Source organism: Cetorhinus maximus, chromosome 4 (genome assembly GCF_964194155.1).
Source record: "Cetorhinus maximus chromosome 4, sCetMax3.hap1.1, whole genome shotgun sequence".
In the NCBI taxonomy this organism is placed as follows: Eukaryota; Metazoa; Chordata; class Chondrichthyes; order Lamniformes; family Cetorhinidae; genus Cetorhinus; species Cetorhinus maximus.
The window spans coordinates 15,420,208-15,564,386 of NC_135882.1; the positions used below are offsets into that span (position 1 = coordinate 15,420,208).

Sequence of the window (144,179 nt, forward strand, 5' to 3'; positions counted from 1 at the left end):
TTTCTTTTTCCTCCTCTTGAAGCGTCTCAGTCCTTCTCCTCCTCCTCCAAATTTTCAATGGAGTTTCACCGAACAACCGAGTCGCCCGCCACTGCTGCCTTCTCCATTGAAGATATGACTCATTTGCACCGATACTCGGTCTCTCCCTCTCTCTCCCTTTCAGAAGCGTCAAGGTAAGTGAGTTGGCGGAAAGGCACGGATGTGTGGAGCCTGCCCGGAGGGACAGCCGAAAGCTTCCTGAGTTGCTTGTGCCCACCCACCGGCCGGCCGGGGTCACTCCCACTCAACCAGTTCTCCCCCACCCACCCCTTAATCGCTTCCTTACTTACTTTGGACAAACTACTTGCCCGGCTCTGATAAAGGGGACGGGAGAGGCAAGGGGCGCTATCGCGTTGAGGTACAAACACACACACAGAGATGAACGCTCTGCTGTGCTGAGCTGAGCTGAGTGGAGACGGGAGTGGCGCTGGTTAATGCGCAACAGTTCCTCGGCACCTGGAAAATGAAACTGGTCGTGTCAGTTTAACCAGTCCCTTTCTGCTCTCGGATGTCGACGGGCCCCTGCCGTCTTTTCAAAGCGTCTCTTTGGTGTATTTTTTGTTGTTGTTGTTGTTGTTGAAATCTTTTGAACTGAATTGTTTCTTAATGCTGGTAGGAAAATCTAGCCAAGTCACAGCGAAGTTGGGATAAGACCCGGTTTGACAGCGCTTAGGGAACTATTTTAGGGCGTGGGGAGACTTTGCATACCTGAATCTCCGTTTCAAACATAGGAGCCAACTACCCAATAGCCAGAGAATCTGCTGAAGCCGATCTGTTTCCACGTTGTAAAATACTTTGGTGTAATGAGAAAATGATTCAAAGTTTAGGCAAAGTTTAAAGTGGAGTAAGACTGACTTGTGAGTCGGCAGCACTTTATCGCATCATGCATGACACACAAAATTCAAATACTTCATCGACGACAAACTACTTGGGAAGAAAAATCTTGCATTTATATAACGCCTATCACAGACTCGGGGCATTCCAAAGTGTTTTCCAGTACTTTTGAACTGCAGCCAATGTGGTAGGAGCATGGCAGTCAATTTGAGCACAGCAAGGTTTCACAAGCAGCAATTTCTTTTAAAAAAAATTCTTTCATGGGATGAGGGCATCGCTGGCAAGGCCCAGGATTTGTTGCCCAGAACCTAGTTGCCCTTGAACTGAGTGGTTTGCTAGGCCATTTCAGAGGGCAATTAAGAGTCAACTACGTTGCTGTGGGTCTGGAATCATGTGTAGGCCAGGCCAAGTAAGGATGGCAGATTCCCTTCACCAAAGGACAGTAGTGAACCAGATGGGTATTTACAACAATTGACCACCACAACTGACAATGGTTTCGTGGTCACCTTGGTTTTCAATTCCAGATTTTAATTAACTGAATTTAAATTCCACGGTGGGATTTGAACCCTCGCCCGCAGAATATTGGCCTGGGCTGCTGGGTTACTGGTTCAATGACATGCCCACTATGCACTACCCAATGCACTACTGATAATTATTAGATAATTTGTTTTTTAGATGTTGGTCGAGGGATAACTATTGGCCAGGTCACTGGGGAGGACTCCCCTGCTCTTCAAACACAGCCAAGGGGATCTTTTATGTCCACTTTAGAAGGCACATGGGGCCTCAGTTTAACAACTCATCCAAAAGATACCTCTGCCATGGCCCTTACTATGTAGGAAATTGCAACAGCCTTTTGCACTCAGCAAGACTCTTGATGAGCAGCCTTGCTGGTAGTGGTTGGGTGAGGAATCTTTGAAATAGGCTTGTCGGATTTTTTTGTACAATCTGAAAAGGCAGGCAGGGCCACAGTTTTAATGTCTCGTCCAGTGGACAGTATCTTCTACAGCACAGTGCTCCCTAAGTGACACCATGGATCATCAGTTTAGATTACATGCTTAGAGCTCAGACGCAAGAATATTATCAACAGACCCAAGCTAACACTGAAACTTTAAAAACAAGCAGATTTTTTAAAACAAAATTCCGCCCTGTATATCCTGCTTATTAGTCAAGTTATTTAAGTTATTTTTAAGGAAAGAGGGTTAGATGTGCCTTCTATTTGTATGATTTATTCTACTCTCATCTAGACCAACAAAAGTGACACTTAATATATCAGAGCAAAAACAATGGGAAAATTCTGTTCAATGCAGGATTCACAAACAAAAAAACATTGAAACTGTGTGATCTTTTGTGATAGAATTCAACAGAATTTTAACAAAAAAACTGACAAGCGTATTCAGAGTTGGTTTAATAACAATTGCTGTCTGAGCCAGAAAGTGTGAATTGGGCTAGTTTGAAGAAATCCATCATGAACTGAGCCCTATTTGTCCATTTGGCTTTGGTTAATCTGTCCATTTGAATGTAACAATACATTTTGCATTTGTGTGACGCCTATCATGTCTCGAGGATGGTCCAAAGCGCTTCACTGTCAATGAAGTGCTTTCGAAATGTAATCACTGTTGTAAGATCGGAAAAGAGCTCCAACAACACTTGAGGCTCGACGCCATCCAGGAAAAAGCAGCCTGCTTGACTGGCACCCCGTCCACCGCCTACAACATCCACTCCCTCCACTACTGACACACAGCGGCAGCAGTGTCTACCATCTACAAGATGCACTGCAGCAACTCCTTATGCAGCACCTTCCAAACTCCTGATCTACCATCTAGAAGGACAAGGGCAGCAGATGCATGGGAACACCACCACCTGCAGGTTCCCGTCCAAGCCATACACTATCCTGACTTGGAAATATATCACCGTTTCTTCACTGTTGCTGGGTCAAAATCCTGGAACTCCTTCCTTAACAGCACTGTGGGTGTACCTACACCACGTGGACTGCAGTGGTTCAAGAAGATAGCTCACCTCCCACCTTCTCAAGGGCAATTAGGGATGGGCAATAAACGCTGACCTAGATAGCGACGGCCACATCCCATGAAAGAATGAAATAAAACAGCAATGAGATAAATAACCAGTGGTAAAAACAAAAAACTGCGGATGCTGGAAATCCAAAACAAAAACAGAATTACCAGGAAAAACTCAGCAGGTCTGGCAGCATCGGCGGAGAAGAATAAAGTTGACGTTTCAAGTCCTCATTTGGTGTTGGTTTTGGGATAGATGTTGGACACGGCACAGGGAGAAGCCCCTGTTCTTTGTTATATAGTGCCATGGGGTCTTTTATGTCCAATGGAGAGGGTGAGCAGAACTTCAATTTAAGTTTTCACCTGAAAGATGGCATCAATTAGCAGTACAGTACTGAGGGGGTATCAGTTTGGACTATATACTTGTGATCTTCTGACTCTAATGTGAGAGTGCTAGCACGGAGTCAAGGGAGGCACCTAATTACCTGTTTAAAAAACGCATTCCATTTGTAGAAGGAAATGCATACCAACATTTTTCTGTGATGTTCCAATTTTTGCTGCTATCATTAATTCTGTAGTTGAAGCTATTCTGTACTTAACATGTTTTATTTCAATACTCATGCCATAGCCTTGAGGGAAGGGGTTTCACTGATGAAGCAGAGATTGCATGTGATTCTTTAGAATATTTTAATTTATTATTTAGTATTTTTCTTTGCAGTATCTTGTATCCAATTAATTATGCCATAGAATGATAGTGTCTGGGGTGCATCTCTGATCACTTGTGGAGTAGGAACAGTTCAGAGGAAATTTCTGGCCGGTATTATTGGCTTGTGAGGCATTATGCTGACTTCCTCCATATGAGGTCATGCATGCCGTGGTGATAAGTGGAGACAACAGCAACTTATATTTATATAGCACGTTTAATGTAATGAAACATCTCAAGGCACTTCACAGAATCATTGTAAAACAAATTGTCACTGAGCCACATAAGATGATGTCAGGTCAAATGGCTAAAAGCTTAGTCAAAAAAGGTAGGTTTTAATGAGGGTCTTAATAGAGGAAAGCGAGGGAGAGCGGTGGAGTGGTGTAGGGAGGGAATTCCAGTGCTTGGGGCCCAGGCAACTGAAGGCACGGCCCCCAATGATGCAGCGATTGCAATTGGGCCAAAATTAGAGGAGTGCAGGTATCTTGGAGAGTTGTGTGGTTGGAGGGTGTTGCAGCGATAGGGGCACCTTATTTTAATTTCAACAAAATCAGAAGCTTATGTGGCGGGCAGCGATTGTGGTTTTGAATCCAGGAAGTGACACACAAATACTGCAAAACATAGAAAATAGAAGCAGGAATCTTTCGGCCCTTCGAGCCTGCTCCGCCATTCAGTATGATCATGGCTGATCCTCTATCTCAATACCGTACTCCCGCTCTCTCCCCACACCCCTTAATGCCTTTAGAGTCCAGAAATCTATCTATTTCCTTCTTAAATATATTCAGTGACTTGGCCTCCACAGCCCTCTGTGGTAGAGAATTCCATAGGTTCGCTACCCCCTGAGTGAAGAAGGTTCTCTTCATCTCAGTCCTAAATGGCCTACCCCGTATCCTGAGACTGTGACCCCTTGTTCAAGACACCCCCAGCCAGGGGGAATATCATCCCTGCAAGCAGTTTTTCTATCTCTGTCAGAATTTTATATGTTTCAATGAGATCTCTCGTTCTTCTAAACTCTGGTGAACACAGTCGGCTCAATCTCTTCTCATACGACAACCCTGCCATGCCAGGAATCCGTCTTTGCTGCACTCCCTCTACGACAAGTATACCCTTTCTTAGGTAAGGAGACCAAGACTGCACTCAAAACTCCAGAGACAGAATTTTTTGTCCTGCAGGCCCAACCCGAACGGGAGCGAAATAGTGTTTGAAGAAAGCAGGCTCTGTGCCCTCAGGGAACTCTCACTGAGTGCACCCCTGTGCATGCGCACACTTCAGCGCTCGCACTCCTCCCGTCCCCACCCCGGCAGCACTGAGGCTCTTAGCGCGCCTTTCATGTTGGCTGGCTGTTAATTGGCCAGTCAGTGTGAAATCGCGGTCAGGGCTTGATCGCGCGGGCAGCGGGCTGTTTCATGGCGATTCCCGGGCCCGCCTGCTGTGCCTGCCTGACAAGGTAAAAATTCTGCCCCAGGCGCGATCTCACCAAGGCCCTGTACAGCTGCAGTAAGACATCCTTGCTCCTACATTCATGTCCTCTCGCAATGAAGGCCAGCATACCATTTTGCAGCTTTAACTGCTTGTTGTATCTGCATGCTTGCTTTCAGTGATTGGAGTACGTGGACACCCAGGTCCCTTTGTACATCAACATTTCCCAATCTATCACCGTTTAAATAATACTCTGCCATTCTGTTTTTTCCTACCGAAGAGGATAAATTTGCACTTATCCACGTTATACTGCGTCTGCCATGTGTTTACCCACTCACTCAACCTGTCCAAATCTCCTTGAAGCCTCTTAATACCCTCCTCATCGCTCACACCAAGTTTCATGTCATCAGCAAACTTGGAAATATTACATTTGGTTCCCTCATCCACACCATTGATATATATTGTGAATCGCTGGGGCCCAAGCACTGATCCCTGCGATACCCCACTGCTCATCGCCTGCCACTCCGAAAAAGACCCATTTATTCCTACTCTCTTTCCTGTCTGCTAACCAACTCTCAATCCATGCCAATATATTACCTCAATCCCATATGCTTTAATTTTACACACTAACCTCTTATGTGGGACTTTATCAAAAGCTTTCTGAAAATCCAAATATGCCACATCCACTGGTTCTCCCTTATCTATTCTGCTAGTATGTCCTCAAAAAACTCCAGCAGTTTTGTCAAGCATGATTCCCCTTTCATAAGTCCATGTTGACTTTGTCTAATGCTGTTGATATTTTCTAAATGTCCTGTTATCACATCTTTTATAATAGACTCCAGCATTTTCCCTACTACTGATGTTCAAAGACTAACCGGTGTGGGTAATTCACTGTTTTCCCCCCCTCACTCCTTTTTTTAAATAGTGAGGTTACATTTTCCACCCTCAAATCTGCCCGGACTGTTCCAGAATCTACAAAATTTTGGAAGATGACAACCAATGCATCCACTATTTCCATAGCCACCTCCTTTACTACCCTAGGATGTAGATTATCGGGCCCTGGGGATTTATCGGCTTTCAGTCCCATTAATTTATCCAGCACTATTGTTTTATTAATACTAATTTCCTTCAATTCCTCCTTCTCACTAGACCCTTGGTTCCCTAGTTCCCTTCCTCAGTGAAGACGGAACTAAAATAATTGTTTAATTGCTTTGCAGTTTCTATCTTCTCTACTATAAATTCTCCTGTTTCAGACTGTGAGGGACCTACATTTGTCTTCACTAATCTTTTTCTTTTTAACATACTTACAGCAGCTTTTACAGTCTGCTTTTTTGAGAGATTACTTGCAAGATTACTCTCACACTCTATTTTTCCCCTCTTAACTAATCTCCAGTCCTCTTTAGCTGAATTCTAATCATCAGGCTTGATACTTTTTCTAACAACTTTATGTGACGACTCTTTGGATCTAATACTAAGATTTAGGACCCTGGTTTCAGATCGGACTACTTCACTTTCCATCCTGATGAAGAATTCTAACATGTTATGGTCATTGTTCCCTAAAGGACCCTGCACAACAAGATTGTTAATTAAACCCTTCTCATTTCACAATACCAAATCTAGGATAGCCTGTTCCCTGGTCGTTTCCTCAACATACTCGATAAAAAACCATCTCGCGCACAATCCAGGAATTCATCCATCACAGTATTATTGCTAATTTGGTTTGCCCAATCGATATGAAAATTAAAGTCACCCATGATTACTGTAGCACCCTTGTCACATGCTTCTCTAATTTCCTGTTTAATGCTGTCCCCTACCTTATCACTACTGTTTGGAGGCCTATAGGCAACTCCCACTAATGTTTTCTGCCCCTTGTTGCCTCTTAGCTTCACCCAAACTGATTTTACATCTAGATTTTCTGAGCCAATATGCTCTCTAACTATCGCACTGATTTCATCCTAAACTACCAACGCCATGCCACCCCCTTTTCCCTTTTGCCTGTTCATCCTAAATATCGAGCACCCTTGAATGTTCAGTTCCCAGCCTTGGTCACCCTGCAGCCATGTCTCCGTAATCGCAATCATATCGTACCTGTTTACATCTACTTGCACTGCTAATTCATCTACCTTATTGCGAATGCTCCATGCATCCTGATACAGTGCCTTTAGACTTGTCTTTTCAACATTTTTACACATACTTTTTGTTCTATGGCCTTATTTGCTGCTAGCTGTTGTTTCCCCTGCCTTCCACTTTTGCCTTCTACTTTCCTGGCTGTCATTCCTATCTTTGTTTCTCCCTCTTGTGTCTCCCCGCTCAGGTTCCCATCCCCCTGTTAATCTAGTTTAATCCCTCCCGCACGGGACTAGCGAATACCCCTGCGAGGATATTGGTCCCGGTCCTGCTGGGGTGCAACCTGTCTGTCCAGCTTGTACAGGTCCCATCTTCCCCAGAATCAGTCCCTATGCCTCAGGAATCTAAATCCCTCCCTCCTACACCATCTCCCTAGCCACACATTCATCTGGTCTATTCTCCTATTCCTCACCTCACCAGCATGTGGCACTGGGAGCAATCCTGAGATTACTACCTTTTGAGGTTCTGCTTTTTGATTTTTTTCTGAGTTCCCTATATTCTACTTTCAGGGCCTCATCCCTTTTCTAACCTATGTCGTTGGTACCGACATGGACCACAACCTCTGGCAGTTCACCCTCCCCCTTCAGAATGCCCTGCAGTCACTCAGTAACACCCATGACCCTGGCACCAGGGAGGCAACATGTTATCCTGGTGTCACATCTGCGGCCGCAGAAACGTCCATCTGTTCCCTTTACGACAGAACCCCCTGTCACTGTTGCTCTCCCACTCTTTTTTTTCTCCCTTCTCTGTGTAGCTGAGCCACTCATGGTGCCAATTGGCCCCTGCTGCATTCCCCGAGAAACCATCTTCCTCAGCAGTGTCCAAAACAGAAAACCTGTTGGAGAGAGAGATGGACCCAGGGGACTCCTGCACTACCTGCCTAGTGCTTTTACTCTGTCTGGTGGTCACCCATTCCCTTTCTCCCTGTGCACTCTTTACCTGCAGCATGACCACGTCGCTGTACATGCTATGCGCGAAGATCTCATCCTTGTGGATGCTCCACAGTGACTCCAGGTGCAGCTCCAGCTCTGGAACATGGATTTCAAGTAGCTGCAGCTGCAGACTCATCCTGTACGCATGGTCGCCCTGACACTGGAAGTGTCCCTGACTTCCCACATCGCACAGGAGGAACATTCCACTTGGCTGAGCTGCCCTGCTGTGGCTTACCCAAGAAGGACTGTGAGTAAAGCTGTAAACGTGGTAGGGGATATATATTGGAACCATTGTGTTGCCTTACTTTGACCACCCTTATGGGGTGAACCTCTTCCTTCACTGTACGGCAGATCATAGGGTGGTGGTGATTGCATTGAATGCCTTGCCATTGTCCTTCTGTCCTCAGTGTCCATCAGGGGGTCCCTCCTGACCCTCCATTCTTCTAAGAGCACCTCCACAGGACCATTGAAGAATTGTGGGATCAATCCCCATTCCAGAGACTTTAGCACAAAAAGACTTGACACCCCAGAGCGCTGCACTGTCAGATGGTTCTGTCTTTAGGATGAGACGTTAAACCAAGGCTCTTGGATGGATGTAAAATATCCTACGGCACTATTTCAAGGAAGAGCGGGTTTGCTCTTCCCGGTTTACTGGCCAATATTTACCAGCATCACCACAGAAACAGACTATCTGGTCGGTAACCCACTGCTGATTTTCAGATCTCATTGTGGTTACCATGTTTCCTTCATTGCCACAGTGACAACACCTCAAAAGTACTTAATTAGTGTTATAGGAATCCCTGTGGTGTGTAAATTGCTGTTTAAATGTTTTGTTTCTCTTCCCAGCTGCTGAGACCTCCCTGGTTGCTAATTCGTCTGCCATCTTTGAGAAGAGTGAAGCTGCTCTTTAACTGGCTGCAGCTTTTTAAAGGATTCACCACAATTTTAATTTCCTCCCTCCCGGAGACACTAAGCCAGTGAATACTGTTTCCCTCCCTTAAGACGGCCTGTGAGGCTGTTGAAGGATCTGGAAGTAAATTGCGCTGGGTTTTTATTTTATTTGTTCATGGGAAGTGGGCGGCGCTGGCAAGGGCAGCATTTGTTGCCCATCCCTAATTGCCCTTAAACAGAATGGCTTGTTAGGCCATTTCAGGGGGGCAGTTAAAAGTCAATCACATTGCTGTGGATCTGGAGTCAAGTGTAGGCCAGACCAGGTAAAGATGGCAGATTTCCTCCCCTAAAGGACATGAGTGAACCAGATGGGTTTTTGATGACAATTAATGATAGTTTCATGGTCACCATTACTGAGACTAGCTTCACATTCCAGATTTTGTTAATTGAATTCAAATTGTTGGGATTTGAACCTATGTTTCCAGGGTATCTGCATTACTAGTCCAGTGACATTACCACCGCCCCCTCTTTATAGGATTATAGGGCTGTCGGGGGTCTCTCAGAATGGCCCAGGTGTCCCCCAGGATCTGCTAGAAGCAGCTTACAGAACATTGCTTTCCTCCTCCATTCCATGACAGCAGTTGCCATCACTGCAAAGGAGCCTCTGACTTGGTGATCTCTCTCCCCCCCGCCCACCCAACTTTCCTTTCACCCCTCACCCCGCCTCTGCTGCCACAGAAAGCCAGGTACTGCTTGGAGAGGACCGGAAATAGGATAGACTGGTGGGAAACAGCTGGGAGTCCAAGGAAGGGGAAGAAATAGAGGGAATCAGGGCAAGGCAAAAGGCTGGATTCGAAGGGGGTCAACAGGGGCAAAGGGAGGGAGGAGTGCGTGACGGGCTTGGGAGGTAGAGAGTCATAGTAGGGGTATCGGGAGTGGGGATAAAAGCAAAATACTGGGGATGCTGGGAATCTGAAATCAGAGCAGAAAATGCTGGTAAAACTCAGCAGACCTGGCAGCCTCTGTGAAGAGAGAAACAGAGTTAATGTTTCAAGTCCGTATGACTTCTTCAGGACTATACAGACTCGAAACGTTAACTCTGTTTCTCTCTCCACAGGTGCTGCCAGACCTGCCGAGTTTTTCCCAGCATTTTACGTTTTTACATCGGGAATTGAGGCTTTGGAGAGGGGGAGTCCAGAACATGGGGTCGGAGGATGGGGAGAGAGTAGATTGGGAAAGAAGGATCGGTGGAAGAGAAGAATGTTGGCGGATGGAATTGACGCTCAGGCAAGGGGGAGAGATGGGGTGGGCATGGAAGAGCATAAGAAATAGGAACAGGAGTAGGCCATCCAGCAGCCCCCCCCCCCCCCCCCCGCAATCCCCCCACCCGAGACCCAAGCCTGCTCCATCATTCAATAAGATCATGGCTTCTCTGATGAGGCCTCAACTCCACTTTCCTGCCAGTCACCCATAACCCTTGACTCCTTTGTTGATCAAAAAACCTTGTCTAACTCGGCCTCGAATACATCCACGGACCCAACCTCCACTGCTCGCTGGGGACCCTCTGAGAGAAGAAAATCCTCCTCCCCTTAAATGGGAGAGCCCTTGTTTTGAAACTGTGTCCCTTGTTCTAGATTACCCCATGAGGGAAAACATCCTCTCAGCCTCTACCCTATCAAGCCCGCTCAGAATTTTCGTGTGTTTCAATAAGATCACCTCTCATTCTTCTGAACTCCTGCAGTGCCCCCAGTCAGATTTGGGAACCGTAATGGGTTAGTGAGAGTTTTACATTAGTGAACATTAGCACCGCACCACTACAAACCTAGAGGAGAACCAGGCTCAGATCTCCAGAATTAAAATGTAAGTAAATATTGAGGAAGTTGAGCTTCATCTTTCTGAAAGAGGGGATTCTTTGACTTCTTGGAAGACATCAAAATCCCTGAATGGAATTGCACATAGTGTAAAGTGGTTCGACAGAGAACTAGATATATTTCTGGACCAAAGAAATGTTCGAACGATATGTGATCTGAAGGTGGAATGTCAGATGAGCCATAGGACCACATTGTCTTCTTCCGTCCCTAAAACCACCAGTGTTGCTACTGCAGCGTCTTGACACCAAGTATTAAAGCAATCATTAACAGCTATGGACCTGAAGTGTTTTAAAGCTTTAACAAAAAGAGAGCTTTTCCACTTTGCAATTACTTTTTGCCACGAGGGGAATTCACTTGGCAACCAGCTTTTTCACAGGCAGGGTGCAACAGGAAAGTGAGAGGAAGAGGCAAGACAGTTCCTCTTTAAAATGGGATACTTGTCAGATTATTATTAACAGTTCTTTTGTCTGAATGCTTTTGCTGAAATAGTGTTGATGACATTGTTAGATGAAACTTGCTCGGAGGAGTTGTTAAGCTAGTAAATGAGGAAAGCATTCAATTACTATCCCTGGTTACAGTTGTTAATTATCCCAGCGTGCTTCAGTAATCATTCAATTTGCACTGTTTTCTGTATTCCCTGTGGCAAAATGTCCAGGTCCTGCTCAAACTCAAGGCACAGCAACCCCTTGAGGCTATTTCTTTTAATACAGTGTCATCAACGACAAACCAATTCAACCAGAATAAATCTAGAATATTGAGGAATAACCAAAGGGCTTCATTTGTAATATATTAAGCATTTTGAAGTTTACTCCTTTGCATTATACTTAACGTTCCACATCATTATTTCTTTATTGTGCTACCTGTCATGCCATTTCTGTTGAGCTGAGCTGTTGGCTTAAACCTAGTGATATTATACTTCCCACTATACTTATCTTTTATTCAAAAAATATCTAGGTGACATATGATGCATTGAATTACCCTCTCTGCTCATCCCTGGTCAGTGGCCTATACCGTTGCCTACCTACTGACCATGTTCTTGATACCATCTGTCGTAAGCATTGGTCTTGATACCACCTCTTGCCTGTTTGCTTGGGCCTTGGAACTCAGGCTACTCATCTGCCCACTATTGGAGAGGCAGAGGAAGTCTTATTTTAACTTCTTATCTGAAAGGTAGTACTTCTGACAATGCAGCATTCTCTCAGCATCACTGCAGTTTCAACTTGGCTTATATACTCAAGTCCTGCAGTGGAACTTCAACCCATAGCCTTCTAACTTGGAGGTGGGGGTAAAAATAATATCACAGAGGCAAGCTGACATTTAAATTCCTCCTTTTAAAAAAAAAGTATAGGCATTTTTCCAACCTCTGTGCATGCTTTTAAAGCTTGGGATATGATAAAAAAAAAAGAAGAGGAGGGGGTGCAATAGCACAGGCAACCACATTATCTTCCTTTGTGTTAGGTGTGACTCCAGCCAGTGGAGAGTATGCGCAATGATTCCCAAGGTGAGGCAGTTAGTGATAATGCACGGAGTGCATAACGGTAATTGTGAATTGAAGGTTTGGAGAGATCGCAGAGTTGGCCAGGCAGCCAACTTAACCTGTCACATCCCTTTTTCATTGGACAAGAATGAAAGATGGGACAGATTGAGGCAGAATAGGGAAATGAGAGAGAAAGACAGCAACATGAAGATGACATAATTTTAATGGTGTGCTAAGTTCATTGCTATGGTCAAGCATCCTCACTGGCCTTGAGGGAATTTTCTATTTGTTGGATGCCAAGTTTCTCCAATTGGATCAAAAGATCCACATTTTAAATTATTTTTTTTAAAGTTTGTTTGAGATTTTAACTTCTACCTTATTGCCACGTTTCAATGTGATTGGCTGTTTCCCCTGCTTGCTGACATCACTGCTGCTGGATGCCTGGAGATCACCTTGCCTTGGCAGCAGATTCAAACCGAGGTCAGGAAATCCACACCATAAGAGATCACTAGATCTTTGTGGACAGCTTTCTTCGAGGTCAGCAGTAAGCACTGTTGCTTTGTCGATGACTGTGAAACCCATCCTAATATTATGAGCCAGCTATGAAATATGATTCATATTCCATTCGTGAAGCTGAATAACTCATTCATGATTAGCCAATTGTGAGTTATAAAGTCTGTCCCTCTTTTCGCCAATCAATCAAGTTTCCTGGCTTGGAGATATGTGTTCTCTTGATTTCATACTGTACCTTTTAACTCCACAATACATGAGTAGAGTCTCAGAGTTGGTTGATAGGCCAGGGGCCATCATTTTCAATAAAGACAACATTTATTTGAGAGTAGATTTTTTTTGCCCGAACGATAGTATTTTGGTGGATGTTCTTTATTTTCTATTTGTTTCTTAATCACCTTTGTGTAGTTGTTCAGTGTCTGCGGTGGAGAGAATGGGTTATAAACTGTTACTGATCTCCAGAGGCACCGTGGACAGTTTATCCCAGTCTCAATTTTAATGTTTTTTTTACTATCCAATCTCCCTACGGAGAGATGCCCCACTCTGCATTTAACAATTTATGCTGGGTGTGGCTAGATCAGGGTTTCAGTGACCCAGGACTCCAACCCTGCTGCATGGCACCAAGCTTCAGTGTGCAAGCACTCAGCATCACTTTCCTCAGATTTAAAATTCGCTACAGGGGGACAGGTGATGCGTACGCAGGTTAATAAAGTGAGGAAGATCCAATGAGTGGATTGGTGATGCAATTACATCATTGTGCTATTGTAAGAGGGCAGAGGTCCTGCTTTTGAAAACTTTAACAAAAATATCATTGAGTACAACATGGGGTTTCCTGTCCTGTATCCATGCACCTTTTCAGTAAGAGTACAAACAGGAAGAATTTCAGCACCTAAGTTCTTGTAAGGATATTTTATGGATGTATCTTGCAAGACGTGTGGCCAGTTTTATGTTCTTGATCGGGGGAGTGCACTATTTCCTGTCTTTTCAGGTTCTACATGCAGTGTATTGTTCCTTTGGCGAGGGGGTGGGTATGGAGATAACTTGCTTGTAGATCTCTTGCTGGTGCCACTCTCGTTGTTCACCAGGAGATATAGAAGTAGTCCCTTGGTCGATGTGATCATATTTTTCTATCTCACTTCTTTCCCTATGGTAAAAAGCAAGGCCTCTACTTGATGGTCACTGGCACATTCACAGCTTGGGAACTGTGAACAGAACCTGAGTCATCACAGTGTTTTGTCACCTTTGGTGCTTCTGCCTGTGGACATTTTGTAAATGGCTACAGTCAACAGGATCCTGACACCGCTTCAGCTATAACAAAAACGTGAAGCTGCTGTGACTTTCTTGCTAAGCAGAAAGAACCGACCTAGAACTGAAGTGACCTTTTAAGTAACCCAAAAACTTTCCTCGTGGGGCCAAAGAAAGCCATGACTGTCTCACAAGCAAAGTTACAATCTCCCCTGTCCCAGACTCCTCCCCCTCTTCCCTCCTGTGAGACCCTCTTGAAACCCACTCCCCCAGAAGCCATGGACCACCAGATTTGCATTCTCCTCATGTCTGATAAAAAAGTTTATATAATATTTGGCGTGGGCAGTTGGGTGGGAGCGGGCAGCCTGTTTCTTTTAAAATACATTCATCAAAGGGCTGGAAGGAAGGGGAGTTCAATCTTCAGGGATTATCCTTGCGGATTGAGGGGTGGCCCACCTAAGAGGGAACCCCTCTCCTGTTCGTAACCTCCCCACCCCCCCCCCCCACCAACCCCACTACACCCCCGCAGCCTTAAACCCAACCCCCACTGCCCCCTCCTGCATAGCTCCCTGACCTGCTCAAAACCTCACTACCCAAGACCCCAGACTTACCAGCTTCGGGAGTCCATGGGCCACCTCCCTCCTCTTGTTGCAGCCCCGGCAGCCGCCATTAATGCGCTCTTGGCACTGCCGGGACTGCAGTCTTGTTGTAGTCCTGGCAGCGGCCTGGCTGGCAGTTCCATAGGGTGGGACTTCCTCCCCGGCAAGGGGTAGAAGTCCCACTTGGCCCTTGTTAGGCCCACCTGCGGTGCATTATGGTTGGACGATAGGCTGGCTTGGAGCAGGATGGCTCTCCGTCGACTTTGTTTCCAGAGTGGGGGTGGGGGGGATGAACTGTGCCCTACCCCATTGTGTTATTCAGCCCTAGGTGGAATAGAACCTTATGGTATTAAATGTATTCTTCTCCCATCAGTTTCCTCATGAACACTGACAATACCCAGCTCACCACCTCTTTTGGCCCCTCCACTGTCTCGAATCTGTCAAACTCTTTGTCCAACATCCAGTACTAGATGAATGGACATTTCCTTCAATTAAATATTGGGATTGCCAAGGTTATTGTTCGACCAGGTAGCTGTGCCATCAATAATTTTGCCTATTTTCACCTCTATAATATCACATAACTCCGCCCCATCTCAGCTCATCTGTTGCTGAAACCCTAATCCATGCCTTTGTTACCTCGAGTCTTGACTAGTCCAACACCTTCCAAGCCAGCTTGACACCTTCAATCCTACATTAACCTGAGGCCACCCAGAAGTCTGCTGCCCGAGTCCTAACTTGCATCACGTCCCGTTTGCCCATCAACCCCGTTCTCCCTGACCAACGTCGGCTCCCAGTTAACCAATGCCTCAATTCATTCTTTTCAAATCCCACCAAGTCCTCACCTCTCCTTATCTCTGGTCCTCCTCCAGTATTACAGGCCTTCAAGATATTTGTGTTCCCTCCAATTCTGGCTTCTTGAGAACCCCTAATAGTAATCGCTGCACCATAGGCGGCCATGCCTTTAGCTGCCTGGACCCAAAGCTCTGAAATTCTTTCCCTATACCTCCCTGCCTCTCTACCTTTTTTTCCTCCTTTCAGATGCTCCTTAAACTTGCGTCATTGACCAAGCTTTTGATCTCTTGTGTTTATGTTGCACGGTGTTAGATCTTTCTTTGTAATGTTTCTGTGCAGTGCCTTAGAATATTTTACTTAATTAAAGGTTCTAAATTAGTGCCTCTTGTTGTTGCCTTTTACACTTACCACTAGCTCTTTGATAGGTGACATTCATTGTAGCCATAGCATTTTTCTCTGCACTTTTATGGTACTGTAAGGTATTTACTCAGTGTTGTAGTGCAGACAGGGCTTTAGTTACTGCATAAAGTTGTAGGGTAAGACTAAATCCTATTAAACATTATATTTAAGCATGGAATGTGAACGAGTTATGCTAAACCAGTATAATGTAGGATTAAACAGCACAACAGGAGATCCCCACCCCCAAAGCCATTTTCGTCTTCTCTGTTCTATTGCTGAATTTCCCTCAGTTGCCTGATTCATCTCTGTAGCCACCAATACCCCATGGCTTGATCTGCATTCTCCTCACTGCATACTTTAGCACTTTCATCTATTCACTAACACAATTCCTTTTTGATTCATCTGCAGTACTGCGACATACGCACCCTTTCTCTTTGAGTTTTACAACCCTTACAAACAGATTTTTATTAAAATGGAATATTCTGAATGCCAGCTTAACCACTTAAGGCCTGATTAGCACTACATGGCTTGTCGCATACATCTTCCCACATAATAAACTGCCCATTTAATTCTCAATGTCAGGACTGCGACACATGCAGCAACAAATGCTCAACATTTCTCAGTTCTGAGTGCTGTTTGATTAGAAAGGTAAAATCTTATACTAATTCTGAACACAATGTAAAGATGCTGCTGCCATCCTAATTGTCTTAAAGGATGGTAAAAATGACTGGAAGAACAGTTCAGTTTATATTCCTCGGAGGATTTTCAATCTGTAAGAAAACTCATTTTCTGCGCTTTAGTATTCCTTCCCATGAGTAAATAGTTTCACTCAACCAACCAGTTATTTTTTTTATATGGTATTTGCATGTAATATGGAAGGAATTGGCTCTGCTGGCCCTCTGAATCTATTTAACATTCAGAAACCCTTCAGCATTCTTTAATTCAAATAACACAATTTTGCAGCTTGGGAAACTATTAAAGCAGATTGTTGACCATGGACGTAACGAAATTCAGAGATTGAGTGGCAGGTATGTGAAAAATAGGCCTGTTTGGAGATAACAGTAATGGTGTAGCAACTCATTGTTGAGTGCTGTTGAAGGGTCATGAGGACTCGAAACGTCAACTCTTTTCTTCTCCGCCGATGCTGACAGACCTGCTGAGTTTTTCCAGGTAATTCTGTTTTTGTTTTGGATTTCCAGCATCCGCAGTAGTTTTTTGTTTTTATCATTGTTCTATATGTTTTAAAATTTGTTATTCTGTCCCCAGTGTCTTATATGGTAGAATGTTGTTCTTGCCCCTGTCTACAGCATTGTATTCTCTCAATATCACTTGTATATTTTTGTGAGGAAACTTTGCATGAATCAAAATGCCGAGACTTGATGCTTCTTGACCCATTGGAACATAGAAGTGTGCTTGGCATGACTCTGAGGAAATGCAACATCAATTTAAGACATTTCTTCCTTCCATTTGCATTAGGTGATTTATACCAGTTCATGACTTGTTTTCTGTTGAGCACACCATTCACGCACACTGATTAAGGGCAGGATGACCTATAATTCCCTTAGTGGGCAGTCTAATGCAATCATCAAGGAGTTTCCAAGTGTTAAGGAAAAACTAAATTCTCTCGTGCCCATCATGAGAGCAATCTTTATCTGTTCCAGTTCACCCCATACCCAGTCAAACTCCAAAAAAGGGAAGGGGTGCCATTAAAACGTCTAAGAGTAACTCTCACTTTTGTCGAAGAAATTGCTTACTAAGAGAGCATGAGGTAACACTAATTCATCGTGTTGTAAATAAGCAATTCTTGGCTCTTTAGGCAGTTGTGGCCCAAGAAGGATGTCAGCAGACATTATTATATTATTATGAACAATAATTTTGACATATCTCTAATCAGTTGAAGCAATGAATACTGAATGTAATGGTCCTGGTGGTGCGGAAGGGTATTTTGGTGTAATGCTGGTTGGCAATATGATTGCATTCTGTAACGAACAAGTTCCTTGGGACTTCAGTCCAGTAGCAAAGGAGAGAATGCTACACTGCGCACATGCATCATTCATGTTATGTTGTTCTGTCCAAATGAAAGAAGAATTCTTCTTTTTCTGCTGAAGTTATAAGGCAACAACGTTATTATCATGCCTCCAGTTAATCCATTCAGCGGTGCCAGTTATCGACTGGAAAATAACTATGATTATTTGTATTCTGAGATTCATCCTAACATAATTCTAAAATAAAAAACAGAAAATGCTGAGAACGCTCGCCACAGATGCTGCCAGACCTGCAGTGAGAAGAAGAGTTATGCTTTAGGCCAATGACCTTTCATCAGAACCAGGAGAATTTAGAGATTTCACAGTTTATAGGCAAGTGCAGAACCAGGAGAAAAGGGTTGGGGGTGAGGCGGAGAACAAAGGGGAAAGCTCTATGATAGCGTGGAGGGCAGGAGTAATTAAATGACAAGAGGGATGATGATGATGATGATGCAAGGCATTGGGTATTTTAGCTAATGGGACAATGAAGGAACAAAAGATGAGCCCAGGGACGGTGTAAATTGCAGCTGTAGAAGCTGCTGCCCCGGAAAATGGGAGCTCTGTGGTCGTCAACACAATGATGAGGCTGGAAGGGTGTAAAGCGCCTTATCAAATATAAATCTAGTTTGTTATTGTTAAATCTAGATCTCCAGCCACCTTGTGTTACCCTGCAATATGTTCCAATTGATAAAACAGATAATAAGTTTGATGTATAGGATGGAGTGATAAGCGGGAAAGGCTCTCATTACCTAGCTGCAAGAGTAAGAATCTCTCGATCGGACATTACTCACAATAAGTGGAGCAGGTATGTGAGGCACTGGAACAAATCTGTTGACTTCAGTTACAAAATGAACCCTATGTAAATACATTTTCCAGCAACAAGAATCTCAACAAGGAAGAAGCCTTTTGTTTTTTTTACTAACTTGGTGAGTTTAACTATAAAGTTTGGGTAGCCTTAGCCATCCGAAGCAGAAAAGAAATCCCACTTCTACAGCCAAGGAAAGGAACACCTGAATGTAAAGGATTGGAAAATGCGTTTCACTGGTTCTGGAAACCAAAACAGGATATACAGTTCATTATCTATATCCTTCAATTGATTTTCTTGCCAAATACCTTGGCAGCTTCCTCTTAAAATTACTACTGTTATTAGGCTTGATTGCCTTCCTGGGAAGTCCACTCCAAGTATCACCACCCTCTGGATGAAACATTTGTGTTTTTATTTTTAAATTTTTGTTCTTAGGCTGTGGTTGATTCTGGCATGATTCCACACCATTCATATTGCCTTTCCTGAGCGTCATTCCATGTCTTCATCAGGATTGAACTTGTTTTAATCTTTTGGATCTTGAGTTGCTTAATAAGATCCGCTCTTGCTCTTTTATATTTACTGTAAGCAAACCGGGCTTCCGTAGTCTCTTCTGGAGCTCAGGTTCTGACCTTTTTTATTCATTCAAGAGATGTAGGCATCACAGGCAAGGTCAGCACTTATTGGCCATCCCTCATCGCCTAGACATTGTGGCGTTGAGCCAACTGCTTGAATACAGCTAGTGGCTTGCTAGGCCACGACAGAGGGCATGTCAGAGTCAATCACACTGCTGTAAGTCTGGTTTCACTAATAGGCCAGAGCAGGTAAGGACAGCAGATTCCACTCTCTAGAGTAGATCAGTAAAGCAGAAGCATTTTTATGTCAACCTGTTAGTTTCATGGTCACCATTACTGATGTTAGCTTTTCTTCCTCCAATTTTATTTAATAAACTGAATTTAAAATCCCCTGTTGTCAAGGTGGATTTTGAACTTACCCCTCTGGGATCATTAATCCATGTCTCTGGAATAGTAGTCCAGTAACATAACCATTATGCTTCCATACCCAGTGATCTCAACTAGCAGGTGGGTAACCCTTTTCCACACCTATTTGTGGCACATGTCCTTTCTGTAATAGGGTGACCAGAATTGTACACAGTATAGATGACAATAAACCAATGCCCCGTGTAGGTTTTGTGCCACATAACAGTAATTTGTGTTCTAATCCATGTGGCACAAGTTAAAATCCTGTTTTCCTTATTTACTGCTGCCACACAGTATGCAGACAGAGTTTGAATGACCTGTCCAGCCTTAAATCCTTTTTCCAAGCTGTATCCAGTAGGCTTATACCATTTGCTTTGTAATTCCAACGTGCGTTCTCTATACCTAGTCTTGTCACTTTACATTTTGAAACATCAAAAAATTATTACTGACAAAGGAGGTGATTCGTATTTATTCAGTTGTTTCACAGCACGCTTCTTTAAGATAGACCACAGAAGCGTCGTCAGTCAGTAATTTTTCAGGATGCTCCATTTTGTGCATGTTTGTTATATTACTATTCTCCAATCCTTTAGTGCAACTCCTGATTCTAATGATTCTTTGAAGATCTCAGTTGTCTGTCATTTCCCTGACTACCCCAGTGTGCAGGTAATCCAGCATTGAGACCTCACCCTCTTTCTGTCCCTTCAGCCAATCTGTCACTTTCGGGTAGGTAGTATTATTGTCCTTGGAATTTCCTGGGATATCAACCCACACCTTTGGGAGAGCAAGAGTGACTTCTTCCGTGAATTGGGATATCACCATTTCCTGGTTGGCCAATGTCACCCCTCATCTCTGATTTTCCCGATAGTCTGTTTACTTAAAGAAGACTCTTGTCACTTTCATGATCTCTGTAATATGAACCTCAGAGTCTGTTTTAACCTGTCTAACCAGTTTGAACTCTACCCTTATATTCCTGTCTGAGTGTCACTGAACGTGAGATTCTGTATGTGAGAAACAACCTCCTCTTTGCTCTTATTCTGGCATTGCATTGCTTGTTGCCCTCAAAAAGTTTATTCCTGCTGGGCTTCTTCTCTGGTTTTATGCACAAATCCTGCAATCTGAACATTCTGCTTTTGAAAGTGTGTCACTGAATCCCTAACATTTTATTCCAGTTCAGCTCCATGAACTGCTTCCTCAACCTTCCCAAGTCTGCCCTCCTAAAATTGAAAGTTTCCACTGGGTACTCACCTAATCAGCGAGAAGCCGGACACTTCAGCTTAATTACACAGTGATCGTTGTTTTTAAGATGATATCTGATTTTAACTTGTGCAATCAAATTTGGTTTGATGCACACAAACTAGATCTGAAATTGTCTCCTTTAAAGAAGTCTCCTTGACAGCCTGAGTCAAAAGGTCACACATGATCATGCTAATTAGTGGTGTCCATGATAGGAAGTTAGGAACAGGAGTACACCATTGTACTGCTTGAACCTGTTCCACCACCCAGTTAGATCTAGGGTGATCTCTGTCTCAACTTCTTTTTGTCTGCGGTGATTTTGTAATCCTTAATCTCTTGCCTAACAAAAATCTATCTGCCTCAGTTTTGAAATTCACAATTGGCTTCACCTGAACAGCTTTTTGCAAAGAGATTTCCAAATTTCCACTACCCTTTGCGTGCAGAAGTGCTTCCTGATAACATGCTGAATCAGCTTCAGTTTTAAAGCGATACACCCTTGCTCTGGACTCCCCCATCAGAGGAAATAATTTTGCTCTGCCTACACCTCTGACGTTTGGATAGATTGTCGATTCTCACTATGCAACTTGCATGCGGCGGCTTAATCGTGAACAATGGTCACTTAAGCGAAGTCTTAGAAGGCTGTATTTGCTTTGCCAACATTTCTCACCATCTGCATGAGAGGAAAGGAGGTAATTGCAAGGAACAAATAATCAAGATTGTGGAGGAATACGGTGAGGTGTTCTTGTGTAGACTCCAGGGGTCTGTTATTTTGGAATTAGTCACATGTATTGCACCTTTTATTTTCTGGCTTTTTGTGTCCTTAATATGTGCATGCAGAAGGTGGCTTCTTGTCAGTGAATGAATTTATTTGGTAGGTTGCCATTTCTTTCAATTACCCATTGGTTTCTGCTGCTTTAGTATGCTACAGAATATACATTCATCACAATTCTGAATTTATAGACATCAGAGATTACTTATAAATTCTAAAACTCCTCAATCATTGATAATGGCTTCCAGTGCTATGTAAATCATAGCAGTGTTATATGAGGCTTGCAGTACTTGGAAAATTTGGCTGTGAGAACTTTTCTAATGGACCAGAGGGTATAAAATTCTATTTCAAATGGGCATTATTATGATCAATATTTAATGCATTTGAGGCCATCTCATGCCTTTTATAGTTACTTTATTTATGTTTTGCCTACCTCAATGATAAGAACATTATCCCCGATTAAGCCACGGACTTGCAGAACATGGATTTTATGCCTGACGCTAACAGCATCAGCAATTGGGATATCCAGACATTAAGTTCACTTGTTTCGAAGGGAGATTGTGTATGCTTGTATGGTATTGAGGTGTTTATGCCAAAGCCGTATGATAAGGAGCAGTAATGCATGGCTTTCTAGTCAGAAATAGACTTCACAAACTCCTTTGTGTAAGCAAAATTATAATCTTAAGAGTACACTAAAGAGCATGTGTAAGAACTACTAACGTTCTGACCTAGCTACATATTACATTTTAGACTTGGTATTTAGAGGATCTAGATTTTGGACTTTCTAAATTCAAATTTGAACCCTAGTTCTCATCTCTAATTGCCATGTTCAGTCACTTACTGATGTTGACATCGGACCGTTTGATGTGGAGTTGTTTGTCGATGGCGCCATTCCCCGAATGTCTGTTCATCTAAGGTGTAAAATTCTTTGATAACCTGTATGTGAATAAACCCGGAAACCATTCTAACAGCCTAGTTGGTGGAGTGCCTTCTATGGGCATGCCATTGTGCAGAACCTGGCTAATCGAAGAAGAGGTAAGTGTTGGAGTTATATTTGTGCCAGCAGGAGGAGCAGCAGAACATGTTCGGCCTCCACCCCAGTAACTGTGAGCCCTTGCCAATCTAGCTTCAACCCACCACACCTGGGCCTATCTATTTCCAGGCCGGATTATTGTGCCAGCCTTGAGCTGGTGAGCTGTAACTTGCCATTTACTTGGCATCCACAGCTTGCTGCATATATGCTAATGAAGTCCAAACCTTAGAATGGATTGGGCCTCCCGCTAGCTGTGCCAGGTGCCAACCAATGCTTTCCAGCCAACCAGCTGCCTGAGAGTTGAAATCTAAACCAAGTTTCCTGAGCCTTGAAGGTTGGTAGCTAAAAATAGCAACTTGCATTTATATAGCACCTTTAACATGGTAAAACATCCCGAGGCGCTTCACAGGCACATTATAAAGCAAAATTTGGCACTGAGCCACATGAGATATTCGGGCAAATGGCCAAAAGCTTGGCTAAAGAGGTAGGTTTTAATCAGTGTCTTGGAGGAGAAAAGAGAGGCAGAGAGATTTAGGGAGGGAATTCCAGAGCTTAGGACCTTGGCCATTGAAGGCACGATCAGTATTGATGGAGAAATTAAAAGGGAGGATGTCCTGGAGGCAAGAATTAGAGGAGAGCAGCTATCTTAGAGGATTGTAGGACTGGAGGAGATTAGAGAGTTAGAGTGGCCTAGCCATGAAGTGATTTCAAAATAAGGAATGAGAAATTTATAATTGGACCGTTGCTTAACCAAAAGCTAATGTATGTTAGTGAGCACCGTGGAGATGGGTGATCCCATGGAAGATAATGGGTATGGGCGGTTGGGGTGGAAGTGGAGAGCAGAAACACTCCATTGTCTGAAGTCATGCCTAGCACAGAGGAAAATTGTGGTTGTTGAGGCCAATCATCTCAGCCCCAGGACATCATTGCAGGAGTTCCTCAGGGAAGTTATAGGCACAACTATCTTCATCTGCTTCATCAATAGCCTTCCCTGCATCAAAAGATCACAAGTGGTGATGCTCACTAATGATTGCACAATGTTCAGTTCAGTTCGAAAACAAAATACTGCAGATGCTGGCAATCTGAAATATAAACAGAAAATGCTGGAAATATTCAACAGGTCTGGCATACATCTGTGGAGAGGGAAACAGAGTTAATGCTCCAGGTCTGTGATCTTTCATCAGGACTGGGACACCTTCACTGGTCCCATTCACAAATCCTCAGATAATGAAGCAGTTTGTATGTATATGCAGCAAGGCCTGAACAAAATTCAGACTTGGCTGATAATTGGCAAGTAGCATTCATGTCACACGAGTGCCAGGCAATTAGTATCTCCAACAAGAGAGAATCTAACCATCTTCCCTTGATATTCAATGGCATTACCATCACTGAATCCCCCACCATCAATATCCTGGGGGTTACCATTGACCAGAAACTGAACTGGACTAGCCATATAAACAATGTGGCTACAAAAGCAGGTCAGAGGCTAGGAATCCTGCAATGAGTAACTCGCCTCCTGACTTTCCAAAGACTGTCCATCATCTACAAGGCACAAGTCAGCAGTGTGATGGAATACTCTTCACTTCCCTGGACAAAGCAGCCCACTTGATTGGCCCATCCGCCAACTTAAGCATTCACTCCCTCCACCACCGACGCACAGTAGCAGCAGTGTGTACCATCTACAAGATGTGCTGCAGCAACTCACCAAGGCTGCTTTGACAGCACCTTCTAAACCCACAAACTCTACCACTCAGAAGAGCAAGGGAAGCAGGCACACGGGTACACCACCACATGCAAATTCCTCTCCATGTCGCACAGAGTCTGACTTAAAAATATAATGTCATTCCTTCACTGTCAGTGTCAAAATCCTAAAGCTCCCTTCCTAACAGCACTGTGGATGTACCTATACCACGCAGGAAGGAGCATAGGAACAGGAGTAGGCCAGTCAGCCCATTGAGCCTGCTCCACATTCAATCGGCTGAAGGATAGGAAACAGAGTAATGGTTAATGGGTATTTTTCGGGCTGGAAGAAGGTTTAGTGGAGTTCCCCAGGGATCAGTATTGGAACCCTTGCTCCTCCTGATATATATAACTGATCTAGATCTTAGTGTGCAGGGGACAATTTCAAAGTTTGTGGATGACACAAAACTTGGGGGAATTGTAAACTGTGAGGAGTACAATATAGAACTTCAAAAGGACATTGACACATTGGTGGAGTGGGCAGATAGGTGGCAGATGAAGTTCAATGCGGGGAAGTGTGAGGTGATACACTTTGGTACAAAGAACATGGAGAGACAGTATAACATAAAGGACACTATTCTAAATAGTGTGTAGGAGCAGAGAAACCTGGGTGTGTATGTACGTGAGTCATTAATGGTGACGGGACAGGTAGAGAAAGCTGTTTCTTAAGTATACAGTATTCTAGGCTTCATTAATAGGGGCATAGAATACAAGAGCAGGGAGGTTATGATGAACTTGTATAAGACACTGGTTAGACCTCAGCTGGAGTATTGTGTACAGTTCTGGGCACCACACTATAGGAAGGATGTGAATGCATTGGAAAGAGTGCAGAAGAAGTTTACGAGATTGGTTCCAGGGATGAGACACTTCAGTTATGAGGAAAGATTGGAGAAGTTGGGACTGTTTTCCGTGGGGAGAAGAAGGCTAAGAGGAGACTTGATCAAAGTTTTCAAAATCATGAGGGATCTGGACAGAGTAGGTAGGGTGAAACTGTTGCTGCTCATAAACAAATTGAGAACCAGAGGGCACAGTTTTATGTGTTTTGCAAATGAAGCAAATGCAAGGTGAGAAAAAAACTTTTTCGCACAGTGAGTAGTTAGGGTTTGGAATGTGCTGCCTGGAAGTGTGGTGGCGGCAGGTTCAATTGAGGCATTCAAGAGGGCATTGGATGATTATTTAAATAAAAACAATATGCAAGGTTACAGGGAAAATGCAGGAAAGTGGCACTAAATTAGAGTGCTCAGAGAGCCGGTGCAGACCCGATGGGCTGAATGGCCTCCTACACCATAACAGTTCTGTGATTCTGTGAATTAGATCATAGCTGATCATTTACCTCAACACCATTTTCCTGCGCTATTTCCATACCCCTTGATGTCCTTAATCTCAAGAAATCAATCGATTTCTGTTTGAACATGCTCAATGATTGAGCTTCCACAGCACTCTGAGGTAGAGAATTCCATAGATTCAACACCATCTGAATGAAGAAGTTTCTCCTTATCTGTGTCTTAAATGGCCTACCCCTTATTCTGAGATTATGTTCCCTGGCTCTAGACTCACCAGCCAGGGGAAACATCTTATCTACATCCACCCCGTCACACACTGTAACAATTTTGTAAGTTTCAATGAGGTCACCTCTCATTCTTTGAAACTCCAGAGAATGCAAAGTCAGTGTCCTCAATCTCTCCTCATAAGACAATCCTGCCATCCCAGGGATGAGTCTGGTGAACCTCCATTGCACTCCCTCTATGACGTGTATATGCTTCCTTAGATAAGGAGACAAAAACTGTACATAATAGTCCAGGTGCGGTCTCTCCAAGGCTCTATACAGTTGCAGTAAGGCATCTTTACTTCTGCACTCATATACTCTTGTAATGAAGGCCAATATACCATTCACCTTCCTTATTGATTGTTGCACTTGCAGGCTAGATTTTAGTGATTCATGAACAAGGACACCCAGGCTCCTTTGGACACCAATACTTCCCATCCTCTCTCCGTTTAAGAAGTATTCTGTCTTTCTATTTTTTCTACCAAAATGGATGACTTCACACTTATTCACATTTTATTCCATCTGTCATGTTCTTGCCCATTCAGTTAGCCCGTCCAAGTCCGCTCAAAGCCTCCTTGCATCCTCCTCACAACTCACATTCCCACCTAGTTTTGTGTCATCAGAAATTTGGAAATATTAGATTTGATCCCCACATCCAAATCATATAGATTGCAAACAGCTTTGGCCCTAGCACTGATCCTTACGGTACCCCACTAGTAACAGCCTGTCATCCTGAGAATGACCTGTTTATTCTACTGCCTACTTTCTGTCCATTAACCAATTCTCATTCAAGACTTGTATATTACCTCCAATCCCATGTGCTCTAATTTTGTTTACGAACCTCATGTGTGTGGCCTTATCAAAAGCCTTTTGAAAATCCAAATACACCACATCCACTTATCTATGTTACAAGTGACATCCTCAAAAAAAAACTCCAACAGGTTTGTCAAACATGATTTCCCTTTCATAGATCTGCCCAATTTTACCATTACTTTCTAAGTTTCCAGTTAACACATCCTTTATAATAGATTCTAACATTTTCCCTACTGCTGATGTCAAACAGGTCAGTAGTTCTCCATTCTCCTTCTCCCTCTGTTACCAAATAGTGGGGTTACATTTACTACTTCCCAGTCTGCAGGAACTTTTCCAGAATCTGTAGAATTTTGAAAGATAACCACCAATGCATCCATTATCTCTATTGCCACCTCCTTCAGCACTCTGGGATGTAGCTGATCTGGCCTAGGGCTTTTATCAACCTCCAATCCAGTTAACTTTTCAAGTATTGCCTCTTTACTAATAATCATTTCTTTCAGTACCTCAGTTTCACAAGTCCCTTGGTTGCCTGGTATTTCTGGGAGATTTTCTGGACCACCTTCATGAAGTTAGACAAATAATTGTTTAGTTTCTTTGCCATTTCCCTGTTTTCCACTATAAATTCTCCAGTCCCCACCTGTAATGGGCCCACATTTGTCCTAAATTTTTCCGTTTCACAGAAGCTTTTACAGACCACCTTCATGCTTCTCACTAGCAGGCATTCATATTCTCTTTTCATTTTCTTTATTTGTTACTGGGATCTCAATTTCTTCCAACCCTCAGGTGTACCACTTTTTCTGGCAACCTTATAAGCCATTTCCTTTCATCTAATGTAATTCTTTAACTTATTTTGTTATCCACGGTTGATTCACCTTCCCCTTTGGGTGTTTGTGCCTTAAAGGAACGTATATCTGTTGTAGACCATGTAGTACTTCTTTCAATGCTAGGGATATACAACCTGCCTGACAACTTGTGAATGTGGAACTGAGCCACAGACTATGCAACATCTCCTGCAATGCTTATCGCTAGAGGAACTCTGCACTGTTGCAGATCTTGCCGAATTCAACAACAAGGTGCAAAAACGTGTCCAGTTCTGGCTGGGCCATGTATAGACTGTCCGTGGACACGATGAGAAGAATGCTAGCCATTGCCTGTCTGCCATCTATTCTTTGTGTATTTTCTCCATCCGCCATAGCCAACTTGCCCCTCATACTTTTATAATTTCCCTTGATTTGATTTGATTTGATTTGAGACCCTAGTTTCAGAATTAACTATATCACATACATACTTAATGTGAAATTCTATCATATTATGGTCACTATTACACAAAGGCTGCTTACAGAAAGGTTATTAACCCTTTCTCATTACATAATACTAAATCTAAAATAGCCCGATCACCCGTTGGTTCTTCAATGTACTGCTCCAGAAACCCATCTCGTACATAGTCCAGTAAGTCATCCTCCACAGCAATTAGGTTTATCCAGTCTATATGCAACTTGAAGTTGCCCGTTATTACCGTGTTGCCCACAATACAAACATCCCTCATTTTCAGAGTTATACTGTGCTCAACATTACCACTACTGCTTGGTGGCCTATAAACAACTCCCACCAATGTTTGCTGCCTCTTGCTGTTTCTTAGCTCCACCCAAATTGATTCTACATCTTGATTCTTCAAGCTAAGACCCTCTCTTACCAATGTACTGATCTTGTCCCTCATTAACAGCGCTACCCCACCTCCTTTTCCTTTTTGCCTATCCTTTCTAAATGATGAATATCCTTGGATAGTTTGTTCCCAATCTTGGTCACCCAAACCTGGTCCCAATGCCTCAGAAATCTGATGCCCTCCCTCTGATGCCAGTTCTTCGGCCACTTGTTCAATCGCTCAGCCCTCCTATTCCTATACTCACTAGCACGTGGCACTGGGAGTAATCCTGAGATTACTGCTTTTGAGGTCCTGCTTTTTAATTTCCTTCCTAGCTCTCTCAAATCTGCCTTCAGGACCTCATCCCTCTTCCTACCTATGTTATTGGTACCAGTGTGGACCGCGACCTCTGGCTGTTTGCCCTCCCCCAGAAGAATGTCCTGTAGCTGCTCCGTGACTTCCTTCACCCTGGCACCAGGGAGGAAACATACCATTCTGGAGTCATGTCTATGACCACAGAAATGTCCGTCTGTCCCCCTTACTCATGAACCCCTTTTCACTGCTGCTCTTCCATTCTTCTTCCTCCCCTCCTGTGCAGCTAAGCTACCCCTGGTGCCAAGAAAGTGGCTCACCGCCACCTTCTCAAGGGGAATTAGGGATGGGCGATAAATGCTGGCCTTGCCAGTGATGCCCACATCCCAAGAATGACTTTAAAAAAAATGGGACTTGGCGTGAGTAAGGAAACAGACAGCAGAATTTTGGACAACCTCAAGTTTACGTAGAGTAAAATGTGGGAGGCTGGAATCATCAGTTCCAGAGGCAATAAAGGCACAAATGAGGGTTTCAGCAGCAGATGAACTAAGGCAGGGGCACAATCTTTGATTTGAAAATCTGCAGTTTTGGTGATGGCATGGATATGCCGTCGGAAACTCATATCGAGGTCAAATATGAAACCAAAATTGTGAACAGTCCAGTTCTGCTTCAAACAGTTGCCTGTGGGAGGGATGGAGTTGGTGGCTGGGAAACACAGTTTATGGCAGGGACCTGGCTTCAGTCTTCTCAGTATTGAACTGGAGGAAATTTCTGCTCGTCCAGTGCTGGAAGTCGGCCAAGTCATCTGACCAGGACTTAATTGTGGCATTTAGGATATTAAACAGTATAGAAAGGCTAAATTGTGAAGATTAGTTTAATGAAAGCATGACAAATGGACACAAGCTTAAACTGGTTTATGGTAAATTTAGCACCAACGTCAGGAAGTCAGACAAGTAATAATTCGCACTGGAAAAGAATTTCAGGGAGAGCAGTGGAGGCGAAAGCTATGCAGCTACTTAAGAGACAGACGTTGTGACAGACAGCTAGGTTTTTTAAAAATATAAGTTTGGTTTCCTTCATCCAAATTTATCTTGTTATGTACTAGGTTTCTTACTGTGGTCTTATTGTGGGGGAGGAGGGGGTGGTGGTAAATTATGTGGTCTGGCTTGGAAAATACTAATTTGATATAGTTTAAGATAATCTTTTCACTTAGATTGCTTTGAACAAGTTGTCTCATCTGGGATTATTTTAGCAGGAAACTTGACCACAATTAAGTTAGCAGACGAGAGGCTTGGAGAGCTGTAATTGTGAGTTAAATCTGTTCACAGAATCACAGGAGTGTAGAATTATTTTTCTCCTGTTGCTGCTCCCGGTTTATTCAGACACACCCAATGAGCAATTCCAATTTCCAGTTCAAAAGAAAAGCCTTTTCTTTAGGGGGAAAAATAACTTTCACAGCAACTTCCCAATGAGAACAAGTTGGCAAAATGGCAGAGCGGCATTCATCGCCCATTTGCATGGAGGTTCCAACTGCTGTCATGTTCTTCATGGAGGGTGGTGCAGGCCCCTGCCTGTTTGAGATGAGGGCCTACTTTTGATACGAGAGTTGAAGTATCAGGCATTGAGTGTTTTAACCAATGGCCCTGAAAGGTAAGATGCTAATTTGTGTGGGACCAGGAGGAGACACTAAAGCAATTGAGACCCGGCCCTCACCATCGCTTGGTCCCTTTTGCAAGTGGCTCAGGTGGGCTGTGCCTTTGCCCCTCCCGGCGACTGCCCAAAAACGATCTAAGGTGAAGGGTACCGTTTGCCAGAAGCTCGTAAAAACGAAGCTGAAGTGCAATATTTCAGGTGCCACAAAAATGTTTGGTCAGTTTTTCACTGACCTGTTATCTTCAAATTTCATGTGGCGAAGATGTGTTACAATGTGACCAGTTTGGAGATTGTTGCCTTTGGTGGTACAGTAGCCAATGTATGAATCAAAGGAGATTTTTGTTCATGTATAATCCTGTAAGCCAGTTTGTAACTATAAATGGAGGACTGCCACACTTAATCCAGAAATAACTTGTCTGACTACTAAAGAGAGGCAGGTTTGCATTTATATGGCATGTTCACAACCTCAGGGTTTCCCAAAGCGCTTTGCAACCAATTACATACTGTTGAAGTGTAATTAATTGTTATATAGTAAACGTGACAGCCAAATTGTTCACAGCAAACTCCCACAAACAGCAATGAGATAAGCAAAGTGACCAGTTAATCTGTTTTGTAGATGTTGGTTGAGGGATAAAAGTTAGTCAGAACACTGGGGATAACTCCTCTGCTCTTCATCAATCAGTGCCAAGCGATGGGATTTTCCCGCCCGAAGTCAATAGACCTTTTGCTAGTCTGTCAAGTTTTCGTTCCCACCTACGATGATTGACTTGGCAGGTGGGACTGGAAAATTTAGGTCAAGGGATTTTTTACATTCACCTGAGAGGGAAGATAGAGCCTCGATTTTACATTCTTGTTCAAAAGGCGACACCTTCAACAGTGCTGTACTCCCCTAGTACTGCACTGGAGTGTCAACCTAGATTATGTGCTCAAGTGGGAGAAAAGGTTGACCCACCAAAAGGCATCTCTTTTAAATTTAGAAGATATTAGAATTCTTTTCAGATTTAGTATTCACCTTTATCACAAAGCATCAAATTACAAAAAAATATTTATTGCTCAATTGATTGTTTTAAATTTGAGATTGATAGATATTTGGTAACCAAAGGTATGACGGGATGGGGGCTAAAGACATGGAGATACATTACAGATCAACCGTGATCTCATTGAATGGTGGAGGAACAGGCTCGAGGGGCTAAATGGGCTACTAAATGGCCTACTCCAGTTCCTATGTTCAAAGTGTTTAACCAATTCCAATCAGTGTAAAAACTGAATCGCTGGTATGGTAACACGGAGAATATTTTGTGCTACTCTGACCAACTCAGGAACTATGACATTGTAGTCTTCCCAATCATCTAGCGAAACAATGATCTGTGTTCTTTATCATCCTTTCATTTTTCTGTCTTTGTACGTTACGGGAAATTGTAACCTTATCTTACAGCACAAATGGATCCTCCAATTTTACTGTCTGAATTTTGATATGTAACAATTTAAAAATATTACAAACGTTCTACTGTTTCTGCAACTTCAGTCTTGAGCTTGTACATATATATTGAAACACAGGACTGTGCCGGATTACAAGGTTGTAATTTGTTTCAGCTTATCAAAGGGTGAGATACTGGAGGAAAAGATATCTGTTCTTTACAACTGGTATAAACCTTTTCATGGAATCATTCTGGAAAACTGAATTGTCGTTTTCATTGTTTGTTCAAAGAATAATATTGCACTGTCGTGTTGCATTGTGTGGATAAAATGGAGAGAATTCAGCAAGAGTGAAGCAGAAAAACGGTTGAAATGTTATCACAATTGTCAAAATTTCTATTTGCAAAATCTCTTAAATGCATTGGGTAGTAATGCAAGGACATCACATGGGATGGGCTGAATGGTCTTTTCTCTGTCCATGTTTTATGTTCCTGCAAACGCCTCTTGGGAAATCACCAGATTGACTTAGGATATTGAATTGCACAGCAACGTAATATCTATGTGTCACAATCTCCTAAAAGATTGAAGCTTCCTTAAAAGATTGTTCACAAAATCAGATGCAGCAAGGTTACATAGAATACAACATATTTACCTCCAGTCATAATGCTGCTATGATTTCTTCTGTCTGCAATGTTGAGAACCTAGGTTTTTGTAAAGTGAAAATCCTTTCCTACCCACTTCCTCACCTCATTTGTGCCACTCTCCAAGGGTTTGCCCCTGGTATCTCCTGAAACTCCTAGTTCAGCACGACCCAAAGTCTGGTGGTGGCAATACACACGTTAAAATCTGAGACAACCATTGGCGCATTTAAACACAAGGGACGTTTTGGTTGTTGAGGTAAGGCCTAAGGATTACCTTTATTGGCCAGTTTCTACGATATAATGTGATCTCCCATCTGAGAGAGTTCCCAGAGGGATAACATTTTCAGAACTCTTGTTCTCTATGCTGCATTGGGTTAGTGTATATTACGAGTTTCTGGAAGATGGGATTATAGTGTAATTAATTTAGGTTCCAAAAATGTTACAAAAGAATGACTGCAACCTGTTGGATAAATTGACAGGAATGGATTTGAAGTCTGCACAGGTGAAAATAGATGCTTCTGCACATTGAATTAAAGATGTTTGCAACATAGGGCAGTTTGATTTATTGTACCTTTGTTCACTGTTTGCTAATTTCCAGTGACCCAGCCTCTGCCAGTAGTTGAACCTTTTATCAACATGAGCAAACTGAAGCCTTTACACAACCTCCTGTTTCCTTGTACACAAGATGTTAAATTACTTCAATTTGCACAGCTCCTGTTAGTGTATTCAGGAGGAGCCTTGTGTTGAACAATTTATTAGTTTTATTGTTCTGTTTATTGGATTTCCGTTATTGCTTCAACTTTTGATATTGAAAAGTAATGTAGCTTAATATTCCCTGTTTTCTTTTGTTGACATTGTTTGCAATACAATCAGTATCTTCTTTTAAATAAATCACTAAGGCCTATAATTAATATTCTTTTTGTCTCTGTTTAGTTTTTTATTTGTTCTCTAGTACTCATGACGTTACCAAGGATACTGGTTAGTGAAGTTATCAAATGGGGTTAATGTATTGCGGTTAAGCCTGAAGCATGCAAGTTAATGACTAATATTTGCTGACGTTGCTCAGGTTCCTTCTACTCCAAGCAAGACCTTACTGACCCCTGACTATTCATACAGGATTTCAACAGCATCAACAGAAATGCAACCACAAAAGGATGACAAAGTTCATGACACAGCTCCTCAAATAACTTAATGGAAAAAGGCGTGTCTTAGTACTAAACCATGGGGACCTGGAGGTCTTATTTTCCGTTCTTGATCTATGCGGCTCTGAGCTGGAAGAGCAGTTAAGGTGCTACAATTGGCCTCCGCCCGTGGGTAAGAATTGGGGGAAATGGGAACGATGTGATGTCCCTGATTTTGATCACTGTCCTGCTGGAAGCGTGTATGTTGATATCACGTTTTGGATTTTTTGATCGTTTTTCACACAAAGGATTTGAAAATGAGATACTTCCAATGCCAAATTTTTAAAGCGAAGTGCATTTTCGTGTGTGTAAAAAAAAAAGACAGCTAGACAGAAGGTAAGTAATATGTGAGTGGGACTGTAAATAATAATCGATGATTTTGTTTTCACTTAGCCTGTCCTCGTAAAAGGAAAACACCTCCCAGCTGTTTACTATGAACAGCAGAAGATGTCGAAGGAAGGAGAAGCTTGTATTTGCATAATATTTTTCATGACCTGAGGAGACACAAGAGCACAAATAGGAGCAGGAGTAGATCCTGTTGAGCCTGCTCCAACATTCAATAAAACCATGACTGACCTTGCGTCACTTTCCTGCCTGTTCCCCATATCCCTCGATTCCTTGACACCTAAAAATGCTTTACAGCCAATGAAGTATTTCTGAAGTGTTGTCATTGCTGTAATGTAGAAAAAGTGGCACCAATTTGTGCTATGGTCCCACAAAATGCAATGTGATTATGATCCATTTTTGATTCTTGGTCTAATATGTTTTAGTGATAATGTTTCATAAATATGGGTAAAGACACGATGGAGAACTCCCCTGCTCTTCTTTAGAGAGTGCCGTGGGATCTTTTATGTCTACCTGAGAGGGTAGGTGGGGTTTGGGATTTAATGCCTCATCCAAGAGACATCTCTGATAGTGCAGCACTGCCTCAGTACAGCACTTGAATGCCAACTTAGATTTCGGTCTCAAGTCCCTGGAGTGAGTCATAAACACCCTGGAGATAAGACAAAGACACAGACGCTGGTAGGCAGACATCCTTATCATACAGTCTGGTAACAAAATTGCAAGTGGGCCAGAGAGTGTCAGAAATTATTTTTGTGCGCGTCATGTCAGATGACCTGCACATTCACTATTTTGTAATACTAGATGAAGACGAGTTGTACTGCTTGAGCTGTGAGTTTGATCATAATGGTTGTTCTGCATTTTCATTTGTCTGTGAAATGAAGAAATTGACAAGCATTGACTTATCAGCTGTTTGCTTGGCCTGCCTTCAGAGAGATTGAAGAAGTTTATGAGCAAGGGGCTCAAAATTAATGCCTCTTTCAGGTCACAAGGGGATACTATAGTTATACTCGCAGGTGGTGCTCTTGTGCAAATAGGTGGGACAGTGTGAGCCAACTCCCAAAATAATATAAAAACAAAAAACTGCAGATGCTGGAAATCCAAAACAAAAATAATATGTTTGGAATGCTTACGGGAGTGACTGATGTCTTTGATCCCAGGAAGGCATCTATTGTAGATCCAAATTTGTAATGCTGGATCTTGATAAGAACCAAAATGGGCTCAATTGTGAAGCCCAGTGCTTGTCACATTTACTGACTTAGCTTACACTTGGAGAATGGCGCCCCCTTCTGATCTGGCCAAAAATATTGGTAAATTATCTCAACACTAAAAAGAATGGAATACTTTGCAACATTAAGGTCCATTGCGTATGAGTCTTGGTTAAGATTTGGACTTATTTTTTGATTTTCAACATCTCCCCTTTTCATAGAGCTTGGTCAAATGCCTATTAATGAAACTCATCAGTCAGTTTGTGATGGGTTCTTTGATCTAAAGTGCCAAGTTCTGTTTACTTAAATTGAAGGTTTCACTGAACTGACAGCTAAACTATCAGTGATGCACGCTGACCTTGACAAATGCCTAAATGCAATCAATTCTGTATAATTATAATTTATTCTATAGATGTGATTGAAATGTTGATCCTTTAAGTAGAAATTACCCCATGATTAAAAGTCAGCAATAGTTATTCGTGGTTTTGAAATATTAGGGGGTCAGCAATAGAGGGTGTGTGTAAGAATTCATTTAAGAACATTGTTGAAATTCTTCGAGTGCAGCATGATGATGTTACTGAGGATGATAAATTTCAGCTATCCCTTTGGTCACAGGCAAAGCTTGGGAACCACAAGATTCTCTTGTTTCTAAGCACCCCTCCTTTGCATTCTTAGTCTTTTGTTAGCGTTTGCTTTATGTGCCTTCTGCTTTTGTCTTTGTGCCTACCATTGACAGGACAGCTCTTCTCTTCAATTGTGACAGGATTTGACTTCCAAGCCTTCAAAAAAAAATTGTCAAAGAACTTTCCACAAATCACAGTCACTGAAGAGAAAGCCTTAAATTTATTTATTCCTCCTCATTTTTTTTTCCCTTACCTAATTATTACCTGAAGGTGCTGCCTCATTCCACAATTTCATGCACGACAGCAGCGCCCTCCAGTACTTTGCTGAAGTGACAATTCCATCTGAATGAATTCAGATAGTTAATGCTAGGCTTTCCGTCATTTATGCCATCAGAGATGCGCTGAATCTTTTCCTCACCTGCCATTCAAACATGTGCTTGACTGTAGGAGGGTCACTGGTTGGAATTGGGAATGGGAATGGGATTGTTTTGCCTCCGTGGCTCAAGGGAAGCTGTGGCCAGTTGTCTACTGCCCTTCCAGTTGAAAGCAGGTGACTCGGCATAGGCCCTGGCTCAAGCTTTGAACCTTTCTAGACCTTACGGGTTTATAATGTACCAGATTGAGAGGAGGGTCATCAGCTTTATTTATACATGGATTCATTCTATTAACATTATCGTTACATTATCAATAAATAATAATTTATATCAACTGTTTTTATTCCCTTATTCTGCTGGAAATCTATTTTGATACATAATAGAACAAAGTTCTTATGTGACAAGTTGAGAATTCATATTGTATTTTAACTATCACTTAGAATTCCTTCCAGATGCCTCGCCCTATTCCACACTGTGGTGCATTGCTATGGGAACAATAGAGGTCTGTGCTATTGAGTGGTAACCAATGGTGTGTAACAGACTGGAAGACAATGTGGAGGTATATCAATATTTGATTAGCTAAAAAGCTGACGTACTAGTTAATAAGGACGGGCCAAGTCCTATAGAGCAGTCAGTGAGTGAGCAAGCCAGAAGCCTGGACAAGCATAGGTTCAGACAGGAAGACCTCTGAACCAAGCTGTTCTGAAATTATGCTATTATGGCTGTTGAAAGAGTTGCAGGAGAGTTTATGTGATCATAAATAAATAAAAGCTTCAATGAAATATGTGTTCATGTGCTTAGGGAGGCTAATACATGACACTAATAGCTTTAAAAATTTTGGAAGTCAATCATTTCCTTTACAGTCAGTGAAGCCCAGATGTTCTGATGGGTATCCTGGTTTTTCCAAGTGCTGGTGGCGGTGTTGGAGGTGTAGTGGGAGGGGTGGTGGTGGGTGGTGCTGTGGGTTAGTCAGTGCCTGGGGTGGTGATCATCTGTTGGAGCACAATGCCGACAGGGTGATCTACACCAATGACATTGACCTGTTTTTCCAACTTGCATCAGGCTGCTCTGCTTGTCCAGTTACTCATGTTTCTCTTTCTACCTGCCCATTCCTCCTCTCTGGAAGCTATTCCCACACTGGCTTTCATGTGTGTATTTTTTCTTTTCGATCGCTCTCATTATGGCTCCTATTGTTCTTCTGCTAACATCAGTTTTACTATTTGGCAATTTTCTGTTGTCTGGTTAAGCACTTTATAGGTCAAAATAATTCTTTTTGTGTTACCCTCTCTCCCCTTCAGCTTGTGCAGTTAATTTTTAAATATTGTTCTTCTGTAATGCCATCCAGTTGCACCAAATGTCCGACAACTAAATCATTAACATGTTGTTCTTTCCATAGATGCTGCCTGACCTGAATTTTTCTGTATTCGTTTCAAATTTTCCAGTCTGAGTGCCTTTTCTGATCTTGGCATTATTCATTCTAGAATAGCTGTTGATGGCAGACTGGATCATAACCACCAGTTTATCCAAGTGAATTCATTAACATTGATTCAGATGCCGATTCACATGATGTCAGACGCACACTAGTGGTGAGAGGGCAGATTACATCCAAGTTACATTAAAAGGGATGGGAACAATGGAAGGTGAGTCTCACAATAGGTGTACAACATTTCTGATTGCAATGGACAGCCTCAAAATGTATTTGAACCCATTCGCAGCCTTTCCCAAGACTAAAGGGACAGAGATCTAAGAAGAGATGGGAAAAATTATAGGCAAGCTGCAGCCATATGCCTGTGGACAAGTGGTGGGACAACTTAGAAGTCAGTTTCCTGTTTTGATACTGAAATGGAGTGGTTGAGTAAGGATTGCTCTCGCCATACCACTCCTTGATACAATTCCACTGTTAGAAATTGCAACCAGCTTGGATATAGTGGAGCCAAGCTTCAGGCTGAAATCGAGACAGTGTAAGTAAGTTATATTGGTATTTGTGGGTGTTAGGAATGAGTTTTAGCTTTAAAGTTTTTATGGTTGATTCATATTTCTGTATTTGTGTGTTAAGAAAAGGCCAAGTTGAGTTTTAGTTTCACTTTGTAAGGCACCTGCATTTCTAATGAGTTTTACGCCTGTTGGAGAAGTTAAGCAAACGTGACAGTAGAAAAAACTGGGCTGTTGCCTTGCAACAAGGGTCCAGAGAGGCAGCACCCACACACACACACACACACACATACACACACACGCACACACACATGCCCACCCACCCCCACCCACACACACACACGCACGACACACGTGCCCACCCAGCCCCACCCAACCCCACACATCCCCCCAACACACAAAAACTAAAGGGAAAAAAACATCAGTTTTGAGTTCAGTTGGGAGTACCTGTAAGGCAGAAGCAACCTAGAAGGGGCAGATAGCCAGTCTCAAACTAAAATTGGTTGAAAGTAGTTGCTAGAGAGAGACTGGAGTAAAGGGGACAGATAGCCAGTTCCAAGCTAAAGAAAAAAGTCCCCAAATCCCAGGGAGTGGAACAGCGGAAATATCCAAAAAGAGCTTCTAGTCAAAGGAAGGACAGGAACCTGGGAAAGGTCTTGTCCTGTGGAAATGAAAGTAAGGAGTGGAGAGGGCGGCCACAAGCTTCAAGCCTAAAGGAAACAGATTTAAAGCGAGAGGCCAGAAGGTCCAAAGAGAGAACTGGAAGGTCTGTAACTCTTTGCTATGGGCATGTGAAACACTGGTGTACTGACGGCTGAGTCAGTGAGAGAGAGAGTGTGTGGAACAAAGCTTGAATGCATGTGGTGACCCAGGGGAGAGGAACATCTGAAGGAGAGTTTGAAACCCTGGAGGTGAACCCTTGCGGAAGGCATCTGAAAGAAAGCATCGGTTTGGGAGAAGATTCTAAAGCGAGTTCTTGGAGAGTGGAGATTGGAGACCCTTGTGTGAAAGCTGATTGGCTGACAGTATGACAAGCTTCTGGGGGGAGTGGGGAGATCCATAGCATCTGGTTGAGGTGGCATCGTCACCTGGTTTCAGACTACAGGTCACCAATGGACTGTGTACTTACTGTGAACATTAGAGTATAAGATAGTTTTTGTAACTTGTGCTATCCTTACAAATCTGTATATATTTGTAAAGGTATAGTTGTGGGTGAAGGAATATTATAAAATAGTTAATCTTTTCTTGTTAAATAAATGTTTTATTCTTTTGTTAAAAGTTCATCAGCTGACTCCTGTGACTCTGTTCAGTAGCTGCTCTCCATGTATGTAAACAAACAAATAAAAATTAGGATCTATCAAGTTGGGTTCCACCCTGCGATCAGGCTCGTCCAGTTGTAACATCAGCTGAGATCATAACACTTGTTACTGCCACTGCATATGCCAGCTTCATGATAGCTGCAGGTGCCCTTGCCTAGGTGGCATAGCCCTCAGTCTAGAAACTGAAACGACTTTTTCCCATGGTCATCACCAGGTAGCTGTGCCAGAGCTGGCAGTAATGGTTGGTGATACTTTGACAAGTGCAACCAATCAGGCAACATTGACTCTTGTTGACCGTGACATTCCTTCCTTTGTGCAGTGCCACTGAAAGGATGACATACTGTGATCTGGGCATTAATGAGGGAATTACAGAGGTTTATGTATCTTCACGTGCATTCCTGCGTGACATTGGATCTGCTGCCCCAGCTTCCTTTGGAGGGAAGAGCCACCGCTGGCACAAATTGTGTGCCAAAGTGAGGCGTTGTGCCTCTAAAGGTATAGCTGTGTGGTTACCAGCAGGTGGGCACAGAGCATCTCTTGTTCAGCTTCACCTCCTGAGTCTGCCTCTTCCCAAGTACATCATATTGGAAATTCCCATTGGGATTCCAGCACTGGTGATTGGGAGGGGATGGTGGCAAGAGTTAAATGATTTCCATCATTTGACGGAATGACTTATGTGAAGCCTTGGGGGAGAAAGAAAAACAATGTTTAAAACACACTTGCTTTATACCTTCTCCATGGCCTCCAGGATACTACCACCTGGTATTACAGGACACCCATTTCAAATAAAGACCCTGGGCAGAATTTTGCCGTCGGCGAGCAGGGGGTGGGGCCCGCTCACCGACGCATAAAATGGCGTGGGATGACGTTGGGCAGAACCTCCGACGTCACTGCGCCCCACTTAAATTTTCAGGAAGGCGGGGGCGCAGCAAAATCAGCTGCGGGCCCGCCAACCTGTCAATAGCCAATTGAGGCCATTGACAGGATAATTTAAACAATTAAAGGACCTCCCCGTCCAACCTAAAGGTTGGCGGGTCGGCCAGGAGCCCCAGCGGCAAATAGAAAAAACATGAAACCTCATCCACCGGCGGGATGAGATTTCATGCAGGGTTTTAAAATGTTTAATAAATTTATTATGAAAATTATGAACATGTCCCATCTCATGTGACATTGTCAGATGAGGGAGACATGTTAGGGAATTTTTTTTCTATTTTTCATATTTTTAAACGTGTAAGCGATCTCCCTGAGGCTGCACTTAGTCTCAGGGAGTTGTGCAGGTCTTTCGTGTGCATGTGCGAAAGGGCGCACTCTCGCTTTGGGGGAAGCATAGCGCTTCCTGCCGGACATCACGCTGGGCGGGCCTTAATTGGCCCGCCCACTTAAAATGGCGGCGGGACCCACTTCTCCGGCGGGGATCAGCTCCCCGCCCGCCGGAGATTGGGTCAGGCCCACCCGCCCGGTGGGCAGAAAATTCGGCCCCCTATTTACGTTTGCTATCCTGCATGCCAGAACCGTGAGAAATAGGCTGGACTGACAGGGCCACAAAGTAGCATTTAAGCAAACCATCCACTGATTTCCAGCAGGTGGTCCTACCTCCTTGGCACATTTTCAGCAGGGTGTGGCATGCTTCCATTTTACTGAAACCAGTTGTGGGAAAACTGCCTGATAATCAGACTATGTCATGGAAAAATCTGCAGTTAAATCTCGTACTTGCCTCTGAGTAGTTAGATCGATTTCCAGCTTCTCCTCTGCGCTTTCAATATTTCCGTGATTTGCTTTTTTAAAGTCTCATCCTAACCAATATCCTAGGAACATGGAAATGCATAAAACCCAAAAAGTTCCTGTGGTCCATCTGGATAGTCACGGAGAAATTTAAAGGCCTCCGAGAGGCAACGCTTATTAACTACCTTCCCTTTATCTCGGTAAAGTACTTTCAGGGTAACGGTCAACCTGTCACCAGAACAGGAAACTAACCGTGCATCCCTGATTTTCATCCCCCTACCATTAGCAGCTTTGCCTTTAGCTGACTAGGCCCTAAACTCTGGATTTCCCTACCTTAAACCTCTCTGCCTCTTGACCTCTCTCCCCTCCTTGAAGATGCTCCTTTACGGGCAGAATATATTCCCCCCCAACCCCCTACCGCCAAGAGCGGGCTAGGAGAAAGGGGGCTGCAGAATCGAGAGGGAAGCTGCAGGCCGGAGTGCCCGTCAACTTCCCAACTCTCCTGATTAAGTCAGGGATGGGGAATGTTGAAGACGGCCTTCCTGCCTAGAGGCCAATTAAAGTCCACTAATGGCCACTTAAAGGCCTCACCCAGCCGCCGCTGGCATTCTAATTCTACCGGTGGAAGTGGGGGGTGGGGTTCGTCTGCCACTCGGGGAAGCTGCCCATTCAAAACTGGTGGCTTTCCTGTAGGCTCAGAAGGTGGGGCCATTCAGCTCCTGGTTGGTTATCCTGTGGCCCATGGGGGGGAGCCCCAACCCTCACTCATAAGATCATAAGACATAGGAGCATAAATTAGGCCATTTGGCCCATCGAGTCTGCTCCGCCATTCAATCACGGCTGATAAGTTTCTCAACCCCATTCTCCCGCCTTCTCCCCGTAACCTTTGATCCCCTTACCAATTAAGAAACTATCTACCTCGGTCTTAAATACACTCAATGACCTGGCCTCCACAGCTTTCTGTGGCAATGAATTCCATAGATTCACCACTCTCTGGCTAAAGAAGTTTCTCCTCATCTCTGTTCTAAAAGGTCTTCGCTTTACCCTGAGACTGTGCCCTCGGGTCCTAGTCTTTCCTACAAATGGAAACATCTTCCCCATGTCCACTCTATCCAGGCCTTTCAGTATTCTGTAAATTTCAATCAGATCCCTCCTCATCCTTCTAAACTCCATGGAGTATAGACCCAGAGTCCTCAAATGTTCCTCATATGTTAAGCCTTTCATTCCTGGGATCATTCTTGTGAACCTCCTCTGGACCCTCTCCAGGGTCAGAACATTCTTCCTGAGATACGGGGCCCAAAATTGCTCACAATATTCTAAATGTGGTCTGACCAGAGCCTTATAAAGCCTCAGCAGTACATCCCTGCTTTTATATTCTAGTCCTCTTGAAATAAATGCCAACACTGCATTTGCCTTCCTAACTACCGACTCAACCTGCAAGTTAACCTTAAGAGAATCCTGGACTAGAACTTCCAAGTCCCTTTGCACTCCAGATTTCTGAATTCTCTCCCCATTTAGAAAATAGTCCATGCCTCTATTCTTCCTACCAAAGTGCATGACCTCACACTTCCCCATGTTATATTCCATCTGCCACTTCTTTGCCCATTCTCCTAACCTGTCCAAATCCTTCTTCAGTCTCCCCACCTCCTCAATACTATCTGTCCCTCCACCTATCTTTGTATCATCTGCAAACCTAGCCAGGATGCCCTCAGTTCCTTCAACTAGATCATTAATGCATTAAAGTGAAAAGTTGTGGTCCCAACACTGACCCCTGCAGAACTCCACTAGTCACCGGCCGCCATCCTGAGAAGGACCCCCTTATCCCCACTCTCTGCCTCCTGCCAGACAGCCAATCTTCTATCCATGCTAGTACCTTGCCTCTAACACCATGGGCTCTTATCTTACTGAGCAGCCTCCTGTGCGGCACCTCGTCAAAGGCCTTCTGGAAGTCTAAGTAGACAACATCTATTGGCTCCCCTTTGTCTAACCTACTCGTTATCTCCTCAAAGAATTCTAACAGATTTGTCAGGCATGACCTCCCCTTGATGAAACCATGCTGACTTTGCCCTATTTTACCATGCACTTCCAAGTATTCTGAAATCTCAATCTTAATAATGGACTCTAAAACCTTACCAACGACCGAGGTCAGGCTAATCGGCCTGTAATTTCCTGTCTTTTGCCTCACTCCCTTCTTAAACAGGGGGGTTACATTAGCGATTTTCCAGTCCTCTGGGACCCTCCCTGACTCCAGTGATTCTTGAAAGATCACCACTAACGCCTCCACTATCTCTTCAGCTATCTCCTTCAGAACTCTGGGGTGTAATCCATCTGGTCCAGGTGATTTATCCACCTTCAGACCTTTCAGTTTTCGATAGGATGTATATCCTTTGATATTTAGCTCCCAACCCTGATCCCCTTGCAGCCATGTCTCCGTGATGCCCACCACATCATACCTGCCAATTTCAATCTGCGCCACAAGCTTATTTACCTTATTTCGTATACTGCATGCATTCAGATACAACACCTTCAGTCCTGTATTTCCCGTCCCCTTTCTCATTGTCGTCCCTTTATCTGATGTGCTTGAAGTTAGATCCCTAGCCCTTTCCAAACACTCTCTCCTATTTTGCCAACAAGGCCTGCCTCTGTTGAGAGATACCCTCCTGCCCTTACAACTGACCACCCCATTCCCCTCACTGGGGCCTGCCTGACTGGCCCTGGTGAGCCCGATCCCTTTACCTGTACTCCGTGGCCTCCTCCATCGTTGCTGGTCTGGAGACTGCTGAATTACCAGCAGTGGCCACTGCTCCCAGTGGCGCTGCTGAGACTGAAAAGCTGTTAGCTTCTGATTGGGCAGCTGCTCTTTGAGGTGGGCTCTTTGTCTTTAAAGACCTGGAAGCCCCAATGGCAGGCAGTTAGCTGCCTGGTTGCCTTTGAATTCTGTCAGGGTTTCCAATAAAAAGCATGACAGGATTGTCCCTGGCTTTCCAGCAAGCGAGTGGGGCCATCGCTGTGGCCATTTCAGCCCTACACCTTTGACCTTTTGCTCACCTATCCACATATCTTCTTATGTAGCTCGGTGCCAAATTTTGTTTGATCATTGGCCCTGTGAAGTACCTCAGGACATTTTACTATGTTAAATACGCTATATAAATCCAAGCTGTTGTTGTTCTTGTGGCTCGAGCGCCCAGTTTAGAAAATGCTGGGGTTTTCTTTAGCAGTGCTTTCAAAGGAGGGGGAGCCAAGTGGTTTATATATTGGCCGCCTGAGCCCATCCAAGGCCATTTTTATGCTCCGGTGATAAATTGAAGATGAACTCCTTTAAGGAGGCAGCTGTTGGCTTTTACATCATCCTCAGGAATGACTTTTCCTCACAGAAGCCAGAACGCGGGCAAATCATGCCTTTGAATTATTTTTTAAAATTTAACAAGTATTTTACAGATGCTAGGATATAGAAATAGGCTACTCGTGTGGAATGCTCAAACTCTTATGAAAACCGAGTGAAGAAGATATAATCTGAACAGCAAATATAACGCTTAGGGATAAGGTAGCCAAGCGAGGAATCAATCTTCAGTTGCAAGAAACCATGCCCTTGTATGTGAATCTTGCAAATTTACAATTGCAAATTTATTCATAACTGTGGAAAGGACATGCAGATTTCATAGTTCTTTTCACAGACTTCAAAAGAATTATTGTAAAAAAAAAATGTTTTGCTGCGGCTATACTTCTGAGCATTCGACTCCCCCCCACCCCCCCCCACCCCCCCCAACCTCCTGGCCAAACTCTCTTTTTGCTTGTCATTTGAAATATGAACTAAAACAATTGGGGGTGATCAATGTAGCACTAAATTGGCTGTACGGGTGTAGCGCTTGATGTTAAAGGTATACAGTCTTAGCAAGGGTCATTAAAGTTAAAAATGAAAGAGACTTTCTTTAGCATCAGTAAGATATGAATAAGAGCTAAGAGGTTAGTCCTGTGGATAGACATTTCTATTACATAAACTTCCATTTCGCTCGATTAGAAAGGGGTGAATGGTTTGATGTAGTGAAACAGTGTGGTTGATTTTTGTCTTGACCGTCTGCACCATGACCTGCATGGTGAGTAACCTTAAAACAAGTAGCAGATTTGGACATTATTTATCATTGTGCATACCCGCAGAAGAAAAGATGGAATTCATATCAAATGTTTAGGCCAAAAGGTGGCGAAGAAGCAAAGTTATTTGATTTTGGAGACTTCAGAAAGACATTTGAAAGATTTGCCTACATGGTTCAGATCTCACCAGATTTTCATTCCATTAATTTCAATGTGATAAAAACCAGACAGGTTACACAAAAGAGAAGTCATCTGCTGCACTGGATTACACCCTAGGAAGTGAAGATAAACACCTACACCGCTGATACATAGGGGGTCACTTTCCAAGCTTGTCTTGCCGGCAGGGAGCCTTGTCCGCTGGCAACACTGATCGTGGAAATGGCTCCCTCGCTGTCTGCCCATTAAAATGAATGGTTGGCATGTCTGACCTTTCCCACTGTTGAATTCCTATACCGTCAGAATGTCAACGTTAACTGTGCCAATGCCAGCTAACCAGTACCACACCCATTGATCACAAGTGAGCCCAGACAACAATGAGGTGAGTGTATGAGACTGTCCTGGAAACTGTAAATTCAGGTGAATGAACCTGCATGCCCAATTCACAGCTTGATTAATTCTACGAGGTGTCTTTACTGGCCTAAATAACACTGCACTTCACATTAGCATGTGGCTAATTTACATTGAATAATTATATTGAGATAAAGTCCCATATTATAACAAACTTGGAATGCAGGGCTAGTTTCTTGTTAGAAACAGTAAACTTTATTTACAGACTCCAGATGAGGCTACATTCTTGTTCCAAGACCAATGATAAAAAACTCCACCCCCAAAATTCCCCACGCTGATTCATCTACACAGTCACATGATTCCCATAACAGTGAGCAATTGTTTAACTTACAATTATTACATTCTTCCCCCTTTCATTTTGTTTAATGTTATTATAAAAATATCTTAACCCATATTATGTACAATTGTATATAGTTCATGCCATTATAAAAGTAGTATTTGAGGAGGTTTTTAGATTTGGGTAGAGCGACGCAACTCTACAACTAGAGGTCCTTCCACTGAATTGACTTGACCAGGAACTGCAGCATCAGGGACATCCTTAGACAATGGCAGTTCAGAATTATTTACTGCAACAAAGACACCAGGTATGTCTATTCTTTGTCGACTTGGCACCTCAGGGGTCTATGTTCGACTTCGATTTCAGGTGGATTAACTGGTTGTTGGAGGGTTTCTTGGCTTCTGAGATGATCCACGTGTTTCCAAAAAATCCTGTTTTCCACTTCTACCTGATAAGATAAAGGTCCTGTTTCAGAGATGATTGTACCAGGGACCCATCTCAGTCTAGCTGCAAAATTTCGTACAAAACTCTCTCTCCCACAGTAAACTCTTGACCTTTACTGTGAACATCATGATTCACTTTCTGACTACCCTGGTTTCTCTCCACCTTCCCCTCTAAATTAGGGAATACTAGACTCAATCTTACATGCAGTCAGCACTTCATTAACAATTCTGAAGGTGTCAAACCAATGGTTGATTGAGGAGTTGTGCAATAACTGAACAGAAATCTTGAATTTCGTATTTCCAGCATTCCCCCGATAGTTCCTTCATGCCTGTTTTAAAGGTTTGTCCTGCTCTTTCTGCTAACCCATTGGATGAGCGATGACACGGTGCTGTTCTGATGTGTTTAATCAGCCCTAAGTGTGGGGAATTTTAAGGGCAGAGTTTTTTAGCATTGGGCTTGGAACAAGCATGTAGCCTCATCAGGAGCTTTGTAAATAAAGTTTACTGTTTCTAACAAGAAACCCTTCCTGCACTCCAAGTTTATTACAATTAGCGATGAGGATAAATTGCACCAACGCAGCACCTCGCCTCATGACTGTGAGTATTTTGATTTTTTAAGGGAAGAAAGAAAAGAAATATACTCACCAGCAATGCCTCTCTTTGGCAGGATTGACCCGTACGATACTTCCATCGAGAACTGGAGTCAGTACATAGAGCGATTAGGTTTTTATTTTGTGGCTGACAAAATAACGGCAGAGGAGAAACAGGAGGAAATTCTCCTAAGCGTCTGTGGGAGCAAAACCTATAACTGAATCTGTAGTTTGACGGCTCCGAACGCACAAAATTCCAGATCCTTCACCGAGTTAGTAGCTCATGCAAGGCAGCTCATGCAACAGTGTTAATGAGGCTCAAGGCCTAAGTTAGGCCTAGCCTCAGGTCTTCAGATTAGGGCTCACACTATCTCTGTCTCCGGGGTTCTACCCCTTTATGTTTTATCTGAGCAAATCGTATTAATCCCCTGCATGGTGATTAATAAGTGAGTCAGTGTAAGAAAGATAGTAATAAATGAACAATACTTGCTGCACTAAAGTAAAAACAAAACACTGCAGATGCTAGAAACCTGAAACAAAAACAGAAAATGCTGGAAAAGCTCAGCAGGCCTGACAGCATCTGTGGAAAGAGAAACAGAGTTAAGGTTTCGAGTCCGTATGACTCTTCTTTAGCACTGTGTGGCACTCGCTGTGTGGCAGCACCACACATACAAACTCACCCTCACCAATACCCTCCACAGACTCATTGGCCAAAAAAAAACAGGGTCATCCTCAATTTGTGATGTTGCTCCAGTATCATTGGTCCTTCTGTGGTTATTTGCTGCCTTGATCTTGAAGGGCACATCATTTATGAAATTGTTAACACATGTGTGAGCATCCAAACTATCTCTGTGGTCAGTCTCCCTCCCTGCGTGAGGGTATTGCAAAGTAGTTTGCACTCTGCAGCGCTCATTCTGAGCTGAAGTGTGTGGAGGTCTTACAATTTTGGTGCACAGGAGTGTTTAAAAAAAAGGGGGGCTAATGAGATCTCCATGTTTTCCACATTTTCCCCTTGAACAACACTTGATCCTCAAGATTTAGTTTTGTTCCATCCAATACACCATACAAAGGTAGGAAAATTTATCCTGGTATTTGCCTTCGTGTTACTGAAATTTTATACTTGCTCTGATGACGTGGGAGACTTCAGTAGATGATCTTCATCTTCACCCATGTAAGCTCGAGCTACTGTTTTTTGCTAAAATTCATTCTCTGGACCTGGGCAGTGAAGACCAGCATTTATTATCCATCGCCAATTAACCCTTGGAAGGTGGTGTTGAGCCGCCTTCTTAAACTGCTGTGCTCTCTGTGTGGTGAAGAAACTCCCACAGTCCTGTTAGGGAGGTCGGGATTTCCAGACATTTGACCCAGCAATGATGGAGAATGACAATATATTTCCCAGTCAGGGTGGTGTGTGGCTTGAGGTGGTGGTGTTACCACCCTTGAGGTGGTTGAGATTGTGGGTTTTGGAGGTACTGCTGAAGAAGGCTTGGCAAGTTGCTTTGGTGAATCTTGTATATTGTACACACTGCAGGCATGGTGCACTGGTGGTGGAAGGAGTGAATGTTTAAACTGATGGATGCAGTGCCAATCAAGCAGGCCACTGTCCTGGATAATTATACTTCTTGACAACTTCTTGCAGCCGCACCCAATAGACAGGTGAAGAGTATTCAACCACACTTCCAGCTCACCTCTTGTGAGGATGGAGGGGTATTCAGAGAGCGAGTAACATGCTGCAGAATACCCAGCCTCTGGCAGTCAAGGCATTTAAGTGGGTAGTCTACTTAGGTTTCTGGTCAAAGGTGACACCCAGAATTTTAAAGGTGGGGGATTCATTGATGCCATTGGACATCAAGGTGAGGTGGTTAAGCAATTATTGTTGGAAATGGGTCATCATTTCGGACTTGGGTCATGTTAATGTTACTTGTAAATTATCAGCCCAAGCCTGGATGTTATCACCTTCAGCTTCAAATAGAACCGCCCTCTTTTGCTGATCAATTTGCAGCAGTTCTCCAGCGACTTGGAAGAGAGGGAATATTTCCAGAACTCTCATTCCAGATATTTTCAAAGAAAGAAACACGCACATATCCTCACAGTTTTACCGTTCCTTCAGGTTAATGGATTGAACTAGTTCTCTCCAATTTAATGGCAAGCAGAAGCCCTTTAAAAGCAAACTATTTCATCCAATTGTTCACCTCGGACACTAACTGTGCTACAAGCCTGCCTGCTGCGTATGCTTTCCTTATGAGAATTAAAGGAAAAGGGCTTGCTTCAGAGAATTGAGAAAGGTCAGCACTCCCTGCTGGCACCAAACCACATTGGCCAGCCTCCTGAAATTAGGTCTTCATTTATACTGCAGTGTATCACAAGCCTGATCCATTCCTCACCTTGTGGTTTTCAGCAGGGGTGACTGAATAAAAGTCAAGGAGCTGTAGCTGATATTTTTTCTCCCACTTTATCATTTGCCGCACCAGCTAAGATAAGCAAGCAGAGCACAGACTAAGATGCATCACACTTGGAAGCTTGCCTGGGCTGGGTAGGAGGGTGACTCTCAAGCCACATACCATTCTTCAGCCAACCTTTGAATAGAATTCTATCAATACAGTTTGTGAGTCAGCAGCCTAGAAGGTGTACAAAAATAGTTCAAGCATTCTCCTACCATTTATTTCTCCTCCTCTTCCTGTGGAGAGGGGCTGATTCTCATTTGTCATTGCCAATTAGTGGCTACACCACTCCACAAGCCAATTAGCTTATTTTATTATTTAAGGTTCTTCAGCCAGGCATAGAACTAGGACCGTTACAAAGCTCATCTGGAAGATCCATGTTCACTGCATTTTTATGTTTTATTACACGTGACAGCATGTTGGTAATCTAAAGACAACAGTAGTTCTTGAGAACTGTACACTATTCTCCAATCAACATTCAGACGTTTAACTTTTGTATATTAATGAAGCAATATGGTTTGTTGATAAATTTGAAATTTTACCTGAGCTGCTGCCTGTAAGTGGGGAAACTGTCCCATAGCCTTTTATTCCCATCCTCCGTTGGATGTACAATAAATGTTTTATTTTGTCAACCTGCTTCTTCCAGGGAAAGAACCCAATCAAAGATGTCTTGGGTAACCATAACCTCATTCAAAGAGGGAAATTTAAATTATTGAGGGCCCTGCCACCATGACTATAAATGTATTAAGTTGAAAAATGTATCTGGAGCTTGACTGTTTGGTGTGACCACCCATTTGTGACATAGAAAAGCAGAACTTGCCAACCAATCAGCACCCCTTTTTTCCTGTAGCATAAATTGTTGTGATGGTTTGAAATTTGGCATTCTTGCATTTGCCCTGATGAGTGCAAGACGAAAAGCTTCAGCAACACGGCTCTCTTTTCCATGATATTCAAGATCTGCAGTAGCAAGTGATTGAAAGTAGAATTCATTAAATAAAACATTTTTTCACTGCAGTGTATCTTTAGGACTGTACAGGAAACAATAGTCCCATGATCATTATCAAGGAAATGAAGACCTGAACATTCAAAGCCTTCACATTAGAGGAAAGTTCAATGGTCAGGGCGACACAAAGCTGGGAAGTTGAGAATGAGAAGAGGAGTTAAGCAGAATTTTTTCATACAAAAGAAGATATTCATGAAATAAGTTGCCAAAGTTGTCATTGAAATGATTGAATTCAATAGACAATCGGATGAGAGAGAAATTGATGGCCATGATGAGATGGTGGGCAGGTGGGGACATAATAAAGGTTGTGTTTGGTGGGGTAACTGATCTGTCCCTGTTTCTAAAGTTGTTCTGTTCTTATCTAATGCCGAATCTCCCTGCAGCACTGTCCAAACATCTTAACCTTTGATGAACTCCACTGCTGGGGTGATCTGGTCGCTTTTTTGTTCTCCTCAATCTACACTTGGTGCCAGATGAATATCATCCAACTTGCACAACTCTCCTAATGAAACACCATTGCGATATCTGTCTCTTAGTGTGCAGAGAAACAGACAATGCCACAAAATCAATCCTTACAGGAACTAATGACGACAGCTATTTTCTCAGCAGTAACAAATTGGAGTAAGACCTCGTTAATTACTGGTCAATAAGGCCATTCACATTACACCTATCGACAATATCCTTGTTTTATTTAAAACATGTAATAGAAACCCTGATGTCCATCAAAGTGTGAGGGGGAGCTAGAAGTTTCAATTGTGAGTAGAGGTTTGGATGTATAAGTTATTACTTTTTTGTTACTTGTTTCAAAAAGGTAATGTAGTTAAAAAAAATGACATGTTGGAATGATGATTGATTTGATAGCAATGTACAGGCCCCATTTTCCAAGACATTATTTTCAAATTCACCATTCAGCTCTGTGTGAGTGGGTAACATTTAAAATTTTGTTGTTGATGGAATGATAGATAATCTTCAATTATTATATTTTGAAGAAAAATTGTGTTTAAATTAATATTTAATTATGATACATCAAGAACCTCAATCCTCTAGCTGAATGCTAGTTATTGTATAGTGTAGTGTTGAGATTTCTGAGAACATAGGGTGAGATGGTGGTACTGTCGCTGGACTAATAATCCTGAGGCCCAGGCTGAGTCTCTGGGGATGTGGGTTCAAATCCCACCATAGTTGCTGGTGGAATTTCAATTAAAATTGAATTTAAATCAATCTAGAAAATGAAGCCTGTGTTAGTAATGGTGACCATAACAATTATCTTTTTTTGCTTGTAAAAATCCATCTGGTTCACTGATGTCCTTTAGGGAAGGGAACCTTCCATCCTTACCCTGCCTGGTCTACACGTGACTCCAGGTCCACAGCAATGTGGTTGACTCTTAACTGTCCTCGGCAATGGCCTAGCCAACCACTCCATTCAAGAGTAATTAGGGATGTGCAACAAATGCTGGCCTTGCCTGCGATGCCCACATCCCATGAAAGAATAAAAAGAATGCATGGGTAGTTGACGAGAGTAGGTGCAGCTAGTTGTTTATGGTTAATTACTTAAGGTGTGGTCAGCTGCATGAGTCACCTCACAGTCATCCATGCGTCACCTCACTTCCCGTCAGTTGTACTGTTCATACCATTGTAAAATAAAGCTGATAAGGCTGTCTCGATCTCCCCACAGGAAGTTCACCCCCTGGCAATTGAATAGCAAAGTATGTCCAGAATTTCAGTGAAACTATGATACAATTGTTGGGTTCTTTAACAAAAAGTTTTCAGTGGTGAATTTCAAACGCATTCAGCTGAGATGTTTCAGTCAGTCCCTTGAAGGTGTTGTCAGTTAGATTTATTAGTTTTTCGGGTGGGTGGCTGTTTTTTCTCCATAGATGCTGCCGGGCCTGTTGATTCTTTCCAGCCTTTTCTGTTTATATTTCAGATTTCCAGCATTATTTTGTCTTTGTAGAGGACCCATTCGTTGTAGAATCAGCATAAATGCAATTGCCCTATACAAAACAGAGGAGCATCACTACGAACACTGCCATTTTTACTGTGGAAGGTTGATGGAACTAGGGGCTGAATTTTACAGCGATGGCTGATGCCCCGACACCTGGCACAACAGCGTGAGGTGACCCCACTTTGGCCAACGGCGGAGCCCAGGGAGGCAAATGCCTGGCGGTGGCCAATTAAGTGGCTTCTGCTGGGGTCGCTGCCCCGTGGCCCACCCACAACAGCTGCTGGCCCAGTCAGAGGGTCAGCAGCCTCACTGCTAGCGGCGGCCATTGCTGAGGCTGGACCTCCAGGGAGAGGGCGCCTCAGTGGCCAAGGGGTACTCAAAGAGAGACAAGTGGGGTTGGGGGAATGCAGGCGCCATGCAGGTAGGACCCAGCGATCAGTATGGGGCTGGGTTGGCCATGGTGCACAGGTGCCATTGTCACTGCCCAATAGGAAAAAGCAGTTCAGACCCATACTCTTTATTTCCCAGATTTCAATGGTGATCTATTTTAAGGTATACATGACCAGTTCGGACCATTATCCACATTTCCCAGTTTCTACTGTTTTTTAAATTCTGGTTGAGCCCCTCACCACCACCCCACCCCCACCCACCGTGGAGTGGTCAATAAGGATGGTCCAACCCTGGAGCCCCCTGTGAAACCCAAAACCGCCAGGTTTCACCGGACAGTCTCTGCATGCAGCCTCAGGACCCCTGGACATAGGCAAAAGAAGGAGGCCTTAATTGGTCACTTAAGTGGCTCAATTAGGCCCCCAGTGGGCAGCAAATCTGCCCGCTTTCCTGCTGCTGGCAAAATGGCATGGTGGTAGACCAGCCTTCCCACCTCCAAGCCCGTCACCAAAGCCTGGTAAAATTCCAGCCTAAGACTGCACATACAGTCCAACATACCGAAAACAACTCCACCTCACGGAGTGCAAGCTACAGGGACAAATGATAGCAGTTAGATGTGTCGGAGACAAGACTAATTTCAGCAAGACAGCAGACATTTTCCTTAGCATGGGGGAATTTTATCGCCTCCCCCCACCCCCCACCCCGCAACAACCCTGCCATGGGGTAGAATCTTATCAATGTCAGGTGGGCTATGTGGGAGTGGGCAGGGTGGGGGGTGGGGGGGAGATGTGGAGCTGATTGCCGTCCACGATCGGCTGCGCGCTGCCATTTTACGCGGGCGGGCCAATTAAGGCCCACCCAGCGTGACGCGCGGCCGGTAGTGCTCAGCGCTACCTGTGCGGGTGGGGGGGAGGAGGGTGAGTCGGGGCCTGCGCTCTTTTGCGCATGCGCACGAAAGAATGCAGCAATCTCCCTGAGGTAGCTCCGTGCCTCAGGGTGATTAAGTGCATAATAAAAGTTTTTAAATAATAAAGTAAAAAAAATTATTTAAACACGTCCCCTCATGTGGCAGTGTCACACAAGCTGGGACATGTTTGTGACGTTTACCAAACTTATGTATTAATTTTGTAAAACCTTCAGGAAACCTCAGCCCGCCCGTTGGCTTTTCGCCTGCCCCCCGCCAACCTTAAGACTGAATGGGCTGCTTTGTTAATCAGGTAAATTGCTTTCTTAATGGCCTTAATAGGCTGTTGACAGTTTGGTGGGTGCACAGCGGCCTCTGGCGCGTGCCCGCTGAGCGCAATATCGAAATGACGCGCCATGACGTTGGGACGCACGCCTGACGTCATCTCGCGTCATTTTACGTATCGGCGTGTCGGACCCGCCCCCGCACGTTGACGTCAAAATTCTGCCCATGGCATTTGCAGGTGGGGGGGTGGGACACAAAAATAGAATGGGTGACTATCCTACCATCTTCCTGCCCACCTCTAACCTGCCTGCATAATACAGTGGGCAGGTAAGGTGTCAGCCAGCCTGCCCAGCCTTAGGCCTATTGAGGCTCTTAACAGGCCAATTAATGGCCAGTTACCTCCACAAAAGCAATATGTGCAGCAGGGGAAGTGGAATGATGTAGGCCGTCGTGCCCTTTCACAATCTCAGGGTAAAAGGCAGGAAGGAAGTGGGGGTGGTTACAAAATTTGCATGGTGCCCTGTGTCCATCTGGTGCCGTCCCCCAAAATGGTATCCCCTTTGTGTCCCCCCACCGTCTGCCCCAAATCTCCCCCTAGGGTCCCCAATTCCTCCCTGACCAAAAACCATGGATTCGCCTATGACTCCAGCATCCATGGACTTTCTCCTCAGAACTGTTTGTAGTCTCAGCAGTGTCCAGTGCTGAGTTCTGGCGCTGCTGGGACTACTCAGCTGCCAGCCAATCAGATTGGCCGGCAGCTCTCGAAGACGGGACTTCCTTTCCCTGAGGGGCAGAAGCCTCACTCTCCTTAGGCCGCCTCGGCGTATTGTCACTTTGGGGTAGCTTTTTTAAACAGTCAGTTGGCTCAAGACCAACATTTTTACCCTGGGAGTGTGGGGGACCAGCAATAAGCACCCCCACCACCCCATAAAATTCACCCCCACGTTTTCTTTCATTAAAAAATGCTCAGGAAGGAAGAGAGTATATAATCATAAATAAGTTTTCCAAAACAAAGCACCTTTTAACCATGCAGAAATGAACATAGCTTTATATAATTTACTGTAATTGCAAAGTCGCTTAATTCACATTATCAAATAATTCAGTTTTTTTCTAAGCACCTCGTTCCTATTTTGCCTGCGTCATTTCTATTATTCAATTCGAATTATTGGTCAATTTAATTCTTTTGTGGAAATAAATCTTTTTCAATTGTCCAGAATAAATGGTATTTTCTGCAAGAGTCTTGTTCATTAGGAGCCAGTACATTATTATAATCTAAATGCCAATTAAGGATACAGAACTTAGACGATCCATATTCCTTGTTAGGTTTGAGCCACACACAACTTACCTACTTGAAATTTATACTTGCAAGTTTAATTTGAATTTTGCCTTTTTTTTCCCTTGCTATAACTGTGCTAAGATAGCTGCATGGCAACAATGCTTATACTCATGAATTCGCATTGAGTGGCAGATCTGATCATGGCCAGTGAAGATCTGCTGTCAGAACTGATTCAGAAGCGATTCCATTCAGACTTTCAATGGAAACCAAGCCCTATAAATTTGGCTGCGCAGCACCTACTTTTCAGGTGCTAACCAGCCTACTAAATGATCAATAAGGTGTGCAGAAAGTGCACACACACCTGGTCAGATGTGCTAGATTCCCCATATTGGTGATGGAAAACATGGTAGAAGTGTCTCGGTCCTATGCTAAAACAGACGTTAGGCTGTTAGGCCCTTTGCATTTGCAAGTAAGGGGCTAATGACTCTTAAATATCCTCTACATTAGTTTGCCTTAAGGTTTGTCATCGTGGCCTGGCTGCAATTAGAACTCAGACCTGAACGGCTAATTCAAAAGGACTTCCACATCAGGCTAACCCAGGACAAAAGAAGCTCAGCCCCAGAACAGGCTGTAAAAGCTCAAGGGCAGAATTTTGCCGTCGGCCAGCAGGGGGCGGGGCCAGCTCGCCGACCCTTAAAATGACGCGGGATGAAGTCGGGCGGAACCCCCGACGTCATCCCGCCCCATTTAAATTTTCAGGAAGGCGGACGCGCAGCAAAATCAGCTGTCCGCCCGCCGACCTGTCAATGGCCAATTGAGGCCATTGACAGGATCAATTAGACAATTAAAGGACCCGCCCATCCAACCTCAAGGTTGGTGGGCAGGCCAGGAGCCCCGACGGCAACTACATAAAACATGAGACCTCATCCACTGGCGGGATGAGGTTTCATGTAGGGTTTAAAAAAGTTTAATAAAGTTATTATGTAATTTATGAACATGTCCCATCTCATTGTCACATGAAGGGGACATGTTAGTGAATTTTTTTTTTCATATTTTTCAAAATGTAAGCGATCCCCCTGAGGCTGCACTTAGCCTCAGGGAGATGAGTCTTTCATGTGCATGCGCGAAAGAGCGCACTCTCGCTTTTGGGGAATCCCCCCCGCCTGCACAGGAAGTGGATAACGCTTCCCGGCGGACGTCACGCTGGGCGGGCCTTAATTGTCCCGCCCACGTGAAATGGCGGCGGGGCCCACTTCTCCGGCGGGGATCGGCTCCCCGCCCGCCCAGCAGGCAGAAAATTCAGCCCTAAGTGTTTTTTTTCTCTGTCCTTTGTAGGGCCTAGAGGAGCATTTCTGCATAGTCTCCCTTGCCCTGGACACGCCTTCTTCACAAGCACGAGGCCACCATGAAACGTCTCCAGGGTTAAAGTTCGCCCCTAACCTTGTGACCAGACACGAGGCAGGAAGTCAGACAGTGGGTTTTAAATGAGATTTCCCATTCTGCTGGGGAAATTACTTCACTAACTAGCACTTAAAATCCAGGCCATGGTGACAGAATAAGGACAATATTTTATTCATGAGTAATGCCACAGGTGATTGATTAACCTATTACTAAAATTTCTGAAAAGCAACAGTGTCCTTTGGCATCCGTCAAAGTCTTTGTTTCTGATTTTTGGACTCCAAAGGTACACTACACTTCCCCACTGCACTGCCATCTGATCTAAGTATAGCACAAAGGGCAAGTTTGTATATAATGGGCTTATTACCAACACGTCACTCACTAGCCTAGATTTTCTCATTTGGCATAGTTACCACCAGTATGGATGTTCGAGACAGACTCAAATGGAAATCTACCGAATTCTCCTCGGTCTGCTTACTAGCATAAATGTAGCTGTAAGATTGGACAGGAACCAAGAGCTGACTAATGGTGGGAGTCCAAACTCGTGCGTCAGCAAGATTTAAAGGGATGGAGATTATTAAAGAGAATAGTGGAAGATGTGGTTACTGACAGCACTAGAAAGCGCAGAGCAGTTAACAGTGGAGATGGCAGATTTGAAGCTAGTCACAACAGGATATGTTGGCATGTTTCCTTTTCCCTCTTTACTGAGCTTTTCAGCTATGCACTCACACCCTGACAATCTGGAGGTGCAATGTGATGTGACTGATCTTCACAGGCGCTCATAACTACCTTCTAACCCTGTTTCCTTTCCACATTTTCGAAAGTCGATCAGATGAATCAGCCACTCCAATCAGGCAGACTGATGAGACTGCTGACGGCAATGTACTATCAGTCATTCTTTTCTGCCAGGAAACAGCACAGAATTAAGCATCACTGGTGATTTAAATACTATTGTGAATTCAATGATAGTGGATTCACTGGGCTTGGGCACAATGGGCCAAATGATCTCCTAAGAACACAGGAACATACGAAATAAGAGCAAGATGGGCCATATGACCCCTTGAGCCTGCTCCCCCATTCAATAGGATCATGGCTGATCTTCTGCCTCAACTCCATTTTCCTGCCTGCTCCATATATCCCTTGATTCCTAATAGATCAAAAATCCTTCTAACTCAGCTTTGAATACGCTCAACAAAAGAGCATCCACAACTCTGTGGAGTAGAGAATTCCAAAGATTCACAATCCTCCAATTGAAAAAAAAATTCTCCTCATCTCAGTCCTAAGTGATCAGCCTGAGACTATGTCCCCCATGTTCTAGATTCCCCAGCCAGGGAAAACAACCTCTCAGTCTCTACCCAATTAAGCCCTTTCAGAATCTTGTATATTTAAATGAAATCACCTCTGATTCTTCTAACCTTCAGAGAGTATAGGCCCAATTTACTCAGCTTCAGGTCATAAGACAATCCTCTCATCTCAGGGACGAATCTAGCCAACCTATTATAAAGGATGTGATGGCTCGATACTTAGAAAATAATGGTAGGAATGGGCAGTGTCAACATGGATTTATGAAAGGGAAATAACGTTTGACAAACCTGTTGGATTTTTTCTGAGGATGTAACTAGCAAAATAGATAAGGGGGAACCAGTGGATAAGATGCGTTTGGATTTTCAGAAGACTTTCGATAGGGTCCCACATGAGAGGTTAGTAAACAAGATTAGAGCACATGAGATTGGGGGTAATGTACTGGCTTGAATTGAGAATTGGCTAAGAGACAGAAAACAGAGAGTCTGAATAAATGGGCCAGGTTGGCAGGCTGTGACTAATGGGGTACCACAAGGATCAATGCTCGAACCCCAGCTATTCACAATCTACATCAATGATTTGGATGTGGGGATCAAATGTAATATTTCCAAGTTTGCTGATGCTACAACACTTGGCGGGAATGTGAGTTGTGAAGAAGATGCAAAAAGAATTCAAGGGGATTGAGACAGGCTGGGTGAGTAGGCAAGAACATGGCAGATGGAATATAATGTGAAACATTTGAAGTTATCCACTTTGGTTGGAAAAACAGAAATGCAGAGTATTCCCGAAATGTTGAGAGATTGTAAAGTGTTGATGTTCAAAGGGGCCAGGGCGTTGTTCGTGAGTCACTGAAAGCTAACATGCAGATGCAGCAAGCAATTAGGAAGGCAAATGGTATGTTGACCTTTATTGCAAAAGGATTTGAGTACAGGAGTAATGATGTCTTGCCGCAATTGCATAGAGCCTTGGTGACACTGCACCTGGAGTATTGCCTGCAGTTTTGGCCTCCTTACCTAAGGAAGAATACACTTTTCATAGAGGGAGTGCAACAAAGGTTCACCAGACTGACTCCTGGGATGGTGGGATTATCATTTGAAGAGTGATTGAGGAGACTGGGCCTGTATTCTCTAGAGTTTAGAACAATGAGAGGTGATCTCATTGAAACATACAAAATTATTTTGAGGCTCAACAGAGAGGAAAGATGTTTCCCCTGGTTGGGAGGCCTAGAACCAGGGGACACAGTCTCAGAATAAGGGACAGATCATTTAGGACTGAGATGAGGAGGATTTTTTCACTCAAAGGTTGGTGAATTCTCTACCCCAAAGGGTTGTGGAGGCTCAGCCATTGAGTAGGTTCAAGTCAGAGATCGATAGATTTCTACACATTAAAGATATCAAGAGATATGGGGATAATATGGGAAAATGGCATTGAGGTGGAAAATCAGCCATGATCTAGTTGAATGGCAGAGCAGGCTCGATGGGCTGAATGGCCTACTCTTGTTCCTGTTTCCCATGTTCCTATGAACGTTCCCTATACCAGCCCTGAGGCAAATATATCCTTCCTTAGATATGGAAACCAACATTGGACACAATACTCCAGATGTGGGTTCACCAAAGCCCTGTACAATTGCAGCAAGGTTTTCTTGCTGTATCCTGTCTCCTTTCAATAAAGGCCAACATGCCAGCTGCCTTCTTAATTATTTGCTATGCCTGCATGCTAACTTTCTGTGCTGTTTGTACAAGAATACCTAAATCTCTCTGAAAACAACATTTAACAGTTCCATGATTTAAAAAAAAATCTGCATTTCTATTCTTTCTATCAAAGTGAATAACCTCACGCTTTCCCACATTATCTGCCATCTGCTACCTTGTCCACTTACTTAACCTGTCTATTGCTCTTTGAAACCTCTTTGTGTCCTCCTCACAGCTTACATTCTCACCTAGCTTTGTATCATCAGCAAACTTAGAAACATTGCTCTCGGTCTCCAATATAGATTGTAAATAGTTGAGGCCCCTGTACTGACCTTTGCGGCACTCCACTAGTTACAGCCTGCTAACTTGAAAATGCTCTGTTTATCCCTACTCTCTGCTTGCTGAGTATTAACCTATCCTCCACCCACACTATTACATCACTCCCAACTCCATGAACCCTTATGTTGTAAATTAACCCTTTATTTGGCACCTTATCAAATGTCTTTTGGAAATCCAGCTATACTGCATCTACTGGCTCTCCTTTATCTATCCTATTAGTCACACTGTCAAAAAACTAAAATAATTTTGTCAAACACTATTTCCCTTTTGTAAAACCGTGTTTGCTCTGTCTGACTATACTATGATTTTCTAAGTGCACTGTTAAGACTTCCTTAATATTGGATTCCAGCATTTTCCCAGCAACTGACGTCTGGCTAACTGGCCTGTGGTTCCCTGTTTTCTGTCTTCCTCCTTTTTTGAATGGCGCTGTTACATTTGCGAAGTTTCAAACTACTGGGACAGTTCTAGAATCTAGGAAATTTTGGAAAATCATAAACAGGGCATCTATTATCTCTGCAACTAGCTATTTTAGAACCCTAGGATGTAAGCCATCAGATCCTGTGATTTGTCACCTTTTAGTCCCTTAAGTTACTCTGATAAATTTTCTCTACTGATATTAAGTATTTTAAGTTCTTCACTCTTATTAGTTCCTTGATTACCATAAAGTTTTGGCACATAATTTGTGATTTCTACTATGAAGACGGACATAAAATATTTGTTCGACGTCTTTGCCATTTTGTCATTCCCCATGATAATTTCACTTGTCTCCACCTCTAAGTTATCAATGTTTACTTTAGCTACTCTCCTTTTTATATACTTGTAAAAACTCTTGCAATCCATTTTTTATATTCCTGGCTAGTTTACTCCCAGATACTACTTTTTTCCTTTGATCAGTTTTTTTGGTCATGCTGCCCTGCTGTAGGATTTTAGAATTCGATTCTAGATTCTAAATGAGCAGGAGCTGGTGGAGTGGCTGGAAAGGTCTAGGGAGAAGCTAACTAGGTGGCCAACTCGTACCATGGCTGGAGAGAGATACAAGCTTCAAAAGGACCTTTAGAAACTCAACTACTTTCTCCAACTTGGGCAGGCAGGGGGAGAAAATGCATCAGGGCTTCAGTCAGATCACAGGTGCCCTAGAATCTGCTCTCTACAGGCCATTATAACTATTGCTGCCTGGTAGTGGGGCCATCATGCAGTGCGAATGGGACATGATTCCATTTCTCATCACAACAATATCCCTGGACCTTCTCAATTCCCTGAACTAATGCCCACCCTAGTGATTAGTGACAGAAGGCCAACTGGGCCAGACTGTTCTGGTAGATGTGGAGTTGTTGCAGTGTGCTTTCAGTCACTCTCAGGCCTAAACTCCTAGAGGCTTCCCAAAATAAGCATCTCATAATGAGCTACAACAGTTTAGCACCTACTGCAATGAGGATGCACAGACAAGAGCTCCTCAAGGGAACTGACAGGGTCCTTTTCAGCATTTTGGATTATACTGCCATGCAGCCTTTGAAGCCAAAAGATATTTATTCTGGGAGGCTTGCAGCTATTTTAAATATTTCACTGAAGTAGATGTTACAAGTTGATTATTGTACTGCCAGAAGGGAATGCACAGTGAGCATTACACAATATAATGTTGTCAGTGTTAATATAGCAATGATTTATCCCATAATAGCAGTCGCTCATGGTAATGACACAGACATATAATGCTAGAAATGATAAACTCTCTAGGCTTTGTGTACAGAGCTCATTAATTCAAGGGAAAGGTCAGGTGAATGTTAATCTCTACCTGTCAGCTGCCAGAAGCCAGGTCAAGCCAGCATGGACTCACATCTTATCCCCAATCTCTACATATCTGTGCAAAAAAAGCATATCAGGATGTTCTATGGCAACTTTAACAAAATGTGGTGTGAAAAAATTACATAGAATTTGGAGCATAGAAACAGGCCATTCAACCCAACTGGTCTCTGATGGTGTTTAAGCTCTATTCAATTATTCACCCATCCTACTTAATCTAATCTTATCAGCATAACCTATTTCATTAGGTTATAATGAACCTTCATAATTTTAAAGAGCTCGTCATCCCTCAGTTTTTCTCTTTTCTTGAGAAGAGTTCCAACCTGTTCAGTCTTTCCTACAAGTGGATCTTCTTAGCTCTCCTATTGTTGTTACATATCGCCTTTCCATCTTCTCCAGTGCCCCCTTACCCTTATTGTAATGAGATCAGGACTGTGTGCTGTACTCTAATTGTGGCCTAACCAAGGTTCTTTACAGGTTTAACATACCTTCGCTGCTTTTCAATTCTGTTCCTCTAGAAATTAACCCAGTGTTTTGTATAAACTTTTTATGGCCTTGTTAACCTGTATTGCTGCTTGTAATGATTTGTGAATCAAAATAATTGATTTTGGGCTGTTAATATTGGCATCTGGACAAAGGCTGAGGGAATACTTCCTGCATTGTCAGTGCAGGGATAAACATTCACTCCCGCTCTTTAGAACAGATATAAAATCATGGGTCTGAGGTCTATGATTTGGCGATGTGTGAAACAGCAGTTTCTAACCCTCCCTCTACCCACATACCCGCCCCACACAGCACCTCCCCACACCACTTCCTCCCCACCTCACCCCCACAACAACTTTTGTTACCAGCAGCAACAAATTAATGTAGCAGGCAGTGGGGGAAAGGCAAATATTTTGGAGTCAAGAGCATATCGTTCATGGGGCTATTGTATTACAGCAAAGAACTTGGGCCAAGTTTTTCATAAGTGGCCATGGTCCAGACATGGGGACAATCCCTTTTTAGTGGTTAATGGAACCTGGTGCTGCATGTTGTATAAAGCCAACAGAGGCAGGAAGAGGTCCTTAGTTGACCACTCAAGTAATTCAATTGGGTTTTGGGCAAGCGGACTGTCTGCCACCTTTCCGACTGCTGACAACGTGGCTTGGCAGCAGGAGGACAATGGGCAAGCCACTCACTGCCTTCCAGTGCCATAATGCCAGCTTTCCTGCCTCCCAGCCTTTCCCTTGCATGGCTGGTAAAATTCAGCCCCTACTGGGAGACAATTACAGGTGTACGTAAAAGGTTTGTCCCTCACGGACTTCCATACCAAACTGCTTGTTTTGTCTATGTTGTCCTCCTGTGATAAGGCTTCAGGCTGACTTTCCTGGTCCTCTTTCTGAAGGGTCTCCCCTCTCTAGAGAGCATACAATGCAAGATCCATGTAATCATTGACACTACGCCAGGCCTGGAAAAGAGGAAGCAGGAACTTGCATTTCTATAATAACTTACATTTCCTCAGAATAGTGAAAATGCTTCCCAGCAAAGGAATTACTGCTTTGAATCATTGTGGTTTATTTTAGGCAAAGACAGCAGACAATTTGAACGCAGCAAAGTTCCACAAACAGCAGGCAGGGTTTTTACCCTCATCGGGCAGGGCGGCCGACGGGCCCTGGAGCGGCTGCGAAACCACCCGCCGCCCGCGATCGGGCCCTGGCTGTGATTTCACGCTGGCTGGCCAGTTAACGGCCCTCAGGGCCTCAGCGCTGGCAGGATGTGGCGGGGGAGGGGCGGGATGGGGGTTTCGCAAAAAAATGGAAAGGCCTTTTTGCCCGCCCACCAACTGTATGGTTGGACGGGTAGAGAAAAAGACAATTAACGAATGAATTAATTAATGGGCTTAACAGCCCTCTTAATTGTCGGCGGGCGCGCGGCCGACTCCTGTGCACGCCCACCGACCGAAATATCGCGCGGCTGTGCAATGCCATCAGGACGCTCGCCCGATGTCATCGCGCGCTATTTCATGCTCGTGTGTGTCGGGTGAACGCCCGCACGTGGAGCGAAAATCCTGACCAGCAAGTCTTAAAAATGCCCATTTACTTTCCTTTGATGGTGTTAGCTGGATAAATATCAACTGTGATCTTAGGAGTCCCATGTTCTTCTGTTTGTGCCATGAGATCTTTTATGTTCCCCTGAATACACAGATGTTACATTGTTTTAATGCGACAATGAAAAAATGGAATCTCGGACAAAGTAGCAGCCCCTCAGTATGACATAGGAGTTTCAACTTTGATCGTGTGCTAAAATCCTGGAGTGGTGTTTGAACCCATAACGTTTGATTTAAAGATGAGGACTAATTTGCAATTGAAGAAGAATAACGTGCAAGGTTCTAGGAAAAATGCTTGGGTGTGGGACTAAATTGGAAGGATGTGAAAGCATTCGAGAGGGTGCAGAAAAGATTTACGAGAATGGTTCCTGGGATGAGAGACTTCAGTTACGTGGATAGATCAGAGAAGCTGGGGCTGTTCTCCCTGGAGAAGAGAAGGTTGAGAGGAGATTTGGTACAAGTGTTCAAAATCATGAGGGGCCTGGACACAATAGATAGGGAGAAACTGTTCCCATTGGCAGAAAGGTCGCCGATTTAAGGTGATTGGCAATAGAACCAAAGATGAATACTGAGGGACTCCTCCAGAGTCATTGTTGCAGCACCCATTGGCCTGCTCGATAATGTTTCTTGTGGCAACAGGCTCTCAATGCACACATGATGGCCACGTGTGGTTGGGTTGCAGAGGGAAGTCTTGAGCCATGTGTAGAGTGGTTGGCCCTTGTCACCCAACAACCATCCTTTGGTTTGACATGATTGCCCGAAAGATTGAGGGAACAGCGGACTGGCAGAGAATGAAAACATCATGACTGCTGCCAGGATAGTGGGCATCCACCTGCATGATGTGCTAAACATGGTCGCACATCAGCTCCACATTCGGAGAGTGGTAACATTTGCAGTTGGTATACATCTCAGTATTGCGATGCAGCTCTCGCAAGGTCATGTGTGCACTTAATGACATTTTTCTCCATGCAAAAGTCCACTATCCTGGCAAAGCCATACACATGCTCCACCTGCATCTTCATAGAGAAGACCCTAGGTAGACATGGTCTCCTGTAGAAAGTCCTATCCCTCTCTACTTCCCCTCTCTGCCCCTCTGTAAGCAATTTGTTCTCTTATTTGCTGCCTCTGCTCCATCTCCCTCTCATGCTACACTTCAAGGGGTATTGTAACTTCAGCACCCATTTATGGAAGTAAAGGTTGTGCTGACAGCCTGACCAGAACCCTTGATGCCACAACCATCGCCTTCCCCATGCGCAACATCAGTCGCTTCAGACTTCATGAGCTGTAGCCAGCTCCTCAAAACACCCAGCATTTCCACAAACTCAAGTCAGTGGTAAATAACCAGCAACTAACCTGCAAGTTGTTGATGGTTCTTTTAAATAGCACAGGTGAGGGTCCTTCCTGTTGTTGAACGTATGTTCAGCTGTGTGAAGTTAAGAGAGGGCATTAGATAGAGCAGCAAGACCCAAAATGGCAGCGCTCAGATCAGTGTTACATACTGGCTGACACCCCGGTCCACCTAACCTATATACCTCCAGCGCACACTCCTAATGCCCGTGTGAAGACCTTACCTTCATCAAGATGACATTTGGCATGGGTTGTGGATACAAAAATGACACCCATAGAGTGTCTTATGCACTGTGGAGCCCAATTTTGTGGCCACAGAAATTAAGAGCAGCTAAAAGTGTATGTTTTACCTTGAGAATAAAATGATAGACAAAGTAGCAAGTGAAAAACAAGGAGAGTTTATTGATTTATAACCGAGTGAATCATTCTCTGTCTGTGATTAACATTGCCTTATATTCCAAGGACCATTCTAATTCATGTGCTTTCAGCCACAAATTCTTAATTTACTAAGTAATCAGGCTCGACTTTAATGTCACATCCTGCCTGGTGGCTTCATTATTTCCAGTGCACTATCATTAATAGTGGACAGAGGAACTATATTTAGACAGCAGTCTTTCCTGCAAAATCCATATGTTTGGTTCTAGGAGTGGCTGCCCTCTCTTAACAGCCTCTTCAAAATTAAGTTCGTTAATACCATAATTGATCCTGTCACAACCAGTCAGTTCAATCTTCATGTATACAGGCCTCTTCCAGTGGTTGTCTTTATAGAACTGCTGCTACATTCAGGGTTTACAAACACAATGGATAAAATGAAAAGGCAAGAGGCAGAATTCTCCCCCAACGCATTATTATTTACACACCTTTGCATAGAATACACAGCAAATAAACAGGCCATTTGCCCCAACCAGTCCATGGTGGCGTTAAGCTCCATTGGAACCTCCTCCCAATCCCTCTCCATTTAACTATCAGCATATTCCTCTAACCCCTTCTCCCTCATATGTTTATCTAGCTTCTCCTTAAATGCACCTATACCATTCACCCCATCCATGCTCTGTGGGAGCGAGTTCCACAGCCTCACGCTCTCCAGGTAATGTAATTTCTTCTGAATTCCCTGTTGGTTTTCTTGTTGATTACCCTATATTGATGGGCTCTAGTTTAACTCTTCCTTACAATTGGAAACACTCTCTCTGTATCTACTCTATCAAAACCTTTCCAGAATGTTAAAGACCTCCAATAGGTCACCCCTCAGCCTTCTCTTTTCAATAGAAAAGAGATCCAGCCTGTTCATCCTTTGCTGAGGGATTAAATTTCGCAGTCGTGCAGAGGCACAAACGACGGGAGAAAGCTGGGCAATTGAACCCATTGCAATGACAACTATTATGGGAGTTAAGGAATGCCAAACATTCACGACCTGAGAAAGCCACTAATACTTTGAGTCCCATTGGGGGAGATTTGATGCTGAAACTGGATACGAAGAGTGAGACAATGTTCAACATCCTCAACAATGCCATCCTTCACCTTGATGAGGAAAACGATCCTCTAAAACATTTTAAATAAGTAAACCATTCACATTTAATCAACGGACAAATAGTTATAAATATTTTACTCCCACAGCTATCAGATTTAATTGAATAGCCTCAAGCATGCAAGTGCTTTTTAAAAATTGTTGACATGAAAACAGCTACTTAAGGATAGGGGAACATCCAATGGTATGTTAATCTCTTAAAATGGTGAAAATATGAAGATCGCTAAAGCTTTACAAAATAACTTTAGGAGCATCTTATAATAAGAGCTCTCTCTCTCTCATGCCCTAAGAGGGTGTTGGCGACCATGGATTTCCATGATGAAGAGTCATATGGACTTGAAACGTTAATTGTATTCCTCTCCGCAGATGCTGTCAGACTTACTGAGTTTTTCCAGCTATTTTTGTTTTTGTTTCAGGTTTCCAGCATCCACAGTATTTTGCTTTTATCTATGGATTTCCATGTGTTGGGCCATGGTTATGCTTTGCAAGGTACTGCATTGCTGTTGCCTTCGAAATGCTCTGGCTGACTGGGAGATTCTCCCACTCTTATCGGCTGTCATAAGTGTATCGGAAGGACCTGCAGGTTGATAATCAGCCTGTTTGGCCACGTTATGAACGTACCTCCTGTGGCCATCAAGTCCTGGATTGGGACTTGGTAATAAGAACTAGTTAAGCCAATAAATGTTAAGGTAGTTATTCCAATGACTTGGTACTATATTTGCATAAAATAAAGATCCAGGCTGTCAGATGGAATAGAACAAGCACTCAGGTATGTGAATGCATTGAGAACATAGTATCCAAACACGAAAGCTCAGTTTTTACACTTTATTCAGGATATTTAGGGTACAGAAATTTAGGCCCCTCCCCCACATTTTTTTTAGACATGCAAATGGTACCAGTTGCATTCCCTGTGACTGAATGGGGAGTCAAGAGGGCCTTGGAGCTCATTTCAGTGGAGCTGGAGTGGCGGAACATCTAGCCAGGGGAGACTAAGCCAAGGCTGGGCAGCTGCAATTCCAGCAAGATGTCCTCATGTAAATGAGAGATGGGGGTCAGAGACAGGGGTCAGGAACTAGGAGGATGTGGAAGTGTTTGGAAAACAGCAGGATTCAACTCCAGGGCTGTAACTCAGCACATTCTTACTGCCTACCCATTCTTTTTCCACCAGGCCAGTAGGGTCAAAATCACCCCCTGTGCCCTTCTCTTCATTTCTAATCCTCTTTTTCAGTTTGACCTCTTCTTTACATGCACTTTCTCTCATTGTTGGCTCTGTTACTATCTCCAGTTCTTTTTCCAAGTATCTTTCTCTAAATCTTTCCATGACTCTTCGGTCTGTCTCCTGCTGTCTCTGTATGCTTGTTACTCACAATTGTGGTGCTGAATGATTGGGTTAGTCTTCTTAGTTCAGGGGGTAGCATTCCTGCCTCTGAGTTAGAAGGTTGTGGTTCAAGTCTCACTTGAGGAAAGGAGCATATCATTTAGGCTGACACTTCAGTGCAGTACTGATAAGTGCTGTATTGTTGGAGATACTGATTTTTAGGTGAGATATTACACCAAGCTGTTGTCGCCTAGTACCTGTGGGTAGGTCTTCATCTGAAGACCAGCAGAGTTGTCCTGACCAACATTTTACCCATTAAATAACATCACTAAAACAAACTAACTGGACATTTGTCTCACTGTTGTTTTCAAATGGACTGCTACATTTGACTACATAACAATTATGACTAGATGGAAAAGGTGGTTCAATTAATAGGAAGCATTCTGTGATGTCCTAAGGACAAAACAGGCACTATATAAATACAGGTTATTTTCTTCTTTAACTTTTTGAAAACCTGAAGCATGCAGCAAGATGACAGGCTTGATGTATCCCGTTGGATAGGGTGAGTGAAGAGAGGTCAGGCCTCGACAGAGAGAAGTTGCTTGGAAACAACGTACTTGGTTGAGAGTCTAGGACCTTGGCTTAGAGCTGGTGAGCAGCTGGAACAGAGTGTGAACTGGGAGGGGGGGCCACCTTCTACATTAGGAGAAAACAGAGCTGTTAGTGTTGAAGTGTCAGGGGTTAGTCTGGGATTTACCTGCACCGTGGGATTTGCAGTCTCCCTGTTGATAACACAGTGAATTCAAAACTGTGACCCTGACCGGCACTATGTAGCTGTGTACTCACACCCACACGAGATTCAAAGTTAGATACAAATGAGCAGCGCCAGTTGGCTCATCAAACAACTTGCAGTTTTATAGCACCTTAAAATAATAAAACGTTTCAAAGTGCTTCACAGGAGTGTTATAAAACAAGGTTTGACACCGAGCCATTGGAAGAGACTTTACGACTGATGAGCAAAAGCTTGGTTAAAGACACAGATTTTAAAGAATGTCTTAAAGAAGGAAAACAAGCTAGAGAGTCAGAGAGGTTTATGGAGGGAGCTCCAAAGCTTAGGGCCTCGGCAACTGAAGGCACGGCCACCAATTGTGCAGCGATTAAAATTGTGGATGCTCAAGAGGTCAGGGTTTGTTGAATGGAGGAGGACTTGAGATGTTAATGAGTCTGGCTTTGAAGATGTATTTACACAATGACTAAGGGCAACAGTTACTTCATTATCTCATCTCAGGGTTAATCCAAATATTCAGACTTATGATTATTGTGATGAACTTTTTTTGAGGCCAATCTGCCCATGAAGACAAAAAATCCACTCTTGGGATGGCCAATTTTATTTACAGGTCCACTGGCAAATCACTGCACGGGTAAAATGTTTGAGAGAAAGAACCATCCATTTACCATGATTAAAATTAAGAAGAAGAAAAGAAAATCTTACGTTCAAGGTCAGCTAATCCAATTAGGTCTAGGCAGGGAGCCCAGTTTACTGAGGGAAGACTCACTCACCTTAAAGCTCAGAGCTGGTCAGAGCCAGAGGGCTGGTAAGGAAAAGTTACATGAATCAGCTAGCAAGTGGTCTATTACTTTTCTTATTCATGAGAGGCTTGGCATTTTAATACAATTATGAAGTTTACAAGATTATTATATTTAATTTGAGGTAAATACCTGGAGCTGGTCCCTTGAACTTACTACTCAGTGAAACGGGGACATGGGAGCCCATTGGAAACTGGGAGCAGCCACGGACTGTTTGCTAAAGGGACTGTAATTCTGTTGAGAGTTTGAGGTGTGATAAGCATAAAAGCAGAACATTCCTCTCCAGTTTAAAGTATAAGTTGCCTGCAAAAATGAATATATGTTAAGTCAATAGTATTTTTAGTTACTTGTTACAATAAAAGTCTTAAAACATGAAATCTTATTATGTCATCTTTTAACTATTAACTGGAAGTTCGAATCTCTTTATAAAATGTTATAGGTCTCCACGGAGGTTGTAACAAGTCATTGAAGCCAGTTTTGATTTTCCCCATCACTCATCACTTCACTTGCTGAATAAAACAGTTTAGCAATTTATATCTGGCCCCATCCCACTATGTGGATATGTGTTTATCTGGAATTTCCACAGGGATATTCCAGATCAGCTTCCATAACTTCAGCAAAAGCACTGGAGAAACAGTGGAAATGGCTAAAACTGTTGTTGATACTGCTTCTCAGAGGATTCCATGCTGATCCCTCCCCAAGGAAATAAGGAGAACTCTGTAGAAATCCTTTCCCTTGATGGTACACACGGATCACAGAACCCAGGTTACACTGTTGTATGATTAGATACTGGACTGCATTGGGCTGCAGGGATTGCTTACAGATGACCAGCGCTGCTGAACCTCAGAATATCCAAGGCAAACTCATTACCTAGAATTTACAGCTCAGAAACAGGCCATTCAGCCCATTGGTCTATGCCAGTGTTTATGTCCCACATAGATCTCTTACCACCCTATTTCCTCTAACCAAATCAGCATATCCTCTATCCTTTTTCCCCTGATGCACTTACCTAACTTTGATTTAAAGGCACCTATGCTATTTGCCTTAACTACTCCATGTGATAGCAGAATCACACTCATTGGCCAGGATTTTCAGCTCAGCGTGTGGGCACGCGCCCAGCATGCCTGAGTGTGAAATAGCGCACGATGATGTCAGGCGAATGTCCTGATGTCATTGTGCACTCGCGCGATATTTCGGTTGGTGGGCGCACACGAGAGTCGGCATTGCACCCGCCGACAATTAAGAGGCCTATTAAGGCCCTTAAGCAACTAATGAAGTAGAATTTTTCACTGCCCGTCCAACCTTGCGGTTGGCGGGCAGGCGAATAGGCCAGGCGGCCTTTGCATTTTTTGCGAAACCTCATCGATGGGCGGGATGAGGTTTCCAACATTAAATTAAAAAAGAAAGAATTTTTTTGAACTCATTTTTCACACGTCCCTCTTCATGTGACTGTGGGGACTTGTTTATATTATTTGCGAAATCTTTCTTCTTTCATTTTGAAATTCTTCAGCTCCCTGAGGCAGCTCCGTGCCTTCAGGGAGCTTTCAACGAGTGCACCCCCATGCACGCACAAACTTCAGCGCTCGCCCTCCCACCCCGGCAGCGCTGAGGCCATTAATTGGCCGGCCAGCGCAAAATCGCGCTTGGGGCCCAATCGCGGGCGGAGGACCCTTTCACCCCCGCCCCCCCCGGGCCCACCAGCCGCGCCCACCCGACAAAGAGAAGATCCTGCCCATTGGGTAAAGAAGTTTATCCTGCATTTCTTATTAGGTTTATTATTGCTTATCTCATAACATGTCCTGTAACTTTGGACTCCCCCAGAAGTGGAAACGTCTTCTCTATGTCTGTTCTATTGAGCTTCTTCATAATTATAAAGACCTTTATAGTGTCACCCCCATCTGCCTTCTCTTTTCTAGAGAATCTAATTTTGCACTCTGCCCATTGGGGCGTAGGTTCAGATTTACCATTACAGCTGAGATTTTACATGTGACACTGGTTTGGGAATTGCCCTACAGGAACTGAGTCGCTTAAGGAAACTGTCACAACTACTGATTAATGTACTAATAACTTCTTTATTTGACTAGGTGTGTGCACCATAAGCATGACCAATTAAAGTTCTGTAATTAATAATTACAGAAAATGTCATTAATACATGGTCTGGTTCACATAGCATTAGACATGTCACAAACCAGTGCCAAAATCCAGTTTTCAAGATTATGGGCGGAACTTTCTGCCCCGGAGACTAAGTGCAGTGGTGGGCGTGAAAAGCGGCACCTTTCCTGCCAGCCCGTGTGGCAGGTTTCAGTGCCAGATCGTCTGCTTTTCAGCTCATTATACATGCATGAAGGTGAAGCACGTCGTATCTCGTGGCGAGGTGAGCCTGCCAGGCCACTTAGAACCTCTTCCCTTTCTATGCTAACTTCTTTAATTATATCACAGCCCTTCTGCCTGGTTTCCATACCCACGTTGTCCCTCTCACTTGTGAACACTGACACAAAGTATTCATTTAGAACCCTACCTACATCTGCCGGCTCCATACACAAATTACCACTATGGTCCTTAATGGACCCTATTCTTTCTCTAGTTATCCTCTTACTCTTAATGTACTTGTAAAATAACTTTGGATTTTCCTTTATTTTACCTGCCAATGTCTTTTCATGCCCCCTTTTTGCTCTCCTAATTTCCTTTTTGAGCTCCCCCCTACACATTCTATACTCCTCTAGGGCTTCCGCTGTTCTGAGCCCTCGGTATCTGCCATAAACCTCCCTTTTTCTCTTTATTCAATCCTGTATATCCCTCGACATCCAAGGTTTCCTGGATTTGTTGGTCCCACCCTTTGTCTTTACTGGAATATGTTGGCCCTGTACTCTCCCTATTTCCTTCTTGAATGAGTCCCACTGCTCTGATGCAGATTTACCTAAAAGTAGCTGTTCCCAGTCCACTCTCGCCAAATCATATCTGATCTTATTAAAATTGGCCTTCCCCCAATTTAGAACTCTGATTTCTGGCCCATCCTTGTCCTTTTCCATTACAACCTTGAATCTAATGGAGCTATGATCACTATCTGAAAAATGCTCCCCCACTGACACCTCTACCACTTGCCCGACTTCATTCCCTAAAATTAAGTCCAGGACTGCCCCCTTGTCTTGTCGGACCTTCTACGTACTGGCTTAAAAAGCTCTCCTGGATGCATTTTAAGAATTCCGCTCCCTCTAAACCTATCGCACTATGACCAACCCAATTAATGTTGGGGAAGTTGAAATCCCCCACTATTACTACCCTATTATTTTTATACTTCTCTGAAATTTGCCTACATATCTGCTCTTCTATTTCTCTCTGACTGTTTGGGTGCCTATAGTACACTCCCAGCAATGTGATTGCTCCTTTTTTGTTTTTCAGTTCTACGCATATGGCTTCATTTGAGGAGCCTTCTAAGATGTCATCCCTCCTTACTGCTGTAATTGATTCCTTGATTAATATTGCGATACCCCCTCCTCTTTTTCCTCCTTCCCTGTCTCGTCTGAAGACCCTATATCCCGGAATAATGAGCTGCCAATCCTGCCCCTCTCTCAACCATGTCTCCGTGACAGCAATGACATCATACTTCATGTGTTAATTTGTGCCCTCGACTCATCTGCCTTATTCGTCAGACTCCTTGCATTAAAATAAATACCATCCAACCTTGCCAAACTCCCTTGTGCCTTAACTGGCCTATAATTTCTATGCCTTCCAGACTCACTTGCTCTCTCTTCTAATTTTGGCTGTGCATCTTCCCCTGCTGAAACTCCTCTTGGGATCCCATCCCACTGCCAAGTTAGTTTAAATCTTCCCCAACAGCACTAGCAAACCTCTCCGCAAGGATGTTGGTCCCATTCCGGTTCAGGTGCAACCCGTCCGCCTTGTACAGGTCCCACCACCTCCTGAAATGGTCCCACAGTCCCAGAAATCTAAAGCCCTCCCCCCTGCACCATCTCTCCAGCCACGCATTCATCTGGACTAACCTCCTATGTCTATATTCACTAGCGTGTGGTACCAGAAGTAATCCAGAGATTACTACCTTTGAAGTGCTGTTTTTTAATCTGTTTCCTAGCTCCCTAAATTCTGCTTGCAGGACCTCATCTCTCCTTTTACTTATGCCATTGGTACCAATATCTACCACGACCTCTGTCTGTTTGCTCTCCCCCTTTAGAATGCCCTGCAGCCTTTCAGTGATGTCCTTGACCCTGGGACCAGGGAGGCAACATACCATCCTGCAGTCACATCTAATATGCTAAGAATGTGCCCAATGTCCGCAATATGTTAAAATTACGCTGACAACCAATTTAATATTGTCAGTCGGGCTTGCAATGTGGCACATTTGCACGTACTGGAAGCAACATATATTAATACAGGGGCCCCTGTTCTTTGCAGACAGAAAGAACATGTACATTTATTGTGCCTGCTTCAGCTAGTCAAAATACGTGACAGCCATTCACTGATTCATTCCTCAGGACAATGCCTTGACCAATCAGGGTCAAGCTGCCTGGTTTAAATTTCAAACAATGTTTGGCAGTTAACTGTTAGTTAACATCAACGGCACTTTCTCCATGGCAATGCCACTTGCTAATCAATCATCACTCTTTTTGCATACTGTATAAATTGTTGTTTTCCCCTTTATATTGGTATTCTTATGAGTGTCCTGATGAGTGCAAGATGAAAAGCTTAGACATGCTCTTTTATCACCAATACACATGTTCTGTACTCCCAAACAATTTTTTCATCAGCTATGGTTGTTATTTCTGCATTCAACCAACTGTTCTGATTCATCAGTAATTCCTATTCCTGTACCAGCCATTTTTCATGATACTTAATGGATACTTCTGATACTTGAATTTCACCTGGTTCTACTCTTTCATCAGCAAACTCATCTTTTGTACCTGAAAGTTGGTTCTCTGCACTGAACAGTTTTTCCTTAGCAGAGCCTAATTCCTGTGTGCTTTCCTTCAAGCTCACATCCTTTCATTTTACTTCTACTCATTGTTTTTGAGACTTTTCACCCTCCTTTGTGAGAGAAAGATCCTACTTTCTCTTGCAGTTGGTCAAATTCTTTCTTGGCATTCTATGTGGTTGATTTTCAGCCCAGTCATGTCATTCTTTAACAACTCAATGGTTCTCAGTAGGTTTGAGGCATCCAATGCTTTTCCTTTTAGTTCCTTGAGCTTCAGCATCAGATTTGCACTTTCCAATCTTATCTCTGTCTTCTCTTTCTCCACCTGCAGCAGACCTTTGACCTTGTCCTTCATTTTGGTTTCACTGTTAGACGGGTTTATCTCCGGCAAAATCTCATCTTGTTTCAGTTCTGTAATTGTGCTACTCATGGCTTCATTATCCGCTCGCAGTTGGGAAAGTTCTACGGTTTTTCCTTTCAATGCTTCCTCTTTTCCATTCAGCTGGTCCTTCAGCTCTTCAGTCTCTTTCTTGTACCTCTTTCCTCCTGGAATATGGAACATTGCTCAGCCTTCTCTGCCAACTGGGGTTCTTCAGCTCATTCAGAGTGGCATTAAATTAAATTTGCTTCTCTTCGTAATTTTCCAGAGAAATAAACTTTGGCCTGAGGGATCCTTGTGTGTGTGAAATTCCTTTAACAGGTTTTCCTTTTTTTTTAATGAAGCTCAATTGATTTGTCTTGAGTTTTCTTGTAATTCAACAGTCTCCTTGATTTTGTCCTGCTGTTCAAAACAGTATTCACTTCTTTGTGCTGCTGAAGAGCTATGTACCCCTTTTGCATTTGATCTTGAAGGATGATTAGCTATTCTTTCAGCTGTTTATTTTCTTGTTGACCTCTTGCCAACACATGCTGTGCTTCAGTGCATTGCTTTGTCAGTACTGATAGTTCTAATGCAGCTTTGTCTGAAGTAGTATTAAACATCTTTTTAGCTCCTCGTGGTTTTCCAGGGCCACATATTGATTCATCAAAGAGACTTGCAAGGCAGTGACTTCATCGAGTACCTCTTCTGCCTGCTGTTGTGCCTGGCTGTACTTCTGGTTGACTTCTTCCAACTCAACTTTAATACAGACATTTTTCTGTGGAAGAGCTTCATTTTCTTTTTGCACATTTGTTTCTTTTGGGCTATCTCAGATAACTTCCTTCATTCCCAGCCAGCTGCTCGCTCTGTACTATCACCTGCTGTTGCAGTTTGGGTAAAGTGTCAGCATTTTCAAAAAGCTCTATTTTTAAGCCTTTGGGCTGTCTTTTTTTTTACTTACTGTTTTTTATTCATTCAAGGGTTGTGGGCTTCGCTGGCTGGGCCAGCATTTATTGCCCATCCCTAGTTTCCCTTGATAAGATGGTGAGCGGCCTTCTTGAACTGCTGCAGTCCATTTGGTGTAGCTACACCCACAGTGCTGTTAGAAAGGGAGTTCCCGGATTTTGACCCAGCGACAGTGAAGGAACGGTGATATATTTCAAAGTCAAGATGGTGAGTGACTTGGAGGGGAACTTCCAGGTGGTGGTGTACCCATCTATCTGCTGCCCTTGTCTTTCTAGATGGTAGTGGTCGTGGATTTGGAAGGTGTTGTTTAAGGACCCTTGGTGAATCCCTGCAATGCATCTTGTAGATGGTACACACTGCTGCTACTGTGCGTCGGAGGTGGAGGGAGTGAATGTTTGTGGGTGTGGTGCTAATCAAGCCGGCTGCTTTCTCCTGGATGGTGTTGAGCTTCTTGAGTGTTGTGGGAGCTGCACTCATCCAGCCAAGTGGGGAGTATTCCATCACACTCCTGACTTGTGCCTTGTAGATGATAGGCAGTCTTTGGGGAGTCATGAGGTGAGTTACTCGTCACATGATTCCTAGCCTCTGACCTGCTCTTGTAGCCACAGTATTTATATGACTAGCCCAGTTCAGTTTCTGGTCAATGGTAACCCCCAGGATGTTGATAGTGGGGGATTCAGAGATGGTAATGCTATTGAATGTCAAGGGGCAGTGGTTAGATTCTATCTTGTTGGAGATGGTCATTGCCTGACACTTGTTTGGCGCGCATGTTACTTGTCACTTGTCAGCCCAAGCCTGGATTTTGTCCAGGTCTTGCTGCATTTGCACATGGATTGCTTCAGTGCCTGAGGAGTCGCGAATGGTGCTGAACATTGTGTAATCATCAGCGGACATCCCCACTTCCGAACTTATGATGGAAGGAAGGTCATTATGAAGCAGCTGAAGATGGTTGGGCCGAGGACACTACCCTGAGGAACTCCTGCAGTGATGTCCTGGAGCTGAGATGACTGACCTCCAACAACCACAACCATCTTCCTTTGTGCTAGGTATGACTCCAACCAGCGGAGAGTTTTCCACCTGATTCCCATTGACACCAGTTTTGCTAGGGCTCCTTGATGTCACATTCAGTCAAATGCTGCCTTGATGTCAAGGGCAGTCACTCTCACCTCTCTTTGGGAGTTCAGCTCTTTTGTCTGTGTTTGAACCAAGGCTGTAATGAGGTCAGAGTGGGAGGGGGAGGGAGGGGGGTGGGTGGGGGAGGGGGGCGGTGGGGGTGTGTGGGGGTGCGGGGGGGGGAGGGGGCGGTGGGGGGAGCGGGGGAGGGGGGAGGTGGGGTGGGGGGGAGAGGGGAGGGGGAAGGGGGGAGGTGGGATGGGGGGGAGAGGGGAGGGGGAAGGGGGGAGGTGGGGTGGGGGGGTGATAGTGAGGGAGGGGAAGGGGGGCTGTGGGGTGGGGGGGCAGAAGGGATCAGTAAAATCACAGGGGAGCTGTGATGGATCGATTCCCTGATGGGGTCCCACCGCCAGGCATTGTTCTAGCGCCCCAGCGGAGGGATCGGAAACAGAGCTGCCCACTCAAGCAGGCAGACAGCCATCACCATATTTAAAGGCCTGATTAGAGGCCATTTTACAATGCTATCAGCATTCACTGTGGGCAAGGCAAACCCCCCGCCACATGGGATGCTGCTCACAAAATGGGTGCAGCCTCCCTGTGGTAGCCCGGGCATAATTTTCCATGGCTCTAAGATAGGGCCACAAGCAAGGAAGGCCCACCCCATCGCCCCAATAGTCTCCCCAGAAGGATGTGCCCTCCAACACTAGACTCTGTTATTTTCAATATTTTATGGTACTTACCTATCCAGCTCCTGAGGTTGCCTGCACACCTCAGAAGCGGCCACCTCTCCGTGTGGCACTGCTGGGGTTTCAGAATTGCTGACCCTCTGACTGGGTCAGCAGCACCAGGAGCCCTCCCGCCATCCTTAATTAGGAGGCCGTCAGTTACCTGATTCCTGCTGCTGGTAAGCGAAGGTTCGGGACCCGTTTTTACCGTGAAGCTGGAGTTCTGAGCAACGCCAGTCATAAAATTCAGACCTATACCTTTCTTATTTCACTCCTATCAATATTATGTCAAATTTAAATAGCTAAACTCGGAGTCTGACAATTATCCATCCAATGAGCCTCTATCAGGTTGCAGAACAGTGATTAAACTAAGTCTTGGCCATGTAACGCCTGTGAGATTGAGAATCACAACTGACACAATTTCACTGCAAGTCCAACAACTTTATTGCCATGAAATTATAAACTCACAAAAAAAAATCACAGAGTAATTTTATGAACATACGGTTACCCCCTTGTTCGGCTGAGTAGGTTGACTGCAAGTTGATTGGATCCAGTCTGACTAGGCCCGATCCGTTTTCAATGGGACTTCTCCTGTTGGTTGTCTCACCCTCGACGTCCCCGTATTGATGTGGGTCTTCAGCCTGATTTTATGCTTTGTCTGCTCAGCAACTGCCCCCGTGCCCAATCCTTTTGAGCCGCTCCGTTGGTCTCGGGGTCGCATGTTTAGTCTTTGATTGGCCCGCGCTGGTGTCTGGGGTGCGTGATCTGTCTTTGATTGGTGCATGTCCCACTGGACTTGGTCCATATATTTTGTTTTCTCATGTGACCTTCCTACACGTAGTGTGTTTAGCCACAGGATGTCTGGCCTTCTGTCTGTTATTGTTTCAGGACCTTAATATGTTTTCGTAAGTGGTTATGCAACCACTCATGAGTCATGAGGCATCTGCATGTATCAAAGGTAAACACAACTACAGCAAGCTCCTTCATCAACAGTACATTTTTAACAGTGAATCTCAGGCATCCTTTTAGGCAAACTTATACAGGAACTCTTCAGCATATTCTTACAGTCGCCCCCCACTTTGTGATTACTCTGCATAAAAGGAAGTGTCCTGTTTCCAGACTGTTTTTTTCAATATCAGGTGAACTACTTTGAAAAATGTTCATTTTGCCTCAAGTACATTTTGCCATCTGTTTCTCCAATGTAAATTTTTTATTCTAAAACAATGCCTTCTTAAACCAGTTAATTCCAAGCACATTTGAAATGCCTCGATTTATGTTGTCTGCATATATAAGTGGAACATTAGGAATTGTCAGTATTTTAACTGTGCACTTTATCTGTTTTCCTGCTTGCCTGTGGGAATGCTGATAAACACACTGAAGGAATACTGGGGATTATTGCATAATATTCTTCGTAAACTCAGCCTTGGATCTGACCGCATCCTTCCCGCAAAGTTCATTATTACAACACAGCTCCCCAGAGGAGAAAAAAAAAAGGAACTTTGTTCTTATATTTTATTTCGATGGCCATCATAACTGCCTCATCCTTATTCCTGTTCAGCCATTCGCTTAACTATGTTCATATTAGAAACTAAGGGCGGAATTTTCTGAGGCAACTGGCGGCGGGTGTGAAAGGTGGGGTGCACGGAAAATATGGCGCGACCTGCTTCACGATGGCGTGAAGGCAAGTCGCGATCGTCCGCTCGTCTCGCTGATGGTGGGACGCGTTTCCCTCCATCGGTCAGCGGGGAGCTAATTGTAATACATTAGCATATAATTAATAGGCCATCCCGCCAGGCTCTTGGAACCCCGCTGTATCGTCCGTCCACATCAGCGGGAAAGCACACTGACGTGTTTCACAACAGCACATGGGCGACATGCCCTTGGTGGCCTTCGCTTTGGGGGAGCTGAGGTGGGTGAGCAGCAGCGTTCTCCACAGCTCACTCATTGTTTACAGGCCTCAGGGGCACCGGGGGTGGGGGGGATGGGGGTGGGGGCAACTGATGCCCGGCCTTGGAGGCGACTGCTGATGGTGGGGGGTAGATGGTGTCCGGAGGCAAGTGCTGGCCAACCTCAGAGGCGACTGCTGTGATGTGGGTGGGGGGGGGTCAATGTGCTGCCCTGGCGCTGCATCCCACCCACAGGCAATTGAGGTGGGGGGCAGGGTAAGTGAGGGAAGTGGCCACGCATTAGGGACACCTGTATAAACTGACCATGCCTCTGCAACTGAGACAAATCAGGCGCAGCCACAGGGATATGACTGGGGTCAGGCTCCTAGCCTGCATGCCCATGCAAGCAACACGGAGACACCAAAGGGTCTCCAAGCGCTCCACACCTTGCACCCCCCTAGAGTCCTCCACCACCACCGCACCCCCCAACCCCCGGCAAAGACTTCGAGTCCGCCATCCGCCACCACTTTATTGGACCACGGAGCAGTTGGACTGTACACGTTGTACAATCTCCTCACCAATACTGGCCATGTAGCGGTCACTGCTGGAGGTGCTCACAGCCCCTGGCAATCTCAGCATCCCAGTTTGGGCCAATGTCCCCCTTGTCGCAGGTTGACAGGGCAGCCATGCAGCACGCTCACTCATCTCTGGCCATCTGCACTCTCCGGTGGTCACATAGGGCAGGAGTGGTGCTAAGTACAGCCATGATAACCACATCTCTCTCTCTATCGTGCTGCAGGAGGACCACATCAGGGTCACGGATCCTGGTGACCTAGCTGCATGCATCATATTTAGCTAAAGCATATATCAAATTCGAAAAAGTGTGTTATGAGCCCAAATATATGTGCCTAAATCAAATAGAAACAAATATGTGTTGTGGATTAAAGTAACTGCTTTTGTTTTACTGATATTGAGGATCCTCAGAGGCTGATGACACCCGTGTGGTGTCCTCAGACTGCAGCAGAGCGACGCTATAATGAGGCTCATACTGCAACTCGCAACTAGGTGGAGCAGACCATCGGGATGCTGAAAATCAGGTTCCAGTGCCTGGACCGGTCTGGTGGAGCCCTGCAATACAGCCCACAGAGGGTGTCACACATCATCATCATCTGCTGCGCCCTTTACAACCTGGCACTCGAATGGGGAGAGGAACTGGCTGAGGAGGAGATGGAGGAGCTGCATGTCTCCTCCGATGAGGAGGACACCAACAGGGATGAGGGTGAGGGGTCCTCGGTGGTGATGATGACGGGGATGAGGCTCTCGTGCTAGCTGGGTGAGGCAGGCACACTCAGGAGGCCCTCATAGCTGCCAGATTTGTGGAGGATGATGACGACATGCAGTGAGGTGTCCCCGTAGATCCTCACATCGCATTTATGAATGTTTGACTCCAGTCTAGCTTATTGCAGTGCCAATACCCTCTGAGAGAATGCTGCTGTCATGGAGAAGCAGTGGAGGCCCTAATAGTCGCTCGATCACAGGAGGATGATGACAACATGCAGTGAGGACACTCCAGAGATCTTCACATGGCCTCTGAGAATGTCTGACTCCTGTCTGGCTGAGGGCAGCTCGCTTGCGCTCCATGATCAGGAACATCTCAGAGATGCAGCCATGAAATTTTAGACGCATCTGATGCTGTGTCTGCCTTCAGCACATCAGCCCTTCAGGAGCTGGTGCACAGCATCACTGGTCACAGATGCTGGTGTGATGGGGGCCAGCCCCACCTTAAAGGTGCTGAGAGCACATAGAGAGTATGAGAGAACCCTGTGGAGCCTGCCCACTACATCCCGGCAGTAATGACCAGCGCCATCGAGGTGCAGGCATCAGTAATGTTTCCAGGGAGTGTGAGGCTGGACCATCACTCTGATCTGGAGGCTGCACAGAGCACAGGGAAGAGGCCCTGGACTGAGAATCCTGCCTTTATCTTGTGCAGAAAGGTTTCACATCTGAGTGACAAGAACACTGCTCATCAGAACAAGGAGCAACAGACAGGGTGACATTCTTAGAAGCTTATTGACAATAGTGAACATTATGTGCAAATGATCAACACCCGTGGCCCTACTGTGCAGCTACTCATACCTAACTCTCCTAACCCTGCCGCTATGTCTTGGTGCTTTCTGGACATCCACAGTGGAGGTGGAGCCAGCCTGCTGACTGTGCCACCCTGTCTGTGATGACTTTGGTGGGCGTCCTCTGGAGGGCCGAGACCTGGAGGGCCCCGGCCTGCTTTCGGGAGCCTGCTGTGTGGCAGTGGCACCCTCCTCAGCCTGTGGAGCTGGATCTCTGGAGATCACACGAAGAGGGGGTTTGGATGGGCCGGTCACTCCCAGAGTCTCCTGGGAGGATGGCCCCGGAGTGTTCACCTGCTGTTCCTCCTCCCTATGGGTTCCCAAGGGCCCCTGGCTGACTCCATCAGCGGAAGGGGTAGCTGGAGTGAGACTGAGCTGCCCAGCACCCCTCTTGAATTGGAGGTCAACTATGGCAACAGCGATGGAGTTAAGCCTGCGCAGCAGTGCAGAAGTGACATTCTGGGCCAAGGTCTCCATGGCGGCCGCCATCCTGCCAGTGTTGACCTTGGCACATTGCAATGCCAGCGCTATCACCTCAGCCTGAAGGCGGACGGACTCCTCCATCGTGCCTTGCAATCTGAGGAGTGCAGTGGACATCCCTTCCTGATGTTCCCTAGCTTGCCTTTGCAGCTCCAGAAACTGTGACATGACCGAGTCCAGAGGCTCCTCATCTGTCTCGGACTCAGCAACATTCTGCCCTCCAGCAGGCCTCCGAGTGCCGGGGACCTGGGAAGTCCCTGCCTCCGTCTGCTGTGGATCAGAATGTGCGATGTGCTCGCCAGATTGTGATCCTGAGTATACTCTAAAGCTAGGTCCCACCGAGGTGCGTGTCTCTGCGCTGGTGGAGGGTGTGGGTGAGCGCTGTGACGGGACTTCAGGGAGGGTGCCTTCATATTCCTCTTCAGAGGTTTCTTAGGAGCTGAATTGGAGGCCCTGGGTCATGGACTCTGTCGGCTGTTTGGCAGAAGTGCCTGCGAAAGTAAGGGGAGATAATCAGTGCATGGCAGTGGCCTGTGAAACAGGACACATCACTCACAGCATGGTTGTCTGATGGATGTTGCATTGCTGGATCCTCACTTGGTAGAGCAGCACTGACCTCACCGTCAGCACAGGAACAGTCCCGGTCATCGCTGGACAGCTTGATGGCTCTGTTTTCAAATTCTGTCAGGGCTTCAAATTCCGGCATCCCCCCCAACTGTCTGTGACCTTTCCCTCCTATTGTGATTAAGTTTGTCCTGCATGGATAGAGATGGGGAGAGTATATCAGATTCCTGCCAGGCCGGATGATAAGTATACCTGGCTTGTGTGGGTGGTGAGTGGTCCCATGGATGCGATGAGGACAATGATAGTGTATGTGAGAGAGTGAATGGTGATGTCCCTTGCACTGGCAGCGAGTGAGAGCCCTGTAGATGTGTGATGGGTTTGTGAGTGTGTGAGTTGGGAGTGATGAAAAGAGTGACTTACTCTGGCGGAATGGAGGAGATCATTCATCCTTTTGTGGCACTGGGTGGCTGTCCCCCTCTGCAGGACATTGGCACTGACCACCACTGCCACCGCCTCCCAAGCCAGGTTGGTAACATTGCTGCCCATCTTGCAGCCAGTGCGGGGGTAGAGCACATCCCGGTGGATCTTCATGGCATCCAGCTGTCCCTCAAGGGACCCATGACCCAGCGAGGGGCTGCAGTCTTTTTGCCTTTGCTGGCCATGTTTCCTGGGAAGCGGTGGTGAGCTGGTGGCGATGAGCGCTTTGCTGGTGGCTGTGTTTTAAAGATGGCGTCCGGCTTGATGCAACAGCAGGGCGACGGCGAGCGGGCGAATGAGAGCCCACCCGCCATGGAAACTCTGTGTTTCCCGGGAATGCATAAATAATGAGGCGGGCTCGGAAAGATACGGCATGAAAACCCGCTATTTTCATCGGTGGGTAGGACTCCATTTTACTCACTCACTACAGCACTTAGCGCAATTCTGGGAAATTCCGCCTTAAGCCTTTATTTTAACTGGTGCATGATATTATGTAATCATTCAATGAGCTGAGGTGGACGATTAAGATTTGATAGTTCAAATTTATTTATATGGGACACACTGTCAAGTGACATTTTGTTCATTCTCTCTCGGGCAATAGAGAAATCCAAATTGGCTTCCAATTTAGCTTGAGGGAAAATTGATAGGTATTATTGTTCCGATCTAATTTCCCTTTAAAATGTTATGGATTTCTTCCATCTATAACAAGCCTGTCCCTTTATTCTCTGGGTTGAAATGGGTATCCGGCCTTACTTTGGCACCCCCTTGTTACTTTTTTCAAAGGTTGTTGATGATGAAGGATTAGAACAATGTTCTATCAGGGTCAAAGGGCTGGATATTTGTGCGGAGGTATGGAAAGTGCGGTGGAGCATAGGGGAAACCCGACAAGGCTGGGCATGTGGAGGTTCAACCGACTTTAACTCAAAACTTTTCTGCTTCCGTTTCGGCTGGTCAAATTAACAAGGAAACAAGCTGCTGGGCGGGAAAACCCACCAACAGTAGGCAACGGTCCCTGACGCTCGAGAGGAAGGGAGCTACAGATCGGGGCTTGTGGGGGAGTGTCATCAGCGATTGTAGCAAGAAAGAAAGAGGCTGCGATCCACAGATGGGCCAAGGAGCGCTGGAAAAGGCATTTACCTTTGGAATTTCAGTTCCTGCTTTTGTTCCACTGTTGTGTTCCTTGAGCCCTGGGAGGCAACTTTTCAATTTAATTCCAGGTCCCAATTGCACTGCAGAAGCCTGATATCAAACATATAAATGTGGTCATGTGTGCCTATGTAAATATAACAATGGGTACATCCATGCTTTTAAACTTTTAGACCCCCTCCAACTCTCTCCCACATCTCAAGAGGGAATTAATATTGAGGCTATTAAGATTGACTGCTTTCTAGGACAATAGGAGAGAAATATGTGAATTGTCTTTCTAGACTCTGGTCTTTAAATAAACCAAGTCCACATCATCAACTCCATTCTGTAGTAGTAACCAGGATCTTTTCTCCCTTAGATGAAAGTTGTTATGTTAGATGTCACCATCATATTGTTAGGTTTGTTCGTTATCTTTTGATGGCAGGAGGTTGCAAATTTGGCAGATTCTTTTTTCTTGTCAACAGAATGACTGATGCAGTTGTGAGAAATTCAGAAGATTGTAAGCGTCAGCTTTGGCTCTGTTGGTACCTCTGACTCAAGAGGTTTGTGTGTTCATAGACCCACTGCAGAGACTTTGGCACTAATACACGGGCTGACATGCCGGTGCAATGCTGAGGGAGTGCAATGTCCGAAATGCCAACATTTGGATGAGACCATTCAACCCACCTGCTCGCAACTGGATATAAAAGATCCCGTGGTACTATTTTGAAGAAGAGTATTGAGTTATCCCTGGCCAATATTTATCCCCTGATCAATATCACTAAAACAGATTATCTAGACATCGTCACATCGCTGTTTGTGGGAGCTTGTTATGAGTAAATTGGCTGCCATATTTCTAAATTACATCAGTGACCACATTTCAAAAATACATCATTGGCTGTAAAACACTTTGCGTTGCCCGGAGGTTGTGAAAGACGCTATAGAAATGCAAGTCTTTCTTTTCTTTCTTTTTATTGGGCCAATTCTGGAAAGATTCTTTTGGTTTTTTGACTCAGACTCATCTTATTGAAGTGCAGACCTTAAAGGTTGTTTGTTTCTCTGTTTTGAGGTAAAACGTTCCTTGTTTCCTTCAATCTGTCTGAGTCTGTATATTTGAAGATCAGTATCTGTCTGGCATTGGGTTTATTAATGTTCTCTTTATTTGCTTTTAAGATTAATCATAGGAAGAAAAGAGCCTGTGTTTATATATCACCTTACTGCATCCTATGGATGTTTCAAAGTGTGAGGATGGTTGTTATTATTTCAATATTTTGGGAATATGGTGGTATTCTGTAAAGAAGGCTGTGTGTGTGTGTGTGTGTGTGTGTGTGTTTGTCCATGATTAATTAAACTGGGGGAAGGTTAGTAAAGGCATCTTGCATTTGTAATGAGAGGCTATGGTAAAGTTAAATGTACAAGTGAGTGCTTTAGATTTTAAAATTTGCAGTAGGTGATAGGTAGGGACTTGACTTTTCAGCTGTTAAATTTCAAAGGGGAGTTTAGAAGTGATAAGGGACTTTTACAACTTACAAAGGTTTCATAAGTAAACAAGAGAAGGTTATTAAATTTAATTTGACCCTAAAATGGAGGTAATAGGAAAACATGAAAGATTTTTATATTTTGGAAAAGTTGAGTTCAAAGGGGTGCTTAGGACAATGGAATCCAAGGTGAAAGAGGAAAAGGATATTTAAGGGAAGATGTTCAGCTGAGTTGTGTGGCCGTGTGGGGGAGATGTCCTGAAACCTGGGACAGGATTTTCCCGTCGGCGAGCGGGGGGCGGGGCCCAGGGCCCAGGGCCCACTCACCGATGCGTAAAATGACGCACGGTGAGGTTGGGCGGAATTCCCGATGTCACCGCACCTCATGTAAATCTTCAGGTAATGGCTACTTGAGGCCATTGACAGGGCCATTAAAGTAATTAATGGACCTGCCCGTCCAACCTTAAGGTTGGTGGGCAGGCCGGGAGCCCTGGCCGGAATTAGAAAAAGCATGAAACCTCATCCATGGGTGGGATGAAGTTTCATGTAGGTTTTTAAAAATTTAATTAAAGTTATTTGAAAAATTATGGACATGTCCCAACTGATGTGACAGTGTCACATGAGGGGACATGTCAGGGAATTTTTTTTCTCTATTTTTAATATTTTTGACAGTAGAGATGATCTCCATGAGGCTGCACTTAGCCTCAGGGAGATGAGTGCGCTTTTTCGTGCACATGCGCGGAAGAGCGTACTCTCGATTTTGGGAATCCCCCCCCCGCCCGCACAGGGTGTGCATAGCGCTTTCGTGCGGATGTCACGCTGGGCGGGCCATAATTGGCCAGCTCACGTAAAATTGAGGCACGCCCCCGATGGGGGGCGCTGATCGGAAGCGCGCCTCCACGTGTCCGCACTTCAACTTTGCCCCCGACGGGGGACGGGTTAGTGGAAATCCTGCCCCTGGTCTGTGCTGGGAGAAGGTGTGAAAGTTGTGAATTTGAAGCAGCCATTGAGTTTTCAAGCCAGTGAAGTCTCTGATTTCAGAAAGCAGTCTGTTCCTGAACCTTTCCTTTGGATTTTTTGGAAGAGAGTGAGAAGTCATGTGGTATACCTTTTACTAAAATGACAGTAGTTAATGCCTGGGGTCATATTACTGGAGTCTTATAGTTGAAAATTTATAAGGGAGCTGCTGCCACACGTAGTTTCCTTGTATGTTGTGACCAAGTGAGTTTTTTGGGGGGATGTTTTGTTAAACTGTTTCAATTGTGTAGCTTTAATTTTGTGTGCTTAAGTTTTATTTTCTTCATGTTAATAAATCTTTCAGTTTTAAAACCCTAAAAGTGTTACCGGGATTCTATGCTCCTGGGATCAGTGGCTTTTCCCTCATTTTCAAAATACAAATAAAAAGGTCATGATCAGTGAGACAAGTTCCCCTCTGGGATTTGGTTTACTTAGCGAATAGCTTCACCTGTGGTCGTAACACAAAGCACTTCATAACTAATGATTTATCTTTAAATGATCGGCTAACTTAATCATAACAAGATCACACTATCAGCAACAAAAATTAATGACCTGTTGGCCTTTATTTTTTGTGGAATTGATGTTGAGGGATGAATGTTGGCCTGGACGCTAAAAGAATTCTTTTCTCTTCCCTCCTCTGCTCTTGAACTAGCATTTTATGTTCAACTTCAGACCATGAACTCTGTCTTCCATTGTGAATTTTGCCACCCCCCCCCACCCCCCCACCATGTGCCAGTCTGATCTTGTTCTCATGTTTTTACTTTCAGACAACGCTGACCTCTTTTTCTGCTATTAGCACATTCTGCTATTTTGCTTTCAGACAGCACTGACCTTTATTCTGCTATTAACACCTACTCTGTACCAAAAGTCTTGTCTTGACCCTACCATTACTACTCCCTTTATCTTGTTTTCCATGGCATCTTTGTCATTTAATCTCTCCTACCCTCCAACCTATCCCTGACCTTCTATTTTGCTCCACCTGCCCCTCCCTCATTTTTCAATAGCATAAAACCCATCACATTTCCTCCAGTTCCAAAGGAGAGTCACAATGAACTCGAAACACGAACTCTGTTTCTCTCTTCATACATGCTACTAGGCCTGCTGAGTTTTTCCAGCATTTTCTATTTTTAATTTCAGATTTCCAGCATCTGTAGTATTTTACTTTTATTTTAATGTTTATGTTCATCAGAACAGGCAGATTGGGACATGGTTTAATATTGTATCAATCACCATTCAAGCAGTTATAGCGTTAATTTCTTTATTTCTACTCTGTGACATTGTGTTGTCTCTGTGCAGAATTTTCTGCCTACTGGGCGGGCGGGCCCGACCCAATCTCCGGCGGGCGGGGAGCGGGCCCCACCACCATTTTACGTGGGCGGGCCAATTAAGGCCGGCCCAGCGTGACGTCCGGTGGGAAGCGCTATGCACTTCCTGTGCTGGTGGGGTGGATTCCCCAAAAGCGAGGGTGCGCTCTTTCGCGCACATGCATGAAAGAGCGCACTCCTGGCTGAGGGAATCCCCCCCACCTGCACAGGGAGCGCGTAGCACTTCCTGGAGGATGTCACGCTGGGCGGGCCTTAACTGGCCTGCCTACGTAAAATGGCGACGCATCCCCAATCAGGGGCACCGATCGGAGGCGCGCCAGCCTACGCCCCCGCTCCCGCACTTCCCCCCACAATGGGGGGAAAATTTTTCCCATGGAGTTGCAACATACTGCAGGGTAGACTTAGATCCAGAGCAGCCTTCAAGCCCATTAAGCAGCCATCAAGCCCTAGATTAAGCTGGTTTACTCCGACACACCTACAACCAGACCTTTTGCAATATTTTGAACCACCTTAAGGAACTCTCGATGATGATTGTGTTCAGGGAGGAATCTCTTTCTATGAGCACTCCTTCAGGATCTTTAAACACATGCATTCTAGTGGGTCCACCATGTCTTCCACTCATTGGGTGGAATTTAATGCCCCTCCCCCCATGGCAAATTTGGTGGTGGGGGTCATTTAACCAGGTGAGAGCGTGGTGGGTGGGACCCCACTGACTTCCTCACGTTAATAGAATCGAAGCCAATTGATGAAGCTTTTCTTTATTGAGCTTGTTTATTGACCCTGTTCAATCTCAACACTCCTCTCACACACCCAGTCCCAGTGTCTCCTATTTATATGTGCTCAAAGTACTTAATTAAAAAATGCCCTTCACCTTATGTATCATAACAATATAATTAACAAACCATTAACACATGCGTCCACCCCGATTAAGTTCGTGGCGGGAAGGCTTGTGGGTGGTCTTCTGTCCCACTGCCAATTGAGGCCCTTAAGTGGGCAATTAATGCCATCACTGCTGGTATTCACCCAGGGTCAGGTAGGGACCTCGCCATGCCGGAAGCATGACAAGGAAACCTGTGAGGGGTTGCTTGTGGTCTCTCAGGGGGCCTCCCTCATTCAAAGGCACTCAGTGGAATCCGGCATCGAAAGGTGGGTGGGGAGTTCACTGAGAGCCATCCCCTTTTCCTTCCTGCTGACCCCACCCCCCTCCTCTGTGACCTTCACCCTGTGACCCCATTCCCGCCATCCCTCATCTGTGGCCTGGAATCCAGCGATGATACTAGGAGGCCCTGCGGCCCAATCCAACTGCCAACCTCTGATTGGTCTGTCCTTCTCGGCTAGAGGGGCTTCGGCTCCCGGGGTGCTTGATCCAGAGGTAGGCCCACCGCAGTCCAGTTAAGTGCCTGAGTGGCACTTATTTCGGCGGGTTTTTCCCTAAAAGTGGTGACGCAGGGCTCTCGCTGGCTCTGCACACAATGGGCGTGACCCCTGTCTCCTCCATTAAATACCACCTATTATGTCCTGCCTTCTGTAGCGAGCGATCTACAATCTCTGGGAGGGAGAACAGATGAGAATGAAAAGATCCTGGAGGATAAAGGAATAGCCTCAAACCTCCTGAACCAGCCACGTCATTTAAGTGAATTTTCAGTATCAATGTTTGAAAAGCAGGAAATTGTAGTTAATCAGGTGAATTTTGGATATTTTGCAGAGCCTTTATGATTTGTAAATTAGCAAATAGTGAATACCATGGTAAATGTAGAGTTAATAACTTTAAAACATGTAGGCTTAAAATAAAACTTCATTGCATGATGTTTTTTTGTTCATATATGTATATACTACTTTATTCCATTTTTTCTGTTATAATTAATGTAAGTTGTTCTCCCAAAGGAAAGTTGTTTCCATGCATAAAATTGACAGTACTGATTAGTTCAAATTAATTCAATTAATAAATAATCATGCAGACATTTTAAGATTTTTCTCAGCTGATTTCTTTACTGGTAGTCATCGCACTAATGAGCAATTATTAATTTTCATAACGTGTTTACAAGATCACTAATTACTCAATTTAATTACTTCCACACATTAAAAACTTCAAATTGCTTGACTGATGTCTCAGTGAGCATTTTGAAATGTGCGATATTTTCAAAACATCCCCAAACGCCAGAGATAATCAAATTCAAGGTTATCAGATAACATGGAGAGTAGCTGCTGCAGGGTACAGCAGTGCTTTCATATACATAATCAAATTGTTGATTATTCAGTGTTTTTAAGTGAGACACAGACTAGACAAATGAAACATTGGAGGTTTGGAAACCATACAAATGTTGTATTAATATTGCTAGTGGCTGTGGCATTGTTCATATAGGCTTGTGAAGTCCCAGCATCATCTATAATGGCCATTCCTCCAGCTCACAAGGGAGATTCTCTCCCTCCCCTGTTCATCCCTCACTTGACTCAGTTGGCCATCAACCTTATTATGTTCCCCTCATTAAAAGGGCCTTTCTGCAGTCTATCCCCAAGAAGGTACAGCCACCCTCACCAACAGATTACTTCCCTCTTTATTTCCTCCTCACAATTAAGGGTCCCCTCAGTCCCTCCCCTCCAAATCCCAGGCAGAATGAACAGTCACAACTTACACATCACATTTTACACATGTCACATTCTATGCACACAACAGCTGGAAGAACTTATACAGAAAAAGCAAATGGTATCACTCATTGCTGGCCCGCTATGTCCTTACCATGAGTGACCCTCCCGCCCCAGCAGAGTGTGAGATACCCCCACTCCATTCTTCTCCCCTACACACAACAGACTCTCCTTCTGCTGTTCCCTACTCAACAGATCTTTTTTAATTTCTTGCTGAATATAAGCTTACTGTCCATCTGTCTCTCTCCATCCTCCACCCCAAATGGGAGCATCACTTTGTCTCTTGCCCCCTCTAAAGCCCGCAAGAAGATTTGTTTTATTCTTGCCACTCAGTAGAGTCACCATCTGCCTTCCTCCTACCCACCCCACCACCCCCCTCTCCCATGCACCACCCTCTAGCCTCTAACACCGCCTGCTAGACTTGATACTCTTTTCTCTCTGCTCCCCAGGTTGCAGTGGAGCTGGAATAAGCGTTGGTAGGTTTTCAGGATGTCTGTAACCAAATGATAATTAATCACTGCCCAAAAGTATTAATTTTATTTTTTCAAAATGAAACATTCACCATAAATGTTCAAAGTTGTGTATGTCATTATGCAAACAGTGAAATGCTGTTTACACAAATTCTAATAAAAGATTTTAATTAGTGTGTTTTCCTCTATTTTTTGTACTACTAGTGCTCTGATTTTTGTATTCTATGTTGGTTTCTATATTTTCTCTCCCTTTTTCTTTCTTTATCTCTACATTTACTGTATTATTTTCCCTCTGTTTCTTTTTCTGCAAGTTTGAGATTTGTTTTCTCTTCCTTTTTTGTTATTTTCTCGCTTTTTGTCTGTCTGTGTGTGTGTGCACGTTTCTACCCCTGTCTCGATCACTACAGTTCCTGTACTATTATAGCTCTCTGTTCGGTTATCTGTTCCTATCTCAATTTCTACAGCTTCAATAGTCTCGTTCTTTCTCATTCTCTGCTTTAGTGCTCATTAACATGTACGTTCAGTCTCTACCTCTCCTTGTTTTCTCTGCCTCTGCCTACCTCCAACTTTGTGTATCTCACATTCTCTCCCACCGGCCCAGTCAATCAAGTGTAATTAAATTAAAAGTAAAATAGGAAAACCTCTTAGCATCTCTTGTGCCTGCCCATCATTTGTTCTCACAGCTGAATGAATGAATTTTTAAACAAGTGTAGCATTGTCTCTGCCTCCTCCCAGTCATCAGCTGAATAAAAGTTGAAGCTTTGTTCAAGGGAGCTCAACTTCTCCTCAGGGTCATATTGTGGAACATTTGCTATTTCACTGGCTCTCAGACTTTGCCGGGTTGTGTGTACTACAGCATTCTCACAGCCTCTCATAACCTTTTCTTAAAAGACTAGGGGGAGGATTTTTCCTATGGCGGGCGGGCTGGGTGAGGGCGGGTGGGCCAATTAAGGCCCGCCCAGTGTAACGTGCAGCCGGTAACGCTCAGTGCTACCTGTGCAGGTGGGGGAGGAGGGAGAGTCGGGGCCTGCGCTCTTTCGCGCAAGGGCACAGCAATCTCCCTGAGGCACGGAGCTGCCTCAGGAGATCGAATGGTTGAGAAAACTTCTTAATAATTAAGGTGAAAATTTATTTAAACATGTCCCCTCAAGTGACAGTGTCACATGAGCAGGGGCATGTTTGTGAAGTTAGTAAAATGTATTTATTTATTTTATAAAAGCTTCAGGAAACCTCATCCCGCCCGTGGATGAGGTTTCCTGAAAAACGCGAAGGCCGCTTGGGCTCTTTGCCTGCCCCCACCCGCCAACCTTAAGGTTGAACAGGCAGCGTTCTTAACAAGTGTAAATTATTTTTTTAATAGCGGTAACGGGCCGTTGACAGTTCGGCAGGCACGCAGCCGCCTCCGACATGCGCCCGCCGAACGAAATATCGAAATGATGCGCGATGACGTCGGGACGCACGTTGGTGTGTTGGGCCCGCCCCCGACTGGAAGACTCAGCTCTATTTCTCTACTCGACACCCACCACTCCCGCCCGCCTCTCCCAGCTTTTCCTCCATTCTCAGCTGCACCTCGGTGGTGGTACTCTTGCCTGAGTCCTGGAAGGCTGTGGGTTCAAGTCCGACATCAGAGACTTGACCACATAAGCCAGGCTGCCACGCCAATGCAGAGCTCTGTCAGAGGTGCCACCCTTCAGATGAAATTTTAAATGAAGACCCCATCTCCCCTCCCAGTGGGTCCTATGGTACTATTTTGAAGAAGAGCAGGGGAGGGCTCCTCAGTGTCCCAGCTAATATTTAGCCCTCAACCAATATCACTACATGCAAATTGGCTTCGATGTTCTCTACATTACATTCAGATGTTATGAAAGGCATTATATAATTGCAACTTATTTCTATATGTTTCTTTTTTGTTAGTACTTAAGCCTTTTGCTTTCTTCATTTTTATCTCTTGGACATGTCAATTCAGATCATTGCCAAGAACAGAAAATACTGCCTGAAAAACAAACTCAAACCAATTGCCTTGAAAAAGGCCCATGACATGCACAGTACAGTAATCATGCTGCAATGGGACACTGGCTGGTAAAGTAAACTGTTGGTTTATCATTTGGACTATAGGAAGATAAATATGAAGGCCTTGTTTTTCCATAGGGATTCTCTCAATCTCGAAGTAACTTCAGGTGAAGATCAATAGAGGACCCTTAATCCAACTTTACAAGTCTTGTTTCTTCCATTGGCAATTTCCTCACGCAAAGCAACTATCAGAGTTTTGGATGGAAGTATTAGTTGGAGAGAAAAAGAGAACCATGAGGGGTTTCATTTAGATTTTAAAAGCAGCTAGTTTTACGAGGTAAAAGCAAAAAAACTGCGGATGCTGGAAATCCAAAACAAAAATAAAAATACCTGGAAAAACTCAGCAGGTCTGGCAGCATCTGCGGAGAGGAACACAGTTAACGTTTCAAGTCTGTATGACTCTTCAACAGAACTAAGTAAAAATATATAAGAGGTGAAATATAAGCTGGTTTAAGGGGGGGTGGGGGGTGGGGGTGGGAGGGGTGGGACAGGTAGAGCTGGATAGAGGGCCAGTGATAGGTGGAGATTGCTAAAAGATGTCATAGGCAAAAGGACAAAGAGGTGTTGAAGGTGGTGATATTATATAAGGAATGTGCTATTTAAGGGTAGAAAGCAGGACAAGCAAGGTACAGATAGCCCTAGTGGGGGTGGGATGGGGGGAAGGGAATGGATCGAAATAGGCTAAAAGGTAGAGATAAAACAATGGATGGAAATACATTTAAAAGTAATGGAAATAGGTGGGAAAAGAAATTTTTTTATCAATTATTGTAAAAAAAAGGGGGATCGGAAAGGTGGTGGGGATGGAGGAGAGAGTTCATGATCTAAAATTGTTGAACTCAATATTCAGTCCGGAAGGATGTAAAGTGCCTAGTCAGAAGATGAGGTGTTGTTCCTTTAGTTTGCGTTGAGCTTCACTGGAACAATGAGGTTAGCTTTCATCCGTATCACCACCCCATTTGCTGACCTACACTGGCATTTGGGCCTAGCAACGCCTTGATTTAAAACTTCTCAACCTTGTGTTCAAATCCCTCCATGGCCTTGCCCTTCCCTATCACTGTAACCTCCTCCAGACCAACAACCTTCTGAGATCCCTGCCTTGCTCCAGTTCTGGCCTTGTGAGCAAGTCCGTTATTAATCACTCTGCCATTGGTGGCCTCACCTTCAGCTACCTTGGCCTAAAGCCCTGTGATTCCCTCCTTAACCCTCCCTGTCTGATCTATCCCTCTCTTCTACTTTAAGACGCTTCTTAAAACATACTTTGACCAAGCTTTTGGTCATCTTCACCTAATATTTTGTATGATAATGTCCCTGTGAGGCACCTTAGGACATTTTATTACTCTAAAGTATGATATAAATACATGTTGTTTTTGTCACACTCCATGAATCACACTGCAGAGTATTAATTATTTTAATTGCATTGCAATTATTAATATTATTATTCACACTATAATCATTATTTTTATTCATTACAGTTAATATTCTTAATCACGCTCCAAAGAATGATCGATTTGAATGATGTTGGAATGATCCGCGCAGTCTCACTTTACTTTGTTGATAAATTATTTTACTTCACAAAAGTTTTTGCTGTTGTCAGAGCCCAGTCAAGTCTTCTCAATAATCCTCTGCCTTCTGAACCCCAACAATGATCAGTACCCTGGCGGGCTAAGTAGCCAGGTAGTGTCTGGTGTGGTTCTTTGGCAAACATGAAGGAAAGTGAAGAGCATTTATGCAGGCCTCCTTTTGGTGGCTCCCGAAGTAGACGTGACATTGCATGACATGCCAGTGAGGGAGGTGTACCTCTGAGGCCTTCTGGTTCACCATTTCCATCAGTCAGGATTTTAACAAGTCCACCAAGAAATGAAGCTACAGCTGATCCTGCTGCTCCCCCATGTGCCTGCCACATGCTGCACGGGAGCTATCGGCATACAGGGCACAGGCCTTCGTATGATCCAGACCCCACAGCCTGAATTTTTCGCTCGTTGGCCACGTCCGATTGGCGGGCTGGCCAATTAACAGCCAGCATGAAACGCACCCGGCTCAGCAGTGCTGGGGGGTGGGGTGGGGTGGGGGGGTGGTGGGGAGGAGAGAGGGTGGGCACCGACGTCACCTTGCTGGGTGCTGGTGATCGCTTCCACTGTCTCGGGGAGCTGCAGGCCTCCGCAGAATAAAAAAAACCCAACAAAAATCCTGCAAAACATGTCCCTGCAACACAACCAAGCACCCGAAAGCATACCTCAGAACAAAAAAACAGTCCCCCGATATCCCTTTTTATTTTATTTCCCCCCACGGAGATTTCATCCCGCCCTGGATCGAGGTTTGAGTAAAAACGTAAAGGCCGCCTGGCCGATTGGCCCGTCCGCCAACCGTAAGAGTGGACGGGCCACGAAAAATGGCTTTTAATTGCCTCCTTAATGGGCTTAACTGCCCGCTTAATTGTCGGCGGGCGTGCTTCTGTCTGCTGCGCATGCCCAGCCGAGCGAGGTATCACGCGAGTGTGCCATGATGGTCAGGGACGCTCGCCCAACCTCGCCGCGCTATTTTGCAGCTGGATGGGTCGGGTGCGCGCCCGCCCGAGGGATGTAAAATTCTGGCCCACGAAGGCAGTTCCCCACAATCGTTGCTAGGCAGGCACCACAGCCTGCCAATGTGGTTGGTGGCATCTTCGTAGCTGTCACCCAATGACTGTTGAGCGCACTGGCACGCTCTTTGTTAAGCGATGCGGCTGAAACCCCGGACCTTAGAGGAAACACCCAGAGGTACAATTATCCAGACATTCAAAAATCAGAGTGGTGTCACAGGATCCGCTATTCTAGATTCCTTTGGGTGGATAAGGCTCAAGGTACTTACCAAAAGGTTAACCTTTATTGGCAGCTACAGCTGCACACAGAGCAATTCCCCATAGCCCTTCCTTGGTCTTCCTCTTCCATACGCCACAGAGGGAAAGTAGGAGTAATTGGTGCACAGCATGGTTCCACAAACAGCAATGAAGTAAATGACCACATTTTAAAAGTAATGTGTCGAAGGATTAAAGGGGAGTTGAGGAGGAATGTTATCATCCAGAGAGCGATGGGGGCTCTAGAACTCACTGCCTGAAAGAGAGAGTAGGAGGGTAGAAGAAAAAACCCTTATTGATTTTAAAAATTACTTGGCTGTGCACTGAAGTTTTGTAATGTACAGGGCTACAGACTAAGGGCTGAATTTTCATCCTTGAGATAGGTAGAGGGTGTCTTAATTATCGTTATTGGGCTATAGTAAAAAGGAGTTATTTTTGGTAGCACAGGATTTGAATATTGCTGAAAGAAGACATTTTGTCAAAGCTTTTCATTTTGCACTGATCAGAACAATCACAACACTACCAATGTCAGGGGTGTTCCTGAGATCATCCTAATGAGTGCAAGACAAAAGGCTTCAACAAAAATGTCTGTTTTCAGCAATAGTCAAGTTTTTTTTAAAGAAAAAGTAAAGTTATCAATGCATGACTGTTTTTTGTAAAGCTTTTGAAAAAAATACCCTACCGTCACTATAGGGTTCATGTGTTCTATAGAGTGTATCGTGGGTGAATGGGCATGGAAGTGCCATAGTTTGGCCTGGCAGGCTTGAGGGGGCATAGGAGTGAGTGGAGGGGCATACTTTGGCATGGGGGGCATGAGGGGCCATAGGGGTGGTTGGAGGGTCATAGCTTAGCATAGGATCATGAGGGGCCAAAGGGGTTGTTTGGGGGGGCATACCTTTGCATGGGGGAAGGACATGAGAGCCAAAGGAGTTATTTTGGGGGCCTTACCTTGGCATGAGGGAATGTGGAGCCATGGGGAGTGGGTGGGGTGGGCATACCTTGACACCAGGGGCATGAGAAGGACCTTTTGAACTAATTTTTCAAAAGGTCCCCTTGTGCGGACTATGGTTTACCACAGCTCTGAGTGACCATGAAGCACGGCTCTATGCCTATCCCTGCAATGGAGCTGGGCAGGTCGGGAGTGCAGGGGGCGGGCTTGTGACCCAAACCAGCCCACGCCCTTAAAAGGCACTCCTGAAAATTGGAAACCCCGGGAATCCCTGAATCGGCTCTTGGGCACCATTTTTAAAGGGCTCCCGAGTCATCCTGACTTGGTGAAAATACAGCCCTCAGATGTGGAAAGCGGGATCATGTTGGATAGATATGATGGGCTGAAAGGCCTCCTTCTGTTCTGTTAACCTTTCTGTGCTTCTGTTATCTGCTTCAATGATGTTGGGTAATGGATAAATATTGATTGTGACACCTGGAGAGCTTCCCTGTTCTTCTTCAAATAGCCTCGGAGGAACAGTTAAATCCTTCTGATGAGCCGGATAGCTTCAAAGTCTGATATGAAAACAGCAACCTTCATCTTGTCTGAAGTGTCAGCCTTGTTGATGTATTCGTGTCTCTGGGTTGGGATTTTGAATCCACAACCTTGCTGACAGAGAGGCAAATATGCTACCGCTGAGCTAAGGCTGACACCATGCTGTATTTGCATGTGGAAGACACCCAGAAGGCGGGGTCTGTCCCGTTGGAAACACACTGACTGGGATTTTCCGGCTCCATTATGATGGGACCCACCGTGGGAAATTTGGTGGCCCAGCCAAAAGACTTTTAGGGGGACCGGACAATCCCGGCAGCGGGCGGGGTGGGAAAATCCCGCCCATCGTCTACAAGACTGGGAACATCTGCAAACAAGTTGTTTTGAGTAGGAGATGACTTTTCTGAATTCCACGAAGTTAAACATCAGCATGAGCGTGTTATGCGAAATAAGATTTAATTCCTGTCATGCGCTGTCGCCTGGATTTTCCACTCCTGGCATTGTGGTCCATCGCTGCATTCAGGAACCTGGGTGTCTTCCATATGCAAATACAAATCTTCACGTCCTGCATGCCAGAGTGTTGGAAAATATTTTCAGGATTTCTCAGCTGCCAAATGAATATTTAAATGAAGCATCTGCCATAGTTCCTGCCCTGGCAAAGTTGCAAAGAGAAAGAGGTCCCGTGAAATGGAATCTCCAGCTATTTCCCATTCCTGGCTGCCTGAATGCACGGCGTGTTTCCTGGGAATGCACGATTAACGAGACGGGATTGAGAGGGTTGTGGAAATCGGGCATGCTGGAGGTTGACTCCAACTCTCAACTACCGAGATTGTGGTAGCACACAGGCTTTGAAATCATACATAACATTAGGCTTAACGTAACATTGCATTTTGTAGAATAGCATCATAGCAATACAGACAAAATACAATTTTAACCATTTGACTTCGACTTGCTTTACATTTGTTTTCTCTACCTTGTCATGTTCCATCTTTATTATTAACTTAACTTCAATTTTACTTTATTTGCAATGTAATTTTTGTTCTTTAAAAATAGTCCCTTTAAATGGGTTGTCCATCTTTCTGATCTTCACCTGGCAGATTGAAATAACCTTCCATAAATTGATCTTTCATTGAAAACTAGTTGCTGTTTTACCAGCCCCTCAAGCAAGATTGATAGGGTCACATCATAATATTGACATGAGTACGTCAATCTTTGACACCATTGTCTCACGTCAAAAGGAGTTGAACTTCTGAAGGAGTTATCTTGTTCTTGGCACCATCTGAGTAATTTGGGGTGGAAGTTTCCAAGCCTGCTGGCAGGGGGCGTGAAAGATGGCGTGCGTGGAAAATATGGCTTGACCCACTTCACGAAGGCGTGAAGGAAAGTCGCGATCTTCCGCTCAGTCTGCCGATGGTGGGCCGCGTTTCCCTCCATCGGTCAGCGGGGAGCTAATTGTAATACATTAGCATATAATTAAAAGGCCATCCCGCCAGGCTCTTGGAACCCACTGTATCGTCCGTCCACATCGGTGGGAAAGCACACCAACGTGTTTCACAACAGCACATGGGCGACGTGCACTTGGCGGCCTTCGCTTTGGGGGAGCTGGGGTGAGTGGCCAGCAGCGTTCCCCACAGCTCACCCATTGTTTACAGGCCTCAGGGGCACCAGGGACAGGGGAAACTGATACCTGGCCCCGCAGGCAACTGCTAAGGGGTGGGGGTGTCTGGAGGCAAGTGCTGGCCAGCATCGGTTGTGACTGCTGAGGGGGAGGGGGTCAAATGCTGCCCTGGCGCTCCATCCTGCGCACAGATGGGGAGTAGGGTAAGCGAGGGAAATGGCCACGCATTAGGGACACCTGTATAAACTGACCATACCTCAGCAACTAAGACAGATTAGGTACAGCCACAGTGATATTATTGGGGTCAGGCTCCTAGCCTGCCTGCCCATGCAAGCAACACAGAGGCACCAAAGGGTCACCAAGAGCTCCACACCTTACACACCCCTAGCACCCTCCACCACCACTGCACCCCCACCCCCCCGTCACAGACTTCAAGTCCACCACCACTTTATTGGACCGTGGAACAGTTGGACTGCACACGTTGTACAATCTCCTCTCCAACGCTGGCCATGTAACAGTCACTGCTGGAGGTGCACACAGCCCCTTGCAGTCTCAGCATCCTGGTTTGGACCAGTGTCCCCCATGTCGCAGGTTGACAGGGCAGCTATGCAGCGCACTCATCTCTGGCCATCCGAGAGGTGACCAGCACTCTCCGGGAAGCATTAAGGGGCGGTCACACAGGACCAGGAAAGGTGCTAAGTACAGCCATGATAACCACGTCTCTCTCTTTCATGCTGCAGGAGGACCACGTCAGGATCACATGCTGCCCAGGAGCGACAGTGAGCCGTGGCTGGTCGGCGCCTAGCGACACCCAAGGTCTATGGACGCCACCTCCCATTCTTGCAGGTGACTGTGAACCAGTGTTGCCGATGACTGCGCATGTCTAGGGACCTAGTTGCTCACATCTGCCACTTACTGCATGACTTGGCGCCAAGGGGACATGGAGGGCTATCCACTCAGTGGCTGTGAAAGTGACCGCGATGCTCAATTTCTATGCCAGTGGCACCTTTCAGGGCTCCATAGGTGACCTCTGTGGGATTTCACAATCTGCCACCCACAAATGCATCCATGAGGTCACAGATGCCATCTTTTCCAAGGCACACAACTTCGTGCATTTCGCCCGGGACCGGGACAGCCAGGATGCAAGGGCCATTGGATTCGCCCTGATCTCGGGATTCCCACAGGAGCAGGGTGCGATTGACTGCACTCATGTGATGTTTAGGTCTCCATTGCTACACTCAGTGGACTTCATCAACTGCAAGGGCTTCCACTCACTAAACATATGCGACCACCAGAAACACATTCTAAAGGTGTGCGTATGGTTTCCAGGGGCTGTGCACGACGTCTACATCCTAAGTCACTCACAGATCCCTGCAGTCTTTCAGGGTCCACAGAGGCTGCAGGGTTAGCTCCTTGGGGACAAGGGCCGTGGCTGATGACACCCACGGCAGCCTCAGACTGCAGCAGAGCGACGCTATAATGAGGCTCATGCAGCAGCTCACAACTTGGTGCAGCAGACCATCGGGATGCTGAAGGAGTGGTTCCGGTGCCTGGACCAGTCTGGTGGAGTCCTGCAATATAGTCCACAGAGGGTGTCACGCATCGTCATCTGCTGCACCCTTTACAACCTGGCGCTGCATCGGAGAGAGGAGCTGGCTGAGGAGAAGATGGAGGAGCTGCACGTCTCCTCCGATGAGGAGGACACCAACAGGGATGAGGGTAAGGGGGTCCTCGGTGGTGATGACGATGGGGATGAGACTCTCGCGCTAGCTGGGCGAGGCAGGCGCACTCAGGAGGCCCTCATAGCTGCCAGATTTGTGGAGGATGATGGTGACATGCAGTGAGCTGTCCCCGATGATCCTCACATCGCATTTATGAATGTTTGACTCCAGTCTAGCTTATCGCAGCACCAATACCCTCTGAGAGAAAGGATCCTGCTGTGTGGCAGTGGCCCCCCTCCTCAGTCTGTGAAGCTTGACCTCTGGAGGTCACACGAAGAGGGGAGTCAGACGGGCCGGTCACTCCCAGAGTCTCCTGGGTGGATGGATCCAGAGCGTTCACCTGCTGATCCTCTTCCCTATGGGTTCCCAAGGGCCCCTGGCTGACTCCGTCAGCGGCAGGGGTAGTTGGAGTGAGATCGAACTGCCCAGCACTCCTCTCGCATACACACTGTTGGAGGCCAACTATGACATCAGCAATTGAGTTAAGTCCGCACAGCAATACAGGACTGATGTCCTGGACCATGGTCTTCATGGCGGCTGCCATCCTGCCAATGATGACCTCGGTGCATTGCAATGCCGGCATTATCACCTCAGCCTGAAGACGGACGGACTCCCCCATCGTGCCTTGCAATCTGAGGAGTGCAGCGGACATCCCTTCCTGATGTTCCCTAGCTTGCCTTTGCAGCTCCAGCAACTGTGACATGAGTGAGTCCAGAGGCTCATCATCTGTCTCGGACACAGCAACGTTCTGGCCTCCAGCAGTCCTCCGAATGCTGGGCACCTGGGAAGTTCCTGCTGCTGCCTGCTGTGGATCAGAAAGTGCGATGTGCTCATCAGATTGTGATCCCAAGGCTACTCTAAAGCCAGACTCCCGTGAGGTGTGTGTCTCTGCGCTGGTGGAGGGTGTGGGTGAGCGCTGTGACAGGACTTCAGGGAGGGTGCCTTCAGATTCCTCTTCAGAGGTTTCTTCGGAGCTTAATTGGAGGCGCTGGGTTGTGGACTCCATCGGCCACTTCCCAGATGTGCCTGTGAAAGCAAGGGGAGATAATTACTGCATGGCAGTGGCCTGTGAAACAGGACACATCACTCACAGCATGGTTGTCTGATGGATGTTGCACTGCTGGATCCTCATTTGGTAGAGCAGCGCCGACCTCACAGTCAGCACAGGACCCGTCCCGGTTATCACCGGCCAGCTGGACGGCTCTGTTTTCAAATTCTGTCAGAGCTTTGAATTCCGTCACCCCTCCACCTGTCTGTGACCTTTCCCTCCTGCTGTGTGCCAGTTTGTCCTGCATGGATAGAGATGGAGAAAGTGTAAGCAGGACGCCTGCCAGACCAGATGATAAGCATACCTGGCTTGTGTGGGTGGTGAGTGGTCCCATGGACGGGATGAGGACAATGACGGTGTGTGTGAGAGAGTGAATGGTGATGTCCCTTGAACTGGCAGCGAGTGAGGGCCCTGTGGGTGTTTGATGGGTTTGTGAGTGTGTGAGTTGGGAGTGATGAAAAGAGTGTCTTACTCTGGCAGAACGGAAGAGATCATTCATCCTCTTGCAGCACTGAGTGGCTGTCCCCCTCTGCAGGGAGTTCACACTGACCACCACTGTCACTGCCTCCCAAGCAGCCAGAGTGGGGGTAGAGCACATCCCAGTGGGCCTCCACGGCATACAGCAGTCGCTCGAGGGACCCGTTATTGAAGCAGGAGGGTGCTGCAGTGTTTTTTCCTTTGCCGGCCATGTCTCCCGGGAAGCGATGGTTAGCTGGTGGTGATGAGCGCTTTGCTGGCAGATGCCTTTTAAAGATGGCGGCCAGCATGATGCAACCGTGGAGTGATGGCGAGCGGGCGAATAAGAGCCCGCCCGCCATGGAAATGGCGTGCTGCCTGAGAGTGTATATATAATGAGGTGGGCTCGGGAAGATACGGCGTGAAAACCCGCCATTTTCACCGGCGGTTAGGACTCCATCTTACCCGCCCGCTACCGCACAGTGCAATTCTGGGAAAATTCAGCCCTTGGAGTGGATAGCCTACCTCATTTGTCACCCACTTAGAAACAAATTATGAATCATTTACAAAGGTGGAAAAGGCTGGATTTATCTGAATTGCACAAATCAAGATCAATTTAGATACATTCTTGGTGCTCCTATAATAGAAATCTGATGCAGAATTTGTACAAATATTGGGTATACAATGAGCAATATATTATTACCTACTGTGAGGAAAGATTGGATAGGCTGGGCTTGTTCTCCTTGGAACAGAGGAGGCTGAAGGGAGATTTGCCTGAGATATATAAAATTTTCAGGGCCTGGATAAAATGGATGGGAAAGGCCTTTTGAGTTTAGCAGAGAAGCCAGTGACTAGGGAGCATAGATTTAAAGCGATTAGTAGAAGGCTTAGAGGGGAGACGAGGAAACAGCTTCTCACCCAGAGGGTTGTCCGGGTTTAAAAATCACTGTCTGAAAGGGTAGTGGTGGCAGAAACCCTCAGCTCATTTGAAGATGTCTGGATAGGCACCTGAAGTACCGTAACCTGCAAGGCTACAGACCAAATTGTGGAAAGTGGGATTAGGCTGGGTGGCTTGTTTTTCAGCCGACGCAGACACGATGGGCCAATCACTGTAAACTTTCTATGTTTCAATGCTGGCCCAACCATGTTAGCTGGTTACACACGAGATGAATAATGAAGGCTGTTTGCCAGCAGGGGCATACCCCCACTTGCCAGTTGGCATTGGTTATAGACGGAGGCCCAAAACAAAAACTGAGCACCAATTGTAAAATAAGAAAACTTGATAAATTATTGAATGTGGTAGATTATTAATACACTCATGCAGATCTAACACAGTGAAAATGCTGCCATTTTACTGCGATGTAATTTGGTTCCAATTGGATTTTAATTAAACTGATTTATACGTTTAGAAATCCATAGAATGAATTGTGAACATAAAAGAAATGGATTTTTTTTTTTGCTAACACCCACGGTACTTTAAACGACTTCTATCAGATCAAAAAATCTCAATACACAAAAGTCCTTGCACAGTGGTTTGGCTAAATGGATGTAGGCCTGACTTTTTACCACCACACTCACTAGGGGCTGAATTTTTGGTTCCTGATGGAGGTGAGCAGTGAGGTGGGAGCCTCCAGGTCCTCACCAGCACTGGGGAACAGTGCAGTTAGCTGGAGGAGGCCTTTCAGCAGTAGGCCGGAGGGTGAGGGGGTGTCGCTTAGAGGGTCCCCTCTGCCTGTCTGCTTTCAGCTGTGGCTGCAGGCCGCCCTGTGAGGGACAGCCCCGTTCTACAGTGGTGACCGAGCTGCCTGAGGCTAATTTTTAATTTTAATGTTTAAAAAGTTGGAGAGAGGGCACCTCCATCTTGGAGCACCCACTCCCCCACTTGCCTGAAAGGCAGCTTCCTTCTTCTTCAGCACTGGAGGGTGTCTGAGGCCCTCGCCCTAGGCAGGTGAGAGCCTGAGTGGGATTCAAAAGTAGGAATCACAGAATCACAGAATCACACAGTATCACAGTACAGAAGAGGTCCTTCGGCCCATCGAGTCTGCACCGACATGTGAGAACCACCTGACCTACCCATCTAATCCCATTTACCAGCACTTGGCCCATAGCCTTGAATGTTATGACGTGCCAAGTGCTCATCCAGGTACTTTTTAAAGGATGTGAGGCAAGTCGCCTCCACCACCCTCCCAAGCAGTGCATTCCAGACCGTCACCACCCTCTAGGTAAAAAAGTTTTTCCTCACATCCCCCCTAAACCTCCTGCCCCTCACCTTGAACTTATGTCCCCTTGTGAGTGACCCTTCAACTAAGGGGAACAGCTGCTCCCTATCCACCCTGTCCATGCCCCTCATAAGCTTGTACACCTCGATCAGGTCACCCCTCAGTCTTCTCTGCTCCAACGAAAACAACCCAAGTCTATCCAACCTCTCTTCATAACTTAAATGTTTCGTCCCAGGCAACATCCTGGTGAATCTCCTCTGCACCCCCTCCAGTGCAATCACATCCTTCCTATAATGTGGTGACCAGAACTGCACACAGTACTCCCAGTGCTGTTTTAACTTTGGATCACAGGGTCAAAGTTCAATGTTGTCCTCACCAGACCCAGAAACGGACCGAGCAAGATAAATGACATTTATTACTTAAAAGATGCTTTTTGCTCTCCAAGCCAGCTTCCCCGCTCCCTTTCTCCATTATCCATCACTTCCGCCCACCACCAACACCCCACCGCCCTCAGTCTCCCAACCCACTTACTGTTTCTGTGAATTGTTCATGCTTGCTCACTGGTCACGTCATTGACATTGAGTTCGGGTGGGAGTTGAGCCTGATTTATTTCAATGAGGCCCAGGAATTAAAGTGGGCCAGGCCTGACACTGATCAGTGAGGACGAGATTGACACTCACCCTCCCGGCCCTACGCTCACCACCCGCACCAAGTTAAATATGGGGTGAATGTAGACTCAATCCCTGCAGCACAGGAGGAGGCCATCTGGCCCATTGTGCCTGGTCTTTGGAAGAACTGTCCAGTAGTCCCGCTTCTCAGCTCTTTCCCCACAGCCCTGCACATTTTCCTTCATCGAGAATAGATCCAACTCCCTTTTCATGTGTTACTGTTGAATCTGCTTCCACCACATTTTCAGGCAGTGCTTTCAAGATCATAACAACTCACTGCTTAAAAGAATTTCTCCCCACATTGCCTCTGTTTCTCTTGCCAATTACTCTGCCAAACGGACCTCAATTTCCTCTGTGCTCCACGGTCATTAATGGAGGTGTCCACCAAATCTTTCACCTTTGAGTGCTTTAAGGCCCCGATTTTGACAGGTCCTGGCTGTGCAGGTGGGGGGAGGGGGCTTCAGGTAATCCAGGTACCCATCGTTCCCCACAGGCTGGGAAGTTTTGACTCCAAGGCCCTGCTTTGCTCATTGTATAGGTTCCCCACCCAGAAGTCGACCTGGTTGTCAGGTTTGGCTTCCATTCGGATGCGAAGTTCTCTGGAACAGGCTGCAGGAGCAAGAAGGGAGCGCGCAGCTACTACTGGAAACATGGGGTTCAGGGTGGGAGGGCATGGGATCCGAACCTTCACCCTGACAGAAAACGGTGGCAGATTATTCAATTTTATGAGGCACGGCAGTGAAACCCGATCTTTTCTTCACCTGATGCGCCCCATCAGCATTAGTTGCAAAAGCAACAGCAGAAATCGAGCTTGATTTGGCTATCCATTCCCAGGAGTATTGCGTCTAATTGTAGTGACCTCTGCCCAGCAATCCATCTGGGAGTGGCTAACCCAACCCAAAATCCGGTTCACAAACAGAACCTTCCCGGCTGGTGCGAATGAATTAGTCACTGCTGAAGTTGTGCTGAAAGGCTCCCTTTAATGGGTTGTCTAGTTTTTAATGATTTCCTCTAGGTCTGAGAATCAGTACATTAAAGTTCTGAAATCTCACGGGGAGATGATAATTGTGTAACTATTGTATGAGTAATGCAATTGTGCCAGATGACAAGCTGATTAAAGTTGCTTTAATCATTCTTCCTGATCCCTTGAGGCTCCTAAGCAAAAACGGAATGATATTTGAGTTGTGTGTGACAATTTGTCTGAAGGACGGTCTATGTCAGTGGACAGATTTTTTTAATAGCCTTTAAGTGAGGCGTGCTGCATGGAGATTGAAGAGGCAACTGCGTTTCTACAAAGCTTTCCTTACAACATAGTGGTTTCTTTCAACAAAGTATCTTTGCTTTGCACAGTGCTAGACTTTGCTAATGTTAAATGCAATGGCTGTATTCCCTTAAAGGAGGAAATTATTAATTTACCACCCTGACACCCACAACCTAAAAACGTGAGGAAAAATCATTCCTCAACTGAAATTTCACGTGTAGCAATATTCTTTCAGGGACATTACCTTTTAGTGGCAGGTCTCACTGGAGCTAATAGAATGGCCATCGGGGCCCTGTGCTATTGAGCGGAATGAAGAGGAGGGTGGGAGTAATGGGTTTACATGAAACCAGAAATACTCTTGAGATAAATAGAGAGATGTGAGGGGAGCACATTATGTAGAAAGTACACTCTGTGCTTTTCTTTATCCTTGGAGAACAGGACAATGAGATTGAGACCCGGTAGGGGGAATGCAGTTGGCCAGGATTGAATAATGTATGTTCCTTCTGGGTTAATGGTGCATGGGGAAGTCCTGTGGTGCAGTGGGTAGCATCACTACCACTGAGCCAGAAATTCAAGGTTCAAGTCCCACCCTTGGAATTAATGGCTATTTGGAAGGTGTGTTCATAACGTGGCTGAACAGGTTGATTATCAACATGAAAATCCTCCCAATACGCTTGATGGAAAGCAGCAAGCTTGGGAGAGCCTCCTCATCAGCCAGGACATACAAAATAGGAGCAGGAGTAGGCCATTTGGCCCCTTGAGCCTGCTCTGCCATTCAATATGATTGTGGGTGAATTCCACATTCCCATCCACCCCTGCTAACCTTTGACTCTCTTGCCTAACAAGAATCTATCTCCGTCCGCCTTAAAAATATTCAATGATCCTGCCTCTACCTCCTTCAGAGACAGAGTTCCAAAGTCACACAACCCTCTGAGAGAAAATATCTCCTCATCTCTGTCCTAAAAGGGTGATCCCTAATTTTAAAACAGTGCCCCCCTAATTCTGGACTCACCCAGAAAAGTAAACATCCTTTCGATGTTCACCTTGTCAAGGCCGTTCAGGATCTTGTATACTTCAATCAAATCACCCTTCACTCTTCTAAACTCCAGTCGAAACAAGCCCAGTCTGTCCAACCTTTCCTCATAAGATAACCTATTCATTCCAGGTATCAACCTAGTAAACCTCCTCTGAACTGCCTCCAACGCATTTACATCTTTCCTTAAATAAGGAGACCAAAACTGCACACAGTATTCGAGATGGGGTCGCACCAATGCCCTGTATATATATGTTAAAGCATAACATTCTTACTTCTATGTTCAATTCCTCTCATAATAAAGGATAGCATTCCATTTCTTAATTACTAGCAGAAGGATCTGCAGAAGACAATAGCAAACCACTATAATACCTTGCCAAGCATAACCATGGACCAAGACGTGGAAGTCCATGGTTGCCAATGCTCTCTTAGGGCATGGTACCTGGAGAGAGAGAGAATGGTGCTTGACTTCCCTGGAAACATGCTTCAATTTGATTTAAACCATAGCTTTGAAAAAAAAGCATTGAGGCTGGTTTTCATCCATTGGTGTTAGTCAGACAAATGGTTTAGAACTGGTGCCAATTAAGTCTCACTGGTTTGGGAATCTGTTAATTCCCAATGTGTCATTTCTCGGGATCAGTCCACTTGTGTAATTGGAGTGCTGGGTGCAGTCTTAGCTGGATGTAGGGAGCACATTAGTGGTGGTGGAAGCTGAAAATTGCATGTGAAATTTGAAGGGATGCCAGACAATTAAAGCAGAACAGCCAGATGCCCTTTTATGGCTCTTAAAAAGGCCATAACTCTTACAGCTTCTAAAAGAGTTCAAAACACAGATGGAGACTGAAGGGAGAGTGAGCAAATAAAGGATGGGATTGGAAAGCAAACATACAGGTTTGGATCTGCAGGCAAGTGGTGTGGCTGCCTAGGACCTGACATACTGTTTGATGGGCTGCTGAGGTGGAGGTGGCATTATACGAGTTGGCCGCCTTCTGTGCCATTCCACAGTATTAGAAGTCCTCATTCTCCATGTCTGTGTAGGCTGCTGACCAGCACTCTCACTAAGTGTGCCGGCCCTGCAGTGCAGGTTAAGAGCAGCTGTTCCTCTGGTACATTTTGGTGTTCTGCCTACCTGTGTCCTGTGGAGACAGTTTCCCACCATCGTTGCCGGGCAGGTAGGCCAGAGTCTGCCGATGTGGCTTGCTGACGTCCTGGCAGCTTTGGCCAATCGGGGTCTGCTGGTTGTTGGGTTCCCTTACTGTAGAGCTACTCAAAGTTCATCCTAAGGCGATTGAAGCAGGGAATCACCCAACATTACAGTTAGTTAAATGTTCACACATCATACCCCTGCCATCGCAGCTTCCTTTTGGAATGGGAGTTTTGGCAAGTAATTGTTTGCCGTAGTGAGCTATTTTGACCTTTATCCGCAGGTTGGGCCTGTGCAGATACTGGTGAGAAGGCAGAGACCTGCATTCAGGCAGCCTCAGCGACCTGGCATTCCCCTGTGGCTCTTCCTGGGAGCGAAAACAAAGGGTTCTTGAGAACAGTTTGGCACAAAAGCTCATGAAAAACCCAAGAACCAGCAAAAAAAAAAGGCAGATCAAGCTGAGCTAGAAATGGCCTAACAGAAGTAACTTCTAATTTTCCGGCGTCTTTAAATGATTTTTCACCAGTCTCCTTGGTTCCCCCAACAGCTTTGAGTGCCCAATGTCTAAAATTAGGTTGAATTTGGTTATCCTGTGCGCATGAGCATCAGGAAATTTTTCATGCAAGGTGATCTTTTTCTCAGGCAGTAGGTAGGGCATTCCACAAAGCTCCATTGCAAATATTATAGCATATGGGATGAGGACTAAACTGTATCCAGCTCTAACATTCTGCTGCATCCCATCTGTGCCATTTCTGGGACAGGATGGAGACAAAAATCAGTCATGTGGCATCTCATGTTACTACTTTGGTTGCCATTTTCAACCTTACACTGACACCAATATTACAAGCCATTGAAGGACAGAAAGAACTTGCATTTATCTAGCACCTTATATCTCTACAATGCCCCAAATTGCTTGACATAGAATGATTTACTTTGAGGTTCAGTTACCATTGTGCACGCCAGCTGCTTTGTAAACACAATGGGCTGGATTTAATGCAACATGTCGCAATAGGAAACATAGCGCTTCATTGTGGAAAAGGCCCCATGTCGGCAGAATCTCTCCTGATTAAGTGTGAAGGTGGAAGGGGTGGCGGAGAATGTCAACTAGGCTTAGTAATAAGTGAATTGGCACCCGTTACCCCTGAGCACTGCACCCCCCCCCCCCCCCCCCCCAACCAAACAGGTTAGGGGCAGCTCAGGGATTAAATGGTGGTTGCACGGCTTTCCCACATCTCCTGAAGGCCACCTAGCAAACCCTGTCAAATTTGGCAGCAGCCTCCAAAAGTGCGTCCTCGTAGTGAAGTGGACCCGGCATTGGGCAGGGGATTCCGCTGAAAGCCAGCCCTCTGCCCTTGCCTCCAAAGCCCCTAACCCCTCCTCCTGTGACCCCCCCACTTGCTGCAACCCCCATCCCATCTTCACTTATCTTTGGCCTGGGGTCCCACAATGATCCTGGGCTCCTGGTGACTGCATTGCCACCAGCTGCCACTGCTCCAGCTGGCACTGGTGACATGAGGAGCTACTGGCCTCTGATTGGCCAGTAGCTCACAGCTGGTAGAGCTTCCACCGCTGGGGACCTCAAACACTGGGAAGACCCGACGGTGGCTACTTAAGTGCCTGAAGGACATTTGATTCTGTTGGGCCTTCCCCACGGAACTGACAGGGGCTCCCAGCCAGCTCTCCAGTTGGTGGGCAACACTCCCATTGGTCCAACAAAATCCCAGCTAACGAGAGCACACAAAAAAGCAACAAGAGAAATGAAGAGTTAATGTGCTCATTGGCGGCAATGGTTGAAAGAGGAATTTTGGCCAGGATATCAGAAGAACTCTTTAGATAGGGCTATGGGTTGGGTTAATGTTTACCTAAACAGGCAAAAAGGCCTCAATTTAAAGCCTCTTTTGAACAACATCACATGAGCTGATGCTCCTTTGCAGCAACCCCTTTGGGTTTTTAATCTTTTCGACTAATATCCCTTTAGATGTCTTGATGATAATCAGACTTGGAGTTGATTCAGGTTGGATGGAATGCAGGGCAGGCGGGAATCACCCCACAGAGACTCTAGCCTGAGGCCAGTTCCATTGTACCCTGCAGGAAAAAAACAGTTCGAACCAGTATTCTTATTTCACAGTTTTTACTGTTTTTTTCCTTCTGGGTTACTCCTGAGTCTCATTAAATACGGCAGCAGAACTGTTTCCTGCTCGAAATTGATGGAGTGAAGTTGGGCCAAGGGATGGGAGCTCAAAGGGAAAGTCACTAAATCAGTGTTGGGGTAAAGGGTTTTCCAGATTTGAGGCTGGAGAGGTCCAAGGATTCCTAGTGGGGTGGGGAGGGTTCCAGGGGAGCATTCCTGCTCCTCCTGGCCGACAGGGAATCTGCTGAAAAGGTCCATTTTAACACATATCGTTGCCTCTTCTGGCCATTCTGCTGTCTGCTGCCAGGTCATTCTGTCAGGTTTGACACCTTGCCGGCTTCCCAAGCTATTTAATTACGATGGTGTTGCGGCAAGGGTCACCAGGCCACAATGTGAATGTGAAGTAAGCCTTCACCTGCCGGGGGTGGTCAGCCCTCCTGAGGTGAGGTCAGGATGGTTGAGGGCATAAATGCTTCTAGAACGTGGCTTGTGCCCTGTCATCTTAGTTCCCACCCACTCTGTTCTAGCCAGGAGAATGATAAAAAATCAACCCTAAAGAAGAGGAAAACCCTATTGATCCTTCAAATGGCATCTTGTCAATGCCCTATTTCTTCCAGCCTAGCAAGCAACTGCATTTTGATTGCCCCCGGTATCTATGACTCCATCAGCTTGCCTGCCGGGTTATTCCAAACAGTGTATCACTTTTAAGCAAAGAAATGTTTTCTGCTATTTGTTTTTAAGCTTAAGTTTCATTAATGGAAACATTGGCTAGGAATTTCCCCAGAGGGATTTGGAGTTTGCAGAGGTTTGGGGATCGTGAAGGGCAGGAGCAGGTCGGAGATTAACGGAGGAGTCAAAGATTAAAGAAGTGCCAGAGATCATGATGGGAGTTGGAGATCAAGGATAGAGTCAGAGTTTGTTGGGGAGGCAGTTGGAGATCTGAGGGCATGGGGGGAATCAGTGATCAGGGCGGGATGTTGGATATTGGGGGGGGGCCTGTCAGGGGTTACAGAAGGGTCGTATAACATGGAGCAGTCAGAGATCCGGGGTTTGGGGGTTGCGGAGATAGTGGGAGGAAGCCGGAGATTGGAGGAGATTGGCTGGGATGCGTTGGAGGTCAGAGTATGGGGGAATTGAAGATCATGGGGTGGGGGTAAGAGTTCAGAGATGGGGTTTGGGCAGGGGAGTCAGAGATCTGGGTGGGGCAGAGAATTGGAAATCAAAGGATGGGATTGGGGTGGATCAGAGATCATGGGTATGAAGCATCCCGGGAAGTGTAAAGGAGTTTGCTTGTGGGTCCTAATAAACACTCCTGATCCTCTGACCCACAAGCAGTGCTGTAAATATACTTACTCCATGGATTCAGCCCTATCTGCCTCCTTTTACCTGCCAGAATTCCTAAGACTTTGGAATTTGGCTACCCGTAAAATATAAATCCTGTTGAAATGGAGACATGCAACCTCCGAAGCCTCCTGAGAGCCGATTGGTCACCTATCCCCCAACTAAACTCCACTAAAACCAGAAGTAGCTGAATCAGGATAATGTTTACGATTCGAAAGACTTTTACTTTCCACCCACCCCCAACCCATCCATCCTTGGGCGTTAGAATTTTCCATTTGAGTTATTCCAAATTTCTCTTGTGGTTCATCTCCTTTCAGCCTGGGGTCTTATACAGAGCACCGTAAAGATTTGGCATGACCTCTGCAGACTGCACTCTACTGTTTTGCAATGCAGCCCGGCGTTCTACTTGGTCTGTTACAATGAAAGTGACAAGTCTACAATTATTTCCACGTCCCTTTTTATGTCTCTCAGTGCTATTTCTATTTCATTTATTGCGTACTTATGGTGCATAGTATTTCATCCAATGTACAATACTTTATATTTGTCACCGTTAAGTTCCATGCGCCAATTATCTGTCCAGTTATATGACTGATCTCAAACCTCCTGCAAATCTATAATAGCATTCTCTGTGCCTATTGTTCACCTTTGTTCAGTGTTGTCTGTGAATCTGACAAGCTTCCAGTTGGTTTCAGAATTTGGGCTCTCCATGTAGATTAACGTAACATCACGGTTCCAAACATGAATCTTAATCGCGCTCTGCTCATCAGTCTGACACTATACCTCTCATGAGCACAATGTTGTCTATTTATTTTAATCAACTTCTTTTCTATTTTCATGTTTTACATTGGATTCTCATGGCTTTTAGTTTAATTAAAAACCTTTCATGTGGAACCTTATAAATAGCTTCCTCAAAGTCCAAATAACTCTTAATGCTGAGAGTTATGCTGTCTCCTTTGTTTATAAGATTCACAAAGGAGCTGAGGTGGCCTGTCAGATATAATTTCAGCTTCCAAATCCATTTGTTTCCTCCTAATTTACTGCTGTAAAGACATTTCTTCAACTTACTCAAAGAATGATTTCTATTATTTTAATTGTTACTGATGTTAGGCCAATGGGCCTATAGTTTTTAATCACACTTTTTGAATTTCAACACTGACCCATGAGTTGCACAGGCCACAATCTCGTTGTTATCTCACCTGTCAGTGGCCTTCAGTACTGATCCCACCCACCCACCCCACCTGCCGAATAGACGAAGCCTATAAGAGGACATCTCATTTCTAAGTGGCTGATAACAAAATGTAGATTTTTCATTTTGGGGGGGGTTCTAGGCTCCTGCCCTGGACTGTGACTACCATCACCTCCCCCCACCCCCTGCTGACCCCACCACTCCTGCCCCTGGTGGAACACTTGCACTGTCCCACAGACTGAGACACCTCACCTCACAGGCCATAGCTGCCTTCTACCTTGCATCATGTCCCACTGAGGCTGGGGAAGCAAGATTTCCCAACCCTTGTCCACATGCCCTGTGGCATAGCGAAGCACGCTTGGGGTGAATAGAGGTGACACCCTAAACAAAGACCCCCTGATTCTCCCACTGAAGGCCAGGACCTGACATATGTGGATCTTGGCTAATTTTTGATCTCTCCCAACAGAGCTACAACAGGCATGTGCTGGAAGACCCATCTAACACTGGGGCCATTACATTTACTAGGTGCTGGTCTCCTAGAGCTTCACTGATAAACCAATGGTTCCCTCAAGAGAATGGCCAATACCCAACACATTCACTCCCTAGTTTTCTTCAACACCTTGGAACATATGCCAATTAGCCCAAGGGTGGTTAGTTTTATTAGTTGCTGAAGATGCGTTGCAGTCTCCAGATATTGGATGTTCTCCCTGCCCTACTGGTTCCGTTCCTTGCTGATTTATGATGCATCATAGTTACCAGTTGTGTTTGTGGGAACCCCTCTTTTGCGGAGCTGCCTGGATGCAAGATTGGCACCTTTTAACTTCCGTGCTGGTAGTTCCTTCGTATAGAAGGGGAGAGAAATTCAACAAAGGAATGACTATTTTGTCAAGGGGAGTTGGTTAGATTGTCTCTTGTTGGAGATGGTCATTGCCTGGCACAAATGTTTCTTGCCATTTATCAGCCCAAGCCTGAAAGTTGTCCAGGTCTTGCTGCATATGGAATTCTTGGAACGGGCTTGGCAAACGATAACCACCAATTGAGAATTGGGAGTGGTGAAGTTGGGTGGTGGGGGTGGGGGGGGTGGTGCAGGGTGGTGGGTAGGAGTGCGTCTTGGTCAAGGCCTACCTGATGTAACATTCAGGCAGGCCTCAGGCATGCAGAAGGCTGCTTTAATATATAAATTAGAGCATTATCTCAATTGTAGGATTCAGATTGAAAATCTCTTGGAATAGTGGAATGGTTATGGTTCAGAAGGAGGGCATTGGGCCCATCCTGTCCATGCCCACTTTCTGCAAGAACAACTCATCTAGTCCCATTCCCCCACCTATTTCCCGTGGCCCTGCAAATATTTTCCCTTCAGGCGGTTATCCAATTCTCTTTTTAAATGTCTGATTGAATCTACCTCCACCACACTCTCCCGGTAGTGTCCTGGGCCCAAGCATCAATGAGCTTCCCCTCATCGAAAGGTCAGAACTGGGGATGTTCACTGATGATTGCACAATGTTCAGCACCATTCGCGACTCCTCAGATACTGAAGCAGTCTGTGCCCATATGCAGCAAGACCTGGGCAACTTTCAGGCTTGGGCTGATAAGTGGCAAGTAACATTTGCACTACACAAGTGCCCGGCAATGACCATTGTCATGAAGAGATATTAATGCCTATAATGTTATTGGAAATTATTTTTTTAAAATAGAGCTTAGTGGTGCCTGTGTGTGTGTGCGTATGTGTGTGTGCCTTGATTGGATTAGAGCCAGCTGGTCTAGAGCTTTGATGTATAAAAAGAAGTAGATTTGAAATGGTAATTAGATAAACATGGGGAAGTTCAGAAACATAAGTGTCAAGGGGGCGATTTTCATTTTTAAATAAACCATTCAAAAGAATGGGTGAAATCTTGCACCTAGCTAGAAGACGTCAAGTAATGTGTTTATTTTTTTCAATTTTTTTACTAATAAAATTGGTGGAATGAAAGAATGTTATTGTTAGAAGAGGTAAAATTAAAAGCCTAGTGATACAATGGAAAATTTACATTCAAAGAGAAAGATATGTACAAAGGGGAAAAGAGATTGTGGGTAAGACAGAGGCATTTTAAGATTCACCAAGTGTGAGAAGCCTCAAACTGCTGTCTGCAAGGACCCAGAGCTGAAGGGAACTCATTTTGAATGCGACTGTCCAGGTTGTGCTTTGCCAGGTGTCTCTCTAAATCTATGAGATTTACTGCTGCCTTAATGGGGTGTAACTGAGAGATTAATTAACAGATTTTTGTAGTTCCTATAGTAGTAATTTTGTAGATGTATGAATGTGTTTACAATCTTTCTTGTATTAATAAATGTTTACTTTAGTTTTATAAAAACCCTCTTGAGACTCAGTGGTCTTATTACCACTGAATTCAAAGCCTGCATCTCGAAACATACAAATTGCAAAAATGAGTTATGACAGTTGTTTCAAGTTTCCCTCTGGGATTTGAACAAGTCAGCCTTTACCATCGTCTGTGTCGTAATACCATCTCCAGCAAGAGAGAATCTAACCATCTCCCATTGATATTCAATGACATGACATTCGCTGAATCCTCCTCTATCAACATCCAGGATCCCGTGTGCCTTTTCACCCACTTTAATTTCTCAACCTGCCTTACCATCTTCAATGATTTGTGCCCATAGACTCCCAGGTCTCTGTGTTCCTGCACCCCCCCTTTAGAATTGTACCCTTCAATTTAGGTAGAAATGTGAAAAACTTTGGTACAAATGGACTGAGTGTGCGACGTGCATGGGCTGATTAACATTGCTATGTTTTGATGAGGAAAAGGCCCCAAAAGGAATTGTTATTGCGGATCTAGGTGGAGGCTGGGTCAGCCTCTTTGCGCTGCCCTGACATTGCGTTGCCTGGATTGGGTGAGCGAGATGCCCATTCAGTGCAGCTTGCTGGCATCATGGTAATGGGGCTGTAACCTACATCTGCTTCAGCCCTTTTGCTGATTGGGCAAGTGGCTGAGCTAATGGCCAAGCGAAGAGGTGGTACTGTCAACTTGGCACCCAGTTCAGGGACATTCAAGGAACCTGAACCTGAATCTTGCGCTTGTCGGGTGCACGCAATCGGTGGGCCTGGAAACGGATGTGAAATGTGCTCCTGGCCTCGATCAGCCCCCAAACGCAATTTCACGCTGGCTGGCCAATTAACGGGTAGCCAGGGTGAAACGCGCACCGAGAAAGGCTTGGCACTGCCAGGGGGCAGCGGGAAGAGGGTGGGCACTGAGAAAAATGAGGCTACAGGTGGGAGCTTTTAATGAGCTCCCTGAAGACAGACATCTGCTGTGGAGCTGCCTCAGGGAGCTGCAGACCTGGACAGGTTAAATGGGAAGAAAACAATGCACCAAACTGTGTCTATGCAGCACATTCAAGCACCTGACAGCAGAGCTCAAAAAACCCTCAGTCACCAGACATCTTTTTTTGTCATATCGCACCCCGGACATTTCACCCCACCCTGAATCGAGGTTGTAGCAAAAACGCGAAGCCTGCCAGGCCGATTGGCTTGTTTGCCGATCGTAAAAGTGGATGGGCCACGTAAAATTGCTTTCAATTGACACCTTAATGGGCTAAATTGCCAGCTTTATTGTCAGCAGAAGCACTTCCGATTGCCGCGCGTGTCTGCTGAGCGAAATATCGCACAAGTACGCGATGACATGTGCTGACATCTTCTCCTGTGATTTCCTGTTCTGTCAGGTTGGGCACACGCCTATTCAAACGATTTAAAATTCTGGCCCTGAGGCTTGGGGCACCTTGCTGTGCTCTGGGATTACCACCCATGCCCTCGTCATCTTATGCCAGGCGGATGCAGCAGCGACATCTAGATCTCTGGTCTTCCGGGCGAGAGTTACGTTTGCTGCAAGAGATCATTGTGCTCGTATCAATCATAACATTTTATTTTCTTTGTAGCATTCCTTGCCTTTTATTTTGAGCACTAATCACACTTATTTCCTTTCATGTTTTCTTGTTCGGTGCAGCATACATGTCTTCTACTGAAGATAAAAGGTCACAGTCTTAGTATGTACAGCTGTAGGAAGAAAACAATTAGAGTTCAAAGGTTGACAACATTTGCAGAAGGTGGACAGATGAGTAAAGCTTTCCAGACAAATGAAAAGAGTTTCATCAGAGACTGATGCCACTGCTAAGATAATGGTTTCCAAGGAGATGGTACTTTTTAAGGGAAACTATACCTCAGTGTTGAAGTCATTTATTCCCATTACTCTGCTTTCTATATTTGTACATTTAACCATTATGAACGTTTCCTGAAGGCTAGACAATGCTGTCCACAACTTATTTAAGTCATTACTGTTCCCATAGCATCTACTTCCTTTGAAGAATTATGGCCAAATACTTTATTGCAAATACAAAGTTCTTGTAGAAAGACCACCCATTATCTCAGTTTAGTTCCTGAAATTGTTGTAGGTGACATTTTCTATGAATTATGTATTTGATGGCGTCAATTAGTTAAAATAAAGTTTGAACACACATTGGAAGTTAATCAGTGTGCCAAACAGCTTTTGAGATGATGAAAGCCACTCTAGCAAACAAACTAGTGTCAGCAGCTCCTGTCTTCAACAAAGCATTTGAAGTAAGGAAGGACAAGGGCAGCAGATAGATGGGAACACCACCACCTGGAAGCTCCCCTCCAAGTCACTCACCATCCTGACTTGGAAATATATCGCCGTAACTTCACTGTCGCTGGGTCAAAATCCTGAAACTCCCTTCCTAACAGCACTGTGAGTGTACCGACACCACATGGATTGCAGCGGTTCAAGAAGGCAGCTCACCACCACCTTCCCAAGGGCCACTAGGAATGGGCAATAAATGTTGGCCCAGCCAGCGAAGCCCACATCCCGTGAATGAATAAAAATAAAAGTAGCCATCGATGTTAGTGACCGCGAGGCAGGGGCTGCCCTATTCCAGGAGAATGAATAAGGCATAATGAGATCGATCTCAGGTATTTCTCCAAGAAATTGAACGAACACCAGAAATTATATTCCACTGTGGAGGAAGAAACCTTAGGATTATTACAAGCTCTCAAACACACTTTGAGGTGTATGTCACAGAGACCACAGTCTATACGGATCACAATCCCTTGACCTTTGTGGAAAAATTCAAAACAAAAAGCGTGAGACTATTTCACTGGAGTTTGTTCCTCCAACCATATCACTGAAAAATGACCCACATTGCAAGGAAAAATAATGTGATGGCGGACACCCTGTCCAAAGTTTAAAACTCGCATAGGAACAACAACCCGAGCCTAAACATAGCAGAACCGACTGAGTAAAAGAGAAGATATAAGTGCAGGGATGAATGTGTATGTATGTGTTCTGTTTATTTTTATTATTTGTGTTCTTTCCCAATGTTGTGATGAAGTGACTGTGAACCTCATTTCATTCCGCGTGGTATGGAAGTGTTACGAGGATGTGCTTTTTAAAGATACCATTTGTAATTTTTATTTTTCTGGTTGTATTTTTTTTAAAAACTGGGACCGTCTAAAGACAATGGAAGCTGTCCAGACTGCTACAATACACACAATTCCGTTTTCCACCAAGTGGAATGTGAAATACAGACACTCAGCCCCCTGGGGAAGTGTGAAAGACCCTGTCCCCTGTTGGCTTCACACCATCCTAAGACTTTTCAAATGTTTCTGAGGTGAGACATCAAAATGCAATTACCTGTTCCGAAACAATAACTGCAGCAGACATGAACTAATAGAATTTCTCTGGAATATACAGCCAGCAAGGTATGTTAAGGACTGCTTACCAAGCAGGAGAGAGAGAGAGAACAAAAGACAACTCTGTACTGAACACAGGCTGTTGAAGTTGTGTACCTTCTCTACCTCTCTTTCTCAGAAGTATTGTGCCTGGTTTTGCAAAATAACCATCCTGAGAAGAGACCTCTGGTAAATAAGATATGGAAACCTACTCCATACAACTACATGCAGGAAGACAACTGAACAAAACAGCTGCAGTGTGGAATCATCATGTTGAGACCAGCCAAGGAACAGCTAACCGTATACTTCTCTGTTTTATTTTTCATGAACTGTAAAAATCCTATAAGCCTATCCTCTTACTCTCCCATCTGCACTGGTCTATGTGTGAGCCCAGGTGGACGTGTGTGACACATGAATGATGTTTGCAATTTACCTAGCTTTTTTTAGTTCAGGAAAGAGTTTCAATAAACTTATCTCATTCTTTGTTTAACCTAAGAAAACCTGTCTGACGAATCCTTTACAACCTAAACCAGTAGGACTCTTACAGAAATGGAAAAGCACATCCTCTCTAAATTAAAAAAAAAACCCTGTTATGGTCAAACATGGAGTGGGAGAATAGGGGAGTCATTTCACTCCTCACATGGTTGTAACGATATACAAGGAAGTTAATAGTGGAAAAGCTAAATCCAGAATATTAATTATGAGAGTAGGTCAAGGGAAAAGAGGTTAAAACTAGTGTATGGTAAATTTAGGGCTGATATCAAGAAATGCTTCTTTACAGAGCAAGTGACTAATGTGTAGAATAGACTTCAGAATAGGCTAGTGGAGGGAAAAAACTTGGAAATATTTCAGAAACTATTGGATGCTTCAATGAGAAAATTTTAGCATTCTTTTGGATGGATGAATTTAGATGGGGAACATATCTTTGCATTTTGCAGTCTTGGAAAAAGAATTCTGCTTATAGCTGCCTGTTTTTCTTGTGTAAAATTAGCATTAGACCTCCAAGTTTCTCACTGTGTTATTCCCAATCTGCAGCAGGTGCCATATTGACCTGAGTGATGTTTCACTGCCTAGGATGTCCATTGAAGAAAGGCATTGGGATCCTCCTCAAATGTGCAGAACACCAATCACAAAATTCTAGTTCAAATCGTAGGGCAAGGTTACTAATGCCGGGTGTTGAGCAGCTTAACCAACGATTCTTAAAGGGACCACTGGAAGCCTCTCACTCAAAGCTCCATATAACTTTGAAGGTGTATCTTTGTGGCCCAATGGGAACAGGAGGGCTCCTTTTGGGCCTACATAAAAACCACCAGCCTGTTGCCGGCACATTTGAGGCCTACAGGATCACCTTCAAGTCCCAACCAGCCATTCAAATTTCACCACGTCTCACCTCCTTAGACACTCACAACTTGCCAGCAGGAGTCCCGAAACTGAATTTAGTACTGGCTTCTAGCTGGCACAGAAAGGTTGCTGTATCAACTTTGCACCCATTTTAGACACCAGTTAAATTTCTCTTTGTCCATTTTTTTAACGAGGTGCTTTAAATTCCTCACACCGCCGGACTTTGTCAGCTTGCCTGTTTTCCTGGGGATGGCAGCACTCAATACTTCAGCAAAAAACAAAATGCTGCAGAGGCTGGAAATCTGGAGAGAAAGAATCAGAATTAACATTTCAAGTTGGTCAACTTGCGTCAGAACCGGAGGAAGTTAGAAATTCAATGGTTTTTAAGCGCGTACAGAGGCAGGGACAGGGGAAGGGAGGAGAGGAGAGAACCAAGGGGGAAATCTGCAAAGAATGGAGGACTGAAGTCTGATCAAATGACAGAAGAAATAATGGTGCAAGCCATTAGTGGGTGGTAATGAGATAAGTAAAGAGCCAAAAGATGGGTCTACATGAGGTGTAAATGGCAACAGCAGTTGGTACTTTATTGGGTTTTTACAGAATACAATAAGTGGACAAAATAATTACATATGACCATGATAAGAGTTAATACAAGTGTTAGTACTGTACAGCATCATTTCTGAACTTATTCTCTTTTGCTGATTTTTATTTGTTTAGATGCTTTTATTTAGTATGCCATCATCAAAATATTCATTAACAAAATGACTCATGGAAATCTTAGTGCATTATCCTTTGATTGCCACTGGATGCTCCTGCAAGTGCCATTGGAAAATGTTCTATAGGCTAGCATTTCAAACTGGGCTGTTGGCATTAAATAGTAGAAAATCTGCAGTGTGAAAACCATGTCCCCCCTTTTCAGTTCCCATTCTTCACATAGTACAACGTGGTTGTCCTTTACCTCTGCATGGAAATAACTGCTGCTTTCAACGTGATGTAAGAAGACTTTCAAATAGATTAATATTGCAATACCTGGGAAGGTTAGAGAGGGAGTGATCTAATAACCTGCAACAGAATTGTAGCTGCAGCCAGGTTAATAGCCATGGCGGGATCGGTTAACATTTCATCTCAACAGCAAGTCTTTTTATAAGGTTTATTTCCCTCATATATTGATGTGGTTGCACGCTTCATTCAAGTGTATTAAATTCGAAAAGCCAAATTCACTCCCACTTCATCCCTGCAGAAGGTAGTTTTTGGAAAAATAAAAGTAAGCACCTTCTCCGTTCATGTTGTCGATTTTCACTTACAGGCAACACTCTGGTTAGAAATTGCAGCCGCTTGCTTTAGCATTTCAAAACTCTTGCTGTTTCATTTAGCCCTGCTGAGCACAACAGCGTCAGGCTAATGAAATTAGGAGGCATCACAAGAGGCTTAAAGGAGTGGCATCAATGGCAGATGTACTGTTGCACTGCCCATTGTAGATGGCACTCATAAAAGAGTGTGGTGTTGAGAATGCCACTGTCATCAAGTTGGGCATCGTCTGTCTTTGCCAAGCTGGTTATAAAGCTGGTCCCTTTCCTTTGTGGGATTGTGGTTTTATGTTGCATCATGAAGCCAGCCTAGATCCATGTCAATCCCCAAACCTCAGCAGCCCTTTCCCACTCCACTTTGCTTTGTAACCTTCCAATACCACAGCAATCCATGTGATGCAAAACAACCACAGTGCTGTTGGGGAGGAAGTTCCAGGATATTGGCCCAGCGACAGTGAAGGAATGATGATGCATTTCCAAGTCAGGATGGTGTGTGACTTGGAGAAGAACTTGCAAGTGGTGGTGTTCCCTTGAACCTGCTCCCCTTGTTCTTCTATATGGCAGAGGTCACAGGTTTGGGAGGCACTGTCGAAGAAGCTTGGCAAGTTGGTACAGTTCATCTTGTAGATGGTATACACTGCTTTCACTATGTTGAAGGGAGTGAATATTTAAGATGGAGTCTGGGTGCCAGTGAAACAGGTTGCTTTGTCTTGGATGGTGTCAACTTTCTTGAGTGTTGTTGGAGCAGCACTCATCCGGGCAAGTGGGGATTTTTCTATCACACTCCTGGCTTGTGCCCTGTAGATGGTGGACACGCTTTGAGGAGTCAGGAGGTGAGTTACTCACTGCAGAATTCCCAACATCTGTCCTGTTCTTGTAGTCACAGTATTTATGTGGCTTGTCCAGTTTAGTTTCTGGTCAATGGCAACCACCAGGATGTTGATGTTAAGGGATTCAATGATGGTAATGCTGTTGAAAGTCAAGGGAGGATGTTTAAATTTTCTTTTGTTGAAGACGGTCATTGCCTAGCACTTTTTTGGAGCAAATGTTACTTGCCAAGCCTAAATGTTGTCCAAGTCTTGCTGCATGTGGGCAAGGGCTGCTTCAGTATCTGAGGAGTTGCACAATCATCAGTGAACATCCTCATTTCTGGCCTTAAGATGGAGAGTAGATCATTGAGGAAGATGGCTGGACCTCAGACACTACTCTGTGGAACCTCCTGCTGTAATGTCCTGGGGCTGAGATGATTGACCTCTAGCAAACACAATCATCTTGCTTTGTGCATCTTGTACACACTGCAGCCACAATGCGCCAGTGGTGGAGGGTTTGAAAGTTTAAGGGTGTGGATGGGGTGCCAGTCAAGCAGGCTGGCATTGTGTAATAAAGCATATGCACCCTACTCAAAGCCAGTTGACTGGATTCATATTTACGCAAAAATACAATGCTGCATGAGCAATTTCCATGCCAGCAACATTGGATCTTTATCCCTTGTATTGGTCTCTAATAAATCTGTAAAAAGGGTGGTAGCAGATCAACAATATGTATCAGGTAGATCAGTACACACCAGGGTGGAAATTCACCTTGAGCTATAGAGCTCAATGGGTCGTATTGTAACCGTCACCTGTTACACTCCCCACCTGACATTCATTTTCATTTTCTTCTTCAGAACTGAACCTCCAACCTGGCACACTACAGGCAGCCCATGCGATGCCAGCCATTTAGCGTCTGCCCAAGATGGATTTCATCTCCATGTGTGGCTCTCTATTTCAGCGTTACTTTTCTGAAACTGTGCCATTAGGAAATATCTCCATGACCTTCCATTCGATTGATTCGACGCACTGCTGTCAGAGTGACGTTGCACCTTTCTTCTTCCTCATGAAACGCCACCATTGCTGCCGCTCGCAGTTGGTGGTTGTTCTTTGAGAGCAGCTCAGTTTAATCCGAGTTGTTTTCCCGTGTAAGCTGAGCCCCAGCAAAGTGCTGAATTCAGCCTGTCCGTTGTGATTATAGACAATTCACTGAATACTCTGAACTTTACTTGTTTTCTTTTGGCTGCAGGGAACAAACACACAACGTATAAAGGGGAAGAGCTGGAATATATTGTGACACCAAGTGAATATAACATTAATAACAAGAAAGAATTTCTCTCGTTTTCTTTCTTTATGTTTATGCAATTAAAGCCTTTCAAATGTTTGATACCTTCAGGGCAGCACTGTTAGCTGAAGCAAAAAGTACACTTGACTCACAACCAGAAAGTAACTGTTTCAAATCCCTTGGCTATCTGGCACTCAGACTCATTTTCCACGGTTCGGCAGATTCCTGAACTTCTGTCAGACGGCATATAATGGATTGTGTGGTGATTGAGGCGTTTTGGTGCAGAGAAGGAAGCAATGATATATATAATGACTCACCCTTTGTCAAGTTGTACCTCTTCCTGAAATAAAAGCAAAAAATGCTGGAACAACTCAGCAGGCCCGACAGCATCTGTGGAGAGATAAGCAGAGTTAACATTTGGAGCCCAATATGACTCTTTTTCAGAGCTAAAGAGAAGCAGAAATGTGATGGATTTTATAGCGGGGTGGAACAGATGAAGCTAGATAGAAGGTCAGGGATAGGTGGGAGCTAAGGAGAGATTGACAAATATGTCATGGACACAAGACAAAGGGAGTGTTAACAGAGTAGTAAAGACTAAAGGAGGTGCTGATAGTGGCAAAAAGGGTAAGAGTGGAATGTGTTAATAGCAGAACAGCACTCTGTGAAAGCACAACATAGAAACCAGTTACAGATGGCCCTGTTGTGGGGTGGGGTTGGGGTGTGGGGGAGAATTAAAAAAATGAATAAATAAAAATAAATAAATAAATGTACCTCTTCCTGATCAACCAAGGAGTACCATTGATATTGAATCATGAAGAAGTCCATCATCCTAGAGCTTCCAATTCTCACTGTTGGAAAACAATGTATTACTTGTCCTGTGGAAATCTTTAGGGAGAACTGTGAGGAAGACAATAGGCAAGATTCCTGAATTTCTGAGGTGCAGATGATTCATTTGAGCAATGTAAGCTATTTTTTTTCTTTTCTTTACACTCCTAAAAAATTGACCAGAAGATGGCATGTCTGAAATTTGAGCCCTTAATTTACCTTTGGATGCGAAGATTTTTTTAAACGGTATAGGAATGGTGAAGTTCCCTCCCTCTATTCCGGTTCATCAGCTTAATAAATGATTTTGAGCCAATCACAGTAGAGTAGGGGTTACTGCCGTTTAGCACTTGCAAGCTCTGACCCACAAGCAGTGCTGTAAAGGACCTTATCTGGAACAGGTCAGGCAGTACCTGTGGAGAGAACTGGCCCATTAATGTTTTGTGTGTTGACCGTTCTAAACTGAAAAATAAGGGGAAATTATATTTGTATATTCTAAATGACGGGGACAATGATACATGTTTGTTTATAATTTTTCTCATGACAAACCCAGGAATTGTGAGTGGAATGATGTAACAGATCACCTCAGTCAAGCTGCTGAGAAACAAAGAGATGAATAACTTTTACAATAGAACTGAGATAACTAAATAGCAGGAGTGACATCAGCGTGAGACAAATAGCAGTCTTCGTGAGAAATATCAAAGGAATTGGAGCTATTTATAAGATGCAGAGAACATATGAATAGCTGAAGAGGCTGGGGCGAATGGGGGCGGTGGTGATGAGGTCGAAATGGAATCATGAAAATCTGATAAAGTGGGTTGCTCTTCAGCAATCTCAGAGCCTGAGGTGTGAAAAAAAACCACATTGACAATAAAAATGCAGATCTGCCAGTCCTCTTTTAATGGAGGGCCTCCAGACCAAGGACCAATTTTTTCCTTCCAATCTCAAGAAACACCAGCAGACCAATTCCACATCACAAAAGCACAAGCAGGAGTTAGGGTTTGAAGTTATCCAAGTCAGTATTGAGACCAGGGGGGCTGCAGAGTGCCTGACAGGAAGATAAGTTACAAAACCAAAACACTGCAGGAATTCTGAGGTGAAAACAGAAATTTGCTGGAAACACTGGGCAGGTCAGGCAACATCTGTGAAGAGAGAAGCAGCGTTGATATGCGAGGTCGATAGCCCAGTCCTGACGATCTTAGGCAGATAAGGTGTTGTTGTTCATGGGAGTATGGAGCTTAATTGGTCAGTATAGACAGAGAGAGAGGTAAAAAGGGAATGGGATAAGGAAATGAAGTGGTAAGCGACAAGGAGTTACACTGAAATTCCGAAGCAAAAAAAATATAGACTAACCAGTCTATGTTGTTGTTTATCCTCCACAAAAGCATTTGTCCTCAACCCATGTTCCCACCCTATTCCCCTAATGCATCATTCCCATTCCATCATGATCTATGTAAACTATTGCTAAAAGTTGACATGATCACGGCTTCAATCATTGATTCGGGTAGTCTGTCCCACAATGCTCTTTCAAAGAATAAAAGTTTCTGCTGCACTCTGTCCTAGATCTCTGGCCTTTAATCTTATTTAATCTACATCCCCTTGTTCCCAACTCATCAACCACTAGAACCAATCTCTATCTACTCCATTTAACTCCATTTAAGATGGAGATGAGGAGGAATTTCTTCGCTCAGAGGGTCATGAGCCTTTGGAATCCTCTAGCCCAGAGAGCAGCGGAGGCTGAGTCATTGATTATGCTCAAGGCTGAATTAGAGGGATTTTTGATCAACAAGGGAGTCAAAGGTAAATTGGAGTTGAGGTCAAGATCAGATCAGCCATGATCTTATTGAATGGCGGAGCAGGCTCGAGGTGTACTTGGCCTATTCCTGCTCTCATTTATTATATGTTTATATTCTTATTACTCTGTCCAACCCCTTTGTTATGGCTTGTGGTTCCCAGAAGCACAAAATAATCACACCTTTAAACTAAAATATTGGAGCTTCATTGAATGTATTTCTCAGGTCAAACCATGTGTTATGAATTGATACTTTCGGTAACCTGACTGTAATACAGTAATGAATGAGGTGGCACTCTAGATACTTACGTATGCATACACATGAACATACAGTTCCTCAATCATATTGGAATAATATAATAATATAACATTCCTCTTTCTTTAAAAACCATATAATGCCTCTATATATTGATATAAATGTTCCAATCATTTACTTTTTTATATTATGTCTAAACTAAAAAAGACGAACAATCGACTTTTATGATTAAACTTAACACCTTAAGATTCTTTTATTGCTTGTTTCTTTTCTCAAAACAATATTCACGGCATTGTTTAGGAGGTAAAACGTTGTGCCTCTTCTTCTGAGCTAAAACAGTGCACTGCAGTCAGACTTTGGCCTCACATTACTTCTCCTCAGGCTCTGCTTATGATTCTGCAGCTTATGTTCCTCTTCCACCCATTTCATGTGCCTGTTTCCCGCCAGGATTTCAGTTTCCTGCTATAGCTGCTCTGCTTTGCTTTTTGCATTTCGTTTTTCCTCTGTTAAACGCTTGAGCATTTCTCGCAGTTTGTTATTGGCCTCCGGTGAATCATCCTCCGACTGTGAAACAGTGCTAAGCTGCATCTGGAGCTCACTGATTTGCTGCCTGAACTCAACCCTGCCATTCTTTTCTTCTCTAAGCTCTTCTATTTGAGGCACGTGCTGTTGAAGTTTTGACCTGAGCTTTGGTGTCTCCCTCTTGGAGGCCTCCTTTGGTAACTGTACAGGATGCAGTTTCTCTTCTGTATGCCCTTTTCCAGCTTGCCATGTTAGGCCCTGTTCAGCCTTCAGCCTTTCCAGGTCAGTGACTTGATTCTCTAGTTCTAACTTTTCGTTTTGGAGCGCTGTAAATTTCTGGAAAACTTCTTTAGCTGCCCGAACTTTCCCAATGAGTCCTCTTTCCTTTCCCGTCAAAAGCTCTTTGTGCCTTTCAATATTGGCCCTGAGAATTTCAGTATCTGGACTGCAGCCCATTCACTCAGCTTTGCATGTTATCTCTTATATAATCTTAATCTGTAAGCTCTGTGAATCAGGCAATCGCTTTCTTGCTTCTGATCGGAGGGTGCTTTTCAATGGGTGTACTACCTTTAATTTTCAGTGATGCCTCCTTTACCTCGTGGTTTTACTGAAATCAGCCGCAGCTCTTTGCAACTGCTCAAACCCAGGATAGCAGCATCATCTGTCTCCGTGACGTGGAACATGTAGTTAAGGTCTTTCCCTTTGTGTATCTCTCTGATTTGGGTCATTCCTAGCTGTCAAATCTCAATTTCTCTGAATGCCATAGCAACGACACTGCTCAGTTTTATAGCATTTTTCTTTTGGTAGCCATTTTCATTCACAATTTCAGGAAAGATCTTCTGGTATAGTCTGAGCGGGATGATTTTAACTCTGTGCTCTGGTATCAAGCTTCAGCTTCAGATGAATGTTTTTGGGCTTATTTCTCACCCTCTTCCTGGGGTGGAATCGCCCGTGCCCACTGGCGTCGGGCGTGTTCGGTGGCGTGAGCGGACAATATGGCGAGAAGGCCGAACTTCGGCTTCACGACGTCGTGAGACCAGTTTGCGGTCATCCGCTCAGCCTGTCGATGGCGGGCCACATTCCCCACCACCAGACGTTGGGAACCTCATCAACCCTCCTCTAACACATCAATGTATCATCATGAGGTCAGACCGCCTGCCCAATTCATCCGCCCCAAACCCCCCCCACCCTTCCAGCTGGATCGTCCGCCCACGTCGGCGGGAAAACCCAGCAGTGTAGGACATGTCTCGACAACTGTGACATGCAGAAGTCGGGATTTACTGCCAGGGCCTAGCTCACATTGCCGATATCCGAGGAGCAGAAGATGCTGGAGCCCAACAGTAACAGCACACTGGAGCAATGTCCATGGCATGCTGGGTGGATTCTCATGGACGTGGCTCTGCTGCGAAGCGGCCCAGGGAAGTCGCCTTTGATGCTCACAATGGATGATGGTCGAAGGGTTGGGAGAGGAAAGTCTGGGATTGACTGGGAGAGCAAGCGGTGTCAGAGGGGGGTGATGTTGTGGGGGTAAATTAAAAGTGTCAGGGGAGGTGAGGTTGGGAGGGGGGAGTGACGGTGTCAAGGTAGGAAGTTGGGAGGGGGAAGGGAGTACGGGCAGAGGAGGGGGTAAGAGGGTAAAGATGGCAACTGGGGAGGTAGGTTTAAGGGGGAGTGTAAGGTGCAAAGGAAGGAGTTTGGAGAGGCAAAAGAGTGCTGGGAGGGGAACAAGTCCAGGAGGAGGAAGGAGTGTTGAGAGGGGAGGGAGTCTATGGGGAGGAAAGAATGCAGGATGGGGAGGAAGTCTGCGGGGAGGAAGGAGATGGGATGAGAAGAAGTGGGGGGAGTAAGGGTGAAGGGAAGAATTAAAGATGGAGAAAAAGTCAGGAAGGGGTAAGGAGTAAAGCTGGAGGAAGAAGCAAAGGCCTCTGAGGGAGTCAGGAAGGGGGAAGGGCTAAGCGGGGTAATTCGGAGGGAGGGGTGGGGGATGTATATGAGGACAATGTGGGGGGGAAATGGTTCCGGGGCAGAAGGGATCCGGAAGGGAGAAGGCGTTCTGGGGGGAAGGGGTCCGGAGGGGGGATGTCCAGGTGAACATGCAAGGGAGGGGTTTGATGGGTCTATGTCTGCCTCCTGGGGAGCGAAGTGAGGGTGGGTGTGGCATGAGGGTATGGTGAGAATGACCGAGGGCAGAGTGAGGTGGTAGGGGGTAGGGTGAGCGTTCAAAGTTAGCGATGGAAGGGATGGCGAGGGTGGTTGGTGGGGACTCGGAGGTAGACAAGAACCCTATGGGTGGGAAGGTGGAGGTCGGGGAGGTGAATGTGGATGGGGGTGGGATTTTCAGGAAGGGAATGTGCACGTTCATCAGGACATCCCCGAAGGAAAAGGGTTGTGGCTGGTAGGTCACGGAGGGGAGGTGGAAAGTGATGCTGGGGGAGTCAACTGCGACGGGGGGAATGGAAGTAGGTGACTGGGGGAGGTTAAAGGATGGGGAAGTGTAAGTAAAACCGAATTGGCACCATGCTGTCCAAATCAAAAGTGAAGCGAGATTCAGGGTGGGTGAGATCAGGTGCTGTTTGGGAGTGTGATGAGTGGGTGGGTGGAGATGCAGGTCAGCTCAGATGGACAACTGAAAGCGAATCCCAGCAGGCAGCATTGAAAATGCTCAGGACATTGGGAAGAGTGTGATAGGGGAAGGATCTGCGTGTGTGGGAGAGCTTGCACAAGGCTCCGAAAGGCCCTGCCACACACACACTTCTACCTCCAGGATCACTCGTGGGCCGGCTACTGCCTCTGTGGTGAAAGAGGACGAGGTTGAGGAGCTCACAGGCAAAGGGGACTCGGAGGGAGCGGACAGCCTCTGAGATTGCTGAGTGGATGCCCCAGGGGTGTCCAGCTGCTGCTCCTTTTCCCTTTGGGTGCCTGAGGGCCCCGGCCTTATGCGTTGAGGGGAAGGAGGTGCCCCTCTCGCGTTGCCACTGCAGGAACTTGCCCGTGGCTCCTGTGATGGAGTGCAGGTCCACACGCATCTTCACTGCCGGACCAGAGCCTCTCCGGTGTCCGCCATCCTCCCCATGAGACCTCCATACGTGCACATGTGGACACCAATTCATCAGAGAGCAGGCGGACGCAGTCCTCCGACTCGTGAGCCACTCTGTTGAGGGCTTCCAACAGTTCCGTGTGATGTTCCCCTGCCTTCTGCTACCTCTTGAGGATGAGTTGGAAGGCGTAGTCCAGGGGCTCGTCAGCTGACTCGGACCTCACATATGCCTCTTCCCCAGCAGTCCGCCGAGTGCCGGGGAGCTCGACTGAACCTGCCTCCTCCTGCTGCGGACACATGTCCATGTGACAACCACCAGATTGTGAACCCAAGCCTGCCAAATGTCTAGGTCCCACCGAGGTGTGTGTCCCTGCGCTGGTGGAGGGTGTGGGTAAGCGCTGTGACGGGTCTTTCAGGCTGATTATTTCCAGCTCATCAAAGGAGGAGGTATCCTCTTGGCTGGAGCTGAGGACCTGGATGGAGCTGAGGGACTGGCTGGCTGAGGGTGTTGGTCGCTTGCCAGAGCTCCCTGTGAACTAAAGTAGAGATAATTAGTGCATGTCAGCAGAGTCAAAAGCCGGAGAGAGAGAGCACTCACAGTTGTGTTGAGAGAGGGATGATGTGGCGCAGGATCCTCAGGTGGGTGTTTGCCACCAACCTCACCCTCGCCACAGGCAGGGTCAATGTCCTCACCAGTCAGCGCTGGACCAGGGCTCTAAGTGCACTCCTCAAAGTGAGCCAGACGCCAAATGTGGGCCACTCCAGATCTGGGGCCTCTCCCTGCTGATGTGAACAGGCTCCTCATGCATAGAAACAGATGGAGAGAGTGTGAGCAAGACACATGGCACTGTGTGGAATGTTTATGTGATGAGCGGAGCCATGGACAGGATGAGGGTGTGAGCTTGAGAGGATATGAGCCTGATGGAGATGTGAGGGTGTGTGAGAGTTAGTGGTGTTGTCCCTTGAGGTTTGAGACCCCTGTGGATGTGTGAAGGGTTTGTGAGCGTGTGAGTTGAGAGTGATGAGAAGGGAGAGTTACCCTGGCGGAATGGATGAGACCATCCATCCTATAGCGGCACTGGGTGGCTGTCATCCTTTGCAGGGCATTGGAGCTGACCACCACTGCCACCGCCTCCCATGCTGGATTGGTAATGCCACTGCCCCTCCTGCGGCCAGAGTGGGGGTAGAGGGCCTCACAGTGGTCCTCCACTGCATCCAAAAGGTGCTCGAGAGATGCATCAGTAAACCTGGGGGCTGCAGTCTTTTTGCCTTTCAGGGCCATTCTGTCTTCTGTGCAGCAGTCCCAGGCTGAGAGGTGTGCACGTGGCTGGACTTCAAATATGGCACCTGGCATGATGAAGTGGTGAGGTGATAGCATGGCGAGCGAATGAGAGCCCGCCCGCCATGGAAACAGCGTGTTTCCCGAGAAAGCATAATTAATGTGGCGGGTTTGGGATGATACAGCGTGAAAAGCCGCCATTGCGGCTGATGGGTATAATATTTACCCACCCACTACCGCACTCAGTGCAAATCTGGGACGATTCTGCCTCTGATTTGAACGGTTGTTGAATTTCTCTTCTCTGAGAATTGTGACAACCAGACATTTCAAGCAGTTGTATAGTTCCTGTGTGTACTGTACCCTCAAAGCTCATTGTTATCTTCCAGGGCGTTGGATGTTTTGGTTTCTTTTCTTTCTTATTTGCCCTGTTGCTCTGCTTCATGGTAACTCCTTCACAACCTTCTTTGTTCTGCACATCTTTTCTGGGTGATTGGTCTTTCCACCAGCTCTGCAATTTGATCCTTATGTGGGCCATTTCCTTCTGTCCCTGAACTCATGTGGTTGCCCGCAGCTCTTGCTCATCTTTCTCTCTGTCTGGTGCTCATTCTTTTGTTCCTTTCTCACTGCGTCAGCCCAGCTGTCTTTCCCTTGACCTAACTGAAGGCTAGCTAGCTGTTTAAGAAGTTAGCATTTTCTTCTATCTTCTTCATGAACTCTGGCTGTGTCGACAGTCTGTGATATTGTGAGCTTTTCTTTCCCAATTAGGGCTTTTTGTATAACAGGGTGTGGCAGGTCCCCAAATGAGCTGATCTACCAGCCTTTAATCTGTTTCATTGAATTTACATTGGCTGGCTACATTTCTCAATCTTGTTGAGACGTTTTCAGCAGGTTCACCTGGTCCCGGCCTCAAGTTCTGAAATTCATATCAGGAGATTGGATGGTTTGACTTTGGCTGGAGACGTGTTCTGAATTTCTCAAAAACGTTGCTGGGTTTTTTACCGTCGCCCTCGCTGATCTCCCAGCTATTAAATAAATCTAAACCTTTCTCTCCTGTCCCAAAGAGGATGTAGCTGACCCTTTCCTCTTCAGTAGTGCCTTTTAGAAAACCACTGAATGTTAATCTGCAATTTTGCTTAAATTACTCAAATGCCTCCAAGACATCATCAGCCTTCCAATTCACCCTGAGCGGGAGCTGGAGTTGTGCATCCATAGCTGCAACGATGGCAATTTTGTTTCTGTGCTGTTCACTCAGTTTCTCTCTCTCTCTCTCTCTCTCCCTGGCACTAATTTGGGTTGATTTTTCTCAATCTAATTTAGCATTATACCCGTTTAAACTGTTTGGGTTTTAATCATAGATACCAGGTGCCACTGTGTTATATCTTGTGGTTCCCAGATGTTTGAAGTAATCGTACTTTTAAACTCAAATGCTGAAGCTTCACTGACTGTATTTCTCAGTTCACACCATGTGCTCTAGACTGATATATTGCTGGGTGGATACCCTGACTGTAGTGCAGTAGTGAGTGATGTGGCACTTTGGATACTTGTGCATGCATATCAATGAACATATAGTTCTTAAATCATATTGGGATAATGTACAACACCATTGTGATGCCCACATGCTTTGGGAAAAGCTTGTGCTTTGATTTTCTACAATGTACCCTTTAAAACCAACGTTCTAAGAAATGCCCATGTGACTTGAGGGTTGCATTAGAATGAAAAGCTAAGAAGCAAAGGCTAAATAGAAAGCTACTTGCACTGGTGTTGGGTTTTAGCCTGTCTGTGGGGCAGGCAGTTCAGAACCGATCCTGGTGTTGAGGCAGGTCTCTGAGAACAGAGCAGTGACTGTGTTACTGTGTGTAGTTATACAGTTGGAAAGAAAAGCGAGCTGAAGACAGGAAGTGCTGGAGATAATGAAGTGGACAAGATCCACTGCTGCTGATTCAGTATTGCCCAGCCACTCAACCCATTTAAAGGAGTTGGAGAAGGAGTCTCTGGGGATTCTGTGCCATCAGGACTGTCAGGATCTGAGTTAGGGAGCTTTGGTAGCTGTGTGCCTTGTCAATGTTAACCATATCTGGGGACTTCAGATGGAATATGACTGCCAGTCAATGCGACTCAAGGGCCAAAACAATTGAGTGGGAAGTATGAGATCTGCATAATTTCGGCAAGTTTGAAAGACTGTGAGATTGCACATGGTGCAACATTTGTGTGGGAACTGATACAAGTACTTACATCTATGTGAGGCATATCTTTGTTGTATCAGCTATTTAAAGTGAAATTTACCTTTGTGTTTGAAATATCCTTCGCCTGTTAATGTTTGAATGATGTTGATTTTAACTGGTTACAGTAAAAGTTTTAAAAAGTGTAATCTTGCCAATCAATTTTCTTTCCATTAGCATTGTGAGGATTCCTTTCTTTTAAATGTTATCAGTCTCTATGGGGATCATAATGCCCTTGGCAATTTTAAACTCCTCTTTCAAATCACTCTTTGGTCTCCCCCACTCTAGCAAAAACAGTTTGAGGAATTTCACCCCCAATGCCCCCCTCCCCCAATTGTCTAAGGTACATCTTAACAGTTGGAAAATATCTAAATCCCTCAAAGAAAAGTGACTGAAAGAAAAGGGTAAAGCTCTGTTTATGTGCTTTGTTAATGTGGAGACTGTAACTGACAGCTAGAGGATAGCCAAAGTTATACTGATATTAAATAGAAAGTGAGATATGAATCTGCTAATTATACATCATTTAGTCCAACATCATTCTTGGGGAAGATATGTGTTTATATTCCTATGGAATGGTACTATTGTTCAAATTATGCAACCAGACATTCGGCATTGATTCAAAGGTGTGCTTACTCAACAAATGGTGTCATACTATTTAGGGAGAGGCTTATAGGGATCTAGGAATGATACAGGCTCAACTTCAATTAGACTCTGTCATTAAAGATGGTAATCAACAAAGCAAAACAGAATGCTGACCTACTGAAATTAACTTGGAATTTAGGGCTGGTTTCTTGTAAGAAACAGTAAATTTTATTTACAGACTCCTGGTGAGGCTACATGGTTGTTCCAAGACCAAGGCTAAAAAAGCCCAACCCAAAGATTCCCCGCGCTTAGGGCTGATTCGTCTGTACAGTCACATGATCTCCATAACAGTAAGAACATTTTTAACTTACCATTACCACATTCCTCCCCCTTTAATTTTGTTTTACCCTCTTATTTACAAAAATATCTTAAACCATATTATGTACAATTATATATAGTTCATGCCATTATAAATTTAGTCTTTGAGGAGGTTTTTAGATTCGAGTGGACAACTCTACAACTGGATCTTCCATTGGATCAACTTTGAACAGGAACTGCAATATCAGGGACATCCTTAGAAAATGGCAGTTCAGAATTATTTACTTCAACAGTGACATCAGGTATGTTTATTCTTTGTCGATCAGTCCACATCAGGGGTCAAAGGTTCAACTTCGATTTCAGGTGGATTAACTGGTTGTTGGAGGGCTTCTCGACTTCTGAGACAATCCATGTGTTTCCTAACAACCCTGTTTCCCACTTCTACCTGATAAGATAAAGGTCCTGTTTCAGAGACGATTGTACCAGGGACTCTTCTTGGTCCAGTAGCAAAATTTCACAGAAAAAACCATCTCTCCCACAGGAAAATTTCTTTACTGCGAAAATCATGATTCACTTTCTGACTATGGTTTCTCTCCACCTTCCCTTCTAAACTAAGGAATACTAGACTCAATCTTGTACGAACCCAGCACTTACTTAGCAACTCAGAAGGCATTGGTTCAACAGTAATAGTTGTTTGAGGAGTTGTGTGATAGCTGAACAGAAATCTTGAAATTTGTGTTTCCATCGTATTCCCTGATAGTTTCTTCATGCCTGTTTCAAAGGTTTGTACTGCTCTTACTGCTAACCGATTATACGAGGGATACTACGGTGCTGTGCTGACATGTTTAATCCCATTTAGGTTCACGAATCTTTGGAATTCAGTGCTAGTGAAAGCAGTACCATTGTCTGACACAGTAACTTCAGGTAAACCATGAACACTGAAACTCTGGCACAATTTTTCAATGGTTGCAAATAAAGTGGGTGATCTCACTTCAAACACATCCATCCACTTTGAAGGTGCGTCGATGATCACAAGATACATCGACCAGGTCACTCACATGGATGCATTGGAGCTGAAAAGGGCAGCTTCTGTTGTTGCTGACACTGGAGACAGTGTTTCACCATTTTTTCTATATCACTGTCTATATCTGGCCACCAGATATAACTCCGTGCGAGCGTCTTCATTTTTGAAATACCGGGATGCGTGCTGTGAAATTCTTCCAACAGTGCTTCTCTTCCTTGCAAATGTATAATTACTCTTGCTCCCCATAGCAAGATACCATCTTAACAACTCAGTTCAGATTTATGGGCAAAGAACAGTTTTAATTCTTCAGCGACTTGTACATTTGACCATCCTTCTAATATCTGCTCATGGACTCTGGCTAAAATTGGATCCCAATTTGTCCAATTCTTTACCTGTCTCACGCAGACTGGTGAGGAGTCCAGGAAATTCAACACAAGTACTACCTCTTGAGGTACTGGAACATGTGTAATACTATCAGGCAAAGAAAGATGACTGAGGGCATCTGCATTTGCTATATGCACACCCGGACAATGCATAGAAGAGTACTCGTATGCCCACAAAATTAAAGTCAGTCTTTGAATTCTAGCAGAGGCTATCAGTGGGATTGCTTTATCTTCACTAAACAATCCTAACAGTGGCTTATGATCTGACACTATGGTGAAGTGTCGACTCTGCAAATATTGATGGAACTTCTTTACTCCAAATACAATAGATAAGCCCTCTTTTCAATTTGAAAGTAATTGTTTTCGGCTGCAGAAAGGGTTCTGGATGCATATCCTATTGGTCTTTCAGATCCATCCTCCATCTTGTGTGACAATACTGTTCCCACTCCATAGGGAATGCATCACAAGTGAGTATCAATTCCTTAGATGGGTCATGACACGACAAGTGTAAAAGCTTCTTGACTCTTGTGAAGGCTTCCTCTTGCTGTGCCTTCCAGGACCATCTGTGGTTCTTCTTCAATAATAATTGTAAAGGGGCTAACACTATAGTTAGATCGGACAAAAAAGACTTCAGCTCCGTGATGTTGGTAGGAGAGGGCACTTCCTTAATTGCCCTGACTTACTCTTCTAATGGATGCAACCTGTGGGCATCCACTCGGTGACCCAGATACGAAGCTTCCTTTGCTTGGTAAGTGCACTTGTTTTTTTCTAAATGAACGCCAGCCTCCTAAAATCTCTTTGGAACCTCTTTCAGGTTGGCCACATGTTCTTCTTCCGTGGATCCTGTGATTGTGACGGTGTCCAGGTATACTATAACTCGGAGAAGTCCTTGAAGTAGGCTATCCATGGTTCTTTGGAAAATCGCACAGGCAGATGATTGAAGGGTAGGCGTGTATATTGGTACAGGCCCTTGTGTGCGTCTATGGTGACATAACTCCGTAATGTGTTGTCCAGCTGTAGCTGTTGATACGCATTGACTCATGTCCAGTTTAGTGTAGGATCATCCTCCTGCAAGTTTAGTGTATAGATCGTCAATCTTTGGGTTTTATCTAATTTCGCAGTCTTGTTCACAGTTAATTTATAATCTTCGCAGATGCGAATGGTTGTTCTGGTTTCATCACAGGGACTATGGGTGCTGCCCATTCTGAAAATTGGACTGGATTATTCCTAACTTCTCCAAATGACCTAATTCCGCATCTACTTTTTCTTTTAGAGTGTAAGGCACAGGTCTCGCCTTAAAAAACCAGGGTGTTGCTTCAGAGTCCATGTATATTTTAGCTTGCAGACCTTTGATCTCCCCCAACTCATCTCGGAATACTTTGTCATACTTTTTCAACCACTCTGGAATTCCTCCTGTCCTGACCTGAAAAATTTCTGACCAGTTTAGTTTGATTTCTTTCAACCAATCACGGCCCAGAAGGCTAAGTCCTTCACCATGTTACCACAATTACTGGCAGCTGAGCTGTCTGTTGCCTGTAGGATACAGGTACAGAGATGATGCCTTTCACCTGTATTCCTCTCCAGTATACGTTTTTAACTGAGCTGTGCTTTGCCCCAAACTCAATGGCTGGGTACCTTCTCTGAGGTATTTAAAGTTATGTTCTCCCACCACTGTGGTCAATGCTCCTGTGTCAACCTCCATGACCAGAGGTTTTCCAATTACTTGAAGGGTAACAGTGATTGGTTCAGCTTTCCTGGCCTTCAGATTGTCTAGGGAATAAACGGCAGCCTCAGTAACCTTTGACTCATCTATATTGTGCACTTCATTTAACTTGATGTCTGAATGGCTGTCTTGATCTAGCCCTGCACTGTTTAACAATATGCCCTTTTTTGTGGCAGTAGTGGCATTCTGCCTCTTTAAATTTGCAGACTTTGGGTACATGATTTCCCCCACAACAGTGACATTTTAACTTCTGGCTTACAGGTGAGCTGCTTCCAGCATTTATTTTTATTTTTCTAGTGGTAGGGACCACTTCCTGCTTCGCAGTAGCCTCCCTGATCTTCGCGCCACGACCAGCAGTAAGTTCCCGCCCTAGCTGCAGAACAGCGTCATCTTGCACACTCTGCAAAGCCTGCGAGTCCCTCTCTGCACTCTCCATTGCTAGCGCTATCTCCATGGCGGCTTCAGGTCTATCTCAACTTCAGCCAGCAAGCGGCACTGAATGGCATCATCATTTATATCGCAAACCAACCAAACGATCTCGCAGCACGTGATTTAAAGTATCAGCAAAGTCACAGCGCTCCGTTAACTGTTATAACTTCATGAGGTGTGTTCCAAGTGACCGGGGCCCTTACTCGAGCATTGAATTTGAACCTTTACATGATCACCGAGGGTTTAGGCTGGTCTTCACAAGGTCTACTAGCTCGGTGAAGGATCTGGAATTTGGCACATTCGGAGCCGTCAAACTATGGATTCGGTTATAGGTTTTGCTCCCGCAGACGCTTAGGAGAATTTCCTCCTGTTTCTCCTCTGCCGTTATTTCATTAGCCACAAAATAAAAACCTAATCACTCTAAGTACTTATTCCAGTCCTCGATGGGTGAGTTGTACTGGTCAATTCTGCCAAAGAGAGGCATTGCTGGTGAGTATACTTAAAAAAATCAAAATACTCACAGTCGTGAGGCGAGGTGCTGCGTTGGTGCTATTTATCCTCATCGCTAATGGTAATAAACTTGGATTGCAGGAAGGTTTTCTTGTTAGAAACAGTAAACTTTATTTACAAAGCTCCTGATGAGGCTACATGCTTGTTCCAAGCCCAATGCTAAAAAACTCTGCCCTTAAAATCCCCCGCATTTAGGGCTGTTTCGTCTCTACAGTCACATGATCCCCATAACAATAGGAGAAGGTTTAATTTACAATTCCAACACCTATGTTGTTAAATCAGTAGGACATTAATCCATGAATATCATACTGAAGCATAGAGTGTTCTAATCAGAATACTGCTTGTGTCCTGGCTAACTAATTAATTGGGAAATTTGCAGGGCCAGGAAATGGCCAGAGATGGGCCAAAAGGCTAATCTATAGTCTCACTGGATTGAGTTCTCAGGAATGGTTAGAGAAAATATAGACTTTTCAATTTTGAAAAAAGGTGAGAGGACCTTATAGAGGTATATATGATTCTAAGCTTAAGCCAGAGCAATATTTAAGGTTAAATCATCAAGGGAACAGAAGAGCCAATCAGTAAAAGGCAAATCCAGGCCTAATGTTAGAAAGCATGGCTTTACACAAAGTGATTGATGGTGTGGATGGGAAAAGCCGTGGTGAAAACATAGGAATCACTGAAGAGTTAGGTGCTGTAGAATGATAGAATATTACACACAAATACAGTATATACATCATGTCTATACTGATATTTTTCTACACATTAGTCACACAGCCTAATTCCACTTCCCTGCTTGCTCCCCATGCCTATTAATGTTGCTCTTTTCAAGCAATTATCTTGCTCCCTTTTAAAAGAAGTGACGGATTGTGCTTCAACAAGTTTTTGCCATAAAAATACGGCTTCTAACCATCATTTTTTCTAACCTTCTCTGTAATCGTCTTGATGATTGTTTTAAAATGGCGCCCTCCTATTAGTAGATCCTCAACCACTGCAAGCAATCCATTGCCCTCTATCTTACCATAACCCTTCACAATCTTCATTGCCTTCATCGCATTATCATCATTAATCATCTCAGCTCATGCAAAAAAATTTGTACCGTCTCAAGTCTCTCTTCATATCTGTAACCCCTTATCCCTAGTCGCATCCTAGTGAATCCATGCCTCACCTTTCCTATTGGTTTTATACCCTTCCCATAATGGCGGGTCCAAAACTGTACACAATACTCCAGCTGTGGCCTGAACCAAGGCCTGGCACAAGTTCAAATTCATCCTTCCTGCCTTTGTACAAAAACAAGAACACAATTTTTCAACAACACCTTCCAAGCCTGCGGCCTCTATCACCAAGGTTATAAGGTGGCACAGAGCAGTGGTAGAGGCAGACTTTCAACAATGCTCAGGGCAGATTTCTCCCAGTGAGAAAGGAAGACTCTTTGAGAAGGACGCACCACCCGTGTTTAAATAAGGAAGTTAAGGAGAGGATTGAATTGAAAGAAACACTGTACAGGTTAGTGCGAAGATTAGTGGTGGGTCAGAGGATTGGGCATATTTTAAGGACCCGGCAAAGAATGAGTAAAAAGATAATAAAAGGGGCAGGAAGCAGAGTATGAGAGAAAGCTAACTAGTAATATAAAAACAGATAGTAAAAGTTTCTACAAGTATTTGAATAAGAAAAGAATAACTAAAGCTGGCGTTGGTCCACTACAGAGTGAGTCTGGGGAAATTGATAATGAAAAACAAAGAAATGGCAGAAGCGTTGAACAAGTATTTTGTGTCTGTCTTCCTACTCTAAGGGACTTAGAAAACTTCCCAAAGATTCTTGAAAATTAAGGGCAGAAGTTTTCGCTCGGTGGTCGGGCCTGCGCCCGCCCAACCCGCTGGAACGTGAAATGACACACGTTGACGTCGGCTGAGCGTGCCGAAGTCAACGCGCAGTCGCGCGATATTTCGGGTTGGTGGCCGCGTGCTAGAATCGGCAGCGCGCCCGCCGACAATTAAAAGGCTTGTTAAGGCTATTAAGTAATCAATTATCCTAAATTTTTTGCTTCTCGTCCAACCTAAAGGTTGGTGGGCAGACGAAAAGGCTGAGCGGCCTTTGCATTTCTTTGGAAACTTCATCCACGGGTGGGATGAGGTTTCCAAAAGCAAATAAAAATAAAATAAAAGTTTCACAAGTGAATTAATAACATGTCCCTGCTCATGAGGGGACATGTTTCATTACATTTGTATTTTTTTAATTATTTTTTTCATATCTCTTCACCTCCCTGAGACAGCTCTGTGCCTCAGGGAGATTATGAAGCACTCACTCACGCGTATGCGTGAAGTTTGTGCTCAGCCTGCTTGCCCTCCTCCCCCCCACACCCCCGCACAGGCAGCGTTCAGCGCTGACGCTTGCATTTCGCGCTGGGCGGGCGTTAGTTGGTCCATACCACCCCCGCCTGCCAACGCTGAGCCCACACTCCAAGGGCAAAATTCTGCCCAAGGAGATGATAGGGAGGCATGAACTTAACACAATCACCATCACCGGGAAAAGGGTGCTAGGAAAACTATTAGACCTGAAAGCTGACATATCCCCAGGACTAGATGGCGTGCATCCTAGGATCTTAAAAGAAATGGTGGCACAAATAGCAGATGCATTGGTTATGATTTTCCAAAATTCCTTAGATTCAGGAAAGGTTCCAGCGGATTGGAAAAAAGCTAATGTAACCTTTATTCAAGAACCTAGTTTCTTAGTTCACCTTAGCCAACTATTGCCTGAACGAAGACCAGCAAGCAAGGTCACCAGTCCGCCATCAGAGGCGGTGCCAGCGGTAGTTAGCACCAACACTCTCCAAAAGAGGGCAGCTACCCAGTGCCGAAAGAGGATGAATGATCTCCTTCATTCTGTCAGGATAAGCCACTCATCTCATCACTCTCAACTCACACGCTCACAAACCCATCACACATCCGCAGGGATCTCACTCACTGCCAGCTCAAGGGACATCACCACTCTCTCTTTCACATACACCTTAATCTGCCCTGCGGATCATGTCCTCATCCCATCAATGGCATCGTTCACCACATACACATGCCAGGCATCCTTCTCACCCGTCCTGATTACACCCATTCCATCTGTCTTCATGTAGGACACAACAAAAGAGAGAGGTCTCAGACTGGTGGAGGAATGCCTGACCTCAAGGTCCTGACAGACTTTGAGTATAGAGCCATCCAGCTGGCCGTCAACGTTCTGGACCATTCCTGTGCTGAAGCTGAGGTCGGCAGTGCTCAACCAGGTGAGGATCCAGCAGTGCAACATCCATCAGACAACCATGCTGTGAGTGATGTCTTCTGTTACACAGGCCACTGCCATGCACTAATTATCTCTCCTTTTCTTCTCAGGCACATGTGGGAATCAACCGAGGGGGTCCACGAGCCAGGTCCTCGATTCCAGACCCAAGGACACCACAAGAGAGGAATCCGCAGGCACCAACATTGAATAACACACCCTCTACCAGCGCAGAGACACACACCCCGGTGGGATCTAGTTCTAGAGCAGCCTTGGGGTCACAATCTGCTGAGTACATTGCACCATCTGATCCACAGCAGGTGGAGGCAGGGACTTCCCAAGGTGCTGGCATTTGGGGGATTGCTGGAGGCCAGGAATCTGCTGAATCTGATGAGCAGCCCCTGGTCTTGAACATACCTCAGTTGTTGGAGTTGCAAAGACAAGCTCTGGATCATCAGGAAGGGATGTCTGCTGCACTCCTCAGATTGAAAGGCAGGTGTCAGGTGTTCCCAGATGCAATGTGAAGCTCTCAGGACTGTCCTCGTCATCATCCTCCTGGAATCATGTGTCAGTGGGGGCCTCACAAACACGGCTGCCTCAAATGGCCAGTGCAATAGCCTCATCACCTGCATCCTCACCTTCTAGGACCTCATCACCCTCATCTCCTTGACCACCGCCTCATTGGAAGAGACTTGCGGCTCTTCCATCTCCTCAACATTCAGGTCCTCCCCCCTTTGCATTGCCAGGTTGTGTAGTGCACAGCAAGCCATGATGATGGGTGACACCCTCTGTGCTCCGCCAGATCTGTCAAGGCACCGGAACCTCATTTTCAGGATCTCTATGGTGTGTTCCACCAAACTCCAGGTTGCAGCATGAGCCTCGTAGTACCTTCTCTCAGCAGGAGCCTGAGGTAGCATCAGCCATATCTTAAGTGGGTATCCCTTCTCCCTGAGGAGCCAACCCTGCAGCCTCTGTGGACCCTTGAAGACATCAGGGGTCTGAGGCTTGCTGAGGATATACTATCATGGGCTTGCACACACCTGCATGATTGGTTTGTTATGGTCGCAGACCAGCTGAACATTGAGAGAGTGGAAGCCTTTACGGTTCACATACTGGACTGCTTGTTGCCAGGGAGATTTAAGAGCCACGTGGGTGCAGTTGATGGCACCCTGCAGCTGTGAGTATCTGGAAATCTGAGTAAATCCCAGCACTCTTGCTTTCTGGCTTGCCTGATCCCTGTCGAAATTGACAAGGGTGTGTGCCTTGGCGAAAAGGGACCTCCTGGATGCATTTGTGGGTGGAGGTTTACAAGATCCCACAAAGTCCCCAGTGGAGCCCTGGAAGGAATTGCCATAGAAATTGAGCATGGTCGTCACCTTCACTGCCACTGGCAGCAGATGCCCCCTGAGTCCAGTGATGCCAAATCCTGCAGAAGGTGGCATATGTAAGTGACCAGCTCCCTTGACATGCATAGCCATGGCAACACTGGTTCTCACTCATCTGCAGGTAGCACATTAGCCGTCTTTAGACCATGGGTCTAGTGAGATATCTACAAACAACGGCTCTCCGGAGTTCATCCCCTGCATGCAGAGGAGACCCTGCTTTCCCATGGTCTTGTGGGTTCACCCCTACCTTTAGCGAGACATTCTTCTCTGTCTTCTCTCCTGCCTAGAAGCAATCAGACAGACATCGAGATCATCAGACTCCATCTTGCTGATGGTCTCTTTACTGCAGTATCAAAGAGAGAGATGCGAGGGTCAGCAGTCGTCTCCTAAGGACCACTCTTGGTCAGGTCATCGCCTGCGGCTGCCTCTCAAGGCCCCTTTATACATGCTGGAGAGTCCTGGCCACCACATGGATGCCCAGTGTTCAGTGCGCAGCATGATGGTTGACCAAACCCCC

The 144,179-nt window shown here is 45.0% G+C and overlaps 1 long non-coding RNA gene across 1 annotated transcript; it reads left to right on the forward strand.

Annotated features, from left to right (window-relative positions):
- Positions 1 to 33,839: 33,839 nt before the first annotated feature.
- LOC144679299 (uncharacterized) lies at positions 33,840 to 119,864 on the forward strand. Its single transcript, XR_013576308.1, has 3 exons — positions 33,840 to 33,971; positions 36,623 to 36,741; positions 119,164 to 119,864. It is a non-coding gene; the product is annotated as an uncharacterized LOC144679299 (long non-coding RNA).
- The last annotated feature ends 24,315 nt before the right edge of the window (positions 119,865 to 144,179 follow it).